Here is a 127,924-nt window from a genome sequence, read left to right on the forward strand (position 1 = left end):
GATTTTCAGACAACACTTTGAAAACCCCGAACATAGCATCCAAACAGTATGAAAATACAGGTTAATACCTCTTATGGTCAGTTCGATGCCAAACATATTTCAAGACTGATAAGTGGTGATAACGAGACAGCTGATTTGATCAGAATGCAGAATGCAGCCCCTGAACATTTGAACACACTGGAAACACAAACAAGGATCCAAACTGTCAGGTCCGAATCTGGTTTCTGTGTTCTTGTAAAGTTCCAGGCTAAATCTATTCCAAGTATATTAGCATTGCTGTTGATTTGTTAGTGACTAAATCCAAGTGCAGTCCGGTTTAATTTAGAAAACTCTTATGCGCATTTGAAGACAAAATCAGTCTCTTAACTGCTTTTCACTAATAAATGAACCCAGTTTTTAGCCACATAGACTAACATATCTCAACATCTACCGGATATAATGCCATGAGATTTTGATAAGAATATGTTAGAATGCCAGCACGCTAAACAAAGATGGTTTCATGCACTCTGAGCTGGCTACTATCAGTACTGTGAACTAATAAAAAGTCATTGTCCACATTGAATTATTTGTCTAGTACAATTTATTCATTCCAGACTTATGAAAACTAAATGTAGCCTACACAGACACAGTGATCTATAAGTGGCATCCACACACACAGCACACTGATTGCTTTTTGCACCTCAACAATGCATTAACGTTCTGCAGAACTGATCAGTGTGAGCAATGGTCCACAGCCTGCAGTCTGAGGCGATGATAAGCTTTATGTACAGTAAAGAATAAAGAAAATTGGTTCACACTCTTGACAACAGAGAGTTAGCATCCTCCCATAGGGAATATACAGCAGTTATTCTGATATGTGTCATATTTACTTTAAATGAATGCCCATTGTCATTCACGTTTTTCTTCTTCTATTTAGACCACTACTAATAGGTCTTGTTCAAATATCTTCAGATAAAGGGAAATATCAAATGACGGTATGATAGTATTTCAGTTTAAGGTTTAATTCAACCTATTCTGTTGTTTTCTTTTGTTGCTTTGGCTGCCTCTCTCCTTGACAGTAGAGCCAAACTACTGATATCAAGTAGAGCCCAAAACAGGCAAGAAAATCATAACGGTAGGCCACAACTAAAAATACCACTAACAAGGTGGCGTATAACAATGTTTTTGAGATATTGCTGCAGGAAAAAGTCTCTTTCCACCATGAAACACTTCTATCGATGCTCTCCTGTCCACTTGACGCTGGCAGAGCTGCAGCTGTGGGTTGGACATCTGCTGTCTCCACGTCCTCGTGAGTGTCCAGAAGGCGGCCGGGGTGTTGTTCTTCATCCTGAGACTCACTGATGGATGGCATGGGTGTGGGCGGCAGTTTGCCTCTGCTTACAGAGGGCCTTAATTTGCCCTCACCAAAACCTGTGTCCTTGTTCCTGTCCGTCTGGGCCTGTGCCCCGGCGTGCACGGCCCTGAGGCAGTGCATGTACAACTCCACCTCGTCGTCTGAGTCGGACTCTGCTGAAGCGCTGTCGTGGCTCGTTGGATCGTTTTCAGGTTCGTCCGTGAAAATGAACAAACCTCCCTCTGCAGCAACGGATTCGTTCTCATCTCCCGCAGCTTTTGTGGGGTCATGTGTAACAGCCTCCTTGCTTTGGAAATCTTCCTCTTTGTACAGATGCATTTCCGTTGGGATGTGTCCATTTTCTCTGTCAATTACTCTCTTGTCCTGCACATTGTTCACCGGAGCAGATAAACCATCCCCAAGCTTTTGTGTAATGTCTAACCTTACTTCAAAGCACCCCGCTTCATTTTGCCCGTCCTCTATCGTCACGCTCTCTGACTCTGCATCTATGATCTCTGACTCTCCCGTTTCAACAACAAAAATGTCCTCCTCGTAATCTGGATTCTCCTCTTCTACGTTTACCTCCCTTGGTTTTACCTGATCCTCCCACTCCACACCTGCTTCATCGTCATCACTCAGGTCTATTTCTATTTCTTCCTCTCCCTCTATATACTCTTCATTTTGGACTTTTGTCTTTTCAATATCAACGTCGTGTATCTCTGCAAAGTGTTTTGCTTTCTCCAGCTCCGTCTCCTCTTGTTTTTCTCTTTTCTCTTCTTCAATCTCCTCAGCCAGATCTTCTTCTCCAGCTTCATTTGTGTCTTGGACATATTCTAATTCTTTTGCAACTTCTTCCCCATATTTTCCTGCCATAATCTCCTCAATTTCCTCTCCAATCTTCTGCATGCCCTCCGTAACATCTGCATCCTCAGCCTCGTTATTTTCCTCTCTTGCAGCTTTAATGTCCCAAACCATTTTGTCCTCTTTTCCCGCCTGTGTTGCATCTATGTTTTCTAATGCTGTCTCTCTCCCTGCATCCTCCAACTGTACTTGGTCTTTCCCCACTGTTTTTAAACTCATTGCCTCACTTTCCTTTTCATCGGTTAATATGTTTTGCTCCTCTTCTTCAACCATCATTTCCCAGTTTACCTCGAAACAAAAATCCTCCTGTTTTGTGACAGCAGCTTCCATTTCATGATGCTCTCTGTTTTGTGCGTCCTCATCTTTGAGCTCTACGAACATGTCACCATGCATGTGATTATTTATCGTTGCCTCAGCTACCTCACCAGTTATCTCTTTTTCGGCTGAGTGTTTTGTTTCGTCTTTCGGCGAGTTGTTCACCACTTTATTTCCCTCTTCCACATTAATAGTTTCAAGAGATCTCTCCGGTGCTGTGACATCCTTTTCCTCCACAATTTCAAAACGAGTAACGTAACTAATCTCAGTTTCTTCCGTAGCTGAATTATTCATGTGTTTAGGATTCAAATCATGTAAAGCTTCAGATGCTTTCTCGTCCTCTGAAATGGCATTGGTTGTTGTTTCGCAAGCGTCATCCTCTTTGTTTGATTCACGTACAAGCTTACAGTCGTCTGCTCCCCTACCGCTGGTCTGTTGGTCTGTCTCGTCACTAACACGCCCTGATACGCTCTTAGAAGGTTGAAGTGACATAAATGATGACATGACTTCTTGTGTTTCACTGTCTGCAAGTGCTTCATCTAGATTTGTCTTAGTTTGTGTACATGTATGCTCTTGCAGTTTGGGGTCATGGGTTAGATTGTCTTCCTGTGCTTCTCCCTGGAGATGTAAACTCTCAGCGGGTTTTTGTTGATTTAACGAATCTGTATTTAAAATGTTTGCAGTATGTGAATGTACTACCGTGTCTCCAGAAATAGTTTCAGGGACCTCAGGTGTATTTGTTCGTCTCTGATCTGAATGTATAATATCGTCTGTATCCCGCAGAGTTTCTGTTTTGTCTGTGATGTTGTTTGCTGTCACGCTCAAACTTGTTTCTTCTTTTCCCATAGGAGGACTATTTGTAACTAAGCATCCTTGGTTTGAAAGCGGACACTTAATCACATGTCCCTGAACCTCGTTACCTCTTGCTTCTGTTTTACCAGTGCAGCTAGTCTGTCTTCTTTCAGTGTGAGGGTATCTTAAGTCTCCAGCATGCAATGTAGCCTGTACTGGATTTCCCCAATCACCTTCATTTCCTACTCTGCCAAACAACTGATGGTACAACGGAGCCACCACAGTTCCAAATGTGAAGCTGTTGGTCTGGCTATCAAGGCTGTCAACGGTCCCTTCTGAAATATCACTGTCAGCTGGTTGAGCTGCAACGTTGCCAATACATTCATGACTCGTGCCTTGCCTCTGACTGCTTTCCTCTTCTTTCCAGACAGACTTGTTGATATTTTGACATTCTTCAGTAGCAGGCTCATCATTTGATGGGTTGTCTGGGATAACTGTGGCTCTCTCACCTCCTGTTAATGTGGCCGAGTCAGCCAAATTGATGCTCTCAGATTTCTCCATCTCGCTGTCAGACGTGTGGTCATGTGATGGTGATGTATCATGTGGAACATCAATGAGAGCTTCGCTGCATGTTTCCAGAGATTCAGAAACAAAAGGAGAACCTTCTGATTTACTGCTCCCCTCAGGAAATGATTGCACATCTGAATGCTTTTGCTCGGGGGTTTCTTCTTGAGCTTCCTGGTTTGCCTCTGGAGGGGATTCATCTCTTTCAGTTTCATCCGCTCCTCCATTTCTCTGAGAAAAGTAGTCCCTCACCCGAGCCATCCGCACAGCCTTTCTGCAACTTCTTTGGCTGCAGTTCCGTCTGCTCTCGGTCTGTCCATCAACAACAGGGATAGATTCATTTCAGTTTGCTCACACAACAGTTGCTGTTTTAAGAAAGGGGAGTGGGGTTACGTTTAAAGTTGCATCTCACACAGAAACGTGCTCGGATTAAATAATATCCTTGATTGCGTTTTTGATTAAATACAAAAGGATAAACGATTAAGATAGTGTTAAAATAGCCTGCATGACCAAATATAACACACTAAGGAAGCGCAAACAGCATGCACTGAGTGTCCTTTAGCTGCACAGTACATTATGTCACTGGTGTCACTCAAGTCCTGGTCATGTGATATTCTCTCAGAAAGTGCACCGGGGGGTCATGCAACGTTTTCTGTTCCTCCGGTACCTCATAGACATATCGTGGTGTCTTTAAGCAGGCGTTCATAGGCAATAAAACATCAAACCTGGCAAATCAAGTTTGAAAATAAGAGATTGTTTAATCACTGAAAAAGGATCTATAGTGTCTGATGAGAAAGATTTAGGATTTCAGAACAATTAGATCTGATGGAACTTCAGTCAGTCTAGTATTCTGCTATCTTAACCTGCAAATACACATGAGTTGCAAGCACACATTTACTAGATTTGGAGTTTAAATCTATATTTGGCTATAGTCTAAAGGGAAATCATGAAATGTATTAGTAAACTGGACTGTTGTCCACAGAAATAAACAGAAATGTGGAGTATTTGTGCTTTTCTTTTTACTCGCCAGTAACTTCTGTCGATCCTCCTCTGAAGTTCCTGAGTGGCCATCGGAGATTTGCTCGGCTTTCATGGTGTCCGCTATCTCTCCACGCTCTGACACATCTGGAGAAAAGAGCTATTTCTATTTATACTGAGGCTGCACTATTTACAGTGTCTTTTTACATTCCCCAATTATATTCTTAATATCACAATCAGCAGAATAAATATTCACCTGTTGAAATGTTCTCCTGAGATGAAGCTTCTGTTGCAGAAATGCTTTCCACAGTGGAGAAGCTCTGACTGTGAATCAATGGAATTGTGTCAGACTTTTATTTGACAACAATGTTGAGGTACTGTAATCCTTTTGATAAAAAAAAAAACATTTCAAATAGTTTTGCAAGAGGTGATAATTCATAATGGATTTTAAAAACCTTTTCATGTCACAAACTGTCTGGATTGGTTGCACATCCCCTGCACCTCACCACATTTGGTCAATCCATCATTCAGCAATAACATAAAGGAATCTTTGCACCAGTTTAAACTTAAAGAAAATACAGACCTCACGTAGTCTACACCTAGATGAACCTTAAGGCCCGTAAAGTAACAGCTTTCATACAACAATAATGAGAACAATTAGTCAGGCTACTATATCAGTTTTACCAGTAGACAATATTTTTTCTGATCGTAAGGTAAAATTGTATTGAGCTTTAAAAATACTGATCAGTGAAACACTTTATATCCTCACCTGACAGTCTTAAGGCAGCTTTTCTTGTTCAATCTTTCCTTCTGTGGCGTTTCTTTCCTCTCTTTCATTCTCCGGTGACAGAACAGCACATAGTTGCTGTCGTTATTGTTGGCCCAGAATGTGCCCACCGAAGTCTCATATCGCAGACAAAAGTCAACTCTGGCTCCCTGCTCTCCGAACGGGGGCACTAGGGTGAGCTTAAACGAGAAACGGTCCGTCAGACTGTCACTGGTATCGGGCATGTACTCTGCCAGGAGGTCAAAGTGGCTTGACCAGGTGTCCAAAGTGGTTCGGACGTATACCGCTTTGTTGAAGGAGATGTTGAGAACACGGATCACTCCTTTCAGTATCGTGGTCCCCGGAAGTAGCTCGATGGTCTCCAGTTCCATTTTCTGCTCCCGGACTCTGACAAACAGCTGCTCGGTCGACAACGGAAGGGTGAAAGTGAGAGGAGATAGGAAATATTCCTCTGCATCTTTCCCTTCGCCCACAGAACAGTCACATTGGGGCAGCTTGGGTACATCCCAAGTGGCAAACTCCTTCACATGCACCAAACTGAGGCCCTTGACGTCTGCAAAGGACACTCTCCTGGAGGCAGACATGGGCGGCCCAGGATCCAAGTCCTCGTCACCGTCAGTGCTCCTTCTCCGCGGACGAGGAGAAGATTTGGGCCTGATGCCGATCACCACCTCACACTCATCGTCGTCCACTTCCAGGGGGCTGAGGCCTGGCACTCCTAAGAGGTTACAGGCCCCAGAAGGCCCCGGTTGTCCCACAAACTCCATGGAGCTCTCTGTAGGAGAGTCAGCGGGAAGTGAACTGCAATGCGTCTGCTTCTGGCAACTGACATTTAACATGACTTAACAGAAGGAGTCGAGTTACAGATGACATTGTTGCAAGGGCCAACACTATAAATAGGCCAGAGGGGACATAAACTATGTACAGTGGTCTAAGCTTAGGAAGAGAAAATATCATCCAATTTCCTCTTTGAGGAAGAGAGTTTGTGTGATATAATCTAAGATATAGATTGATAATCATCTAATTATCTTACAGCAAAACAACTCCAACATTGAAATGTTTTGTGGACATTGTTCTTATGTAAAGTCTCCCTGGAGACTTGTAATACTATTTGTACAACAAGCATGAGATTTACCACGGCAGCTATTTGTGTTTTGTTGCTTTTGGCCCACAATGGGTCACATGAGGTCTGAAACAGAACAAATGGCCTGCGCATACTGTTTAGGCCTCCAAAATAATTTCCACTGACCAATCCCTAACCCTCTGATGGTGCAATGACTGTGAAAGCCTGATAGTATGAAAGAAACAACCATTCCACAGAAGCTCATTCTTGTTCCGCTTATGACATGTCAAGATTTATCTTGTGTTTGTACTATTTCCTGTGTTTATCTCACAGCTGTGACAAAGTGGCATGTCCAGCTCCAGCCATGACCAAAGCGGTTAGTCCTTAATCTTACTGAGCAAATAACAAAACATATTTTTGAAGCGAGTAAGAGTGTTGTGTCTCAACGCGAGAGCAGAGAACCCCTCCTGAATTGGTTATGAACAGTATAAAAGCATGTCAAGGCTGTCTGGAAGATAATAGTTTTGTCCAGCAATCAATGCAATGACGGCAGCCGCTGTCAGTAGCTATGAGGCTCACCAACCCATCTCATCCTCTAGATAACACAAGCCGCTCCTCAGGCAATCCCTCTTCTGAGGACACAGCTCTTCTCAAAGCCCTCACTCTCCTACATTGCCCTGAGTGCCAAAGCCCTCCTCCTGCGGCACAACTTGTTCGTGAACGACTGCTTGGTGAAGGTGAGCCGCTGCGAGGACGGTCAGGGCCATTACTGGGGTGTCCACCAAGCTCACCTGAGAGACATCCAGCAGGGGAACTTCAGGCAGTACAAAGCCAGGGGGAGGAGGAAGACGGAGAGGGAGAGAGCTGACAAAGCTGAGGGGTGTCTGCCTTGGATGGAGACCAGCTGCTTGCAGATCTTTGGGTTGTGTGGAGCCACAATGGCCTGTCCAGGAACAAAGGAGGTATCAGATGAGTTCTTTGGACTGGACCCCACCACGCTATCAGCCTTGGAGCGTCGAAGCGGGCTGGGTACAATCCTCCAGCTGGATGGGATGTTACTATTTTCCAGAGAGGCTACCCGACTCGTATAAGGCTACAGCTGGGAGAGGGCACGGCAGTCAACCCATGCCCTCCAATCTGCACTGCTTTGAGTCGAATGAGCCAGTACTGGGTGGCATGAAAGAGTCATATGACAGCAGGTTCACGACACCACCAGTGCAAGAGCTCAGTTTCCCTGGCTGCTGGTGTTTGTCTCCAGCTGTCAAAGAGAGGATAAGACCTTTACCTTTCAGTCAACTTGTAATGCCTTAAAGCAGCAATGAAAAGTAGAACAAGGACACTGCATGGAATTTTCTTTTTTTTTTTAACCTGACCATACAGAAGAAATTTACATTACTTTTATTTTTCAATATAAAATGTAGGGCAAGTAAATACTAATCCAGTAGGTGGCAGAAAGTTACCTTTGTAACAATATCTACATTTCAATCATTAATTGCTCTATCATATCTAAACGTACAGCACTAATCCACATCTACATGGTGTAAATATCTGCACCTTTAACGTGTGTTACGTTAATGTTGTGTAAATTCATAGCTATGCCGTGTTCTTTTTCCATGATGAGAGTAAAACACTTAACATTGTGTGCAAATATATAAAAGGATGTATTCTATGTTCTTTACCTTGATGTCCCTCTCGTCTCACCAAAGTAAAATGTCTCCTGATGCTATATGCAGCCTGGCCTTAGGTCCTCATCATCTTCCTTGATCATGTACTTGCAATCTGTAAAAGAGAATTTTGATATAAAGACCTGACATTACAGGAAGCCACTGCAGGAGTGTAACAAATATGGTGTGCTTAGAAGAAGAAGGAAAGAATAAGAGATAAAATAGTAAATAAAATAAATAAATAGTAAAACAGAATGAAAACACTGAACAGAAATGATAAGAAAAACATGAAGACATGACTGCAGACATGTCCTCTACAAAGTTTAATTTCAGTTGTTTGTCAGTGCAGCTGTGTTGAAGTTTGACACGATAGGGTACATTGCATTTATCACAAGCCAAAATTAAAACACTTTATTTATTTTTAACAGATGTACTGATGTGCTATTAAAATAAAAGTGCCGACACTACTGTAAATAGCTCTTTGATAACAGTTTGACAGTTGTGTGTCTGCAGAGTTCTTTTTGTTGTTGATGCATATCTAAATAAAGTCACAGACAACTATACTTATCCTTTTCTCAAAGAGAACGCTCTGTTTTAATCATAAAAGACAATAAATGATATTTTTGAGGAATTTATTTCTTTGATTGGATTGTTTATGTCTATGAATATCAACAAATAAAAGCAATATCTGAAAAATAGGCGACTGGAAAGCAAAAGATCTATATGTTACAAATAGGTTATATTCTATATTGCAATAGAAGGGATTTTTATTGATTATGCAAAATGTAGAGGAGCTTTTTGCAAATACTGAAAACAAATCATCACAACAAATGTGAAGACACACAGCAGGTAAACTTTTACACCTAGAATAAAAATCATTTATAGCTGAAGCTGATTTTCCTGTTTTGCACATCCTGGTAATCAACAGCTATTCTCACAGTCTAATTCACTGACAGACACTGTGACTCCTCCCCCTCAGGTAGACACACAACTCCATCAGATCGCTCCCATCCTCACTTCAAACTGCATGACTTGGAGACATCAACTCTGCCTGGCTGCTCTAAATTCGACTATTCACCTTCACGGTATGTAGCTTTAATACAATTCTGACAAAAATAGAGGAGTGGGAGACCTTTGAAGAGATTTTACTTTTTGTATGTTTTTAGGAGGTAATACTTTAAGTTAAACTCTTATCTGTACTCAGTTGCAGAGGTAGTAGGATGTATTTTAGAGCTCTCTTGCGTACATATGTCGGATCTTTTTTACCGCTTAGTTTCTTCTTCATGCACCGCCGAGACATACAAAAAGTTGGATTTAAAAAACTCCATGCAAGCTTTCCTGGATCTTCACACCCTGCCAATAAGGAGCCACAAATACATTTACTGACTATATTCGGTGTGATATAACACTGATTTGAGGAAAGTGCAAGATAACTGTCGTATGCATGTTCAACGTATCAGACAGTATTTGGATGCATTTGGACACTTTCATTTAAGAACCCACTGTAAACTTATAGTATGTTGGTTATGTTATTTGTGTATGAAATCTGGATGATTTTGATTTCCAGGAATTATTATTTGTAAATGTAAATTAACTATGCTGAAATATTGACGCTGCTTTGCCGTTTCCACTCACACACAACAAAATTATAACATGGAAATCACAGATTTATTAAGATCTAGTCTGTGGTTTTGTAAGTTGCATCTAATTGCATCACATTTGAAGCCTTGTGTTGTTTACTGCAGTTGTGCAAAGCAAAGTTTTTACTTTATTATTTTTCTCTTTGTATGTCTTAGCCAGCACCTCAAAAAGCATGCCCATTATCTTTGGTATTTTTGTTCTTGCCGTGTCTTTAACGCAAAGCCACACAAAGGTGTAATTCAGCAATGATGCTGAACTGTATTTGCAGTGTTTGAGTCTCACAGTTTATTTAGGGTTGACTGTTTTCTATTAGGACCTGAGCTGGAATGCCTGAGTCTCCTCTCAGTCCCCCGACAGCCCGTCAAACCCCAGCCAGCAGCCTCCTCAGTCACACCGACGTCGGTGCAGGAGAGAGAGTAGCTAATGGGGACTCCTGCAGTGGAGTGAGAGCAGAAAACTGGCAGTGTCTACACCATAAACAGGTATCTTCATCCACCTCCTTCTCCCCAACCTCCCCCTCGCCCTCCTCTTCTTCCTTCGTCTCTTCGTCCTCCTCTTCAGCGGGAAATAGAACAGTCTTGGGCAAACAGATGTCAAGGGAAATACACGACGGCTCTATATTGGACGTCCTCTGACAGGACACCAAACTCGGAGCCTGCAGCTCTGTTGACAGTGGCAGGGATTTCATATGAGATCTGATCCGGGCTGGGAGTTGACACGCAGAACTCTGTTTGTCCTTCATTATTAGTTTGTGAGTCAGAGTCAGGGAGGAGTAATTGTCCACAGACCTACAGGCCAAACGGATGCAAGTGAAAGGCAAATAAGCATGACCCAAAACAATTTTATGGTTGTCTGTTGTGATTCTGTCCCTGGGAATCAGTGAAACAACAAGATAATGAACGCCTGGTCACTGCCATTTCCTTCAGTCTGTTCCCTCATCTCGTCAGTTTTGCTGTGCCCTTTTCTCTTAATTCACTTTCCAAATCCGTGCAACACACTTAACTTGTGACCCTACAAAAACCATTGGTGCTGTCCATTGTAACGGGTCTGCCAGCGCTGCAAGCACAGGCTAGTGAGCAGAATTTTTAAACATGCTATTTTTATTTTATTTTTCAGCGAACATAGCAGGTAAAAATGTCAAAACGCCACCGACGCAAAGGCTGCCCGTCTGCAAGGGAGTGTGATTTCAGTCTTCAAAACATAATAATGGCTTGTAATATGAAAGCTCGTCAACCCCCAAACTCTGCAAAATCATACAAATGAAGACCATTTACAGTGAAGACTGGTTTTCTCATTGAATGAAAGAGAAGGACCTCCATCTGTAATGTATTTCTTTTCTAACTGTAGCATCCAATCCACACACCACGAATGGTTTCCCAGTGATTTATAAAGCATGATAATGAAGCCAGCTGTATGTCAGTGCCTTCTTTAAAACTACATAACAAGACTCAGGAAAGACACAAAAAAGGGTCAGACTGGTTTGGCAACTAGCAATTGTTTTTATATATAATATGATTTTTCTGTCACTGTCTCTGGTTCCGTTAGTCGAAAAATATATTAGATTTGAACAGAAAAGCAGCAAATCCTCACATTTAAGAGGCTGCAAATGCTGTAAATGTAAAGTCCTTAAAATGTTACTAACTAACTACTTAATTAATTAGTCGACTTTTGTAAAAAGTAAGACCAAATCTTAAATCCCTACAAGAAATGCACATGGTTACTCCTGCTGTGCCAAAGTGTGAATCCGTCATCTCATTTCCACTGAATCAGTCTGGTTGAAACTCAAGAGGTATTATCTGATGACACAAATGACAAACTTGAGGTCCCTGATGTGTTCCTCTTTCATTACATCCTGCAAGCCGCAAGATATTACTCCAATATAGACAAAAGGCTTCACTATAAGTCGCAGCCTTTACACGTGTCTGTATACAGCAAGTGATGTTTTATATCTAGAAAAAAAACATATTGTTCATATAATACGTTTTATTTTCCCTAGCAATCAATTGACAGCATTAGTATTGTTTTTGGCAGTGTTTGTAATACAGCATGTTGAATTTGTAAGTGTCGTTTCTTAATGCATTCATGGAAATTGCTGTGGCCTCTGTTTGAATACAAAAGGAGACAGCCGCTCTGTTATTTGTCGCTCAATCGGTAACAGTGCAGATCAGTTATTATTCTGCGAGTGTTTGCCTTCATTAATACCCATACACTTCTATTAGGAGTCACAACAAGCATGTAATTGTGTTGCTAATTAACTGGTCAGCCTATCTCCCATCTCATTTACGGTCAATGTTTCAATCCAGCATGATGATGTTCACAAAAGGTTGACAGCACTGTTTTGTAATTGGATTGGAAAGAATCCTATCCGATGGTTATTACTGTTTAACACTTGACACTTGCCTTCTGTCTCGCTCACTCGTCCTCCTGCCTTCACTCTGTAGACTTTGGTCCTTAATCATTTTATCCTTCCTCTTCTGCTCAAAGGTTTTTCTGGCTATGATGGCTCCTCAGCAGATGCAGCAGCTGCTGTCCCCCAACCAGCTGCAGGCTCTGATCCACCAGAAGCAACAAGCCCTTCTGCTACAGCAGGTATTTATGCAATACTAATATAGATACCTTACAATACTACGACTAATAATAATAATAATACACTGCACTGTGGTTAACTGGACTATACCAGTGCAGAATAAAATTTTTTGTTGTTGTGTACAAATATTTATTGGACTGAAACTATTGTAACACAAGTTGTGGATGCAATAAAATGTTAACATTAAGTGTGTTGATTAGCTAGTTAGCTTGTCATTCCTCTGGCCAAGCCGAGTTCAAGTTCAAACAGTAAATGTTTTCATATAACAATCATATAACAAGGTAAGCTATGTAGTGAATTAGCTAACAGCTAGTCTGCTAACGCAAACTAGCTAGCGCACACAAAAATACAAAACTCTTACAAGAAAATGTGTTATTTTTTTGGCTTACAATAATGCACAAAAGTGTTTTTACTGAAGGAAATTGTATTTATAGTCTTTTACATATTTTACTGTATGTTGTTTGAGAATTAGGCAAATGTCTATACTACTTTTGTAATAGAAATGGTCCATCACTGTTTTTCCAGCAACATCTGAAAGAGTTTTACAAGAAACAACAACAACAGATTCACCTGCAGCTGCTTCAACAAAAGCCCAGCAAGACAGTCAAAGAGGTCAGTAGCTACTCGTGGTCTTGTGTTTACATACCCATGTTAGCGTCAAAGCTCTTTTGAGTAAAATCAATACAATTAAATAAAATAAAATAACAATATCATGATATTATAATAATGTCTCCTGAAAGTGCCACAAATAATTCAAACATAGGTAGGTCGGGGATCCATCAGTAATGTCCAATCAAGAGAGAACATGTTTATGCATTTTCTGACTTGTTTTTGAGATTTGAGAACAATGATTTCTATCCAAAGTGAAGTAATTCAAGGATGCATTAACAGATGCAGTATATGCTGCTGATTTTAGCCCAGGATTAAAAACTGCCAGAAGAAAAGAAAGTGTGAGCAGAGCTTTACATGAATACTGTCTCACCCTTCTGTGGAATTGTCTCCCCTCCATCCTCCAGCTGCCTGCACAGCAGCTTGTGTTCCAGCAGCTCCTCCAGCTCCAGCAGCAACAGCAGCAGCTGCTCCGGTTACAGAGACCAGTCCTGTCCTCTCCTGCGCTCTCTCCAGGTCACTATGTGTCTTCTTCTTGAAATTGTCTGTACAGTATCTCTATTTATAGTGTTGTAATTTGAGGGTAAAGTTGACAGTAAGGTCGCGTCATATCGTGAGGCGTGAGGACACAGAAATAGCCAAACATGGACATGCGTCTGATACGCTTTTGTCACCGAGACCTCGACACAGGAAGATTAGTTTCTTGTTGATTTTACTCTCTCTTACATAACTGCACTGAACTCAGAAGAGACGATGATGAAAGAGAAACCTAAAAGTAGAAATTTGATCCTTGCTCATTTCCAAGATGTGATAATTATTCCTGGATTACAGTGAGGAGGTAACAGCAGGTCATGAGAAAGAGTTGCTCTACCCGTTCTGCCCTGAGGCTTTGAGGTGCGAATGAGTAGAAACTGTGGAGAACAGATGAAAAAAGTGCAGGTGTAAAGAAGCAGCAAGACACTTATTATAGAGGAAATATAATTCTCGAAAAATATGCCATTTAGTTGCTCCTACTGTATTTTGAATAGATAGTTAACCCTGCATTGTTGTTGCAGTTTCCTTAAGCAACATGAAAAACACTACATTTACAATACACTGTCTGTGTCTTTTTACGTTTTAGCTGGTTTCAGCCCTGCGGAGATGCAGCAGATATGGAAAGAGCTCACAAATGGTTTAACTGAAGATAAAACCACATCGAAGAGCAACCAGGACTCGTCTTCTAACAGCACAGTGTCAACAAAGGTCCCGGGGAGGCAGACCGGTGACCAGCAGTCGTCTTCTCCTCGCGGGGCAGAATGGTACGATCCGTCTGTAAACTGATTGTGAGAACTGAGACGACACTGCTTCTTTCTAAACATCAAAGACTTGTCATTCTCTCTCTCTCTCTCAAGGAGCGAGTGAGGAGCTGTTTGCTTTTGCAGCAAGACTAATTCCCCTCGGGACGATATATTTTGTCTTGTTTGTTTGCTTTTGTGTTCCACCACCTGAAGTGGTGAAGCAAAGAAAAAGTTTACATGAATACATGTCCCAAATCAAAAGTAAATAGTTTTCCATTTGTTTTCCACTTGCTCCCCTCCACCTCTTCTCTGTCATTTTCTGCCACCTGAAAAAGAAAAGAAAACCCTTTTATATCTGTTTTATGGCTGTTTGCACATGTTGTGTTGCTGTGGTTTTTAATCATGACAATACTTTCACTCTAGTGCTGTCAAAGCTGATCGCGCTGCCACACACACTCTCTACGCTCACGGTGTGTGTAATTGGCCCGGATGTGAGTCGGTGTGTGAAAACTTCAGCCAGTTCATCAAGTAGGTTTTGATTCCTAATGCTTTCTGACTCTTTCTGTTGATGATTTAAAGGAATACGTCAGTGAAAGTCTTTCAGTATCAAATACTCCTGTAGGCGTGAATGGTGGCCCTGACATGTTTGTAGCCGATGCATTCATTTTTCTGAAAGATGCATCTCTGGTGATCTTTGGAAAAAGCAGTCGGTCGTTTAAACACAGTTACAGATGAGATACTGTCTGAGTCATCAAGAACTCTTATAAACATCTGGATAAAAAAACATTCCGTCTCCTGCACACCAGTTTGCCAAGTTGCAATTTTAACATCTTAAGGTCGTCATAAATTACATTTATCCGTGCTCATTTTGTACGACACAAGAGAAATATAAACATATTATTGTGTGTTAAAATAGAAAATAAATGAAAGTAACACAAATAGAAATAAAAGATAATAACACTAATTAAAATGTTATTCCCATTACCTTTGTCCGCAAGAGATAATTATAGTCAACAGGAAATGATAGGAAACAGGATAAAAATAATTGTTTTCATAGAGCAGAAGATGGAGTATTATTTTACCCAAAAGGACAGAATCATTTTTGAGAATTCTGGAGATTCTTTTAAACATTGCTGTAAAAATGACTTTTCTTCGTTCGGGATTTATCTTTCAGACAAAATGATGCTTATGTCAGTGACTCAAAAGTAAGAGTAAGACGTGAGAAGCACAAACTGGGGCTAAAAAGGTCACTCAGCGTGGCTTCTTTGCATTTACAATGTATTTCAATGGTGAATAAAAGACGTTAAAAACAAACATGTCGTATCAAAACATCCATAGAAACCTCTCAAACTACTCGAGCATCATCCTCCTCTCCTCTGACAATGCGTATGTCCAGAATGCTTCAAACAATCCTCACTCAGCCAACAAAACATCATGAAATTCATTCCTTCGCCAGCAGTTTGAACGAAGTTTCCACAAATGTTTTGATAGATTTTGACACATTTTTCATTGTAGCTGCTGTGAATTCGAGCGGACTACAGTCGCTATCTCTGAGTATTTGATGCTCAATAGACAGATTTTCAGGGGAGTATTCCTTTAACGCCCCGCTGTGTGTTTCAGGCACATAGGCAGCGAGCACACTCTGGATGACAGAAGCACAGCGCAGTGCAGAGTGCAGATGCAGGTGGTTCAGCAACTTGAGCTTCAGGTGAGTGCTGGAAAGACAAAAGCTAGAGCTGCAGCTTTGATGTGAGCTAGTGGCCAATGCAAAGCTGTCCCGTGCTGCTTGGGGGTCAAATGAAATTTGAGTCTGCTTTGCACAGGTGATTAGGTTTTATTGTTATAATAATAGTGATATTTACAGTGTCAATATTAGTTCATAATATTAATTTTAGTTAGACAATATTAGTCTGCTAATGATAAATATATTCATGTTCTGCCAACACCGCCTCCTCCCTCATGTTTGACACTTCAAGAAGTGCACTTTGCAAAATGCTTTTGGTTCACAGCGTTCCATTTCAACAATCCGTGTTCAGTGATTCTGAAGCGACACCGTCCTCTCTGCTTTTTTTTTCTTCTTCCTTCATCTCCTCTAACAGCTCTGCAAAGAACGGGAGCGTCTGCGGGCGATGATGGCTCACCTGCATCTGCCATCTCTAAAATCTCAGTCGATCTCTGCACCAGCGAGTCTGCAGCTGCCCCAATGTGTTTCGGCTGCTGACCCACGTGGCCTTCAGGTAGATAGTGTGCAGTAATAGCTGTGTGAACGACAGAGAGACAAAGCAAATGAGCCGTAAACTGTACACGCCGTTTCGGAGCTGTAAGCAGAGCTCCAAATATGTGGTGGAGAGTGAAAACAGCAAATGTCTTGTGTAGCACAGATGTAGATATCACCGGTGTGTAATTGACCCTGGTTGACTTTTACAGTTGGATGAGTAGCAAACATATGTTGGGATTTTCATAGAAACAAAAAAAAACATAAGTATACGGGATACACCTGCATCAGAAATATTTGAACCTGGTCAGAAAACTTATGCCAGATCGGATCACAAATGTATTTCTTGAAAAAGTTTCATAATTTTCCGCCTTTTCACCTTTACTCTCAAAATATTTTTCCTTTGTTGAGATCTCCATTCTCATAGAGATGTGAGTCCCGAGCGCTTCCTTTCGGTGCCCAGCTGTTGGTACCAGATGGGTGCCATTGTGTTTTCAGACAGCAGACATGCTCTCATAATGTGGAAGCTAATCAGATGTTAATCTTGCAAATATTGCACCATAATCAAAACACTCACCAAACAATTTCACCCTATAATTAACAATAATTGGCTTCCTTCCTCTTGCGATATTAGTGGAATCACCTCTGAGGAGGCGAATCAAATTGCTCTGTTACACTCTCCCGCTCTGTTTTTGTTTCCCTGTCAGTCTTTTCATTCCACTTGCTCCTTTGTTAACTTGTATCATCTGCTTGCGTCGCTCTCAGCAGCTTGGCTCGGTCGCTGCCCCCAACAACCCGCCCTCGCTGAGTCCGTCAGACTCGCCCCAGGTGTCCCCACAACCTCTGGCCCCCGTCAGCACTCCATCCCAGGTGTGTGAAGAAGAGTCGCCCGCTCACACATCGTGTGCCGGGGCCTTAACACGTCGCCATCACCCTTTGGTCTACTCACTGTCTTCGGGTAAACCAAATATAGTCGTCATTTATATGTTCATGCAGAAGGGAAACGCTTCACAGGACGTTGTCCACTTAACTACGTTTTGTCTTGTTTCAGAAAATGAATATGAGCTTTACAAGAACACCGATATCAGACCACCTTTCACCTACGCAACACTCATAAGACAGGTACGGTCTATGCATTGGAATAGATTTCTGTCTTTACTTAACTTTAAACGTTGTACAGGTATTTTAGATGACATATGTTTATATTATTTAAATAGCGACGTAGACTAATTGCTTAAATTGCAATTCAAATGCTTCCAGATGTTTGTTTTTATATTTTGTATTCTCTGGTACTTGTGAATAAGGAGTAAAACAACCGCTCTATGTTCTGTGTTTCTACATTCATGTCGATTGCCATGCGAGCGCATTTATTTTAATCAACTGTCTACAGCTGAAAACAATGACAGAAAATAGGCAACAATTTTGCCGATTTAACATGTTGATTAAGTACATTTTCAAGCTAAAAATCTGCTGGTTCCAGTGTCTTAAATATGATTATTTGCTGGTTTGTGATAGGAAACGTAATATCTTTGAGTTCATCAAACCAAAAAAATAAGAATGTATTGGTCAACTTGGACTTTGGGCTATTTACTGACATTTCTAACATCAAATAATGGAGTGGATAAATGATTAATCACACTTAGGCATATTACTCAATAATGAAAATGAACCTTTTCATCCGAAAAAAGGTAGTTTATTCATAGAATAAGAAAATGAAAAGACTGCATGACAGTTTTGAGTGTGAGACTGTTCCCTCCCTCCTTGGATCAGCGGTGAAACAGTCAGGGCTTTAATCTGATCCTGTAATGTGCTACAGTTGTTTTTATTTCCTCTCCATCTACAGGCTATTATGGAAACAACAGACATGCAACTAACACTCAACGAGATATACAACTGGTTCACACGGACGTTTGCTTATTTCAGACGCAACGCTGCCACTTGGAAGGTACCCCCCCCCCCCCCCCCCCCCCCCCCCCCCCCTCTGATAATTAACTCTGTTACTCTGTGTGTCATACCTGATTTAGGCAGCATGTACTCAGTAATATCTCCTTCGCTCTGATTTTCTCTGGATCAGAACGCGGTGCGCCACAACCTGAGCCTGCACAAGTGTTTTGTGCGTGTGGAGAACGTGAAAGGCGCGGTGTGGACGGTGGACGAGTTGGAATACCAGAGGAGGAGATCCCAGAGGATCACAGGGTACGGTAGACGACTTCCCGTTTATCACAGGTTTGGTGTCGGGTATCTGCACATATTACAGTTCAAACATAATGATATTTAAGACATTTCTTTAATCCGTCCAAGATAATAATTGATTCCATTGGCAACTTTGGTAAGATACTCGAGGGTTTCTCACTTTTGCTTTAGTATTCAAGCAGAATCCCGGCGGTGTGTGTAGGTGTACGCTTATATTTATTGGAGTGTAGGCTAATTAACATGCAAATCACATTTAAAGCACAGCATGAAGACTGGATAAAAAACAATTGTCTATTTTATCAGACCTTTTCTTAAGAATAATAATACTTTTAAATCTGTGATCGGTTTAGACACAGTATATTGTCTTGTGTACAGCGCTGCACTGGGTGCTCCTGTGTCATAATAGTTTCATTATTGCACCCACAGTAGAGCAGATGTGTTCTCCTTAATACGCCTCAGCAAATGAATGATAAATAAGACTGGTCACATTTTCAAGGTTCTAGTTGAAGGTTCCTTCTGACTTTCTTCATGCGACTGAATTATTCGTCATTATAACTGACCTTGCCTCAAACTATTGCTGTTTACCACGTTGTGGCTTTAATATATACACGGTATTGATTTGCTTGCCATGAATGAGAATAGGATTGTGTCCATTTCTAAATTCTGTTACCTTGGGTTATTCCACAGGAGTCCATCGCTGATGAAGAACGTGTCCTCCACCCTCGATTTTGGGACCGTTCTGAATGCCAGCTTACAGGTGGGAGGGTTGGCGCACACCTTCCTGATTAGAGGAGTTTGAACCGGAGTCCCTGTTTGATTTCTTCCTCTTCTTCTTTGTAGACGGCGGTGGCTGAACTGACAGGATTCAAGAGGGAGTGTGTCAGCAGAAACTCCAGGAGTCAAATACAGGAGAGCAACGCAACAAACAGCAACAGCCGCAGTAAACAAAACTTCCCTCCCGTGTAAGTCCAGCAGTGCGTTTTACTTAATGTGGACTCGACTGATATGCTGGAATAATTGATCAACACGTCTTTGTCGTTCACCCCTTGAAGGTCTCTTTTCCTGAAAGACGAAGAGCTGAATCTTGATGACCAGGAATCTCCGATGCCGACAGTAAAAACAGCCAGTCTGCAGCACGACACGGCTGAAGACGACGAAGAGCTTTTGTTTGGCCTCGAATGACAAGAGAAGGGCTTCAGACTTCAAATAATCAGTTGCAAAGCAGTAAAGTAATCCTTCTTTGAACATTCAGGGATGTAGACCACAGTTTACATGTTATACCATCTTAACTTCATGTTGATCTTCAGTGTGTTGAGCCAGGAGGCCTGAAATACTCACCAAGACAAAGATACATCAAAATGGACATATTCCGAGTGATTCATATATTCATACACATGAAAACTGATTTTGTTGACGCGTCTGCAGCAGAACACTTTTTCTTTGAAGTACAATATCATGCCACCTACAAATTGATCATTTTCTGCTTTTATGATCAGCTGAAGAAAGAAATATTTAAATCTATAGGTCAAACTTGTGATAAAATGATAAAAGAAATATGAAATATGAGATTCAATTTATTTAAAGCCGTACAGCTGCTCTCATTTGAACTATCCATAAAAGAACATTTTCAAATGAGACGTGTCCAAGAAAAGTGCATCATGACAAGCATCAAGTAAAGGTTCTAGGAGAATGTACGCAGTCAAAGACAGAGTTGGGATCAGATACATTCCAAAGGACAAAGTACAGACATATTTGTTATAATATGACGAAGAGAATGAACGTGTTGTCTGTTTATTGTGATAGCTCAAATAAATAGCACAGGGTGAATGTGAATGCTCCGTTGAAGCAGAGAGAGAGAGATGTTTCGTGGTGACGGTTTTCTGTTATTAAATATTCGATAACCTGCAGTCTGTGCGGCGGCTTCTCTCTGTCGTCTTTGTACATGAGCCGGTTGAAATGTGATTTATCAATGTTCATTTTCTTAAAAAGTAAGTAAAGTCACTACGTCTCGTGTGTTTTCCTGTTTCTCTGTGTGTAACTTGTGTATTCAATACCTGTTTCCACTGTAATAAAGATTCCACACATTCCACTTGTATAACATTTTGAGTATTTACAATAGAAGCTGTGCACATACAAACATCTGTATTTATTCATGTTTTTGTAATTATATGTCCAAAGTGTCCGATTACAATGTAATAAATATATGTAAATGTTAATTGTTTGTAAATGAATGCTGTTTATTTTTACCATTGTCTCACCTGTAATTAAATGGTGTAATAAAACATTTGCGTTCAGTTAAATGTTCTGCACTGTTAGACTTTGTTACGCTGCCGCTGTCCTAACACGGACACACCTGTGAGAGTGTAAATGGGTATTTTACATTTTTTGACTGAATTCAAATAGCAGTAGCAGGGTCATGTTACTCAGTTTGTCTAATTCTAATGAGGATTAAGATAATAATATCATTTTAAATCTTTTCATACATCAGCTATTCAGCGCAATCCAAATCCTTCACAATATTGCTGCAAAATGCAACTTTGAATGTTTCTTTAGCAATGTGTTGATGTAGATGGTGTGAACACAGTGATAGTTGTGTCGTATATATGAGGACAGTAAAAATGCATGTACGACTATGCATTAATTAAAGGTGCCATACTGTAAAATACCTACTACTACTAATAATGATGATGAACATTATTATATGAACAACAGATTGTCGTTTCTGAACTAATCACTTTTAAACACACAATATTTATGGCTATTTGTCTTTTGATGATCACTGAAAAAAAGATTTGACTTTATTCTCCTTTTCATCACACCATCACGTAAAATGCTAAAATAATGAAATAAACGAATAAACAATGGCATCACGCCGTCTCCTCCACTGATGAGCACCATCAAGTGAAACTGTAGACTTCACTACCGAACACAGAACAAAGGCCTCCGATTTCTCAGCTCCCTGTTTTGACTAATGTCAGTAATTGTCTTTGCTGATAACAAGTTAGCTTTAAGTTTGCTGTTGCCTCTCAGGGCTTCCTTTGATTCGCTGTCAGCCTATTAGATGACATTTTCTTCTGACTGCCTCTCCACGCTGCGCTTCACTGACTGAAAGTTAGCATGGCGCTAGACAACTTCAACAGCTTCACTTATGTGTTGCTTTGAAGTGCCATATACTCACTGTGAGGCGGGCAAGTCGACATGTTTTTTCTGCGCAGCACTTTTTGACAGCACTTAGTCAACAACCCCTCACAAAGGGCTGGTCTCTGTTCATCTCCTCATCAGCACGTAATGATGATGCTGTCGTCCATGTGTCATCTGTGGGAAAAACAACATTTGCACATACAAAGATTTAAATGTCACTGACTGATTACTTATGGTAAAACGGTTTGATTTTGTTCTGGGAAGTTGAAATACAAACTCTAAAATAGTGATGGATTGATTACTGTGCTCTCAAAGTACATATTTAGCGTTTAAAAATGCATGAACACATTTACATTTTACTGCATGTTAACGGGTGTCGAAGGTAACACAACGTGGCTCATTTAGATAAGCCGTTAACACGCAAACTCCATCCACTGAGACGGACCATGAGATTGCGTTTAAAGCTAGTAAGGAGACCTTTTTTCGTCAAACAGTAATTAAAAGAATCATAGATCAAAGAGTGTTCATTTGTGTGCAATAATGAGGGCTTACTCGACATTTTGCACATAAATATGTAATATTAAAGTATCTGGAACAATGTTATAACCAATGTTTTTTGTTGTTGTTTTGTACAGTTTAAGTTTGACCTGAAAATGTTTTTGATATAAATTGCGTTTGATTGAATTTGGTTTTTATTTTAGAAACAATTCTTGCCTTTTCCTTCAAACTCAAAAGTGCTGGACTCTGGCGATGTTGTTCACATGCATGTATCATGATAATGCCAAACGACTGTCTACCATAGAGCACAGAGATTTATGACACATTCTAAAGCCCTCACGCACCATTGTTCTTCATATGCTCTGGTTGGATAGTCTACCTTGTCCACTTGTAGACTTAATTCATTGGCATATTCTTATTTATAAGGCTATCCTTGGTCTGCTTCCTTCATACCTATCCTTCAAAAAAAGCATGGCAAGTTATTGTCTTCGCTCCCTGGATTGTTTCTACTATTCGCCCTAAAGCCAGGACTGAACTGGGAAAAAGTGTGTTGAAGTAATGCTGTCTGTTTCCTCTGGTTGGAATCAGTTGGCAAATCACCTGAAATGTTTTTGATATTTTATGATTCTGTGATTTGTTCTTTGTTGGCTTTTTGTGTTCCATGCATTTTGCTTTTGTTTCTGCAACATTTGAGATGCTGCCTGTCTCGGCATGAAAAAAAAAGAGATCTTTAATCTCAATTGAGACTCTCCCTTGGTTAAATAAAGGTCAAAGAAATAAATAAAGCTGTGTCTTATCACATGTGGGATAGGCCAAATGTTTGGCCTGATATCGAAATAAATACTGACGAACGAACTATTAATTCTGAAGCATGAATGACATAATTACAGAGCAAATTAGTAATTGCATAATGAAGGCTTGATAGTGTTTGACCGGTTTGTATGAGATTATTCATAAGAGGGCTTGCAAATATGCAGTATTCAGCTGACACACTTGTGGGGTATGTGTCTCCATTGTGTTAGGTGACTAAAAGCAGAACAGAGGAGGCAACGTAAAGTCACGGAGCAAAGCCTCGGTCTGCTGTTCTGTGATCAGCATGTTTAGAGCGGCCACTCAGTGATCTGCTGGGAAGGGGAGTATTACTAAGTCACTGAACAACAACACACACACACACAGTACAGCTCACAGTCTCCGGAGCGGTGACTCAGGTCGGCATGTTGGGTGTTGTTGGAGGTTTCCTGACCTCTTGGTGCTGACAGAAACAAAAAGGTGGACGGTTTGAACAAAGTGGAACAGAGATCCCGAGCAGTCATGAGTATCAGACATGTTACCAGCAGACCATTTACTTGTGGACGGGACGGAGGAACCGACCAACCGGACTGAAGGCAAGTACTCATCATCTGACAAGCAGCTTCCCAGCAATAGTGAAAGTTTTCAGTGTTAACTAAAGAAACCTGGGCGGTAAAAGTCCTGAAACACAATGAACACCATGGGACACTCAAGCATCTTCATTAATGAAGGGAGAAGCTCTTTAAGACAGGATTACGCTGCATATATGAAATAATAGTGATTTTGATAAATGACTGCTGTCTTTGTGTGAAACAATGTACGCGGAGTGAATTTTGGTGTGTTCGGTGAGGAATCCGTCTTATCTTTCGATAGCTCGTCAGCTAACGTCACTTTCTTCTGATGTGTCTCAAGGTAGTGAGTCTTTAAAATCAGCACGGGGAATCCTTTCAGCATGTGACCCTGTAGGCCGAGGACATACCCCCCCCACTGACCTCATCCGCAGTAAGTGGAAAGCCTGAGATCTGTACAGCAAACAATACAGTGACCAAAACTAAATGTAAAACATCGGGAGAAAATGTTAATTGAGCATTTATAGCCTGTTGATATTACTATTTTCTGCTTTTTTATTTTAAATTCAGCAGCAATAGATTCGTTATATATGGGACCACCTCCTATATTTGCATCTTATTTGTTTTATGTGGTTATTTCCTTTACTTAGATTTCACTTATTTCTCCCATCCACACCTTACAACTATACATGATTCCTTTATTTTATTTTGCACATGCGTACCCATCTGTTTATGCATTTTACTATAATTAATATTAATATTCCTGGGTGTAAAATGAGGGCTTTATGCTCCAAAACTGGTTTACAATTACCAGTCTGTTTCTAATTTTTGAATTCCAGATTGATTACAGCTTGAATCTGCTTTGTGCTCACTCAGAAGCTTTTCATCACAAAGGAATTCTATTCCTGTTCTGTGACGACGTAGTAAGACAATCTTCACTGGATGTGTGTCTGTCTTTTTGCTCAGCCCAGCCTCAGCCTGCTGCTGCAGCCGCACCAGCAGAGGCCTCACAGGAGGCAACGGGGTTTAAGAAGCCTCAGTGTGACCGACAGACCTGCGTACGATGTGGCCTCACAGTCCCAGACCACAGACTCTCCCCTCCGTCACCGGGCCTGAGCCGCCTGCAGGGCTCCAGCTTGTCGGTGCACAGCAGCAGCAGCAGCAGCAAGAGGAGCACGAGGAGCAGGAGGAGCAGGGGCAGCGTGTCTGGCTCACACCAACCGACTGCTACACCTGCTGGTAGGAACAACAATGTGCCTTCACTTCCACGCTGTTTCAATTTGACCGGACAATATGATCTACAATTGATATCCTAATAAATTGACGCATTTATCTCGATAAAGGTAGTCATTAAATACGTTTTACATCGATATAAAACATTTCCGTTCTTGATCTTGCTTTGTCTATCTACTTTATAAATGCATTAAATACTGTATGACAGTACATATGCTGGACTGAGCCTTATTAAATTCACCGTTATGGGAGAAATAAGTTACAGTGAGGGCAAAAAACATTTAATTGATTTTCTGTGTTCCCACCAAAGACAATCTATCTCCTCACACTAACGGAAAGTTTCCCTTGAAGACTTTCAAACTGCTGCACTTTCGTCCAGTTTTATCAAAGCGTGCAGCGGGCCACTCCTTGTTTATCCTTGTGTTCATGTTGTTATCTCTATGAAGTTATGCATTAAATCAATACGGTAGCCACACACAATGCTCCTTTTCCATCTACACACACATATATATATGGATATTAGCATAAGTTATGTGCGGGGGTGTATAATTCGAGCGGCTAAGCAGGAAAATGCTGAACCCCACTCCCCAGGGAATACTGCCGCCTGCTTTTCATTTACTTCCTTGAGTAAACAGGATAAAACAGCCCAATTTGCATGAGCTCACTCACTTTCTGGTCCTTGTGAGGATGAAAACGGTAGCTGAGTAACAACACAACGGTTAGGACTCGCAGGAGATGCACTGTAACACACCAGTGGGGTTAATGCATGCAATTTCATCTGCGCCTAATTTGGGTGGGAGAGCAATTATCTCGTGACAGCTTCCTCCTAGTTGTTGTTCATCGCTGGAAACCTCGCTGGCCTTTTTCATTTTCCCCTGAGGACTGAACAGAGCTCTGTGATTAAGTAAACACAATCACACTTGATCACGGCAGTGGCGTAGTTTGTCTTTTAAGTTCTAGTTGGCACGACAAATAAACATGCAAGAGATTAATTTAGGGTTAATAGAATCATTAATCCCCGATTGTGATGGTGTCTGACAGGCTTTTAGAACATACAATAGCAATTCTGTGACCTCAAATGTGATATTTCGTGGCTAACTCTTTTTTCCTCACCCACAGACTCCTGTTTACACCTGCTGCTGGCGTGCCTTTCGTGCCAGTGCTCCGTGCTGCTCCTGGGTCTGTTGGAGGCCTGTTCCTCCTGCCTGGACACCCTCTGCTCCTGCTGCTGCCACGCCTGCGCCCGCTGCTGTTCGGCCATCCAGGAGGCGCCCGTGGAGGAGCTCAACTGCCACGCCCACTGCCACACGGTGCTGTTCCAGTCTTGCTGCGAGGCGACCGAGTGTCTCGAGTTTTGTCTGGAGTGCTGCGAGATCTGCCATCACAGCTAGGACAGCGTCAGGCCTGAGGACTAATCTATGAGACATGTGGCGAAGACTGAAACCAAAGACATTAAAAGCCAACGTGGAATTCATTAGGACGGCGATGACATTTCTTTTGACGAAACATCTTAATTTCAAAGTTGTGGACAGCTTCAAACAAGCAATTCTTTGTGATCACCTCATCTTAAACCTTTGACGGTCGCTTTCCAAAGAGGGAAGATGTTATTTTAGTGCTTCACACTCTTCGCCGTGACCTAAAGCACTTTTAAATAACAATAATAATTGTCCAAGAAGTAGAAAAGAACATTGAAATCCACAGTTAGGCTTATATGGTGTTAATCCATGCTAAAGCACAAACAGGCGTTTCTACACTTCCGTTTGTGTACAAATTAAACAAACAAGATACAGTTTGTTAGTTATGTGAGATATAGAGGTGCTGGTCAGCACAATTCTGAATTTTGGATGGAGCCAAGCTAGCAGTTTACCCACTATTCCAGTCTTTATGCTAAGCTAAGCTAATCACCTCATGTATCCAAACTTAAAAGAATAGTTTGACAGTTTGGGAGATACGCACATTCGCTTTTTCGTCGAGTTAGATGAGCACGTTGATACCACTCTCATATTTGTCCGTTAAATATGAAGCTAGCAAGAGAAAGATAGTTTAGCTTAGCATAAAGGCTGGAAAACCACAGGACCATCTGCCTATCAGCACCTCTACAGCTCGGTCATTGTTCATTGTGCACAGACCAGTACCACAGGGGCTATTTGACGGACTATTTGTGGCATGGAGCATTGACTTCCTGGAGTATTGTCGTCACCACGAGGTTACCAGGCTAGCTGTCAACCCCTGTTTACAGTCTTCATGCTAAGCTAAGCTAACCGCCTCCTGGTTCCGGCACCAATGGTGAAAAGCAAATGAGTGTATTTCCTATTCCTGTAACATCTGTGTCTTCTCATATGATTGCAACAGCAACCACGCTGAGGGGAAAGGATGCATTATTTATCGCCTGGTTGATTTAGTGGAAATTAGCTTCAAGGACCTTTTGAAATGTTAAAAGAAATGTGTCAAGGTAATTTGTTCTGCTTGTTAAATTCCTTTGGATAGACAGGGTGAATACAATTGAAGCCAGAGTGGGGCTCAATAATACTCAAACAAACAAGAACAGAAACTTGCAGCATGTACAAACCACAGTGCATTCCAGATTCAGGCTTTATTCTCCAGAAACACAGCTTTTTGTTTGTACATCAAGTTGCATTTAACGACTTTGACCCAGCTAGACCCTGACCCAGAGGGGTCTGCCTCTTTGCTCAGTTGTGTACGGGTTCTCATGTTATAAGATTGCAGGTTTGACTTCTCCCTGCACAGCTCTTTGCAGCTGAGGAACAGGGCGACGAAAAACTTGTCAGCTCTCTCGTGAATCCTTTTTCATATGTGGCACAAAAAGCACTTGGAACATAAAAGGATGCTTCTTCTCTCCAGATCTCGGAAGATCGAAGCCGGCTCCTTTAAAGTCGTCGCGTGAGATGACAGCAGACAGGCAGAGTAAACAGCCAAAAATAAAACAAAGCGGCGATAAAGACAGCACTGTCAATCTGTCCGGGCGAGCCAAGAGGCTCATTTAAATCATGTTAGAGCGAGTAAATCAAATCTAAGTATCTCTTTTGCCCACAACGCATTTCGATTCTGCTACTGACAAGAAACAGCAGTGACGTCCAATTTAGAGCATGGCGAGCATACACCAACAAATAAACACTCTGGTTTGTTCCACTTGTCCTCCTCAATTTGTTATACCCTTTACCCACAGCTGACGTCTACCTCCACAATAAACAGCTGGGATTGAGTGAATTCAGAACCACAGCCACACAGCAATACATCGTTTTAAGAGGGATGTATATCTTTGCTGTGGAGGATTGATTTGAAATCACCACTGTGATGATTTTAATGAAAATGATACCTTTTCATTTTATTGTGGTCCAAATAGAAATAATGAAAACTGGCAGCTTTTGGTATAATAGGATGCAGGAGACGGAGACATTTCTGAACTGTAACCAAATGTCAATTAGTTCGTCACTCTCGGGTCAATAGATGTCAGTCTATCTGTCTAAAATGACAAATATTTTCCCGTTCCAGCTACTTAACTGAGAGGATTGTCTCATGTACCCGTAGATTGAGACCCCTGATTAAGACCGTCATGCTGGGGAATAAAAATCACACTAAGTATAAATGACCACTTAAATAAATAGAGGAGCATTCTTGTTAATACGGCTTGAAAAATGTTTGACTTTTCTTATATTGTTTTTGTGTCATGCTGATATTTGGGTTTGAGGGATGCATTTGCACATTCCTGTCATGGTAGTAATGATATATAAATAAAATGGCAGTGTTCAGTTGACAACCTCATGATGCGTCCTCGGCTTGTGGTTGAACACCGACACCTTGTTTCTTTCTTACGAGTTGTCGGACTGGCAGTCTGAGATAACAAGACTGGGCATCTCAGCTGGAGGGTGACCCGGTGAGGAGCGGTTGGTTTTAAAGCTGAGCTGCTTTTCACAAACAACCCTTTCAACACTTTTCCTCTTCACAATCTGTCTATTAGTATTCTCGCACGCCTCCAAAGCTTTATGACAATGGTTGTAACCTCCTCAATCAAAACGAGCTTTTCGTGTAGTGTGTGAAGTGGCGTCTATTGAAAAAAGGGGAAATAATAACACCTAATAGTCAGTCTGTCAGATGTGCCCATCTGCTGTAAAGGAAACAAAAATAAATGTAACCAGATTTGAATATCTAACATTTGAGGCTGACGCAGAGAGGACGGATCAAAGGGAGGAGAGACACACCAGAGGGGGGCAATCATAAACACATTGTCTCATTTTAATAAGTGAGGGGAATGGTTTCTAAACCAGCGCACATCATCAAGTTTCATGTGTTCGGGAGTGCTAGACGTGTGAGTGTGTGTGTGTGTGGGGGGGGGGGGGGGGTGTAAAGTGAAGTACATCAAAACATAACTAATGAGGGGTGGGCTAAAAATGGCTGTGCATGAAATATTGATGGCAAAAGCTGCATATTATCATGAATTTGTGATACCTGGAATCTAAAGCAAGTTCTGCACACGACTACAAGAACACAGAGTGATTCAAGCATAAGAGAGGTCAGAACTACACGTACTCTTCTTCTACAGCTCAACTGAATCCAATAAGGAAATACTTTCATCAATCATATTTTCATAACTATTCAGTCAGATACTTGGAATCTATCCATCAGAGGTTTTAGCAGGTGTAAGAAGCTGTGAATGTACTTCATATTTAAGTTAAAGTACTATTTGTATAATAAGTAACATCTGTAATAGTTAAATATGCATGTTTTATATTTATGAATATTTCTATTTAATGACAATTGTATGCGTGTTTGTCTTACATGCTATTCAAAGTTTATTTTGTTTCATTTTTATGTTTTTTTTTCGCCCATGTCCCACGTTGGATTTATTCTGTATTTATTAGTTTTGTTTACTTTTTCTCTTTTTTTATTGTTTCATCAATATCTGGACAATTTTGTTGAGGAGATATTAAAACCAAATCACAATCAGTCACATTTCAGACCCCTTCACAACAAACTAAGTGATGGATTTATGAATCTCATGAAGCTCGTTTTATTGTCGTTTCTCATGTCCACTCCAGACATCGATGGCTCACTCAAAACAAAGGTTTATTTACTTTTATTTTTTATTTGCAACTTTAGAGTCTTCTGTAATGTACAGGCGTCATAAATGTTTTCCTATATGCAATCTGTTACAGTATTTATGAAATGAATTCACGAAAAAACAAACAACAAACATGTGTTTCACTTTTGGTGGCCCTGAAAATCAAGCGAACCAAAAGCTGTCGTATAAATGTAGTCACCCTGTTTCAATAGCCAGAGAGTATTCCAGCTCGTCTCATTCAAGTATATCATGTTCATAAAAAAATAATAATGAATAAATAAAATAAACACAATACTCCAATAAGTCTAGACAGATATTGCACCATTTGATGGCACGTACCAAACGTAATATCTTGGCAAAATGACGAATGATGCAAAAATCAAATACTTAGAAATTTAAATTCAGCAACACCAATATTCACAAATAAAAATCCAAACCATTATATTGTCCTAATAAAAACAAAACTCACAGATTGAATGAACAAATACTTTTGAGGTTCTCGCTAATTGTACCCATCAGTGATGCAATATATATACACACACACACATATATACATATGACTCACGCCCTTTGCTCCTGAGTGGTTAAGTGCAATGTGCATTATGTTTGCTTTCTTTCATAAAAGAAGGGAGAGTAAATACGTACAAAGTTCGATTCTTGGGGTTAAATAACTGGTGTTTTTTTTTTAATGGCTGAAGTAGAACGATGACTTTGAGCAGCAGTGAATCGTGTTCAGATCATATTGTTCTTCTTCAGTACCTCCAAGTACTGCTGCGTGGCCCTGCTGACGGGGTCCAGCTCCGCCCTCGAGGCAGAGCCCACGGGCGACATCCGGGCTGAAGTCACGTCCAGCTCTGCTGTGGCTGACGACCAGAGAGAGAGAGAGACCACAGTTACCATCAGTGAGCAGCAGCTACAAGTCAAACACTGCTACCATCCAATTCATCCTTAAGACATCAAGGTGTTTTTAAGACAGCTAAGATGTGTGCCTTGTTCACAGCTTCAGAGCGCTCACCGTTGTTCAATTCTTTCGATATGTTTCTATCCAACTCACTCTGCATCTGGAAACAAAAGGGCAAAGATGTCGTTAGATTTCAGAACGAATGTTTTTGGTGGAAAATATCAGCCTGAAAGAATATGGCCTTAAAAATAAAAAGACAGAAACAATGATGTTTGACCACCAAACACGGCACTATGGTGAATGGATAGTGGGGAAAAAAAACACACTGCAAGGAAATCAGGACTATTGTGTGAAGCAGGACGTCCAAACATGCAAGCTCTGCTTTAGAGGAGAGTTCTGATGCTGCCTTTAAATCTTGAGTCAATACGGTCAACCGATGACCCAAAATGATGCAAATAGTTTCACCAAGGTACATTTTAAGAAATGATAAAATGTTTTTGGTGAATATCTGAATGAACCTCACATAAAAGAAAAATGTTATTGATAAGTAACACGTAAAATCATAAAGGTCCGCATGCAACATATCAAGGATAAAGGTGTTTCTCTACAATCTGTTAATATTCCAGAATATTATTTCTCTATGCATGCACAATTAGATGTAAATACACAGACATTATAAACATACAGTATGCATATGGTACACGTTTACTCCATTTTATTTTTGTTTTATTTGAATTGTCTGGTTTTATTTGCCTTCGTCACGTTGTTTTGAAAAGTGCTGTATAAATTAAGTTGTATTATTACCATTATTATTAATATAGTATATACACAAACATAGAGACATGGACATTTCTTCTTTTATTAGTTCAAATTAACACGTTAAAAAACGTTTAATGAATTCAAAGGTCCTGTTTAACTCTTTACTTGAGCTTCATTCATCGGTTTTAAGTCCCATTATGAATCTGTTCATTTTGTCGCTCCACTGAGCTTTTTTCACATCGTCTTTTTGTGGCTTACTAAATCTTCTTTAGAATAAACAAATTATCAAAAGTACAAATTATCCTTAAAAAGGCCCACATGGTCTCTACTCTAGCACTCAGCTTAGAGCATAGAGAAAGTCAAGTCGAAGCAGAGAGTCAGAGTGTCGTGTAGTCAGTTACGTAGCGAACCACACAATGCAAAACCCAGGCTTCTTGCACATTTCACAAGAGAAATTATATCCTATTCTTTTGCCATTAACCCTTTAAGTTATGACATTTGTTGTGTCACTTTAAACAATTGTGTGAATCCTTTAATTAAGTAGGTCATTCCTGAAACACGAAGCAGGAAAAAGCTCCGCAATTATCAGGACCACTGTGATCATTATTTTTAAAGTTCACATTCTACAACAACTACGTTTTCAATGTGCAAACCCTGAACATCATGGTTGGCATGTGAACAGAGCTATTAATGTAGGCCCACCAGCAGGGTGAAGGGAATAGCAGCCAATCAGACACCGAGCTCAACGCGTCTACAAACCTGGTTATGGGTCTGGCTGAAGAGAGGAGAGATGAGAGACAGACTTTTGAGCTAGAAGCTAGAAGAGTGAGAAATAGAAGGCAGGTTAGAAGTAAAGTCCCACTACCGTAAAGGCCAGAGATAGAGTGAGGAAGAAACAATGTGCAGGAGGAAGAGGAGGAGTGGGGGAAGAAATGACTCTTCTTCTTGTAAAGAGGGCGAACAGGTGTTAAGAGAGCCATTAGATCAATATTTATCTTTCTTTTAACAATGTCTTCTCCACAATCTGAAACACGTGATGTGTAATGTCTTAATACTGACAGATGAACATGTCTCTGCAGGTATGACAATGCAACAACACACTAACCTGTGTAGAACAAGCAACATCTCTAAAACGACACCAGTTACACAATAACAACGCTGACAACCATGACGCTATGGAAAATGAAAATGGCCTCCATAGAAAATATGTAATCACCATGACTATGTCAATTATTGGCCGTACAGACCTTGGCTAGGTAATCCTCCACTCTGCTGTTCTGCCCGTCGGTTACAGGGCTGAGAAGGGAGAGACCCAGGCCTAGGCTCCTGTTGAGGGGCCCCAGTGTGGCCCCATAGTGTGCTGTTGAACCCAAAGAGCCCACGTCCAGCGAGGGCCCTCCGAGACTACCGTTTGCGATGCTGCTGACGATCAGAGACCTGCTGCGCTCGTTGAGCAACTTGGAATTAGCATCTTCGAGCCGACTGCTGGACCTGTGGGGGGGGAAACCATTGACACATTACAGGTTTGTCAGCATCAGCACCATTTATGTCCGATTGCCCCATAGAAAACCTGGTCTCACCTCTCTAGTTTGGCAACCAGAGACTTGCGGAGGCGCAGCTCCTCTGTGTAGAGTTGGCGGTATCGCTCCAGCTCTGTTCGAGTGGAGTCTCTTTGGTTGAGGCTGTCATGATGGGTGGTGCGGGCCCGGCCCAGTTCCCCCTCTAGCTCCCGGATCTTCTGCTCCAGCTGGGAGCGCAGGTTGGCCTCATTGGTCGCTTTGATCTGATCCAGAGCTTCTTGGGATGCTGCCTGGGACTGAGAGACAAACACAGGCAATCATATTAAATCAGACTTAGTGATGTTTTAATAGACACCGACGCAGCCACGTCCATAAAGACGCAACAACACACTTATTCAGTAGATTTATTATTCCGATTTTAGTCTGTTTCACAATTTCTTTAAGGTTCTTTTATATTTCTGTTGTGTACGCTGTGAAATATTTGCTCAGGTATGGACTTTGTTCACATGAATCAATAAAATACACCCGACAGAGCTTTTACCTGCAGGAAGATGTTGACCTGCTCCAGTTTCTGTTTTATCTCCTGACGGGCCCGCTCCTCTGCGTCATGGCGGTACTGCTCCACCTGGCTCTGCTCCATCTGAGAAGCCTCCATTCGGCGTCTCAGGTCCAGCACTTCCTCCTCCAGCTGCCTCTTACTCCTCTCCAGATGGTCATTACTGCAGTTCAAGCTCTTCAGGGAGGTCAGCTGATCCTTAAGGTCGCCGTTCACCTTCTCCAGCTGGCTGCGACGGGACCCTTCCTTCTCCAGCTGCACCCGCAGATCGTCCTCCTGGTAACATAAGAAAAATTAGCGCTAGTCGCAGTATACTATTTGGGGGATTTATACCAAAATCTTAGCGCTTTACCACACAGACAAACCTTTTCTTTCATTCGTCCAAAGGCCCCCTCGGCATGGCCGTGCCTGCTTTGGTCCACCTGTAGACTGCCCATAGGAGAGCCAAATTCAGCTCCACCTGCCTCCTGATCCCGCAACTTCTTCTTAGCGGTCTTCAACAAAGTACGCAACCTAACACATACACAAATAAACAAGTAAACAAATGAACAAATACAAAGTGAATATCTAATACAAACCTATCTTTTGCAATCGAGAATTAAGTAATGACCGAATACGCATGGCTTTCTCAGAGACTCCATATCAGCTCAACTAATGATATGTAAAGTTATTCCATTATTCTAAACAGTGTAATTATTCACCCAATGAACAAAGCTGCAACCAGTTTTGAATACATGTAACTCATTTATAACAACTGTGACAAGTTCAGATTAAAAACATCGAAACAACACACACTATTCTGAGGATACACAAACCAGTCGCAATTAACTTAGCACAAAAGCACCAGACAGACACAAACTTCAGGGACTTATTATGCACCGATAGGAGTCGAGGTAAAAAACTGAAACCCTTACACCAGATACACACCACAGCCACATAAGCCCGGGAAAGACTGCGCGCTACTGGATCTTAGTCGTGTCTAAATAGTAGGAAGGAGTGCTGCCGTGGGTGAGGAGGGAGCGAGGAGGAGGCTAGGAGTCACCTGTACATTTCTTTTTGAAGCTCTGTGTTTCTATTCATCTCCTGATCCAGCCGGGTGTCCACAGCCTTCTTCTGCTCCGATATTTTCTTGGCTTTCTTCTTTTCTATTTCCATCTGGAACACAGCCAATAACTCTTGAGGCCCAAACCATGGCATTATATTAATAAATCCATCATACACAACATTAGCCCGTATATGAGCGCCTCACTATGATCACCTGGGTGCTCAGGTTTCCCTTTTCCTTTTCAAGCTCTGCCAGGCGCAGTCCTAACTTAGAGCGGCCCTTCAGCTCCTCCTCCCACAAGGCCTGAGAGTCCTGGGCTGTGTGAGACAGCATGCTTTGCTTCTGGACCTGAGGAAGAGAAAGACACAGGTGAGAAAGTACCACACATATACATATTATTTAAAAACACGTCCTGTCAGCTAGTTACAATGTTCAAATATCAGATAGCTGGTTAAACAGCAAAGTGTTCATCTCACCTCACTAGTTTAACCTGCTCTAGTTCTTCATTAGAAAGTATCAGTAAAAGTTTAAAAAGACTTAAAATGTTCACTGGTTCTTAATTTCCAGAAAGAGTTTGATTCGATTCAATTCAGAGACCTCCGATCGTTGTTAGACGATATCATACTGTATGTCCATATAACACAATCAGTTACATTTATATCGACCAAAAGCAACTAAAATATGATTTGACAATTTTGTTTCTGGGGCTTTTGGAAGGAGGACAGAAATGGTGACGAAATTTCAAAATAAAGGCATATCCTAAAGAAACTTTTAGCGTCAATAGTTACGTTTCGGACGACTCATTGGTATTGTTTTACACTGCTCTGCTTCAACAAACAGTCACGATGAAAATAGTTTGTCCAATGCTTCCATTTTCTCAAATAGGGCTACCTTTCTGTTTTATGTGTGAACTTAAAATTGTGTGGTATTCTAATTATCTTGTTTGCACATACAACACGCTTTAAAAAGTCAGATTTTTACCCTTTTAGTGATCATGAGAAGAGAACATTTGTAAGGAACTCTTTTGTAGGAACTCCCTGCTCAGACTGGTCAGAGGTGAATTACAGACTTAATAAAATGAAATTAAAGAAATGGAAATCTAAGCTGAAGATTTTCTGAGTGAGGAAACAAAATATGGCACCAACCTCACGAGTGAGTTGGTCTTCCAGAGTCATCTTACTGCTTTGGAGGTTTGTGACCAAGTCCTCCAAATGACCTCTGACCTACAAAAATAAGAAAAGTATTTAAACATTTAAACTTAACGTAGAGAGGGTGCTTTTGTTTGTCATTTTGGAAAGTAGAGAGGACAGTTTAGACTAAAGGACGTAACATGCATCATGCAGCTTGAGTGAAAAGAGTGAAAGACCCTTTATACCAAGATCAGAGTAAAGAGAGAAAACACACGTTGATGTCACCAAGAAATAACCCAAACGGACCCAAAGTTTTTACTTCCTCCGCATGTTTAATTTCTGGTCTAGCAGCGCAAAAAGCCCACAAAGCCCAAGTGCATTTCATTTAGATTTCTGGCAATTTATATAGTAGAAAAAAAACAAAAAAAGTAAAGAAACAGAGGTAAACCCACACAAAGAAACTAAGCCTAAATCCACAATACCAACCCCTCCTCCAGGCGCACAGTCAGATAGCTGGAAAAAGATTGAATACCTTAAAATGACGTCACAACGTAAAGTCAGCTATTTGACGTCACAATACTTAGATATTGTACTTTGCTTTTTGTTTTTTATCCCCAAAAAATAAATATGTTGCCACAGAGAACACTCACCATGGCAGACTCCTGAGCCCCTTTCTGAAGTGCATCAATTTTGTTGGACAGTTGCTTTGCAGCAGCTTCCAGCCGGGCGTTCTCTATCTCGAGCCTGATTTAACATCACAAATACTCACACACTGTATGCTGAAACACATTATGTAGACTCATGGCGGACAAAACATTTAACACAATGTGGTGAACATGTAATCATTCCTGTGTTTTGGAGTTTTCAAGCTCTACTTTAGCTAATAAAATAAAATAACTTGATCAAACTTTAATCCAAAGTGCGTGTGTCCAGAATGTGTTAGTACATACTGTTGCACAGCTTGCTCCAGCTGTTTGATGGTGGTCTCAGAAGCTGCTGAGGCTGACAGCGCCCCCTGGTGTTTCTGAGCAGCAGTGGTGAGTTCCTTTTCCTTCTCGTCCAGAATGCTCTTTAGGCTGTTGATACGTTTCTCAGCTTGCACATACTGGTCTTCGCTTTCCTCCAGCTACATGTTAGAGACAAAACAGCCACCTCATCAGCATTGCTTACAGAAGGACTTAACTTAGAAAATAATGAGCTAATTTCAGTACAGCTTAAAGTGTTTGTCTCATAATCATGAACACAGCTGGAATGGTTGATGTGGTGAAAATATGCTGCCACAAGGTGTCACTGTTCGCTGCCGTTACCTTTCCTTTGACCCGGTCCAAGTCTTTAAAGAGCCGGACCTTCTCCTCCTCCAGGTCATTGCGGTAGCGTGTGTTGACCTCCAGAGAAGCCTCACTCATTGACAGCTTCTTGAGTGAGTCAGCTAGCTCTTGCTGCAGCTGCCTTAGACTAGTCTGTGCTCAGACATATTCCACAAAAAGCAGAGTTTGATTAGAGAAAAATAGGGCGATCATAAACTGGCATGTGCAAGAAAGGCTAAAAGTGGGTCTGGGAGAAGAGGTTAGGTAATCCTCTTACAGAGTCCTAATCTTACCTCTCTTTCGTTCTTCTCTTCCTCTAATTTGTAGATCTGATCTCGGAGATCAGCAGCCTTGCTGGCGAGCTCCTTATTCCTCTCCTCCACTAGTTGTACTCGCTCTTCGCTGTCAGAGCGCAGCTTGGACAGCATGTCACTGAAGCGCTCTTGGGCGTCTGTCACAGCACGCTCTTTTGCAACGCCTTTGTTTTGGGCCTCCTCCAGCTGTTGCCGCAGTAGCATGCCCTCACTCTGGGTTTGGGCTAGCCGCTCCTGCGCGGCCTCTTGGCGCGCTCCGACGCGGCTGAACTGCTCCCTCTCGGTCTGAAGGGTCGATTCTAGCTCCTTGAGGCGTACAGCCGCCTGGTCCTTCTCCCGCTGTTGGACCTCCAGCAGTAGGCTTTTCTCGGTCAGCTTCAGCGTGGCCCGATGAACTTCATTCTCCATGCTGTTTGCACGAGTCTCTGCCTTGGCCAGCTTCTGGGAGAGGCTGTTGACGGCCTCGCGTTGACTGGCCACTTCACCTGTACAAATAAAAACCGCAGGAGTTACAAACCAACTCCCCGTTAAGCAGAAAAGATGCACATTAAACAACAGCTGCTTGTACAATTAAATTGAATTGAAACTGAATTGATTAAAATCTGCAACAGTCAAGCTCTTTTCACTCCATCTCCCCTGAAACAGATGCATAAATGAATGAATGAATGAATTGTACATAAGGTCACGAAAAGCTCTTCCAAGCTGATGTTTGATAAATAACTTTCACATCTCTAAGCGTGGCATGTGTCTGAAACAAAGCTCGTGGCCTGGTTGGGCATTGGTGAGCTTGGAGCCGTCCACCCAGTCCTTTCTCTACTGACCTGTGAGTCTGTCTTTAAGACGCTGGTGTTCCTCTTTCTCCCGGAGCAGAGCTCTCTCTTTTTCTGTGCGAGCTGCCATGCAGAGCTCGGCCTCCTTTACGGCTCCGGCCAGGCGGATACGAGTGGACTCAACTTCTGCGTCCAGTGTTTCGCGGGTCTGCCGCTCATTTTCCAGACGGGTTGTTGTCATAGCTAACTCGGACTTCAGGGTGGTCACCTGGTTGTTGCAGTTGAAGACAGTTTGGGTCAGGGCTTCAGTGTTGAGTTTGAGATCTCGCCGAGCATCTTCCAGCTGCTCCTTGAGAGCCTCGTTCTCATCCAAAAGGTGGCCCTCTTTGAGACTGCTGTTGGCATGCGAGCGCTCGAGGTCCATTCTCAGGATGGTCAGCTGCTCCTGGAAGGTAGCGCTCTGCTGCAGCAACTCCCTCTCCCTGTCACTGGCTTCAGTGAGCTGAGACAAGGCCTGAGAACAGGAGAAAAACGTTCTACGTTAAGATTGCCTCATTTTTCTTTACTGATTTAATTTCTAAATGTATGATTTATTATCAAAGTATTATAAATACTCACTCTTCTATTAGCGGCACCAAACTAGAGCACTCTTACAGAATTTTCAAAACCGAACCGGCAACAAATGTTTTTTCTGTTCATTTACAGCCACTTATAAAGTAACACAATATCAATAGACGCAATATGTTAGAATATCATATAAACCATAAACCAAACTAAAGCAATGGATACCACTACGTGAGGATTACCTCATTGCTTCTGCTTATGTTTCTCTTGTTGTCGTCCTCTATCTCCTGCTGCTTCCGGAGATGGCTGCTGAGCAGATTCTCCTGCAGCGTCCGAGCACTGCGCTCCTGAGCCAGCAGTCTCTGGGTCTCACTGTGGTCCTCTTCAAGCTGGGTGGTGGACATTTAAACCACTAATGTCACCATCACATACACACCAAACAACAACTGGACAAGCTAGAGACTGATACAACTCTCTACAGCATCTCATCTATATATTAAAAATAATGAGCATTACTTTTACTAAACCCAACCGGCTCTAAACCCAACCGGAAGTCACCCATTTTGAATTTATTTTGAATTTCTAGTGTCGTTTTTGTCATTTCCAGGAGCTGCAGTTTAGCGAATTCCTCCTAGGGAAATAATCGAATCAACTTCAAAATTGGTCAGTACAATCTAAAGACCTTTGTGATGAAAAGTTACTCAAAGCTTGTTTCGTGAAAAGCTGTTGCCGTGGCGACGCATTCTTCGCCATGAAAAATGAAGGTGTTTTTTGAGAGGCTAAAAATGTTCAAAACATAACAAAACCTGTCAAACACATTGAAAATCCTGAATGTAGTAATCTGATTTGACTTTAATGCTTCAGGGTGGCAAGTCGCTGCTGGTCGACGCAGGAAATATCATCTAACTCATGCACGCAGTGTTTGATGGTCACAGAAATGCACGGCCGCGTCAACCAGAGTCCTGCCGGTACCCTCGACGTGCGTCAACGTGCGAGGGCCCGACCAATGCTGCTCGCAGCTTTAATTAATCCTGTAATTTAATCATAACGTGTTAACGCGTTATTTTTCACAGCTCTACTTTTTATACAAAGTACATTAGTGTATTTGAAATGATCTAATCAATAAAGCTATGTTAACTCAAGATCAAAACACAACAATAGCCAACATCAACGGACGTAAAAACAAATGAAGTTTAGAAAGGGTGTACCTGTTTCATGTTGTTGACCAGTGTTCTCATCTCCAGCTCCAGATTCCTGAGGGAGAGCTCCACCTTCTGTCTCTCCTGTACCTCTAACTGATGCTGCTCCTCCATCCTCCTCAGCTTATCTCGGGTTGTGTTGTACATCATGGTGGCGTTCCGGCGATTTTCCTGCTCCTGTTTCAGCTGAAATCTATACCAAGTTTCCGACAGAGAAATAGGCAATCGCATAATATGCAGTATGACGCACATACACATGAGAAGAAATGGCTGGAGAGTACTCTAGCGTTCGAGAAAAAGGAAGTTGTTCTCACTTGAGGTTTGTGACTTCGGTCTGCAGCTCCAGCTGGTTGCGCTCCAAGGCAGATTTAAGGTCTTTAACTTCCTCCAGAGAGCTCTTCAACTCAGCCCTCTCCATTTCGAGCTGGCTCACTTTGTCTGACAGGTACCCATGGCGACTTCTCGCCTTCTGGATGGAGCGCTCATATTCGTGGAAAATGTTCTGCAGCTTCACCATGCTTCTCGCGTCTGTGAGGGATAATATGGCAAGTCATACCAGTTAAGGAGCTTATACCAGATCTTGCTCAACAAACTGACTAAGTTACAAAAGTCCCAAAAAGGCAGAAATAATTACTCATTATTATTATATAAATTAGCATTTGAATCGGCTGAATCAGTACCCAAAGTGGCTGAGTCCAGCTTCTGAATGAGGAGGGACGCGTGGCGATAGCCTGAAGTGGGAGAGTCGACGTCGTCTGTTGCCGTGTCGGATGACTGAGTAAGTTCATCAAAGTCTCCTGCCATCCCGACATCCTCAGGGTTCTGAATATGGAACCAAAGTGGGGTGTTTATATTATTCAGTTTCTTATTCTGTACTCAAATTTTAATCCAGCTATGAACAGATTTTGTGTTTTACCTCATTTTTCTGTTTTCTACTGGTTGGAAACCTGAGCCCATTAGAATGCAGAGAAGAAGAAAAGGGTTATTTGGGAAACTGATGTGCATGTTCTCAGGATAAGAGAGCCGTATTGGAGAGTTGTTGGAAGTGTAATGGTATAATGCAGTATACTATTGATTTTTTTGGAAACTCAGAGGTTAGTCATGCAACTATGTGGGTAGAAAATCATTCAAATCAAGAAGAATTGCATCCTACTGATCACCCACCACCATTATTGTAACGGTGTGTTTGGACTGAATGCAAAGTTCTACCGTAAACAGAGACCTTTCTCTCTACAGCGAATCTGTGTCTGTTCATGTCTACTCACTTCTTTCCGTTAGCTTTGTTACGTCGTGCTGCCTGTCTAATTCACTTTGCGTTCAGTCTGAACACACCTTACGAGTTAGTGACAGAGAGGTGAAATTGATACAAAAAAAAGCATACTGCATATATACCTTCCTTCATCGTCGGACAATTCACTTAAAGTGCTATCATCAAACACCGACAGAGGATCTCCATTGACATGAGCGTTGGTCTGAGGGGCTCTGCTGCGCTGGGCCCCTCTGACCAGCTGTAAGGTCTCCTCTACAGCTGCTCCCTCCTGTCTGTTGCTATTGTAGGTCTGCTGGGGTGGGAGATGCAATTGCACTGGTGCCCCGTTGATGCTATGGAGAGCAATAAACCTGATAGTCAATACGTTGTGACATCTGCACTTTGGGCCCTTGGACTCAGTTCCTTTTGTTGAATATGTGAAATATAAATGTAGCAAAAGTGCATTTATCAAAAACAGAGCCGTATAAAAATGATTTAGAGAACAAATATACACACACACACGCCTAAGAGGAAAAAAAGGAAAATCTTTTCTTGTAGATTATATCAGATTTTTTCACTGTGGAGGATTTTGGATGTGTTGTTCTGAAAGCAACAATTAAACTCTGTAATGATAACTGTCAGGCCCTAAAGTAAAACAATGCATACCTCTTGGTGGCCGCAGACTGCTGCTCCTGGTGAGTTGCACCAGCTCGACTTGACAGGGATCCTAACCTGGTCTCAGGTTTCTCAGTACCCGCTTTTTCCAAAGCCATTCCCACAGTATCACAGGAAGTTATGGGCTTTTGCTCCTCCGACGCAGTCTTTGTCGTCTCTTTGCCAGTCTGAAAAGACAAGGGTAAACATTTGATAACTGGACTGGAGAGATTGTTCCTCTCATGAAACAGGTTGGGGCCAGCCTTTTAAGATGCGTTTTGGAGCAGGGACTTGTGCTCTTTGTCATACATAATTTAGTGTCACCCCTCCCACCGGAGACCTAACACCTTAGTGTGGTTACTCTATTGGACATGGTAATTTCAGTTAATGAGGATGCACAATCTCACACATTACAATGATGCTGTGGCAAACCTGAACTGAGAAAAATCTCACCAGTTTTGGACACACTGAAATGAATGGTAAACATCCAAGAACTAGAAAGCTTCTTTGATAATTCTACTTGAGCTCAACACTACAGTATTATGATCTCTTAAAGTACTTCCTCTAGCCGTTTAGACTGTATGCTATCTAGAAACACATCTCACTGTCTGTTGCAGACATTAGTTGTTGTCTCTGTGAATGAAAAAGCCAAACTGTGTAGCAACGACAAAGCACACAAATATATTTCGGTTTCTTTCCACAAAAACAACAAAAACACTCAACAAAAGGCTGGCCCAAAAAAGTAAATCTATTCATCCTGTGTGTATAAAGACTAACTTAAAGAACACTTCACCCACAAAATGACCATTTCTATGTCAAATGCTGATTGCCATATTATCACAACAGCACTTCTTTTTAGGGCAAAGAAGGCTTTTATTTGTACAATCTTCACACCACATAACCTCAAAAGAGATTTCATACAACAGAACTTATTCAAACATAAAGATACATGCGAGGTCCATGCATGATGAAGGACAAGTCACTACTAAAGCACACATAAGAGTGAACGTTTAGTTTTGAAGTACACTTAAGAATGCCAAACAACCAAGATGTTTCTAACTGCAAGTCAGTACTAAAGGTTACTTGAGCGCAGTGGAAATGGCCTTCAACAAACGACAGTTAAATTCTACATGTTGGTTAAAAAGACACAAAAATGTAAGGAGAGCATGCAAGATGAGCTCTTCTACTTGAAATAGAACCTAAAGAAAATAAATAAAGACATATAAAGACAATGAACAACACGACTGATTAAAAGAAATGAAATGAAGAGAAAGTGAGGTGATCAAGAAGGGACTATAGGAGGCGCGGCCATCCTCTACCTCTTTCTGGAGTTGGGCCTTTTCTTTCTCCAAATCCAGGAAGACATACTTCAGGATCCCTACCTCAAGTTTAAATCTGTCCATGTCCTCTTCCAGCTCTTCATCAGAAACACCTGGGACAGAAGCTGAACATCTGCTTAGAGAGGCGGGGTGAGCCTTGGTGACTTCCTCAGGATCCTCTACTGAACCGGCGTTGTTCCTCTCAGCTTCATCTGGTTTAGCAGCGCTGTCCCTCCAGATTACGTCCAGATGTGGCTTCTGGAATGGCCCAAGTTTAGCCTCCTCTTTTAGGGATGTGCTCCGGTCAATATCAGAGACGGGTATGCGTTGATCATCAGTAAGAGCTGTGGTAACAGGATCTATGCAGCTGCCTCCCTCCGCTGTGGCGAGTTGAGGTGAAGGAGAGCTGCACTCCTCCAGAACATCATCAGTGAGTAGATCTGGCTCTCGACACATGTTGCTCTCACTCGCTGGGGGCTCGCGGAGCTGCATCCTGTCCTCGCATCGGGAGTTGTCGGTTGACTCCGTCACAGAGTCTTCCAGTCCAGACTCCCTCTGCTCGGGTATGGTGAGAAGGACGGTACTCCTTGCTCTGGCCATGGGCCGCACAATGACTTCCCCTTCTTCCTCATCACTCGAGTCTTCTTCTGCAGAAGTAGATTCAGCCGTGGCCCATTCTTCTGTGACGTCTTCAGCAGAGCGTCTTGATTTCAGCAGTTCTCCAAACTTCTCTTTCAATTCCCCGGCAACATTCTTGAAGGTGGATTTGACCTCCCTTTTCTCCACTTCCACCCAGAGCTTCTCGTAACGATTCTCCCATGGAACGTTATCCCCCGCTTCATTTCTTTCTTCAGGGCTGCGTTGATCTCTAAAGTCTGAATCCCTTTCTCGACCGTCAGAGCTCACATGGCCAGATGGACTTGGGTTATTCAGATCTAACTCACATGTATCTATTGCATCATCTATCTCCTTTGATGGCATGGGTGGACAAGGAAAAACACAAAACAGAGAAGACAAAAATGCAAAAAAACAAGTTTGGACTAAATACATACATACATACATACATACATACATACATACATATATGACTGACATATAAAGTAACACAATATTAAAATAAATATGGAGGAATTTAAACATCACATTCTCAGATCCTTCTTATAATGTTAGCAAACTACATTCTAATTATACAAAAGACTATATTTACAAGAATGTTATTTGGGATAAGTAGCAACTTGTTTGGCACTTTTTTGTTACACTTTCAAACAGAACATTTGATTTCCGGCACAGTCAAGATTTGTTTTTTTTCTGAACAAGTTGTCAAAGGCCAGAACAACAGATGTGGCTGTCATGGGTTAAGAATTTAAAGCTGTGTCCCACAATGGAAAATGCATATTTAAATGTTTTACCCATTCTTTCTGCCAATATTTGGGATGATCAACCTAGTTTAGCCCAAACTACAAAAATTGTGAGTCTTCGATCTCGCCAAGAGGTTCCAAATTACTGCATTTTCACGTGTCTCACTTGACACGGATCAGAAGGGAAACACAGGCTTTGAGGACCCCTAAAGACTTGATGAGCAACGTCAAGTCTTTAGGGGTCCACTGCAGGACTAATAAAGGATTAGCTTATCTTATCTTACAAAGTAGATCATTTTATTGAATTTGGATAGGTAGTTTTTAATACAACCGTACTTTTAAATATGCACATATTTACCACAAGATATGACTGGAAAAGCACGAATGGTGATGTTGTGTCTGGGACAAAAATGTCAGGAATAAACAAATAAGGATTGTGGTAGGGATGGTATATTCTGAGCATTTCTCACCTTTTGTTGCTGCTTGTCCGACTCTACTCTACTGTTACTCTTACAGTCTTCTGCCATCGGTGAGAGCTCAGGGGAACCTAAAGAGACAGAGAGTCTTTATCCAAAGCACATGTGCACACAAATATCTGACGGCACACTTAAAAAGGTCCAGTGAGACTTACCTGGTGTGACCACTGTCTGAAGCTCAGCTATATTTTGCAACTGATTGTCAATGTTGGCTGTATTGCAAGAGGACACCACATTGTCTGGCTCCCAATCTGATTCTGAATGAGAGCAAGAATACAAAGAAAGAGAAAAATGATGCGAGGACAGAATTACTCCTATATAAATGCTGTTAAATCATTCCCTTGAGAACAAGTTTGAAGAGAAAATGGTTTTGACTCAGTCATGATCCCGATATGCCTCACCTTCTTCACTCTCTGGTTTCTGAGGCACCATCTTCCTGACTCGAGGCTGGGGTTGGGGCCCGGGCTGAAGGGGTGTGCTGGGCACCGTCTTGTCGGAGTCGATGCTCCTCTGAGGAATCAGGGGTGCTGCTGGAGCAATGTCTTCATCCTGCTCTTTAACAGATGGATAGGAGCATTCTGGGAACTCCTCAAGTCCAGGGGAGGGCATTCTGCGGCCAGGCAGGGTTCTCCTACTGGCAGTACTGGCCGAGTCCCAGTCTGATGCATCTGTGGCATTAACACAACAAGTTGTAGGTCAATGATGTCATTGATGGCATTGATGTTGCTGTCAGTTAACATTGGGATAACCGCAACACACGACAACACCACTCAATGGACAGATCAGGGAAAGGCTGTAAAGCTATTGGACTCCATCATACTGAGGTCTGAAACGAGGATCTACAGCTACGAGAATAAACAGTTTATCTTGTCTAATACACTAGTTCATGTTTACTGACCTGCTTTTTTAGCTTCAAAAGGTTTGATGACAGAAAAATACAAAGGGTAATTAAGCCAGTTTTGCATGCAGACAGACAATTTTATACAAAAGCTTAAAAAAGACAGTGGGTCCTAATACCTATTCTGTAGGTATCAGGTAATTTACCAGCAGGGTAAATGGCATTACCCAGTGCCATTAAATGATCAAATACCAACTGTGATTATATAAACCTAGAGCTCATTATTTCATCTTACCTTCAAGATCATCAACATCACCTAGACCAAGCTCTTCCATTAAGTCTGTCAAAGTAGAACAAAGCACCATGTTCAATACAAACAGCTCTTCTTCAAATACATTCTTACATTTGAGATCAACAGGAACCCCGATGCTCCAGGTGACAACATTTACCTGTCTTTCGTTTGCTGTCTCCTTCAAGTTTGCTCAGAACACGGAGAGGTTCCCATTTTGTCTTCTCAGTCTGGTGAAAAGGAACAACGTTGCTATTTGATTCCAATAGATCACAGTTTCTTTTACCTTCTACGGCATTGAGTCGTTGAACCTACCTCTTTCTGTATAGTATCGTCTTTCTCAACATGTTGGCCTCCATTCTCATCAGTATGGATCTCAACTGCAAGAGACAATACATGTCTGTCATGTTAGACACAGAATGAACTTGTTCTGTGAAAAACTACAAAACATTCTAGTGAAGCTGGGTGGGTTTGGCAGAACGTTGTGCAAAGCATTCCCATGCAAATGAGCTCATGGTTAATTAGCATGAAGATACTTGGTAAGGCATCAGGCGAGCATTTTAATTCCTTGTTATATTTGGACACCAGTTCAGCATCAGCCAAGAATGCTGATAAGTAGTAAAAAAAATGGGGTTCAAGGGGGGCAGCAAGTAGGGTGGAGTAGTGCATTCTGCATGCATTCTCTTATGGTGATCATGGGGTGATGGTCAGACTGCATGCTGTTCCTCAGACTTGTGAGGCAAGACATTCATACCCTCTCCCTGGCTGCCTCTTGGCCTGCCTACACTCCTCCGAGCTTCTAGATCTGCCATCCTATTGCCTCCTTCCCCTCTTACAAAAGAGGGAACATAAAACAAGTCTACGAAAGAAATTAACATATTGTTGGAAAGGATATTTTTTGATTGATGTAAATTATATTGCATTGCACGTTCTTCGCCATATTTCGAATGAAAAGAAGAAAGCCGGAACCATTACCCGCAGACAAATATAGTTCATGCATACAAAAGCGCAGTTTTGTATTAAATACGGTCATAAGGCATGAAATGGTGCCTGGAATGGTTTGATTGCTTTGAAAACAAAAACAAAAGAAGGAGTAAATGAAATAAACCTACTTCCTTTACTCTCTTCCTCAACAGTGGACATCTGTTCTTGATCCCGAGTGGTCAAGCTTTGTTTCTCTGCACGGGGCATATCGGGGTTATCGGAGCGGGACTGAAAGAGAAAACAATCCCCCTTGTGAGAATCTGTGTGGCAAACATCTGATCCTACAAGATAGTCCAAAATGTGTCTCTACTGTACCTCAGAGTCCCAAGAATCCTGCTCCTCCTCTCCCTTCTCGAGACCCAGTTCAGACAGGAAGTCTATTTCAACAGGTGTAGATTAATTACGATGATATAAGTGAAAAGTGGGCGGTGGGGGGGGTAGTTTCAGAGCAATACAGGATGTCTGGTATAGGAGTTTACCACAATTTGATTTAAATTCCTGGTGCTATGATTCAAATCAAAACAATTCTTGATGCATCCCCTGTATGACGATATTTACAATAACATTAGTTCCAAAACCCAGAGTGTAATATTACATTTAAATGAACTAAATGGGTTTAGTTTTAATAAATAATATTAATATATACGAATTAAGAAATATAAATGTTGATTTTTCTATAAAAGGAAAGAAATTAGTTGTTAATTTTGCCATTTGTCCTATTTTATCTTTTGTATATTTACTATTGCTCTTTAATAAGGCAAAGGTAATCTGATTACTCAATCAATCACAATCTGTAGAATACTTGATGACAAAAATAAATAGCTGCAGCCCTTGTTGTCAGTAAGATGTTCAAGGGTGCCTCAGTGACTACGGAGAAGACGGCCTACAAATACCTTGAAATTGGGATTCAGTTGTTAATAACATGTTCAGAACATGTTATAAATGATTTGCTCCTTACCTCTTTTCTTATCTTTAGAGACTTCTGTCTCAGGAACAGGTGAAATGGCGTCAAGGGACTCTCCGCTCTCTTCAGGTTCATCATTTTCATCCGAGACATCTTCTTCCTCTTCGTCATTTCTATCCTCCTCTTGGTCATCATCATCCTCGTCCTCAGTGGAATCTTCTTTCTGTGTAAAGAGAAGCAATGTACTCATAACCATGTGCTTTAAAACCTACCTCTACGAGTGTGTGCGCGTCCATAAGAGGCATCTCTAATGAAAGGGGAAGCAAACTGGTAACAAGCAGATGAAAACAAATGCAAGGTGTTGTCAGAGTGCTCAAAGAGGACAAACTACATTTCACAAACTGCTACACTACACCTAAAAACGACCTGTTTTACCTGAAGGACAGCCTCCTTTATGTTTCTGAGCTCTTGACTTCTCATGCCTATGCTCTCTGCCTCATCAGCTGAGTCTACGTCAACATCATCGATGTCAGTCTGAGGCAACACTTCATCAGAGGATGTGCTCCCGTCCGAATCGTGGAGTTGACCAGCAGTGACACGGTCTTTGGTGGCAGGGCTCGATGACATTTTTGCCCTTTTTGGTTCTTCATTGAGGTCCGCTGATGCCACTCTTGGCTGGGGAACGACGGCACCTCTGTTTTCTAGAGGAACATAAGCAGTTAATCTCGCTCTGTGTTCATCGTCTTCGTCAGACACCTTCACTGTGGCGCTGGCAAAATCGTACTGCAGCTTTTGGTCCAGGCTGTCAGAGTCCTCACTTGTCTCCCCGTCTCTGCTGGGATTGTCTTTCTGAACACCCGCCAGCAGTTCCTCCTCCGGCCTGTTACCCTCTGGATACTCATCCTCTCCATCGATTATGGATTGAGGAGCCTTTTCATTGTCTTCATCTCCCTCTGACTTCCTGTCTATTGCACTTGTGGGCCTCGACTTAGTTGGGGTAGAAAGACACGTTTTCAAGATGTTACCGCAGGCTGAGACTTTATCTTCTTTCCTCACTGTTGTCTTCTGCTTCTCTGACTCATCACTTTCATCTTTGTCATCCCAGCTACTATCATCGCCTTTCTCATTCTCAGAGTATAATTTTCCATCCGTTTGTCCAACTGATTCAACGTCATCGTTATCTAGTGTTTGGCCTCTGGTTGTTTTTTCATCCTCAGCTACTGGTGACACTGCAGGGGAGGGGTCATTTGACTCTTTCTCAGCACTTTCTTTATCTTCTTTTTCCCAAGAGCCTCCACAACGCTGCTGCTCTCCAGTCTGGTTTGCGGTTCCAATATTAGTTTTAGAAACTGGTGACTGCACATCACCTTTAGTGAAGGAGCCTTTATCGTTCTGGTCATTATTTTCAGAAGAGGAGTCCCACTCTGATTCATCTACTGCTGCTTTTGCTGCTCTGTTTTTGGACTGAGGAGCGCTTGTTGAACATAATCCCAACGTGGGCAACGGTTCATCTTTCACTGGCTGAGGTGAGACACATTTTGGAGATGTTCCCACCGGGGAGGAAGAATCCCACGAGGTATCCAGGTGGTCTTTGTTTGGTTGAGGTACTGAGCATTTTGAATGCAGTGTTGCTGTTGCTGCTTCTGGTTTTAAATGTGATGATCGAACATCACTTTTCTGATCAAGCGTCTCCCTGTGTACCTCTTCTTCTTTGGGTAGTTCTGTGTCGCTGTCCTCTAATGAGGAGCCCCATGAGGATCTGCGTCTGTCCCCTTTGAAATCTTCTTTGTTTGATCCAGCATCAGAGGAGCCTTCTGTATTTTGGACTCCATCCTCAGGTGCCACATTTCTCTGATTAGCTAGTACTGTGTTGCAACTGAGTCCCCCCGTTTGATTCTCCTCTTCATCACTGTCCTTGCTCACTGTATCACCGCTGTTGTGTTCATTGCTCCAGAAGTCGTCAGCACCAATTTCCATCTCGGTTTCAAACTCTTCCTCCTTAACCGCAGTAGGGGAACAAGTTGGCGTGTGATGTCTGGATGTTGGGTGGATGTTTCCTGCTGAAGCCAGGTCTGATGACCACACGCATTCCTTCCCATGGCTGTCGTCTTCATCAGAAAATTTGGATTCTACCCTAATGGCTGACACGACACAATCCTCCTCTACATCTAACGTTGCCGGCATTGCATAACTTGCTGTTCCAGCTGTGTCATTTCTTTGAGTCTCGTTTTTGGCCTCTACATTCTCCTCCACAGTACCAGGACCAGTTTCGCTGCTGTAAGAGACGTCGGTTCCAGGTGTGTTTTGAGCGTCAGCCCCGTCAACAATGTTAAGGGCACTGGTAACGGAAGCTTTTTGTATATCTTTAAACTCATTAGTGTTGGCCTCGACAGATGCAACACATTTGTCATCGTCTTCCTCATCACATTCATTTTCTTCTTTATCGTCTTCCCCATCCTCTTCTTCACTTTCCTCATCATCATCATCATCATCATCTTCATCCTCCTCTTCTTCTTCGTCATCCTCCTCATCTTCATCATCATCGTCATCATCTTCCTCCTCCTCTTCTTCTTCTTCTTCCTCCTCCTCTTCTTCTTCTTCTTCCTCCTCAGAGTCCTCCGCTTCTGGGCTTCCCTCTTGAGAGTCTGACCTCGCTTTACTACTTGAAGGCTGCTCCATGTGTTTGCCTTTCTCTTGCTCCTCTGCTTGTTACAGGTATTTTGGGGGGGAAATAGAAGGAGAGAAAGGTGTCATAGAAATGCAAGTTCAACACAAGTATTTTACCTTTCTGTAGCTGGGACGAGGGGTAGAGGTCATCTGGGGTGCTTTGGAAAGGAAGGAAGTGGGAGCAGGATCTACTGGGAGCTGCGGAGCTTTGGATGGTAAAGCCTTCGGGAGGGATGGGATTCTCTGGACTCTATTCTCACTCTCTGGATCAGATTCTGAACCGCTCAAGGATCTGTCAGGCAGTGCGGAAGCTACAGGGCAGGCAGGGATAAAAGATCACTTCTAAAAAGCACAAACTTGTGAGGGACACTAACAAGTGAATAAGGTTAAACATGTCTCAGTACCTTCTCCTCTTTTAGATGCAATCATTTTCCTTAGGTTTACCTTCTGTGGTTTCTGAAAGACAGCATATGAGATGAAGGACAGCGCAATATTTAGGAAAAACACAGTTGCAAAAACAAAGTAGCACCAACCTTTTCGATTAAAATCGATTCATCATCATCTTCTGATGAAGCCCATTCATCTGCAGCACTTTTTGAAACCCTGAGGAGGAAGGAAGAACGGTTTGAGCCGGGCAACCAATTGTAATTGTGAGTTACGCACCACAAGAAGATTATGCTCACCGACTTAGTGACTCCGACTGAGAATTGTCTTCAAAATCTGCAACAAAGCGGAAAAGCTTATTTTCAGCCTCACTTCAATCAATTTTAGAAAAGGTACAAAGTCATATTTTAATATCAAAACTTTAAAAATAGTGAGATCCTGAGAGCATCTAAATCTTAAGAAGCAGAAAAAGTACAATGCACAAAGCGCTACAAGCTAAGCAGCAAAAAGAAGTGCATTTCCTGAAGAGAGGAGTAGGTTAAGTATCCATTCTTAGTAAATATTAATGACCTTTACTGGCACAAAACTGACAGCTTTTGATTGATTTTGCTAACAAAGCGCATCTAAGCAAATACCTCCCCCTGCTTCATTTGTTCCATGCTCTAGATCCAGTCAAGAGGTAATGCATGAGGAATAAATAAAATAATCACAGTCAATAATTAACAGACATAATAATATCCCCCCACCACTTTCATCCACCAGTATGTGATGACGAAGTATCTCCCTACCATCTTTGTCAGTGGCTGGTCCTCCCAAAGAGAAGCCTGCTTCTACGTCTTGGGAAGGACTGCCCAACAGCAGTTTTTTCTTCTTTTTGCTCGGACCTTGATTGGATACGGAAGGCCCATCATTCCTCTGGGTGCTGTGCTCGATGATCAGGAGGGAACAACTACATGAGAGACAAGACAGTGACAATGCCATAAGCCTTAACAAGAACAAGAGCAAGAATTAAACTGTGAAAAACACCATAGATGCATAAATTACAGAAGACATACAACTGGGACATATGTTCAAAGAAAGGAAGCACAGCTTACGGATGATGCCCATTCATTACTGCGTAGTCATCGGCTGACCATCCTTTGGTATCCTTTAGTGCGATATCTGCATCAAATCGTAAGAGCAGCCTCAGCATACCAATCTGTCCATTACCAGCAGCGATCATTAACGGGGACCTGCAGGTAAAAATCAATGACGTCAGCAACATTTAAATTATAGGAGATGTATCGCAAATCCTTGTTTCGTACTGACCTTTGGGCTTGGTCCATAACATTGACACCAGCACTCTCCTTGAGGAGAAACTCAGCCATCTCGATGTGGTCCTCACGCACTGACACAGTCAAGGGTGTGAACCCCTCCTGACAAAATATAATCACAGTCAACAACCTCATTCATTGGACCGGTGTCATCGGAACAGCAATACCTCATCGTACGCCGAGTATCAAATATCATCGGTGGCAGAAACATTTGATTTGATATCCGTCTTTATTTAGAAGATTTTTACTGAAGCCTAGAGACACGTGTCACTGAACGCATAAGATGCATCCAGACAACTCATAAGCACAATACATATTTCTCACAGCAAACATTTTGACTAGAAAAATATCACACACAAAGAGGTCCTCCCCTATTGGCCATAGTTGGTTATTGCAATAAAGACTGTTATTAGAAGCTTTGATGGCATATGCGTGACTACCTTCTTTAAAAAAAAACACAATTCAAACATCTGATAACATGACACTACATCTGTATAGACTGAAGATCGGCCTGACATTTGGCCTAAAAGACTAAGAAATTGTACTGTGGTAGACAGAATCACCTTATTTTGTGCATTGATGTCAGCCTCGTGCTCCAGCAGCAGGACAGTAGTGGAAATGGACGGTATGTTCGCTGCCAAATGCAGGGCCGTATTGCCATTGACGTCCACTAGGTTCGGCTCAGCGTGGTTCTCCAGCAGTACGCTCACGCAGCGCTCATGTTGGCCCTGCACTGCCTGATGAAGAGGAGAATGACGTGATTGCAGAGGCCTGAACGAGGCTTGAAACAATACATGAGGAACGTGGCCAACTATGATCATGAGAATTATATTTGAAATGAGACGAAGAATCACTCCGCGGTGGAGTCTCGTCATCCAGGATTACCTTCATTAAGGCAGATCTATTTTGATTGTCGCATAGGTTAAGCTTAGCTTTGCTCTCAATGAGGAACTGCACCACCTCGACATGTCCACTGGCGCAGGCAATGTGAAGAGCAGTTCTGTAACAGTAGAGGAGAGATTTTTATATGCAAGCATTCTCATACTTAATAAACAGGGTTAGCACTACAATTGATCCTTAGAAGTACTTCTATTCTAGGTCACACTTTGCTTGTATTTGTAACCAATCAACCTATTGTTTCCATTCTGTAAATTGCCTCAAGTACTATACGTACACCACTCAGTGACTTCTGACACTAATTGTGAATGGTAATTAGATCCTAGCTTGAAACATAAGTAGAAAGAAACAGTGGGGTGTCAAGTACATTTGCTGTTAACAGTAAAAATACTGGACATTGTTTTACTACAACTATACAAAAGATATGCTAAACTATACTCAACAATATGGCCTGGAGCTTATCATTAGTGCTTCAGTGCTTCATTTCAAAAGCACAAGACAGAGGTCCATCTGCATGGCTGCAGTCAAGGGTTAATTGTGGAAGGTTAACATATGATGAAACAGTGGGGGAAAAGGCTCCAAAATAATGTTTTAAAGAAGATACAGATGGATCAGACTATAAGGATGTGACAACAAGTGCTTCCATCCCACTTACCTGTTCTCCTTGTCAAGTTGATTGATATCATTCTTTTTAGCCAGCTGCTTCAGCTTTGCCAAATCACCCACCCAGGCAGCCTTGTGAACCTTCCCGAGGTCCTTTTCTTTAAGTTCATAGCCAGCAGAAAGCACACTCCAACTGTCAGGAGTACCGGACGGGTGTTTCTTTCTCTTGGTGAAGCTGAATATCTTCTTCATTGTACAAGGACAGTTACAACATTGCTTTGTGCACCGTCACTACCTGCCACTCATCAGGTGCTGGAGGATCAACACAGGCGCCTCTCCCATCCCTAGAATTAAGACGCGCAAAGCGGATTAGAAGCCTCTAAAACACTGCGGTGTTTCTTCATATAAGATATCGCGTTAACGAAGTACTGTTACCACAAATTCTGTTCCTCACACGGCAACATTAGGTGGCATAACCTAGTTCAGGCGCATAGAGATCTACTGCACATCTAGTGAGATACTAAGCATAACGTATCTTCATATCTAATCACTTCAGGTGACGGTAAAAACACAGCTGTCATGCTAACGGCAGCGATACATCCACGTAAGAAGGCTATAACGTTAACTACGTAAGAAGGCTATAACGTTAACTAAGCTAACATTAGCCTCATTTTCTTCACCATACCTTTTACGCAAAGGACGTCGTCAGCGTTATTTTTAAGCGTTTCATTTTAGCACGATGTTGATGCGCTAACGATGCATGTACAGAGCAAGCTAACGTTGTTTTACATGAACGTTAGTTAGCCGTATATATCTTGTGGCTTGTTACCATGGTAACTGACTAACGTACTGGTTATCCAATCCGTTTATGTTGGAGAATACTGTAAACTCAAGTTGTTTGTTATATTAACGTACGCAATGCCACACTACCTTCATTTTCTTTCATCATATATATATTTTTAAAAAAGCTTAAGTTCTAACCCTGCTAACTCAATGCTAATTAGCAAACTCTTAAAAAATCAGAACCGAGTGTTTAGTAACTGAGAACGATAACTTTAAGACGAAGGAAGTACGTAGGGCTTTAATTATGTACGCAAGCATGTGTGTGTAATTAATGCAAATTGCCTTACAGTATATTAACTTAAACACTAACCTGTTGATTGTCCGAGTCAGACTTTTATCATATAGCTAACTAATGCTAGAGATGGCTAAAGCTAATGGAGAACATGCTGGCTGTTGGGTTTCAAGGATCCAATCAGAAATGAGCTCGAGGTGACGAGGGTTTTACTGTCCAATAGGCGGCTTCGTTGTATATAGACGGTTGGTTTACAAGTCACGGAAGGTGAAACGAAAGAAGGCTTGTTGGTGTAATGGCAAACGTTCACCACTTGATGGCGACATTTGTCTTGAAATTAAAATGTTTTTGGACCCTTGCGGTTTCAAAAGAGCCTAGTTTCATACACTTCTCTTTGTCAACCCAATATAATAATTTAGAATATTAAATCAAAAATAGGAATCCAGGGGATGTGCTCATTTAAACAGACAGACAGACAAATACTTTTCTCTGAATACGCAGAAAAAGTCATGATTTTGGCTGGAATAAGATGCTCAGATCCAACAGTAAAATATAGAAATAAAATGCAATATTCTAGCGATAATAATTGTCTTTCCAAGGCTCATAATGTTGAATTGCTGTCAGGTCTGCCGTCCTATTGCAAAGTCATTCTGGTGACAGATGAACAGAAATACCTTTATAATGCAATCCAACACAACATCAGTCTATGTCCTAAAACTTTCTATTAAACCAAATTAAAACCAGTCTGACACAGAAGGTATGTGTTATTGCTCACAACATGTGGCCTCCCTTATTCTTAATATCTGCTTCTATTTAATCACCATGTGGAAGCAAGGAGGCATCTAACATTTTTCTATTGCCATGAAATTTAGGCTTTACCGCCAATAACAACTGTTGCATACTTTCAGTGTCTTTCCATAGCGAAAACAAAAAACAACAAAATGATTGCAGAAACATTAAAATGACAGTGTTTGTTTTGCTTGTCATTCATTTAATGCAAACAGCACACATAAGCTTCAAAGTAAAGGTTAGCAGAGACATATTTAGTTTGCTTGATGAAAATAAAATGCTCCCTTCTGTTTAAAGTGTTGTGCAACAGAGGTCAATTTAAGCCAGCTGAATTGCCTTATTGCTTTTAACAACTGTTCAAAGCTTCATCATAGATGTGTATAGTGTTCATATTTGAGATCCATGACAGGGATTCACAGTCTCATGTCTCTGTCAGTGAATGTTCTGCTTTCTAAACTGTGATTTGAGAGGTTTTCTCAATCAAAAACAATCCAATAAGACCTGTTTTCATTTCCAAGTGAATAGAAGAATATTTTTGGATCTTCATTACACGTTTGCTGTCATGATATTTACATTGTGCAGGGAGATAATTCTGATTTGAGTCTGCAAGCACTGTGGATACCAAAGAATGCGAGAATCATGCCACTGCACTGTACATAGAAAGTGAGATATTTAAAATTGAACACAATTACAGCCCTGACAGGATGAATAGACAGCAAGATAGCAATGTGACATGTACAGGTTGAGAATTTCATCCAAGGGTCTAACTACAGCAGAATGGAAAAAAAAGCCCACCCCTGACTGGCTTAGTGAAGGTGGCACATACCTTAATTAGAATTGTAATTGAATAAAATGGTACAGTGCAATGTGATACAGATAATTAAATTGGCACCTGAGCACAGCTGCTCAAATGAGCTTTGTGCTGCAGCCAAATACAGCAATGTTGGAAATTAAATGTATTTATTGGTGTTGTAAAGCAATATTACGTTGTCTCAGGAAAGGTATATTGTGGTTCACACTTCCAGGAGATTTAGAGAGTTTTAAATTCTTCAAATTTACCAGCCACACTTGGAGATGGTAAGGCATTTATCATTGAAAAATTATGAAAACGCTATTTGTCACTTTTAGTGAAAATAGTACTAAATAAATGAATACTTTTGACAATGTAAACTCAAAACATGTCTCCCTCTCAGTCTGTGAGGTTTGTTTGCAAGCAATTACCCTGGTTTGACCCCGCCATGCTTCTGCAAAGAAAAGGTTTTGATGCAATACTGAGCTGGATTTTCTAAGACCCCACGATTCGTTGCTAAGACAGGGGACAGAGTGTACAGAGAGTGGGCTTTGTTAATGTCACACTCTTGCTCAGTTTGTCCCTTGCTCTGCTCGGACCAATTACACGCCTCACATGGCAGGTGGAGTTGTGATGAGAACGAAGACCATACTTATTCTCCTGTGGTGTTGTGCTCTGTGTCATCATTGTTGATGGGACACACACTCACACATACACAGATGCACATCATTGTCACATCTCTGGGTCTCTTGCCTGCCCTCCTCAAACTGAATCGTTCACTGCAGAGGCATTAACCACTTTCACTCCTCCCAGCTCCTCGGCCTCAATCACTAACTGTGTTCTCAAATCGAAGAGGACTTGTTTCAAAGCCATCCAGTCCTTCTGTGTCTGGTCTACCTTCGCTGAAGGTGAGTGATTTGAATGTACAAATCTAAAATCTGATCCTGCTTCAAGTTGAAGGGCTGATTGAATTCAAGCTTAAAAAAAGAAAATGATGGTGATACTATCAAGATCCACTATTAAAAAGACAAGTATCACACATGAATTATGAAAAACACACAAAAAAAATGCTTCACACCCTCCATACAAACGTCTTGTAATACTTTCTAATACCCAGAGGGATAAAGGAGATGAGCGATATAGTGAGTGTTCAATATGTCACGCTACAATATGAGTTTGCGCAGAAGAGATGGCCCTCATTAGTCTCCATCAGCCCGAGGAATATCTCGTCTATCTTCCTTGCATGTCTCTCGTCTCTTCAGGATGCTTTAGTTTAATTAACATTCTCATCCTGTACTTAACAGACATAAAACATCTTAATTAGTGCAGTCATATTAGGTTATTCAACATTCTGTATGTGCTGTAGCATAACCATGGTTCCAGTTTATCTGTAATATGTTTTATGTGGTCATCTTATCATCGTCATCATTCTATAATGGCACATGTTCGCAGGTATGTTTACCTTGTACACCACCTTAATTTAGCATGTGAGCATGCTAACATTTGAGCACAAAACCCCCAAAAAGTACAGATAAAAGATATATGGGAATATTTACAGGTATTTGTTCGTGAACTAAAGTATTGGACTAAAGGGAATTTTGAACGGATGATGGCGCTCGATAAAAAATGAGGAGATCACCAAAGTCATTGGTAGTCATCCTCTGAACCACGACTGTGTGGGCGTTTTGCAAGATATCTCACTGAAGGCACTAGAGATTAAAGGTAAAGGGGATCACAATCACCATGGTTATCTGTACCCAATTTCATAGCAATCTGTCTGCTTGTTGTTGAGACATTTCATAAATAAATGAAAGTGTCAAGCCCCACTTCGTGGTGGGGCTTGAGGAAAAGTCAGGGCATCACCAGAGTCAGTAGGATTCATCCTGCACGGATACCTTAAAAAATATCCCCAAAAAAGGTAAACATTTCAGGAGTTGTCAATCTCAATTATATTTCTTCATATGCATGCTTGTTCAAAGCGGCCAAAAAAAATAAAACAACTTAAGCTATTTCATTTGATAGTGTTTATACAGAAACAGCTTCATCACTAATTCAATGCAGGTCACGTCATGTGAACACACACACAAACACACACACACACACACACACACACACGTTTTCCTGTCAAAACACTGCCAGACTGATGGACCCGAGCGCTGCCTCACAAGACTCCGCTCTCTCTCTCTCACACGCAGCTGATCAACACCTCATCACATTGACTGACAGTCCACGAATGGTCCCTTTACAAGAGCTGTGAAAGGTCTCAGTGTTAATAGTGGATATATGAGGCAAACAACATTCATATATGAATTCGGGATCAGCAACCTTTTCAGAAAGATTCACAGTGTTCACAGTGAACGGTGAGGCAATACAGGAAATGGAGGCTTGGAGATTGTTTTGGCCTGCCCGCTGATTATCAATGAATGCATCTAGAATATAAAAACTTGGATTTAGTACGCAGCACAAAAACATATTCAATATACTTTAATCTTACATCATCTTGCTTGAAATGCAGTCAGATTTCTCTCCTTCATAGAGACACTGATTCTCAAGTTTTCCTTTGAACAATAATTCATTTTCATGTGTCACATGATCTTTATGTTTAGCCAGCGACTACGCTACTCCATGCCTAACATTTCCTTCATGGTATATGAGTGAACTGAACAGGGGGGCACAATATTCCCATGGAGTTGGCTTTGCTCTGAGGAAGTTAGATTTAAAGCAGGAAGTCAATGATGTCCCTTACATGGACCATTTGCTGTTTTTCATCTGGTACAGCTGATGTCATTCATGTTGAAAGGCACTTTGCGGTGCGGTTAATTAAAACAACTCAAGTGGCTTTGGAGTGAGGGGCGCTACACTTTTAGCTCAGGATGGGGCAAGCTTTAGGGAAGTGCATGTAGAAATGTCCACTTCCACAAATTGTCTTCTATTGCTCCCCTCTGACCCCAAGAATGCATGGAAGGATATACTATGAATACTCATGTATACAACATCTGGTGAAATACAGGGCAAAGATTCATCTGCGAGTCACACTGTGTTTATGAAAAGGTTTATGGGACATTCTAAAACAGCTCTTTTTAGAGCTAATTTTGTCTTTGGCACCAGAAGAAGCTTGTTGGATTATTGCAATCGGCTCCCAGGTGTACAGCCCAACACAGGCGTTAGGCAAGCTGAATAAAACGAGGTCTTATTTGATGATACCCCTCTTTGAAAAGAAACACATCTAATCATGGCTAAACCAGAGGTGTGATAACAAATATATCAAGACTTCATACAAATATCTCACTTCAACTGATTTTAGTCTTTACACTTCAACAACTGTCACGGTGTTTCATCGCTTCGCTTCAGGGATATTTGACTTCTACAACACTTCAACCACTTTAACTTCTCTCAGTGCTTCAACTTGAAGTGCTTCATTCTGGACTGTAATTCAACAAACACCCAACAATAAAGCCATTTAAGCTTTTCAGCAGGAGCAAACAAATGCATGTACTTCATTTTCTTCAAGTGGACTATTATCTAGTTGTCTATTTTTAATATTCACAAAGAACAGGAGGATGTGAAATTACTTAATTACTTGTTTGTCTATCTCTGACTATATTGCATTACATGTGTTGGGCATAGAGGATCCAAACAGGAAAAGCTAATGAGAGTTAATGCCCTTTCCTATAGTGCCTTAACCAGGCTGCCTGTAATATTTTTTAATGATCCAATGACTTCAGCATTGAGTAATAAGCACACAAAATCTGCTGTGTGCATTCATGGATTTGTATAACCCACAGACCCTTTTTTTGTGTTTCCAGCATCAGGGCAACGTTTGGGAGATTGTTGGCCCTCCCTGCACTCTACCGAGGCCATCCTGTCCCATGTGGTAGCTGATGCTCTTATGTTCATTCATGATCCAAAACATATCTATATATCTTCAATAGTTCTGGCAACGCTTTTGACGAGCAACTCCAAAGTTCAGTCAGGGTTTTAGGAAAATTGAGAAGGAAAAAAATATATATATATCACACTGCAATTAGGACATACAGTACATAATTGAAGCATGCAGCAGGTAGTGAGGGGAATTCTTATTTGCTATATAACTAAAGCAAACATGGGAAGAGAACAACACCTACATGCTTGTTTACTGGCTCTACTCCCTCATCATAGTCTTTTCAAAGCTAATATTTCCCCTCTATAGTGGTTAATTTAAAAGAAGCTGGGGTTGGATGTCATTCAAGTTCAAACACGCTTTGATCACTGAAGCAGGTGTCGGCAGAGTTATCTCTTCATGCAGCGGTGCTTTTCTTTCATTTGAGCAGGCTAACTGCATTCCCAAGATAAGTCAACACTGCACGGTTCATTTTCTGAACAAATAAATGATCACCGCAACCTCACTAATTGTTATCAATGCAAAAAAAAAAACATTTCTGTAACAAAAATAAGCCCCTGTGTATGCAAATGTCTAATAATGAATGTGAAATGTGGCCACAACTTTCCAGGATATTATGTGCAAAACTGCACGTATGAAATAAGGAGCTTACTGATGAATTTAAGAACTTAAGTTTATTTTTAAAACATTTAAATAAATATTTGGAAAGCTATGTTTCAAAGCTAAAAGACGTAATTGGATATGATGTTTGAGATGTAAAACCGTTAAATGGGTTAGAAGACAATAACCTGTACAAATCTGGAAAAATCATGAGATTTACCAGGTAATCTTGCAAGACATTTAGTGTAAAATCTGTTGTGGTCACTGTTGCTTAAATAGAGAAGTGATATATTAAAGTGTAAGCTGCTCCAACAGCAAGAAGAGTTAACGAGATAAAAGCCAAGAGAACATGTGTCATTCTGTATTTAGTTTGGAAGAACGTCTTTGCTTTGTCACTGTCCATGACATGTTATCATAAATACTCCGTCTTTAATAATCGGTGTAAAGATGATTAACATGCTTTGTTTTGAAGACACACTAGCCCAAAGAACCAGTTGTGGTCTATTTTGACACAAACAGCTTCCATTAGTCATGGATATTTACAATATTCACAGATGTCGTTCTTGTTTGTTTCTGTCTGACAGCCACCACAGAAAGTGCGATACACATGGTGTCAAAAGGAGCAGTCTTTGTTTTGTTTTTGATAGCTTTCGATGAGATGAAACCCTGTGACTAATAGTTAACCAATTTGTGAAATCACGCACGGTAACAGTGGAATTGAGTAACACTAATGCAGTGAAAGGTTGGGGGTTGAATAAAGGTCTTGCTGGCAAAGCTGATATGGTGTCACACAGAAATAACTGATGGTGTTACAACATGTGCGGCGCATCGGGCTTCGGGAGGCCGTCCAACGAGCGATGATGAGAACCAGTAGCAGCTGACGGGTCCTACGAGGTGTCGCCTGCAGAATTAGGAGACACACAATTCCTTTCTGGAACATCCTGATCTGAAGCAGGAGTCTGTTTTCTTGCACACGCATTTTAAAACATTTGACAATGCGTCATTTTGTTTGAATCACTTTGCAGACTTTGCCAGGTTAACCAGCTTGGAGGCACCGGGGCAAACATTTGCTTTGGGTCCCTATTGGCCTTGCTCATGCAACCTCAACCTATTGTTCAATTAGTTCTGCCAATGACAATATAATTGGTTATCCTACCTGTACACACTACATGTATTGTGGTTTCTTCCACTCCTGCCCGTTTTGTTTTTTCCAAAGCGAGGGCCTTTTTAAAAAAATAGTTGTGAAAGAATCTCATCACAAGGTTGATTTAGCAGCTGTTCTGGAGCTTTCTATTGTGTCACATCATCTTCATCTGCAGATGGAGCTTGCCCAGCTTCAACTTGTATTAAGTCAACATGGACAAGATGAGCGTCTACAATTCCATGACTGCAGATGCTAGATCTGCAAATGAAGATGACGTGACATAATAAAAAGCTCCAAAGCAGCTACTAAATAGACCTAGTGGTGTGACCATTTTCATTATGCAGGGCCTGCCTTGGGCAAAGAACATTTGTAACTAATCAATATGCCAAAGACCATCGACATTGCAGTGCAGCTGGGACTGAAGGGACAATGTAATCACGATATGCCACCAACATCACTACCACACACATTCAACGTGCCAATAACTCCCTAAAGCAACCCCCTGAATAACATCCACCATGCAGCCAAGTCTCTGCAGATGTTCTGTCCAACAGAAGTGTGAAAAGCTGCTTACACTTCACACTTCACACTTTTCGACAGACATGCGAATCGTGAGTGGACTGTTGATTTTACATGGGAGTGTAGCAGACCAACGCGGCTTGTACTTAGCATTTTAGTCATCCTTGCCAATAGTCTTTCAAAATAACATTCTGTGTTTTGTGGGAACAAGTCATGTCTTGAGTGGAAAACTGTTTTTGATCAACTGGATTCCTCTCCAGTGATTTGGGTAGAGAGCAACATGATCTTTTTCATTACGAGAAAACAGTTTGCACACTTTCCTGACAGAGGTGTGGTGGCCAACATGAGTGAGGTAGGAAAAGGAAGGAAATGTTGCAAAACAAGCAAAGATAGTTGTATCGCCACAGAATCTAAGGTTTACTTGTCTATGAGATGTATTATGCTTCTTGACTGAGTCTAACACAATATTCCTTTCAGTCCGATCTGACGGTCAGATGTGCTTTCTTCGTTCTCTTCTTCATTATGTAAACATTGTGGTAGCATACATTTAAGCGCCTAGCATTGACAAGGTAGTGCTATTTCAATTTATGAGGAGGGGGGGGGGGAGTGAGTGAGGCCACAAACATGCACATACTCAAATGTATACCGATATATTTTCACCCCTAATTGGCGACACCACGGACAAGGGCTGCTGCTGTAGAATGACAGGAAATCAGTGCTTATTTTTGGGACTCCTCTGCCGATAAATTAGGGCCACTGGTAGGAACATCTGGAAAGGATTTTGTTTCTCATCATCTGCTCGGCTGGGAACCTTGGCTTGCTGTCAGGAAAGCACAGCAATAGCCCAAGTCCCATCAGCTGAGAAGGTGGGAGGGAGTGAATGGGCACGCAATTACTCAATGGAACGGTTAATATTCGATGAGTCGATACCAACCATGAGAAAACCCATTAACTCTGTTTACAACAGAGCAGCAGGGTCTCCCAGCAGTTCAAGTTGTTGAGATGTTGTCTAATGATACAGCATTGTATTCTCAATTTATAAGGTACACCTTATAACTACAACACATGTCATCTATACAACAGCACTGCAATAAAACCTAAATGAATGAAGGATATAATGGTCAGTTTTTGTTAAAGAAGTGTTGATTCCATGTTATTGTTATTTTGGAAGCTGTAATGGTGCTGTTGAATTATACTGAGAGGCGTTTCTAACATTTTGTCTACCCAGAGGGTTGACTGATATGAGAAACACTAGTTGTTGTTTTTTTCTCTTTTTTGTGCTCCAAAATTAAAACCACATAATTTCCAAATGGTCAAATATGTAAACACATACACGTTTTGTTGTTCCAACCATTTTCAAAAACAAACCATCACATAACTTACTCACTGATTCATAGAAACAAACACAGAAACAGTAAATCCCTGGCAACCAAAACATTCAGAATCCACATAACATAAACACACTTGATGAAGTCCAACTGTTTCCACCTGTCGTGCAGAGTGTTCAGGGAATCATTCATAGTGAGAATCCTGGCTCAGTGAAGGAGCTGTTCATCCTCACATGTTCTCACTGGAAGACAGCTTGCGTGTGTCTGCCATTAGTGGGCTGAAATCAGAACATATGGAAGAAGACAACAACTCTGTTAACAAGTGGGAACCAAATGAATTCCCATGGAATTTTATGATGCACAGTGGAGAATGGAGAGAAATTATATAACAAACTATCACGCTCAGATTTAGAGTTAATTTTTTAAGATAAACACCGGGAAAACATATTTATTATGACGAAATATCCTTATTGAAAAATGTTTCTTTGCGTTCATCAATAAAAGAGCCTCTAGTGGTTTCCCAATGGGGTAAGGGTTATTTTACAAATTTCTTTTTTACCACCCACTAGGTAAGTGATACAGTACTTCAGAGATAAGATCTGAGGTTGTGTTACACAATGTTTTTACACATGCATTATCCGCATCAAGTACAATCTGACCTAGATGAGACGGTCCACCACTGCTTAAACTATATCTTTAAACTGCTTATGATACAGTATCAATTTCATACCGATGCCTCTATATGACCTACATAAGCAAACAAGACTGTCAGTGAGAATATTGGCTATTTCTACATAATTATATGTAACCAGTTTGATGCGGATAAATGATCCATTTGTTTGAAATATATTGAATATAAAGATTAACAGCGGAAAAGTGGATTATTATCATTTTGCAGTGACCCTGGGTTGCCATTCAAATCCATTGTAATTGCAGTCAATCCAAGTTGTCGTCCTTCACCATTGGTCAATTTACAAACCTTTCAGACCAACTTCTCAAGCCCAAAGGCAGTGAGTATTTCATACCTTTAAAGCCAGGGTTAGTAATCTTGAGAAACTAGCAAGAGTGGACTGGGTTTGAAAACATATCTAAACAAAGAACCTAGCCCAGTGGGGCTAACTCTTTCCCACTGAAAGTAACTAGCAGCGCTCGTTCCAAAATTTGCTAAATCTGTCAAGGAAATCACCAAGTCGACAACGCTGACAACACTGCCACTCACTCACAAATTATTGTTACGATCTTAAACATATCACGATGAAAACAAACATGGCTATTGTTAGTTCTCATAGCTGTCAAGCTAGCAGCTTATAAGACTCTGGTGACATGCAATGAGTGCAAGGGCAGAGTGCACCGTGGTCAAGAGGCAGGTAGGTAGACAGGCAGGTAAGCTGTCCAATCATTTTATTCGGCCCCATTGAAATGATCAGACGGGCCTATTATAGTCCCGTGACATATATCTGATTTTTCTAATTGTTTTGGTTGTCAGAACATTAGTTTCATTGACTGCTGTCAGGATGTGAAGAGAAGTTTAACAAATACAACACAAATGTTTTTGAAGAACCCTAGCTTTGAGGTTAGGAAAATGATTGTGGTTTTGGTTAAATATCTGGGAAAAACAAACTCTGACTAACTTACAGGACGCACTGGGATACAAACCAAGCCATCAGTATTAAACACCTCCCTTTTACTTTTGCTGTATGAGTGCCACATTACCTCCTGCTGTGGAACTAAATGTTGCCAGTGAAAATACATCTTCATCTGCAAATTAACTGTCAGTCCTATGAGACAGGAATGGTAAATGTTCACCCAGCTATTATTTTTAAGACATAGCAGCTACATTTCTGCATTTTCTGTGTACTATTACAAAAAAACCTTTTAGGACACATACATTTATTAAAGCAGTATAAGTCTCATGTATCCTATTTGAAAATAATATTTTAAAATTGCTCAGCAATTAGGAATGTCTGAGCCACATGTATGATTATCTGTGGTCAGCTTCACATACTATATCTCTTACCACAATTTGATTTCACCATTTAAAATCACCGTACCATCATGTACGAAGGGCTGTTTTTGTAGTCAACACAGTGCCAAGAGTAAATCATCAGAATTTAATATCGGATCCACAAACTTGGAAAACATAATTTTCCTTTTCTTCTTCTTTTTCTGAAGGTGAGAATGTCACAGCTCAGTGTGTGTGGAAAGTGACTCATCCGAACAAATCAAGAAGCCAGACAGAGTCACTGAGAGGCAAAGACCGTTCTAAACCAACATAATCACTCCTCTAGTCACATAACAAAGTTATCAGTCAGGTCAAATGTGATGTACAGGAAAAAGCACGGATACATACAACATTCATACAAAACTCAGATTGTTAGCACTGAAGATTGTTTTATTATTACGCATTTCTAAAACTAATGTACAGAAAGTAAGACAACATTAATGTTCAGGTTTTGATGGACAGTGCGTCTGTTGTCAACAACAAGGGAGTGCAGTGGAGCTATTAAATACTCCCTTCCATTAATGACGTTTAATGGCATCTGAGGCCATAATGCAAATTCCTTTATGTTCAGCCTGCCAAACTTCATTATCATCAAAGGTTTCCTCAGATGTATTCCAATCATGTGTTCTGACCTGGAAAGGCCAAAGTATTACTGCACTCCTTCTATTTTCTTTTTCCTCTTTACTGGAGATGAAACTTCCCATGTTGATTTGTGATTTCCATGCTGTTTTAATCTACAAGAAGAAGCCCACAGTATAATCTCTGGAATATAATGCCTCTGGAAAAATAAACAGTTGAGAGTGAGGCCATACTGCATGTTCGGCAGCTGGCAAAAGACACCGTGCTGGGACTGGGAGATGTGGTTTATGTCAATGAAGATCTGAAGTGACAGGGTAGATCAGGGAGATAAGATCGGTCATCTGGTTTCTCTCGGGGTAGGTTGCTAAAGGGTTAATTTAGTAGAAGAACGAAAAATGTAATGTCTATTGTAAAAAAAAAATATATATATATATATAATAGATATATTTTGCTCACACTTAATTTTATTTGTGTGGCTAGAGTAAATGCTGAAAGGTTTAACCTTATTAGACCGCAGAGCAGGTTTCTTGTGGATGCAATTCTCTAAATCTCTCAAAAGGGGCCATTTACTATTTATTTATTGCATTTTTTATATATTTAGATTTATTTTATCATATGAATACATATATATATATATATATATATATATATATATATATATATATATATATTATTTTAAATACATTGACTTCAGTTAAGTTTGAAGGCGCTCTTGATTTTATATTAATAAAAAAACGACAGTTTGGCATCTTGATTTGAACTTGAAACAACATTCTCAGGCACACTGAGGAAATAGCATGTTTGGAGTAACTTTCACCCAAATCATATGCATCAATCAAATAAATCCTGCAATTGATGCCTTTGGCATGACGCCTGACGCTAATTTCCTTGTAAAATGGATATTAATTATCAGGATACAATAGATGTAATTTGACAATGTTTAGGCTTACATTGCATAAGACGCCATACTATTTGCCCACTTGTCTGGTTTCTAACCAACACAGAGTGTTTAGATATTTAAGAACTTGTTTTTCCTGAGACATTTCCTGAGGTATGTACACATCTTTTCCCTGTTGAAGTTATTTTGAGGATACATTTCCCTCCTCCAAATAGAGGGTCTAAAGGTACAGGGCGTTGTATGCTGTACAGCATGTAAAGCCCCTTTAGGCAACTTTATGATATTGGGTTATTTAAATAAAATGTACTCGACCTTTGGATTTCATCTGTGGACCTTTTTTTCTCCTAAATACTAACACTGACAGCTCAGTCAAAGATGCACCTACAGCTGGGAGGTACATTAAGACACTGATCAGCATCAGCATTTGGGGATTTTTCCAGAGCATTAAACACACACATGTGGTTAGGAATAAACCTCAGAAAACTGAATGAGGAACTGTGAAAACAGTTCAGCTACAAGAAGAATGTTTACAACAAGTAGAGGTTGAGAGTAGAGGTAGTTAATGGTACCTTTGCTGGTTTTAGGTGTTGAAAATACCTAAACCTAAAGATGCCTAACTACATGGCACAATGGCACATGTGAACACACAATACACCACAAGGGCATCAATGAGATCGGACACTAATGTTGGGTGACGCCGCCAACGTTCCAATTCATCCCAAAGGGTGTTGGATTGCGCTCCATCCCTCCATAACCAACACCCGCTTATGCTTGGCAGAGTGGTAGAGGGCTTGGGTGGTAGACCAGGTGCACTTCGGACGAGTCGCAAGTCTGTCACAGAGCGAACACATATTGGTGGACATTTACATCCACAACTGCAATTTAAAGTCACCAATCAACCTAACCTGCATGTCTTTTGACTGTGGGAGGAAACCGGTGCACCCAGAAGAAATGTTTGAACCCAGAACATTTTTGCTAGGAGGAGACATTCCCGTCAATTGCAACACTCCAGTGCCAGGCGTGCTTTGTTCTCCAAACATAACTTCCCAATAACATTAACTTATCACTCAAGTGAAACAGACAGACGTTTGCCTTAGAGTCAGGAGCATGGTATTCAAAATATACAATTGTGATTTCACTTAATCGCAAAACAAGAAACAATATAAAACAGCCACAGACCAAAACTATATGAAACTATGTGGAGAGAGATGTGCACATATTTTTGGCCTTATGTCTATTTATAAGTTTATCTATGTCAGTGATCTACTTTTATAAAGAAAACTGGTCAGGAGTTTCAGATGTACTAAGTGATTGCAAACCCTGACATTTTGTCTCAACTGTTGAGTTCAAACTGTATTATTGCCTGTTTGTAATTACTAACAATCAAATGGAAGTGTTGATGTTAACAAAATGATCCATTGGTGCAGTGTGTGACAAAAGTTTGGATCGGCATCCTTCCAGCACTCGAGCAGATTAAAGCTGGCACAGTAATGCCAAAATACGATTTATAAAGACACATCAGTCTGGTATTCACAGAGGAGCAGCAGTGCTGGGAACTGCCTGATTTTTTTGTTGTTTTGGGACAGTGTAGTTGGCTGACTCATTGAGCGGGAAAAGAACGATACAAGTAAGTAATCCTCATATTTTCAGAGCCAACACTGAAACTATTGAGGAAACAACAAAAATGTGTCATCTTATGCAATCATCTATGAAGTGGCGTCAACTGCGGAGCAGAGATCTGAGACGATTGGTATTGATTGACCCAGTTTTTCTGAAGGACCACCTGCAAAACTCGAGCAAGTAGATATAAAGTCAGAGCTTCAGTGACCGCAAACAAATGACATCAATATAGAAGTAATTAATCCTTTCATCCCTTCACACTACAGCAGGATGTCGATGGATCACAATGGCTTCAGACCTCACTGAGGCCTTTTCTTGACACTGCTACTCCTCTCAGCCTCTCAGCTGCTTTAACAGCTGGTGAAATATAAATTCCCAACATCCATTTATGCCAGTAATTTACAGAAAACACTGAGATGACACTGTGGACTTAAGAGAGCATCTGGAAACTGTGTGCTTCAGAATGCCACTATGTATATTCTGTAGGTAAAGCTATTAATCAGTGCTCGTTTGAATAGTATTGATTGCTTTATATTGGATAACATGTTCTTTTTGTGATGGATGGTGTGGACTTTCATTAATTAATTAGTCGTGTAGTCCAATATTTGACCCATAATCAGAAGCGTGACAAATGTGATTTAGCACATTTACAACAAAAAAATAATCTCTGATGTTTATCAGGTAATGTTTTCCATAATCACCACAATAAGCAACCTCTTGGGTCTGAAAACTGAAGCCAATGCAGAAGTTCAGAAGACACACCTCAGAAGAATCTGATTGTATAGAAGTCTGTGAGAAAAATAACCCTATTTCTCACTTGATTTATTATCTCAGTCAACATTGTAAATATGAGCAGCGTTGTCCGGTCTAGGAGTGTTTTCGTCTTACATCTTCAACCCTTTCATGGTGTGTTTTCAGTTCAGGAAAGTTAATTGTAGCATTTCGGTCCCCCAAAAAAGGTCTTATTCAGTGTTCGCTTGAACTTAGTTTTACCCTCTTGCGTCACTTCTGGTTGCAAAAAAACAATATGGCGAGGGCCAAGTATCAAAATGTCAAACTCGATGCTTCAAAACGGCAGTCCAAAAACCAATGGGTAATGTTACGGTGACTACGTCTACTGTTTAAACACGGTTCTATCGTCTTATCTTCAATAAATTAGTACTTTGATCTGATGATGGCAGTAGATGAAAAAGTCAGAGGATCACCAAAGTCATTACAATTCTTCTTGAGGGAAACATGGTGTGTATCGACCGACAGACCAAAAAATGGACTATTACCACAAAAACAAACAATTTCACGAAAAATCTTCTAGGCCAGTCAAGAATATTTCAGTTTTCTCTCACAGAAATTCCATTCTTTCCTTTTCCTTGTCTTGTATGTTCAGGATGATTGTCCTGTTCCATGTCGGAAAATTGGAAGATAATGTGTTTAAATGGTTATGAGTCTTATTGATTCATTAATGTGTAAGGAGCAATTTCATACTGTAGGTGGTCTGGGTGAAGCTTGCCCTATCATACATACTGTTTAGTATTGTGATGTAATTTGTAAAGTACAATGTTTAGCTTTAAAATACTTTAATATGGTACTACCTGTATACAGTAATTAAGTGAACACTTTGTTACTTTCCATCACTGCCACAAAGTAATTATTTTACTCAGTAGGTCATAACCATGCAAATAGGTCCAAACTTGGCAGGCACACTAAAATAATAGATGATGAAGCTACTTCTTGCAAAACTTTGTAGATCGAAGAATGATACCAGGAACTTGACAAATATGTTGTTTATTGCAGCTGTAAATGAGGAAGCCTCCCTTTTTCTGGTATCGGTTCTCCACTTACAGAAAAAAGGTGGGGGGGGGGGGGGGGGGGGGGGGGGGGGGGGGAAACATCTGCAGAAACATCTGCACCGAAATATGAAGTTGAAAGTAATCAAATACTGTATGATACACATGCTTTCTTCTTAGGTCTCTCTTTTCTCAAAGCAGCAGGTAAGGTGACTCACATCATGTGTCATTACCTCGTGCTGAACCAAGTTATGATCAATGCCAACCCTGTGTCGACCTCTTTTCTTGGCCTCCCTTTATGGCCTGTGCGTGTTTCAGGTTTCAAACTGATGTTGAGCAATACCAAGTGAGGGTCCAGGATTCACTCAACAACCTCACAATAGCATGAATTTACAATATGTTCCAACATTAAGGGGGGGGGAGAAAGGCCTTACGAAAGCCTGGTTCAAATCCCACTATAACCATATAGGGTAAATTGACACTGTGTGGTAGACACAGGAAGGTGATGGGCAGGAAATCCTCCTGATTGGAAGACCTTGGAAGCCAATCTGCTTTCTGTGTGTGCTTGTTGCAGCCCGACACTGAAGACCGCTGCTGTCTCCTCCTGACAGCTCATCTGGAGTGATGCTTGACCAGAGAGGGTAGGGATTAAGGGGGATTATGTTTGAAGAGGATGACATGCCAGGTTGGTGTCATCATGTGCAAGCATGTTTCCACTTAGCTTGGCCCTTTATCTGACAGTAAAATAACTGGAATGCACTGCTAATGATTTGTCTGTCCACATACAGAAAGATGTGTGTACATCATGTAACATCATAAGATGACAGACCTGCATGCTGTCATTGTAAAGCCGTATACAAAACAGTTAACCTTTAAAAAGAGCGGGCAGCAGGAGTATGCAGGACTTCTATAGACAGTCGATAAACTATGCCGTGGCAAAAACTCGTTTTCAAAAAATGTCTTTACTTATCATCCAGAAATGATCTTGCGAAACACATCTCACGTGAAACATATTCAAGAACCACTCATCACTTCAGAAAATAACTTTTTCCAGGGCTTGTGTACATACATTTGGGTATCTGGAAAGCCTACCAACCCACAAACTGTTAAATAAGACAACCCCGGTGGCAACCGAGGGGTCTCGTCCAACACCAGGATCCTTTTTTGTGGTGGACAAAAGTGCCAAGAGGTTAATGCGCTGTTAAGAGGTCGTGGTAATTTCTCATATTTCTGTGAGATTATGTTAAAAGTTATCTAATTGCCGGATGAGATATAGTTTGCCGATGTAACAATCCTGGAAAACATATATTTGTTTTCTTTGTGCAGTTGTTCTAAATTAGTAACTAAAATGATGTGATGATTGATGACAAAATGTAATGAAAAATCAGATTTTGATGAGGCACCTAGTTCATCAGCAGTTTGGTAGCTAATACTCCAGCTTTGCCTGTCGATCGCTCCATGACAATATCTGCCAAACAGGTTTATTCTGTTTTGTCAGAGGCTTGCCAGATATATGGGGGGGGTGTTGATTTTTGTCAGGGTGCGTGAAATTCAACATGGGCTCTGCATTAACTCTTTTTCAAAGTGTTTCTGACCGTGTAAGTTGGAGGCTGGGATGAATTATCCTCTCCTCATAAGAGCAGACTAGAATACACTGCTGAGAGTTTGATTGGTGGGTTTGTCATTGATCACAAACAGTGATGCAATGTTTGTTTTTTCCAGATGCTGAGACTTGTGTGTGTCTGGACTCTCTTTGCGCCTCGTATTCTTTGTTTGGAAGAAGCACGCTCATGCATGTGTTATCAAGCCAAAGAAAAGCCAAATGTATTTTTATTAGAAATAATTTTGTATTGCGAAATTCGGGCCCTTTGCAGATGTGTCTGATTCCCTAATTCCCTAATTCCCTCTGCATTATCTACTCACCAGTATTGTGAAAATGTGACATGAGTATTTGAAACAAAAACAAGTTGTGCCAGAAACCTGTTGCAACGCAGAGGTCAATAAAAGTTATGGATTACTTGACGGCTTATCAAAGGATTTTCTTTGGGTGCATCATATGGTAGGACTCACGAAAAACCGATAAGTCACAGTGTTTCTTGAAAAGACTGATTTGAGGGTTTTAGTGTGCACTGAAAGGTATTTTAGATGGAGACAGTTATGTAACAGGCAACAAAAGCCTGATCTCATTTGTTTGAAAATCAGATCCAACATTTTTACTTGTCATACGTATTGGACTAACTTGCACTACACTGTAAAACAAAAGAATAACGCTGTTGTCTTTTAGCACAATATCAGGTAAATATTGATAAACCTTTTCATTTTAAAATGAGTCAGCTGGAAGTGTGTAAAAAGTCAGCTGGAGAAAGGTTTTTCTAGCTGGCAAACTACAATTGCTAAAATCTGCCAGTGTCAGTCATCATCAAAGTCCTGCTGCAGGACGTTGAGTTATGCTTCCTCAGTTCTCTCTTCACAGTTTTTTTTACAAAAACAAATTTCACTGACTCTGGTTGCGTGGAGCCCCGTGTTCAACCAATGACTCGTTGGGCCGTATTTTGATCGAGTAGGTGCAACAGGGCAGGGCTTAGCAAAAAGTAAATTGAATTGAAAATAAATGAAAACGTATGGATGGGAAACAGAATGGCAACCATTTTGTAGACTTTTCTACTTTCATTACTCTTCTGGCCACAAAAATGGAACAATCTAAGAAGTTGATATCACTGGACTAGGTCTGCCCTTTCACTGACTATGAATGATGGAGAAAAAATGTCTTGAGATCTTTGAGTCATTTGACTTTACAACTAATGCCAAATGTGTACTGTTTAACATGCAAAACTGCAGGCTCGCTGCTATCTTACAGCTTTCCTAAAATATGACAATAACGAAAATAGTGTATGCAGACAAACGATCCAGCGCAGGACAAGCAACGCTCAGCCTCAACTCCACAAGATGAAGGCTTTGCCCTCCACAGCCCTCGTATTGGAAGTGTAATGAAAACTGATTGGATCAATTACAGCATCAGCACCGACTCAGACGAGGGACCGTCAGTGTCTCATCTCCTCTGGGTCTTTGTTCATAGCTTTTATCACAAGGCATTCATTTATAATGAAACTAGAGATGTAGCCAGATGAATGCTGTTATGATACCGCTTTAATGAGATACTATCAAAAACCCAATTTTCCCGTTATGACCTCGCAGATGTATGCAGAATAGACTAAATGAAAATTAAAACAAGAACACTTTACAAGCTTATTGGATTTGGGTAAAAGGTTGACCATTCTCACGGGGCTTCAGAGCATCTTCACTTGTGTTGTTCTGCCTTGATGACAACACTCTCACTGATTACGAGAAGGAAACTGTTAAACAAAAACACTTTCTTGAAAAGGTCTGGTGCTGCTTTTCTCTTATTAATTGCGGGAGACATGATTGATAGTCAAGACAGGTCATCTGAAACTCTCTCTCTAATAAGAATATATTCAAACCAGGAATTTCTGGTGGGAAGTGTTCGGCTGTACATTTCTACAGCTGCATGTGCTTTACTGAGATATGTTAGAGATGCGTGTCAGTGACGCAAGGTATTTCTTTGGCTTCACATCAAGGAAGCATTATCAAAAACAAAACCTCAAGTTTCCTTGAGATGAAAATCAGCTCTGACGTTCCCTAACTTTTACACTGTTAAAGGATGTCAAGACCAAGACAATAAATGCATATAAAATTAATATACATTCTTGATCATCCCTGCTATGTCACGAATGTACTCACTGTGATTATTGACGTTTTTTCCCCATGAGCGTCAAAATTTTCCTCGAATGGCTGTTTAGAATTTACATAACCCAATTCAAGTAAGTGCAGTTAATAAATAAGTCAAAGGAGAGGTTTCCTTGATTTAATTATTGATCTTCAGTTTGGCTTTCTTCCTCTGTCTGTCCTAGCCTACACAAGGCCATCTGTGAGATTTTTTGCTAGTTTTTATAGATGAAATTGCAGCATTTCACAATATGTAATGTCTCTGCTATGTGATGTGTGGCATTATTGAGTTCATGGATTCTTGTGTTGCGATGTACTGTTTCGGGTGGCATTCATCATTACAGCTTTTAACATGGTAAAAGTGTGGTAATGGTTTGATAATAAAGTGATAATAATATGTAAATACCAAAGTAATAACCACGTAATAGATTGGTATTAACAATGAGTATATCTGGGTAATGTTAGATTAAAATGAACAAATACAACGGGTAATAATGGGGAAAGATAAAGATAGCAACTGGGCAAAACTGTTTAGTAATTGTGTAGTAATTTGGTAACAATATTGCAACCTGCTAACAATGAAATGGTTATATCGTTGCAATATTTGGAAAAAATTGATAATTACTATAATACCGACATTCATCCTCCATTATTTTCCAAACATTGTCTTTTGTCTCAAGGTAATGCTGTACGAATTATATGTTTAACTACCTGTTTGATGAATAATAACTGTAACTAAAAGCCACTCACAGCAAGATTTGTGGTACAAAAAACGTAACTACAAAAAAGACAATACAACACTTGACTTGAGACACATTAGATTTGTCTTACTGAGCAAAACAACATTTGTTTGTTTGTTGTGGAGTGCCTGCTCCAGTCTATGGAGACTCTAGTCCAGTGATTCTCAACTGGTGGGTCGGGTTGCGGGCCCATGCCTGAACTTTTTTTTTTTTTTAAACCTGCGCTTTTATTTTGAAGGGGATTTTGTATGCAGTGCTTTAAACACATTCACACTCCTTAACAGTATTTGGCATTAATGCCTTAATGCTTATAGACACCTGCCATTTCACAGCATTCAAGAACACCCCCAAAGTTTGTTTTCATATGCAAATTGAGCGAAACGCAAGTACGACACCGACTACATGCGATATGGATTTTCTTACATTGAGGACAAAAGAGGGCAAAAACCTCAGTGTGTTTTGTGTCAGGGTACCCAACCAGCCAGTGTTCTATCAACTCTTTTGCTGCATGCGTGCTGCCACATTGCTCACCTGAAAGCTGACACACACACACACACACACACACACACACACACACACACACACACACACTCTGCTGTGCTTTTTATTATGGTGAGTGACAAGGTCACAGCCTAAACACTAGTGCTGTACATTTTCTACATTCACACACTAATTTGTTCCATGTGAGTTGGCCGACAGAACTGGCCTCATGGTAACCTTTTATGTAAAGCAATCCCAAAGTGACCAGACTGGAAAGCATATGTGCGTTAGTCTAAGATTATGATTTCTAGGAATTTTACTGTATGTACACAGAAAACAAGTGTCTTTTTTTTTTCGTGTGTGCAAATCCCTTCAGAGGATTGTATGTCAAGCTTAGCTGTTGTCCCTTAAGTCTCGGTTACAAACATGTTTCCATGTGATTTATTGGTGCCTTTTATATTTTTAACCACAAGAGCTGAGAGCCCAGATGGATGAATGTGTGTGGGACATTTATGATATTTCGTGAACTGGACAGACCCAATGGGATGGAGTAGATAGTGTGGGGGTCACATTTCCTCTGCAATTCAAACCCCGGCATTCTACCAACAGGCTTTTAAGGTCCCTAGAGATCTGCACAACATCCAAATTCCTTATAGCTCACATACTCACGCCATGCTGCCGTTCAACTCATAAAACGCACTGATGATGCATCATGTAAACATTGAGTTCACCCTGTTTAAGTTTACATATCTGAAATGTTAGAGGCTGGTGTGTCTTGCCACATAACAACAAAGTGTAAGCATAGGTACTGACGGATTAATACTTCTAAAACAAACACTACACTTGAGCCCTTCTCATGAGATGTCAATACATGTAAACACAAGACCAGATGGATGTAGTCAATGACAGTATTTTTAAACTGTAATCAAGACAGATGAGTTGTTATTCTTCATATTTATTTGGAGAACATTGTGTTTTCGTTAGCTTGCGTTAAAGTGATGAGCTCCTTGGGACAGATAAAGCAGATGATACAATTTCAAATGTTTATATAAATTGGACTTCAAAGTATACTTTTTTTGAGAGAAACAAATATAGAGGAGTAAACAGTAGGAATACATTTCCTTGTATTATCTGTTCCTCAGGATATACAATCCTCTGAGATTACACAACTGAAAAGAAAAAAAGGCACATGTAGCAATCAAATGATGCTGCCGGATGTATTTCTAAATATTTGAGGTATAGTTTGATTGTGTTACTTTTGATTAAACTGGAAATGTCAGACATTGGAAGCTTGATGATTGCAGCAACAAGAGAAAAAAATAGGATGCTGCTGTCTGGAGTGATGCTTGTCTGAAGGATATTCTTCTACATTAGCCTCTTGTCAGGCAAGGAAAAGACCTGGATGCAGACAATCCAGGCAATTCCAGAATTTGTTGAAGATGCAAGGATACATAAGCTTACAGGTAGGTTATCAGAGTTTGAGTTGCATCGTGGGTAATATAGGCACCAGAAGGAAGAATGTCCTGAATCAAAAACACAATATCTCTCGTTCTGCTCAATACATTTTTTGTTTCCTAATCTTACAGTCACTATTACTTAAGTAAAGTAAAATTATCCACACTCATCCATCATTTGTTTTATGGTGTTTCAGTAACATGTATATAATTATTTCCCCCGTGATGGAACAGGGAAGACACAATTTCATGAATTCTTTGAAGACTTGTCTGTGCTGTGGTCCTTTTCTGTGGCACCTTCAGATTTTTAAAACTGGGTAAATAATGCCCTCGCCGGTCTGTGTATTCCCAGTGTCAACACAGATTGGCCAAATGCATTTGCACAGGATATATGCCAATGAACAAAATGGGAACACTGAGCAAACACAAGCAGAAGTGTTCATTAGCTTTCACAATGTCATGTCTGGCTACCACTATTACGTCACAGATCAAACTGGCCCTTGGTTTACTCCTCAATATGAAACATCAGTCAATTAGATTATGTAGTGGAAGTTTACTGATTTTAGACAATGAATGTGAGTGCATTAGTGTCTGCATTTGGCTGGAGTTAGGTGTCGATCACACATAGACAATTGATATGATTAAAAAAGAGGTATTCTTTTCTTCAAGTCAGAATAAAATTAACAAGAAGTGAATAGTTTGTCCTTGCACAAACTTTGCAATTGAAATTTATGAGAAAAAAAGCTTATAGTCAATCAGGTAATCTGCATTAGTAAAATCCCTTTGATTTCATATGGTTCTTATATATATATATACATTATTCCTTAGGCCTGCCTGGAAATTTCAGGGCTGCAAAAATGACAGACACAGCAGAGTGTGAGCAGAGAGATCCAGACATGCTGTAAAAAGATAAATATCTGACTGTCTAGCAAAAAGCCTTTCCCTACTGTTTTAGGAACCTGCCACAGCTTCTTCAGAACATCCTAGTCTATCAGGTGACTTTTTGTCCTTTGCTGCTCTCAGATTGTCTACTTCATCCACTTAAAAAAGAGAAAAAACAGGATGCCACTTTCATCAATCTACATCCGATCATTGTAAACTGTATAGATAGAACACAGTGCTCTTCCAACTTCCTGCGATTTTTTTCTATTATCCTTTAAATCAATAATAATTATATCATAATCTCTATGATCTGAGCCAAGTGTGTATGCATTGAGGAAGCTAAATATTAGCTGTGATTATATATTGTGTTTGTCAAGGGATTTGATACGATAATGCAGTCTTATCATCACGTGTACACATAAAGCTCAATTCTGATGACGCAAGTGGGTTAAACCTCTTTGTAATCTGTTTAGCTGCATATTGAAAGAACGTGCTATCACTTCAACTATATTTATCACTGGAAAAACAAGTGGAATATGCTGTGCAATTAATAAAGTCACGTAACTAATAAAGGCTTTAAACCATGGCAGTCTCAGACAGTCTGTAGCCAGAAAGTAGAAGGGTCAGGTAGAAGGGTCAGGTGCTTCATGCTGGCCATCTGGCTCATCTGAGTGAAGCTATGCTGTATTAGCAGTGCCCACGGTCTGCACCCATCACCATAGGGGGGGAAAAAACAAGACTTCGTAAAGAATTGTCTTTATTCTCATACATTTATCAGAAAGATAGAACCGTAACTAGGTCTGATGATGGCGTCTTTAAACCCTATTACTGTGACCTCAGTGAGTGCCTCACAGCCTCAAAATGCACGGAGAAAACGGAAAGGAAGATTTGCTGTAAATCGTTTCAAAAGCTTTTGTGGCATATTGTAAAATCATCTATGTGTGCATATATTCTCATTGTTTTTTCCTTTTAAATAGTTTGTCTTAAAAAGGACTAAGAGTCCATGGTCATGCGGCTCTTTAAGGCTGTACTTAGGCACAGCAATGATTATAGCTGAATGCAAATGCTCACGACGGTAATGCTAACAAAATGTTACGGCAAAAGTTTATGAGATATTTCAGCCTGGACCAAAGTGGATAGACCGACCGACGGACTGACAAGCATAAAACATGTGTGAACAGATTATTGTTTCATTTGTAAACAGATATTTCAATGCTCAGTCATGCTTGCATGTGCATATGCATATAACAGGAATCTATATGGACCATGCCTGTACAAACAGACACACACCCAAGTGACCATGATATTCTATTAATCATGACAGGCTGGCCAGATCATTAATGTCTGCCAAGTCACGACAAGATTATTAATCAAGTCTCAGTTAGTACAAAAAAATAAAAAGTATTTTCAGCAGGTAGATGTGGTGACAAAAGCAGCTGGGACCATTTAATTTTTTCATCCTCCCAGTTCAGACGCTGTAGCCTAAACCTGAAGAAGCAGACACAAACACATAATGTTCCTCTGCCTATTCAATCTTGTCATTACCCATACCTGTCCTAAATCTGGCACAACTAATAAATAGCTTCAATGCCTTTGTCACTGTCAAAGTAAAAAATAACTGCATGAATAATGGTTTGTGCACTGTGGGACCAGAGATTTATATGTTAATGCAAGTGAAAATATTGTTTCAGTGTAGAAGATGACTCTGTGGAAATACTTGCTGCAGATTGTTGGTTCAGTTTACTCAAAGTGTAAACTGAGATGGTATTCATGTAGGACCTTGATACTTGATCCACTCTCCTCAGATGAACTGTCTTGTAGGAAGAACCCATTTCTTGAGTTTGTTAAAGGGGCTAAACTAAAAATATTCAGAGCATATCGCTTCCAAAAGGCTCTGAACATGGCGACGGCTAAGCCTGCGGCTCGCAGCTAACAGTGCAAACAACGGCAACAGTGCTGACAGAGCTAACAGTGTTTACCTGAAGGGGAACTGAATGATGGGCTGTATTCTTCCACGATCAGGATCACGATCAGCTGTGACCGCCATAGGAGTGCAGAGTGGCGGCCGTGAGAGAGCCAGTGCAGCACACTCACATGCACTAACATGCACTAGAAGGCTCAGGTAGACATTAGTCCACTACATCTTAATGCCTCAAATATCATGTATTTGTGGAGCTGCTTTTTAAATGGCACAATTGTGTGCATATACCATATGGAATATAAAAAAAAACGATACCATTCCTTGACATTCTTCCCGATTCTTTACAAACATTTTTCAGAAGATGCGGTTTATTTATCTACTGAAGCGGTTTTCCTGAGTTCAAAACATAAATTGTCATACCGGAGGGACTTTTCAGACTTGGCAAACCCAAAGATTTGCTCTTAATGGCTTATAATTGACCTTTAAAGCAGTAGTACATTATCTAATAAAGATCCCCTCCAGGCTCTCCTTTCATTATATGCAAATATGTTCTAGTCTGTATGTAGGTTGTCAAAATGTATGTACAATACAGCCAAGAAAAATCCCTGTGTGGCTGGTATACACAATAAATAGAGTGACTTCCATTTTGTGACCTTTTATAAGTTTGATCTCCCTACTGTAGTTGGGTTGAGTGAAGTTGTTAAAGTGTTCAGCATCATGTCTGCTCAGTGCTCCTCCAGCCCGGGCGCATCAGGAGAGCACCAGATGTTGGTCCGGATTACAGCTACATTACATTGTTAGAGCTGCTTTCCCTTTTTGCCTTGGGGACCTTGTTTCGTTCTGTCACCAAAAGATTAGAAGTGGTCACCAGTCCACATGAAAACACTTGCTGAACAGGAAGTAAGGGGGAAAAAAAGACTCCCCTGAGGCCAAGCACTTTCATATTTTCTGTTTGTGTCTTTGTGTAATGATCTGTAGAACCTAATTTGTGAACAAATGTCAGAGGAGAGATGGCACGGTTTCATTTTCTATGCTCTAAATTGTTCTTTGATGTCAGCTGTGCAAGGAAGGTGGTTCTGATGAATGAAATTCCCCTTGGTTTTCAATACCTCAAAGATATTAAAAGGGCCCTAGGTCAATGAAACAGACAGGCCTTGCGTACCGATCTTTATTGGCTTACTCTCTAGAGTCACTAGAGTGTGAATCATGAGGGTTTCTTTTTTTAATATGAGCTATGTTTGGGCTGTCCTCTAGACGTCTGCAGCTGTTTCTGGTCAATGTACAGCCATTTAACAAGCCCAGTTCACTTCGTCATCCACAGAAGAATTGGTCCATGAGCAATAAGTCAAAATAACAAAGAATTGATGAGCTACTACAAGCCTAGACAAAATATCAGTGCTCCTAAAGGGTCACTCTTACATCACAAAAAAGGTTTAAGTACCCGAAGCAACCTAATCAAGCCTTTTAAATAAATAATTTAATGGATTCATCTACAGACAGTACTTTACAGAAGTTGCATCACCTGTTAAATAAACCTATAAACTTAAACTTCTGGCATAATCTGACCTAATGTTTATTTATTTCCAAATATACAATGAGTGAAAGTCTCACACTGGTAAAGTTGAGGTTACACTTTGTAACTCTCTGTAAGGGTAACTCAAACAGCGATAAATGCAGCAGTGTTAAGGCAGCCAAAAACCAGACTGGGTTCAGCTCAGCCAGAACAGAAGTAAGTGAGAGAGTGGCTGAGATTTGAACTAGTCAAAGTCACACTTGCATGCAGACAAAACCTGGAAAATGTAATATATGTAAGGAGCTAAATAACCAGGGGTATCTATGCTAAATGTAAATGTAATATTCCAAATATGATTTAAACCAGGAAAGGACTAAATATACATATATGCACGTTAGAACAAACTGCTCTTAACTGCAACTCTTTAATAGCATAACTCCATCATGCACGTTACTCCAACATAGGGGTGTAATGGTTTGCAAAATTCTCGGTTCGGTTCAATACGACACAGTGGTGCCACGGTTCGGTACGGTTCGGTACGTTTACAATACAGCAAAAAAGCAGAAATGCCAAATCCTCAATGATGAGACTCTCAAGGAGGCGTGTCTGAAGAACATGGCTCTTCATCTCCCATTCAGTGGTGAGGTAATGTGCCCTTAAAGTCAGGTAGCTTTGTGTAGTCCGTGACATCCGACCGTCTGTTGTCAGAGCAACAGTGGGTGCTTCGGACATTTGATTCTCTGTTTGAGCTTTTGTATTCTTTTACATAGCAGGAATTATGGTCTGGCGAAGTGGGCTCGTGAATGAGTAGTGTCACGGTGCTCAATAACATTAAGCATGTTAGTACAGCCTGCGCTTTCCACTCCAGAGTAGGGTCTCATATCCGCGGCTATAAATATACCTTTAGCCCTGTTCGAATCAGTAGGGAATAGCTACCTAAACGCTGCGATGAGAGTTTGTAGCATGTGTGCTGCTGTTGGTTTTCCTGGTAAGCCAGTTTAGCATAGCGTGTCTCCTAGAACAAACACGCCTCACCCAGAATAGAATGTTGTTCTTCCGTGGTGGGAGTGTCAGACAGCACGTTGTCTGTTACATCGGGTGGTTTGCCTTGTTGAGCACATTGGCTCCACCAATTTAAGCTTCTGCATTTTCCAAATGCAATAGTATTATTCAAACGTATTGTTCGGTTCGTAATGCGTACCGAACCGTGAGCGTCGTACCGAACGGTTCAATACAAATACGTGTATTGTTACACCCCATCTCCAACGATACCGCTTCCAAGCTTGCCATGCCTCACTTATGTTCCCCTGGGTCCTAAGTCCCTACCTGTATGGCTTCTTATTGACATCAATCATACTATGAACATTTATGTACCAACATACATTTATAACAAATACCACAAACTCTACCACTAGTATGTGTGTAAGATACTTTGTGTACTAATACAATAGTTTTGACACTTCAGAAAGCTGTATAGTACCATCATTGTGTTGTAAACTGTTGTGTTCTATCACATCAGGCTCCTAAGGTGATTATAAATCTTACAATGCGTTTTAAAATTGTAAATATGCAACCCAAGACAGGTTGGACCATAACCAGCCAGGCGGACAGGTTGAAACATCTAGGGTTAGGGTGATGTCATTTGATAGTCCTTTTCATTAAAGGTACAGTCACTGTGCCTACCGCACCCACATTATAAAAGGCATTGGTACAAGGCTATATACCTTTAATAAAACTCCCAACAGAGCAAAGTTTTTCGATTCAACTTCCTTATACTACTGTTGGTGAACCATTGCGGCACATCTTTACAAACTTATTATCTGCAGGTATGAGAATACATTATTTTTTATAGTGAAACCAATAATGATTTGTCCGAATTCAACTATTTTAAATAAGTATGGATTAAGACATGCGTTCATTTTGTAGGCTGTATTTGTGGTCCAAATGAACTGTATTGTGCTTTACTGAGAGGTTTTTGCTATATCTAGTCTACCCTTACTGATATACAGCATATATGTCTTGATGTGTGTCGATTTTGGCAGACAGGATCAGTGTTTCGGGTCATATATATATATATATATATATATATAGATAGATAGATAGATAGATAGATAGATAGATAGATAGATAGATAGATAGATAGATAGATAGATAGATAGATAGATAGATAGATAGATAGATAGCGAGCGAGCGAGAGAGAGAGAGAAAGAGAAGCATTATTTCTAACGCGGTGCATATTGGAAGACAAAAAACAGAAGTAGTTATTTCTTGTGCTTTTGCAGCCATAAAATACATAATACAATTCAATCGAAAGCATTTTTGTGAACCTATCTGTCAAAAGAAATACCTAAATACTGTAACATGTAAGGCAATTCACTTTACCATTACGTTGGATAAACACCTCTCTGACAAATACCATATAGAAAGTTTTCCAGACCCTGTGATTATCTTAACTTTAATTTCTCGTCTATACTCTTGGGTAGTAAATATATCATATATACCCACACTGCTAAGGCACTGTGGGTTTTACTTTTAAATACACTTAGCTGTACCATAAAAAAAGAGTATCCTTGTAGGACATTAATACTTCTTGTGATATTTTCATCACTGTCTTCTCTTTAGATGATGGAGCCAATGTATTCACCAGAGACTGCAGAAAGTTGTTTTCAGCCTGCTGTCCCACTGTCTCCCTCTATTTATGATCTTCCCACACTGGGAGATGGTGAGTGTTACCATGTCTTCATTAGCTACAGCAGCACCGACTACCAATGGACCCACTCCCTCATCACCCAGCTGGAGTCCTGTGGCCTGCAGGTCTGCTACCATGAACGGGACTTCACTCCCGGCCGCACCGTGTTGGAAAACATGTCCGACTGCATCCAGGAGAGCCAGAAGGTCCTGCTGGTTCTCAGCCAGGAGTTTGTGAGGAGCCGCTGGTGTCTCCTGGAGGCCAACATGTCTTTGTTCAGAGACTGCCTGCAGAGGAAACCCATCGTCCCAGTGCTGCTGGAGCCAGGAGTCTCTGTTCCTCTCCACCTCTGCCACCTCACCTACCTGGAGGCCAGCGACCCCGACTTCAAGAACAAGCTGCTCAAGGTGCTCTGCACCCCCAACCAGCAGCTTCAAGGGTCCACTGTGGTGCCCTACCAGCCTCCTTCTATCTACAATGGGAAGGCCCTGCAGCCTTTGATTGCTGTCAATGATGAGGGACTCAACAAATGGGACTGTGGTCAGTTCAGTGACATGGAGGTGCCAGACCAACTGCGTCTGATCATTCAGGACCACGAGAAGTACAGAAAGGCTGTGAGGATGATCAACAGTGTCTCTCAAAATAAAGTGCTCCCACTCTGGCTTAGATTACTGATGCTTGTTATCAGTGTAATTTTGATGTCCCTTATCATATCTATAGTCATTATTGCATCATTTTTCTTGGCTGCTGGTGTATTCAATGGCATGAAGCTAAGTCTTGGGGTGGTCTTCCTTGCTTGTCTCGGCTGTGTTGCATTCTGTTTGATTTTTGATATTAGTTTCTGGAAAAAAAATCAATTGAAGGACATTGTGAGTGAAATGCAGAAAGCTATAGGCCAGGCAAACATAATCCTCTCTGAGGAGAAAGTGTTCATGGGTTGTTGTTCCAATTCAAAAATCTATCTGGTGTACGTTAATCTGAACAGTTGCAAACAAGAGTTTGCAGAAACATTTTCTGAGCAGGGTTGTGCGGAGGATATGTTTCAAAGAGCCCTGGCCTTCTTCTCATCAGGTTATGCCTGCTGCCTTGCTAAAAGACACTTTCCCTTTTCTCGCAGCTCCACTGGTCACCTGGAGGGAGGGGTGTGTTTCTGTCAGTATGTCTCACAGCAGCTGAGAAGAGATCAATGGGAATAGTAATGTCTACATTTTTGTCTTTATTATTAGATCAAAGCTCACCCAGTCAATGTCGGACTAATACGAGCCACCGAGAGCCATTGAAGGCACAGTAACTTAATTCATGTTAGAAGCCCCTCAGACATCAGGACGGAGGCTGTCACTTTAACAAACCTGAAAGCAGAACAGTGCGGCTACTTGGCACCCTCTTCTTCCTGAGTTTACTTTCAGTTCTTGATCATCCACACTGCGTGATCACTCTTCATTAAAGTTGCTGGAATTTATTGTATCATGAACAGGTATGAATGTACATTTCTGTGCAGTGTATGTTGTCCTCAGTGTGATGATAGGTTTCATTCTTAAAAAGAGCAGTAGGATTCTGTTAATGTTTTTTAGCATGTTTAGCATCTGAACTTAAGCTTATTTAATTACTTCTTTAAACACCATTACGTTACTTACTGTATATTTCGCGGCACACTGAGTTACGGGTTATTCTGCAGTGAGTTGTGTCACATCACACTTTTTACATTTGTATATTGTTATACATGAAATCAGCTGAACTTTTTCACTTCATTTGACGGACATAGTGTAGTGTAGTATAGGAAAACAATACTACATTTACTTGACTTTTGAGATGTTATTGGTTATGTTGCAAATCCAAATTTGACTCAAGAAATATAACAATTAAAATATGATGCATTATTATTCATTAAACTATCCAGCATCATTTTAGAATTGAAAGCTCGACCTTGAACAGAAGTGAAGTACATAATAATTACATTGTGCTGACAATGTTATTAGTGTTATAAATTAGAGTGGCAAAAACATGAACAATTTGAGTTGCAATGGGAGGGTGGCACTGTTCCTGTGGGCTTTCCGCTGATGCTTGTTGACTCTATAGGGAAGTGAAGAAAACTTCAGTTGTAAGGTTATCCAGAATAAAGCTCTAGCAGGCTTTATCGAGCAGCCAAAGTAAACTGCCATCAATGATCAGCCGCTGTCTGGCAGCTGCAGACAACATGCATGATTCCGCAGAGAGCTTAAGCTCTGCTCCGGCAGCTGCACAGAGCACTGTGTGCCTGTTTCCCCAAAGTTTATAGTTTGATATTGAACGTGTCGCATGTCCAAATTGCACCAAACTCAGCAAAACACTCCCTTGGGTCCCCAGCAATACTCCCGGCAAGTGTGAAGTAGATTGGATGAGCGGTTCGGGAGAGATGCAAAGACCACACAGAAAGACGGACAGACGGACAAAGATTCACTTGAAATCATAATTTTAGTAACAGAACTCATGATTGCCACAAACCTAAACTTGTTTGAGAATCATTTGCACTATTTTATATGTGGGAGTATCAGGATGACTTTGAGAAATGTCATGCTCTCTGAAATTGTATTTGTAAGTTGAATGTAAGAACTGAACAAGATATAAATGTACTACTGAAGGTCAGAAGGAAGAAACTAATGACACGTGGATTTACGTATAATAAAAGGTATAATATGTAATCCCATTGTTGGTTGCTGTTTGTAAACACAGATTTCTAACTTTGCTCTTGCTCTCTAGCTCTCTCCAGAGCGTGCAGCAGTGGTCAAGCGAGTTAGACAGGGAATGGGGTAAGGGACCGGGGTTAGTGAGAACAAAAGGCATGATTCAGAACAGTGAAATGTTATTTTCCGATTGTTTCACCGCGGTGACGTTCTAAAGCACAAGTAAAGACATCCACACTTCGTCACAAACTTGCTATAACGTGCAGGAATTATGGTCTGGCGAAATGGGCTCGTGAATGAGTAGTGTCACGGTGCTCAATAACATTAAGCATGTTAGTACAGCCTGCGCTTTCCACTCCAGAGTAGGGTCTCATATCCACGCCTATAAATATACCTTTAGCCCTGTTCGAATCAGTAGGGAATAGCTACCTAAACGCTGCGATGAGAGTTTGTAGCATGTGTGCTGCTGTTGGTTTTACTGGTAAGCCAGTTTAGCATAGCGTGTCTCCTAGAACAAACACGCCTCACCCAGAATAGAATGTTGTTCTTCCGTGGTGGGAGTGTCAGACAGCACGTTGTCTGTTACATCGGGTGGTTTGCCTTGTTGAGCGCAGTGGCTCCACCGATTTATTTAAGCTTCTGCATTTTCCAAATGCAATAGTATTATTCAAACGTATTGTTCGGTTCCTAATGCGTACCGAACCGTGAGCGTCGTACCGAACGGTTCAATACAAATACGTGTATTGTTACACCCCATCTCCAACGATACCGCTTCCAAGCTTGCCATGCCTCACTTATGTTCCCCTGGGACCTAAGTCCCTACCTGTATGGCTTCTTATTGACATCAATCATACTATGAACATTTATGTACCAACATACATTTATAACAAATACCACAAACTCTACCACTAGTGTGTGTAAGATACTTTGTGTACTAATAAACTAGTTTTGACACTTCAGAAAGCTGTATAGTACCATCATTGTGTTGTAAACTGTTGTGTTCTATCACATCAGGCTCCTAAGGTGATTATAAATCTTACAATGCGTTTTGAAATTGTAAATATGCAACCCAAGACAGGTTGGACCATAACCAGCCAGGCGGACAGGTTGAAACATCTGGGGTTAGGGTGATGTCATTTGAGTCCTTTTCATTAAAGGTACAGTCACTGTGCCTACCGCACCCACATTATAAAAGGCATTGGTACAAGGCTATATACCTTTAAAACTCCGAACAGAGCAAAGTTTTTCTATTCAACTTCCTTATACTACTGTTGGTGAACCATTGCGGCACATCTTTACGGACTTATTATCTGCAGGTATGAGAATACATCTATTTTTTATAGTGAAACCAATAATGATTTGTCCGAATTCAACTGTTTTAAATAGGTATGGATTAAGATATGCGTTCATTTTGTAGGCTGCATTTTGTGGTCCAAATGAACTGTATTGTGCTTTACTGAGAGGTTTTTTCTATATCTAGTCTACCCTTACTGATATACAGCATATATGTCTTGATGTGTAACGATTTTGGCAGACAGGATCAGTGTCTCGGGTCATATATAGATAGATAGATAGATAGATAGATAGATAGATAGATAGATAGATAGATAGATAGATAGATAGATAGATAGATAGATAGATAGATAGATAGATAGATAGATAGATAGATAGATAGATAGATAGATAGATAGATAGATAGATAGATAGATAGATAGATAGCGAGAGAGAGAGAGAAAGAGAAGCATTATTTCTAACGCGGTGCATATTGGAAGACAAAAAACAGAAGTAGTTATTCTATTATATCTGTCCAAAGAAATACATAAATACTGTAACATGTAAGGCAATTCACTTTACCATTACGTTGGATAAACACCTCTCTGACAAATACCATATAGAAAGTTTTCCAGACCCTGTGATTATCTGAACTTTAATTTCTCGTCTATACTCTTGAGTAGTAAATATATCATATATACCCACACTGCTAAGGCACAGTGGGTTTTACTTTTAAATACACTTAGCTGTACCATAAAAAAAGAGTATCCTTGTAGGACATTAATACTTCTTGTGATATTTTCATCACTGTCTTCTCTTTAGATGATGGAGCCAATGTATTCACCAGAGACTGCAGAAAGTTGTTTTCAGCCTGCTGTCACACTGTCTCCCTCTATTTATGATATTCCCACACTGGGAGATGGTGAGTGTTACCATGTCTTCATTAGCTACAGCAGCACCGACTACCAATGGACCCACTCCCTCATCAACCAGCTGGAGTCCTGTGGCCTGCAGGTCTGCTACCATGAACGGGACTTCACTCCCGGCCGCACCGTGTTGGAAAACATGTCCGACTGCATCCAGGAGAGCCAGAAGGTCCTGCTGGTTCTCAGCCAGGAGTTTGTGAGGAGCCGCTGGTCTCTCCTGGAGGCCAACATGTCTTTGTTCAGAGACTGCCTGCAGAGGAAACCCATCGTCCCAGTGCTGCTGGAGCCAGGAGTCTCTGTTCCTCGCCACCTCTGCCACCTCACCTACCTGAAGGCCAACGACCCCGACTTCAAGAACAAGCTGCTCAAGGTGCTCTGCACCCCCAACCAGCAGCTTCAAGGGTCCACTGTGGTGCCCTTCCAGCCTCCTTCTATCTACAATGGGAAGGTCCTGCAGCCTTTGATTGCTGTCAATGATGAGGGACTCAACAAATGGGATTGTGGTCAGTTCAGTGACATGGAGGTGCCAGACCAACTGCGTCTGATCATTCAGGACCACAAGAAGTACAGAAAGGCTGTGAGGATGATCAACAGTGTCTCTCAAAATAGAATGCTCCCATTCTGCTTTAGATTACTGATGCTTGTTATCGCTACAATTTTCATGTCCCTTTTCACAGTTCTAGCCATATTAGCGGGAATTTCGTTGTCTGCTGGTTCATTGAAAGGCGTGAAGCTAAATGTTGAGCTGGTCTGTGTTGCTTGTCTCGGCTGTGTTGTATTGTGTTTGATGTTTGAGATTAGTTTCTGGAAAAAAAATCTATTGAAGTACATTGTGAGTGAAATGCAGAAAGCTATATGCCAGGCAAACATAATCCTCTCTGAGGAAAATGTGTGAATGGGCTGTCGGTCTAATTTAAAACAAATCTATCTGGTTTACGTTTCCCTGGACGGTTGCAAACAAGAGTTTGCAGAAACATTTTCTGAGCAGGGTTGTGTGGGGGATATGTTTTAAAGAGCCCTGGCCTTCTCATCAGGTTATGCCTGCTGCTCCACTGGTCACCTGGAAGGAGGGGTTTGTTTCTGTCAGTATGTCTCACAGCAACTGAGAACAGATCAATGGGAATAGTAATGTCTACATTTTTGTCTTTATTATTAGATCAAAGCTCACCCAGTCAACCTGTAATGTCGGACTAATACGAGCGAGACCGAGAGCCATTAAAGGCACAGTAACTTAATTCATGTTAGAAGCCCCTCAGACATCAGGACGGAGGCTGTCACTTTAACAAACCTGAAAGCGGAACAGTGCGGATGCTTGGCACCCTCTTCTTCCTGAGTTCATTTTCAGTTCTTGATCATCCACACTGCGCGATCACTCTTCATTAAAGTTGCTGGAATTTATTGTATCATGAACAGGTATGAATGTACATTTCTGTGCAGTGTATGTTGTCCTCAGTGTGATGATAGGTTTCATTCTTAAAAAGAGCAGTAGGATTCTGTTCATGTTTTTTAGCATGTTTAGCATGATTTACTTCACAGATAAACATTTTTGTCTGTTATGTACACTGTTTTTACACATCATGGATCTTTATAACTCAATAACTTTGAACTTAAGCTCATTTAATTACTTCTTTAAACACCATTACGTTACTTACTGTATATTTCGCGGCGCACTGAGTTACGGGTTATTCTGCAGTGAGTTGTGTCACATCACACTTTTTACATTTGTATATTGTTATACATGAAATCAGCTGAACTCTTTCACTTCATTTGACGGACATAGTGTAGTGTAGTATAGGAAAACAATGTAGTACTACATTTACTTGACTTTTGAGATGTTATTGGTTATGTTGCAAATGCAAATTTGACTCAAGAAATATAACAATTTAAATATGATGCATTATTATTCATTAAACTATCCAGCATCATCTTAGAATTGAAAGCTCGACCTTGAACAGAAGTGAAGTACATAATAATTACATTGTGCTGACAATGTTATTAGTGTTATAAATTAGAGTGGCAAAAACATGAACAATTTGAGTTGCAATGGGAGGGTGGCGCTGTTCCTGTGGGCTTTCCGCTCATGCTTGTTGACTCTATAGGGAAGTGAAGAAAACTTCAGTTGTAAGGTTATCCAGAATCCAGCTCTAGCAGGCTTTATCGAGCAGCCAAAGTAAACTGCCATCAATGATCAGCCGCTGTCTGGCAGCTGCAGACGACATGCATGATTCCGCAGAGCGCTTAAGCTGCACAGAGCACTGTGTGCCTGTTTCCCCAAAGTTTATAGTTTGATATTGAATGTGTCGCATGTCCAAATTGCACAAAACTCAGCAAAACACTCCCTTGGGTCCCCAGCATTACTCCTGGCAAGTTTGAAGTAGATTGGATGAGCGGTTCGGGAGAGATGCAAAGACCACACAGAAAGACGGACAGACGGACAAAGATTCACTTGAAATCATAATTTTAGTAACAGAACTCATGATTGCCACAAACCTTAACTTGTTTGAGAATCGTTTGTACTATTTTATATGTGGGAGTATCAGGATGACTTTGAGAAATGTCATGCTCTCTGAAATTGTATTTGTAAGTTGATTGTAAGAACTGAACAAGATATAAATGTACTACTGAAGGTCAGAAGGAATAAACTAATGACACGTGGATTTACGTATAATAAAAGGTATAATATGTAATCCCATTGTTGGTTGCTGTTTGTTCAGAATGTTCTTTTATAAGCAGGTCACTTTTGGGTGATCCAAAACCCGTAACATCCTCTTTTAAAGAAGCATGCTGATAGACTATAGAAATATACTAACAAAAAACTCATTAATTGAAATCTTCTGAAAGGATTTCTAAATCATATTTTCTTCTCACTTTAGTTTTTTCATAGATAATGGAGCCAATGAACTGCAGACTGCAGACATTGTGTCACAGCCTGCTGTCCCACTGTCTCCCTCTATTTATGATCTTCCCAAACTGGGAGCTGGTGAGTGTTACCATGTCTTCATTAGCTACAGCAGCACCGACTACCAATGGACCCACTCCCTCATCACCCAGCTGGAGTCCTGTGGCCTGCAGGTCTGCTACCATGAACGGGACTTCACTCCCGGCCGCACCGTGTTGGAAAACATGTCCGACTGCATCCAGGAGAGCCAGAAGGTCCTGCTGGTTCTCAGCCAGGAGTTTGTGAGGAGCCGCTGGTGTCTCCTGGAGGCCAACATGTCTTTGTTCAGAGACTGCCTGCAGAGGAAACCCATCGTCCCAGTGCTGCTGGAGCCAGGAGTCTCGGTTCCTCTCCACCTCTGCCACCTCACCTACCTGGAGGCCAGCGACCCCGAATTTGAGAACAAGCTACTCAAGGTGCTCTGCACCCCCAACCAGCAGCTTCAAGGGTCCACTGTGGTGCCCTTCCAGCCTCCTTCTATCTACAATGGGAAGGTCCTGCAGCCTTTGATTGCTGTCAATGATGAGGGACTCAACAAATGGGACTGTGGTCTGTTCAGTGACATGGAGGTGCCAGACCAACTGCGTCTGATCATTCAGGACCACGAGAAGTACAGAAAGGCTGTGAGGATGATCAACAGTGTCTCTCAAAATAAAGTGCTCCCACTCTGGCTTAGATTACTGATGCTTGTTATCGCTACAATTTTGACGTCCCTTTTCACAGCTATATTCATTTTTGCGGTAGGTTTGTTGTCTGCTGGTTCATTGAAAGGCGTGAAGCTAAATGTTGGGGTGGTCTTTGTTGCTTGTCTCGGCTGTGTTGCATTGTGTTTGATGTTTGAGATTAGTTTCTGGAAAAAAAATCCATGTAAGTACATTGTGAGTGAAATGCAGAAAGCTATATGCCAGGCAAACATAATCCTCTATGAGGAAAATGTGTTAATGGGCTGTCGGTCTCATTTAAAACAAATCTATCTGGTTTACGTTTCCCTGGACGGTTGCAAACAAGAGTTTGCAGAAACATTTTCTGAGCAGGGTTGTGCGGAGGATATGTTTCAAAGAGCCCTGACCTTCTTCTCATCAGGTTATGCCCGCTGCCTTGCTAAAAGACACTTTCCCTTTCCTCAGCCCAGCTCCACTGGTCACCTGGAGGGAGGGGTGTGTTTCTGTCAGTATGTCTCCCAGCAGCTGAGAAGAGATCAATGGGTACAGCAGTAACAGTATCGACCTGGAATGTGCCAGCAATCTAGTAACTCAGTGCTAACAGTGTTTTAAGTTGGAATAGCTTATGAAGCTTTAAAAGCGGACAATGGTGCCACCTCATTTTTTTTTTGTCCAAAATGTCCATTGACTGGTTATATGAGGGGTTGTATCGTTGATTGTGAGGCTTATGACCAGGTAGAGATGCAATATAATAAGTGTGAGAATATCATGGCATGCATGTAGAGCTACGCTGTGCTGAATGGCAGATGCTCTCTGGTGATTCTGAATCAGTTGAGTACCGATTTCAATTTCTGCAGACATAAAACACCTTATTATCAAATCTTAGATGTACTACTTAACATAACGTAAAGATTAAAGGACTTTTTACTCAGCAGGATTTAAAAACACTTGTTAATGCATTTATCTTCAATAGATTTGACTTCTGTAGAGGTATCTATTTCATCCATCAGGATTTCCTTTGGGTTTGCTCTCAGCACGCAAGAGTTAAGTGTGCAGTCCTCATTAACTCCTGTGTTTTTTTTTACACTGTGGCAGAGGCATTATAATTATAACTAGTTATATAATGTTTCAATATAAGTCAGGTCTGGGGGCTTAAGACAGCCTGAGCTCCAAGATTATCTTATCTTTTGCCATTTTGACAAAATGTTGTTGACCTTTCCCACTGATGCCACGTTATCAGAAACAAAGACTTGTTTGAGATGTGAGCGCCGCCATGTACCACAGAAGAAGGATCAATATTTGCTGTCCTTTACGACACTCAGCGACAGGATTCAGGATATGAAACAGAGACATGACACCGTTGCACGGCTGGTAATATCAACCAGACCAAGATTGCATGTTAGCGGAGTGATGCCTGGATGACACTGAACACATTCAATTCTCCCTGTGCCTGATGAGAAATGTCCTGACTGCAGCACAATAACTAAAACTGAATTAGGATGGATTAAGCGTACTTGTCTCAGGTGAAAAAAAAAAAAAGTACCTTGCTGCCATATAACCATGTTGTGTGCACGCATGTTGAAAGTGTGGTGTGGCGGTATAATTGCACACAGAAGCGGCAGACATAACGAGAACAATCTGTCTAATCCTCAGCAGTGACTTTCATAATGATTTAACTCATCCATCTCCGCTCCCGTCACATCTATTAAAGCTTTATTTCCTCTCCACATTACAGTGTGTATATGCGTCCACGTGCATGTACAGCTATATGCTTATTCCAACATTAAGTTATTTCCTGATCCACAACAGCTATTACTGTATTTGTTGCAACGTAAATGCTTTTGTACTCAAGTTCAATGAGCCCTGGATGCTGAAAATGATATAGTTTCTAAAGTAGCTCCTAAAACTGCCTCCTATGCTACTGAAGACTTTTCTGTTTACTGCTGCCTTTAATTGAACCAGATTCCAGGATATTAATACATTTCCTGCATTTCTGCATTTTACCACTACTGTATTTTATTTCTTAAACTGCTTTTTAGTGTTTTAATGACTGTTTTTAATGTTTCAATGAATGTTCTTAATTGTTTTTAAATCTCCTTTTCTTTTGCCTTATGTTTTGATGCTTTTAATGGTTTTATGTGAAGCACTTTGAATTACCTTTTTGTTGAAATGTGCTATACAAATAAACTTGTCTTGCCTTACTGTTACGGCATGTTTGTAATTAATTTAATTTGGAGTTAATTAAATTCCTCTGTGTTCAGCTTTAATCTTAAACTAATACCATGTCGAATTACATTTGAAAATAAATGACAAGCACCTCATGAAGCTGAAAGTTGGCATCTAAAGTAATCAGTTTCCTCCATTATAGAGAACATGCTGTTCTCAGTTTGAAGTTAGTTCATCCATCGTCTTTAGAGTTGTGGATGAATCACTGGCATGCCCTTTATGCACTTAAATTATATTTCCTATGGAGCTGCTTTGGCTGGCAGTAGTGCCGTTACCACAATCTGATCCAGAAATATAGCTCTGCATTGAAATACAAAGTAATTATAGAGTTTTATTAAATTAAATTGCCACTGACGATAAGATGTAGGACTCATATTCAAATGGTGAAGAGAAAAATGTAACTTTATTAAAAGTGTCTCTGAATTCTCAGTCACCAAGCCCCTGTGACTATAAGGAAGTTGAACTTCATGAGTTTTAGAAATGGTGAAGCTTCTCAGATGAGTGGCGGATGACTGAGTGTAAAATTGAGGGAAGAAGTCAGTGCTCATCTGGAAAAAACACCACAACTTATCATTTTTGCACCTCTGTTTTTGTAGGGGTTTAACAAACAAGATATAATTCATTGATTAGTTAGCTTTAGAGCTGCCGGAAGAACCATACATAATAGGACAATAAGTCGTAGCACTTGCAGCAGCATGATGGGCCACTCCAGGTACACGTGGTATTACAAGATAGGACATGCCGGGGCTAACTGGTTAGCATGCTCATTTAATTAGATCTCTCTGCAACACAATAGGCCCTTTTCACAGCAGCCATTTTGAAAAGTAATTGCAGGGTAAACACAGGAGTAATTGATCAAACTGATAAAGGTCCCGTTCTATTGAGTGTCACAGCCATTACAGTGAGCCAGCATGCACAATACCAGGGCCCCAGCCCACCTAAATGAAACCGGGCCGTAATCATCTTTTTTAATCACACCTGTGTTTACCCTGCAATTACATGTCAAAATGACTGTTGTGAAAAGGGCCTGTACAAAGACGTCTTTGACATAACGTCAACACTGTAATGTGAAGTCATTTTGGGTTTTCATGTTTTAAAATTCTGGACATACACATTGCACCTTTAAGCCAAAGGTGGACATATTTATGGGCCTCTGACATGCTTTAGAAGCCTCCCAATAAGTATATCCCTGAAGAACAAGTTCTGTGATCAGCAAAATGAAGCAGTCAAATAAGCATTGTAGGTTTAATTGAAATCAATGTATCTGCCTTTAGAAATGCAGGTGAAGTGGCACACTTCACTACAGCATGCTTATTTCTGCCTCCCTGCCATATTGTTTGCTTCTGGAATGTCAGGACAAACATGATAAGTGGCCTCCTGAGGAAACACAACCCGTCAGCTGAGACAAGAATAGGAGCCTTTCCATCTGACTTCTGTTGTGTCGAGCTGCCTGTGTCGGCATGATAGGCAAAGAGGGGGGAGGATTAGTGCCAACAGTGGCATTATTGGATTTCATTTGAATTTGGCATGCTTGCATTGAACCACTAAATAAATAATAACAATGCAAGTCGAATAAATTAGCCTGAGCTGTAAGGAACATTTTCCATGCTGAATCAATGACCCTACACTTAAAAAAATGAATCATGGCATAGTTTATTAAGTATTTTCATCTATTTAATTTTATTTAAATACTCGTGCTTTCAAAATATATTTATTCAAATTACTTAAAATCAGCATGAATCTATTCATTTTGAAAACAATTAAATGAAATCAGTTCAAACATGAATATGGTTTGAATATGGCTCGCTGTGAAACAAGCAAGATTCAATTAGTTAAAATGTCTAATATTGGTTTACAAATACATGTTTTCAAAAGGAATCGTTCAGAAGCAGAAGCGACACCAGACTTCTGTCGGCCATCTTACCTCAGAGCAGCCTGGATTGTAATGAGATTGTAAATTGCATCTGCTCTCATCTTATAGAATCTCCAGCTTGAGAGAGAAAAAAATGCAGCTCTCCAGCAAGAACTTGAGCAGCTGAAACTTAATCATCAGACCAACCTGAGCAATGAAGATGAGCTCAAGGTTGAAAGCAGAAAGATGTCAGAGGACCTGGAGGCAACAAAGCAGCTGATGGCTGCAAGGACGCTCTGGTTCACCAGATGAAGGAGGAGATCCAGACCCTGCAGAAAAACGCCTCTGAGAAAGAGAAGACGTTTTGCAAAGACTTGGAGGACCTGAAAGATGAACAGGTCTCAAACAACCAACAGCTGGTCACTAAGCACCTGGCTGAAGAGGAGGTCAGTCACGACCTCCGAACTGAACTCACAGCACTCTGCACGAAGAAGTGAGGGAGCTCAAAGCGGCTCACGCAATCAGTCGAGAAGGGTTATCCGCAGAGATCCAGGTTGACTTGGGAGGACCTGAAAGAAAAACAGGCCTCAACCACTAAGCTCCAGGCTGAGGAGGTCTGTCAGGGCCTCCAAACCTCCAAAGAAGAGAAGCAAGACAAGACCAGGAAGCAGGAGAAGTACGCCCTCCCTGATTCACCAAATCTTGAGGTGCTGAAAAACTCTGAGGGGAAGAAAAAAAAGAAGCTCTCAGCCTGGAAAAAATTCAAATGTTCCATGGGTTTAAGTAAGAATCCTGTAACGTAATGTAATGTACTGTAATATAATGTAATATAATGAAATATAACAAAATCTATGTTTGAAAAATAAAATAAAAATCAGCTTACAAGTTCCTCTACTTTTAAGCAACAAAATGTTGAAAAGGTGAAAAAAGCTGTTTATCAGTGGTTTCAAAAATAAAGTAAACATTACTCTTATATTCTGCCAGCTCATTGGTTTGGTACACCAAAACTGCTGAGCTAAAGTTTGCAAAAGATTTAGGTCATGGTTAAAGAAAAAAGGCAGGATCGATAAGCACTGACAGCTGTGCAACATGTATAAACTCGAACCAGCAGTGGGAAACGGCAAGCCTTGCTCGCTACAAACTTCAAAAATATGCCTTCCAGCACCTCTAAAGCAACAGCAGCTCTGTGTGTGTTGAGCCTATATTGCCTGGGTGTAAAGAGGCCACTAAGGGTAGTGTATTGACAATGTATGTGCATCCATGTGTAAATGTTCTCAGTTCAGGTTGTGTCCTTTGTAGACATAAATGTATCCATGGCATGCCTCTCTGAGTTACATGAATCTTGATTATCATAACGTACAGTGTGACCCTTTGGTCAATAATCTGAGGTTAATACAACAGAAGTTTAAGCAGATACAAGCCGACTGAGCAAACCAAACCCAACCCCCCTTTAAAAGAAAGCAAATCTCTTATCAGCAGACAACCTCGTGCAGTTAGAGGTCTACAGTATTCCACGCTGGCAGTGACCGAATGCAGCCACTCACTCTGTAATGTTCGGTTAGTTGTGACTATAATCTGAAAGAACGTGTGCCTTACAGCGCTTGCCAGACACAGAAACCAGAATAAGAACATGGTTTCTGTCCAGCTCAGTTGGCAAAGTACATGGAGATATAACGCATAACAAAGGACGAAACTGAATTAGTTGTATATTACAGTTTAGAGGATGGTAGGACACTAGATCACATCACATTACATTAGATGTAAACTAAAAAATAACATGCATGATAACATGAGATAACATCACTTCTCTGGCCCTTTGCTAAAGTTCAAGTGCTTGAAATCTATTTAGTTGACCATTTTCCACTTAATAAAAAAACAACAACATGTTACATAAAGGTCTCCATGGATTTATCATGCTGTCTTATCATGTCTCTGGCAGATTCTTCAATGCACGGTTTGAATTTCAATTTATAGACGCTGAGATGAAGAGCCCCATCGTTTGCGACCCTTAAATCACTCAGACACTTTTTATGCAAGTTTTCCACAGATTTAGACGTTGCAGTCACAATAACCAACCAAAGAATCCTAACAATTCGGTGTGTACCTGTCGCATAGATTTATCAGCACCGACTGACAGTTTATAATAAGCCAAGTAAATCCTACAGAATCTCAGGTTGTAAAGTTGTTATTTCAAAGGATATGGTTAAGGTTCCCTCAGAGACGGGTCTTAAGAGAGCTTATTCCCAGATATGGACATGTCTGCTACTGAAAAACAAAAGTAGGAGGAAAGCAGCCACATGGACAGATAAGGTAAGAGTAAATAAGATTTCTTGTTGTAATTATTAATTATTTAAAAATCACTCTAAACACAGTTATGAAAAACAAATCAACATTGTTTCTCTTTTGCCATCTTTTTGCTTCGTGAGCTCTCAACATGAAGCCAAGGTCCCACAGAACAGCCTACTGCTTGGCATGGGGTGCATCTCGTCCGCTTTTCATTATCATTTTTTATTTATTTTTTGGAAGCTACAGGCATGCAATGTCTAGAGGCTAAACGGTTGCCATAGTTCACAAGCTACATTCTGCAGTATTCGTTTTTGGCAAGCTCAGAGTCCAACTCAGTGTGGTTAGACTAAATTATTCCCCTGGCACTCATTGAAATGCCCACTGATCCAGCAGCGAGCAGAGCTGCCGCAGATCTAAATGGCAGACGCTACAAAGGAACATCTTGAGCTGCGATTTTGCATGTCTCTACTTCGCCGAGTCTTGTAGCGTGAGACAAAGCAATAAAGCTGCTCGGCTGAGGTGTCGTGACCGCTCGCAGAAGACTTATGTGGTTACCAGGAAAATCGGCAATCTTCATCTTGACTCAGAGAGCTAAAATGTGCCTCGTATTTCACTGTCAAAATCCTATCTGCTCTTAAACTGTTCAATACGGTGCCATTGAAAACAGCATTGGAGAAAACACTTGGGTGGAATGGCCACTTTGTGTTGGAGAAATGAGAAAACTGATTTAGGAACAGAAACTCTGCTCGTGCTTGTCAGCTGGCTCTGGCAAGTCAGTGTCTCCAGCTGACCAACAAGGATGTGAAAGTTTAGAAATAAACTGTCTGTATGTGGCTTTCAGTTTCAAACACTTCAAAGATCATTTTTTTTAATCCTGCCTAAACATGAGCCATTTGACAATTCATAATTTATATGATGTCCACATATTTAAAAAGGGACAGTTCACCCTAAAATCAAAAATACATGTTTTCCCTCTAACCTGTAATGCTATTTAACAATCCCGAATGTTTTAGTGTGAGTTGCCTAGTTTTGGAGATAATCCCACAGACCTTCAAGATTTCTGGAAAGAGACATGTTAACGTTGTTAACGTTTTTCAGGTGAAACTCTTGGCGCTCTGAGCAGCGTGCTGTACAGTATCATTATATTTGAGAGAATGTAGACATCTCTACGGCCAATATCTCCAAAACAAGGCAACTCAAACCAAAACAATTAAGTTTGATAAATGGCACTGGACGGAAAAACAATTGTCCAATTGTTGTTGTTTTTTACCAAATAATCACGTCAGTTCAGCCTCACAGGGCTGCTAGCGTAGACTTATTATCCCATTATTCCCCTTAAAGAGAATGAGGGATGTTCTCCTCTAAGAATAATGTGTGGTGCGACTACTGAGCAGTTTCCTCTGCGAACCGGATCTCTGGGTCATCCATGATGGAAAGCAGAGTCACCGGGGGCACAGCGGCTGCTTATCCTTTCACTGAGACCAGCCTGGGTCACCTTGCACCGGCATGTTTACAATTTCAACCAAATCACTGTTCTGCTTTGTTTTCTGTATTGGAAAAGCATGTCTGTGCATAAATCAGTAGACATATATTAGTCTTAAGAAAAGTGATGCTGTGCTACCATGATTGGTTGGGAACATTACAGGCTGAAGAGTGTCCAGGACACTGTTGGATCACTCAGAGATGCAGAAATGCCAGGAAAGGGCAGACAGCGGAGTCTGTGAATTAAAGCATCAGAGTCACCAAATGCCGTCTGGGTGATCGATATGATACGACTGGCTCACATGTTGAGCAGATGTACAAAGAGCAAATGAGGAAGACTTCCTCAGTAGGTTGTTTTACTTTTGCCTAAAAGGGAAAGACCAGACTGAAGAAAAACAAACACGGTCTCTGTGTCGACACTATATGTTTCTGAATGTGAGACTTTGAAACTATTGCTTTATTCAGTTACTGTAGTTGACCCCCTCAAATGGAGTTGAGGTGAGACTTAAAATACCTGTAGATGTGAGGATTATAGGATGACACCTGTCATCTAAGCAAACACGCCCCTGAAGATGCATTGACTTTGTGCCTTACTCACTAAAGGAATGGCACGATCTTCTGGGAAATACAATGTTTCACTTTCTTGCAGCGAGTTGATTGAGAAGATTAATACCACTCTTTATTTAAACATAAGGCTACAGTAAGTTAGAATTTGGTGGTTTTCCTGTGTCTGGCCAAATGCTGTATGTAGAAATCATTAGAGGAACTGCTTTACTGTTGGCTTTAACAGTTAGCTGTTGTGGTTTTGGTTTTGGTTAAGGAGATATGTGTTTCAGCCAGGTTGGACTTCCATTTTTGATCTTTGAATGCGCTCCCTTTGGACAAAGGTGTCTACAAAATAAATATCGTGATGTGAAGGTAATGTAAAGGTTGTCAGCGAAGACATTAAAACTGATTGAAGGGACTGAGCCTTTGTACAGTATGTGACCTTTTAAGCCTGTTAGACTCACAACCTTCCAGGAGGTGTTTTATAGTGTGTTGCTTGCACAGCAAAGTGGGCAGTAAAGGTTGAGGTGGTGGATGGGTGTGTAGTCCCTAGTGTGCAAAATACCCTGTGGGGGAAGGGGGTCGCCCCCATCTAGTACTCTAGTGTTATGTTTTCTAAAATACACTGCATTGCAAAACCATTTGCAACAGTAGCTACTGCTGGAAGCAGGCTGAAGCAGAAACAACCAATCAATGGCAATATAAGAAGCAATATATATTTGTGAGTTAATGTTTTGCAGTTTGAATTATTTATACTGATAGACAAAGTGAGATGACTTTTAGTGATATTTGCAAGTGACAAATTATCTTTTAAAGATTTTTCCAGAGACCCTCCCAAAATGTTTACCTTGCGGCAGCTGAAATCATTGAGATGTAATGAGATCCCGCTACAATTGCAGAGCCCAAACCATGATTTATAGGATTTAACAAAAATCATTCCATGCCCTTAACCATACCATATTTGCGCTGTGATGTAATAAAACATTTGCATGGGATGTTAGAAAAAAACATTGCCATTAATCTGAGGCTTTGCACACTCGTCCAATATTGATCTTGTTTGTTTACATATGCGATGACATCTTTGATCAACAGGCCACAATCCTGCCGTTAGAAATTCTGGGATACATCAGTCCAGCAAACGTCTTCAACTCCATGTAAGACTCCAGCTTTTAACATCTTTCACTGTATCCAAACCTGGATTGGTTCCATATAAGCGAAACATCATGTGATTACAAATACTTCCATATGTACCGAGGGAAGAAACACTTGGTACACAAGTCTTATATTTACCTTAGCTAGCATGGGTGGCATGCAGTAGACAACACAGTGAGTCAATCACACACAATAACAGAGAGAAGGAAAGAGAGGGAGGACTGTAATTGGGTAAAAGGCCAAGCTGGAGTGCTCTTAAGTGCCATTATCAGCAAGGTGGCCCCAAACTCAGACACGTCTATTTCTGTTTGCCCTTCAACTCTCTCTTCAGGGAAGGATAAGTCACAAATACCTTTTAAATCTGTGTAATGTGCAAATTAAATTAAGCAGGAAGTTAAAGTGTGTATAGTGAGGAAGTTCATTCTACATTTTTTGGTGATTTAAGTAATCATTTCTTCTTTGTTGTCTATTCTCTTGTCCATATATCGCACAATAAGTCAATAACATAGAAATGATCGAGTCGTATACGATATGTCAATAACATAAAAATGATTGAGGTCTTGTCCATATATACGACAAGTCGCGTGTGTAATTATTGTGACCGGCCTAATTATATTGCTGCAAGGTTTTGCAATCATATAGATTTACGTCCACAAGGTGTTCATCAGCTGTTGGGCTATGGAATTTGTCAAAGCCCCAGTTACTGAGTATCCTCAAAAATGACAAACAGGAAAAAACATTTGGTTTTGTGCTGGCCTGTGCCCATATTTTCACGGTTCTCCCCCGAGCTGCTGCAGTCTTACGGCAGGAAGCTACTGTACGTCTCCAGAGAGAAGGACGGTACTCTCCGTTTAGCCACCAGCTCAAAATCTAGATTGAGCCTGAAATTCAGTTAGCGGCAACATCTGTTGCTCCTTTGCAGTCTGGCCAAAAGAAAGATAGGATAATAGGAACTGGTATTCTTATTTAATTTCAATTTTAAAACGTTATACAATTTTACTTCCTGCAGATGTTGAACTATAAGTGAATTGAAACCCTCACTGGTGTCTGCATTGGTGGCAACATACACAGTTTACACACCAGATTCTGTGTGTGTGTGTGTGTGTGTGTGTGTGTGTGTGTGTGTGTGTGTGTGTGTGTGTGTGTGTGTGTGTGTGTGTGTGTGTGTGTGTGTGTGTGTGTGTGTGTGTGTGTGTGTGTGTGTGTGTGTGTGTGTGTGTGTGTGTGTGCCATAACTGTGTGGGATGCATGCAGCCATCTGTTGCCCTAAAGAGAATGATTGTGAGAATGTAAACAAAAACTGGGATGTTTAGTCGCGCTCCATCCCAAATCTATTTTGAGTATCAACATTCAATTTATGAATGAATCAAAAATAGATGCTTAGTCAAACAAAACAAGAGGGTAGAGAGGTATAGACAAAGAGAGAACTAGAATCTTTAAATAATCCAAAAATATCACAAAGACATTTTTTTTTCTTTTTGATAAATCTACTCAACAGTCAAGTTGCCTCCTCTGCAAACTTATGGATGAGATCAGAGGGAGGCCTGCATGCTCCCCAGAGGGTTGATCTTATTAGGTCACAGTGTGGATTCAAAGAAACAGCAGTGAGAGCATTGCTGTCTAACTCTCCTGATAAATGTAAAGTCGTTTTGATGCCTCCGAGTTTCCCATAAACTCTGATTGCACACACACAGGAACCGCCACATGTACGCACATCTGCACAGAAAAATAACCCACACACGCCATTGAAATTTCCACTCATATAATCTATCTTCATATAAATAACTCAGCATAATTTAACTGTTTATATTAGAAGTAACTTTCTCATCATAAAAGCATGAAATGTCGACTGTTTGATTCCGGGTTTTCAAACACGAATCACAGCCATGAGCCATGCTGCAGAAATAATTGTCTTTCACATTTTGCTTCAAAGATCAAGGTTGTGTTTATTCCTCCTGTTTAAGAATATATTATTTCAACCAATTAAAACAGCCTTAGCCTTTTGACAGTTGCAGCGGTTTCAAAATCTTTTCCTGGGAAATATAATGGTTTTATTCACGCAGAGAACAACGTGATGGGACCTCAAAACAGATGATCTCAAAGCTAAAAGTGCAAATGACTTGACCTCACAGCTACACATAAGAGTATATCACTTTCTTATCCGTCTGCTGTACTAATGTGGCAGTGAGTCAAGCATATCAGACTACTATTCACTTGAAAGTGAAGTCAGGGTTCGGTTGTAAGCTATAGACCAAACATAAGATAAACCTTTCAGAGAGATGGCTGTATGATATATACTGCATTGGATATACTGTATGTGTAATGTAAACACACTGTATAGTTTGGTAGCATTCCATCTCTTTCTCTTAAATTAATACGATAACATTTTCCAAGTGGTACTAAAATATGAAATATAGACTTAACAGTCACATTTCAGAGGCTGTTCTCTTTTTAAGGCCAAGTTTTGTTTTTAGCTTACATCCCATATTTCCTATCGGACAGCAAGACGCTTTTCATGACGGTCACACAGTGTTGTGTTGAGCGGCAGGTGCAGGTGCACTGAAGTTGGTGTTAATAGCTTTGAGTTCCCACTAACTCTCCTGTTGTTTCAGACCCAGCTGCTCCCACCTGCGCTGCAGTAACCCTTGAGTACATTCTCGGGCTGATTCACATGAACGGAGGAAAGAAGATGTGGCATTGGATTCAGCTATCAGCGCATTTTACAACTAATGATAGCTAATGATAATATTAACTTCCAATATAAACACATGAATTGCCCCTTTTTCAATCATTAGGTCCTAATATGAATGAGCCAGAGAACAAGGCTGGACCGAGGGCTGGAAGTCAGACTTTTTTTTGCTTCATGCGTCACATTGAGCAACTTTCATAGGAACGAACGGGGCGTCATCTCCAACACTGTATCCAGTTCTCTTTATACATCCATGATGCATCTGAAATATTTAAATGTGCACCGAAGTGGTAGACCAACAGATCGACTGACTCACAGATTAGCACAGATTGAGTTGCTAGTATGGATAGAAATATATTTCTGAGTGGAGCCTTGAGCAAGAACGTACACAAGGCCAGGCTAAAGTTGCCCGAGGAACAGCCCATTTTTTATTCCTGCTGTAGTCTAAATACAAGTACCCCATAATTGCTAGAGTTAGACCAAGTTAAGTTACCATATCATCCAAACTTGTATTAGTTTTTGATGGGGGACACAGACACTTTGTGTTTAATTGGGCCGGGGCGGTCCATGGCTCAGCTCCGGCACAATGCTCTTTTGTCGGCGTTGCCAGGTGTAGGTGAGTGTAGCCCCGAATATAATTTAAAATGCTGGTCAGTCAGACCTTTTCACTTGCTATGAGTGAAATGTCACGAGCACACAAAAAAAGATACAAGCGGATACAAGCGGTCACTGGATGAAAGTCTTGTCATACCAGCTTTGTGAGGGTCATAACATACCGTTTTTATTGAGATTGTGTTGATTAAATTCTGTGTCTATGTTTAAGGGTTTCACAATACTGTGTCTTTTTTATCTCTGGTATCTTTATTGGTGTTGGGTGTACAAAGCGCTCGTAACTAGCATCCCATTCGGACTTAGGTTCAGTTAACAAAGGCACTTTGGTTGAGGTGAGGGAAAGATCTTGGTTTACGAACACATTTGATCCCGATTTAAAATGAGTGTAATTAAAATGATTACCCAACTTTGTGTGTCAGTTACTTCTTGAACCTGAATACCCCTTTAGATAAAATACATAGTTTATTTTTAGTTTCTTTAGAATAAACATTAATTTTTCTATTGCAACTGTCTATATTGGAATATGCAAAAAGATTGAAAATTGGAAGTAAAGATCTGTATGTGAATTGTTTTACAGCTTCACACAAAAGCTCTGGTTTGTTCTTTACTACTGGCCCCAACAGGGAAACTTCCATTTTAAGTAATTCTTCACACAGGCCGTTTGATGTAGGAAAATGTTGTGTAATGTAATCGTTCAGTCCTTCGAATGGGTCAGGTACCACCCTTATGCCCGGACTCTATTCAGGTGCTCCCCCAGCGGTTTCCCAGTGTACACCCATATCACAGGCATAGCTGGACTTTGCATCACATACTGCCCATACTTTGGATCTGTCTGGTTTGTTTGGAATATATTTTCTGAAGGAACGGTGCCCTCATCATCATGGTCCTCCTCAACTCCATCCTTAGTCTCATACACATTCTCCTGTATGCCACATTCACTGCCATAGGACTTTGCTTAGGAGGTTATTTTCAACTGAGCAAGCATAGAGAAAGTAAACGGAGCACAAAGAGAAGTGGTTTAGAAGGCTGCTGTGCAATCTTATATATGCTTGCCCCTCTCTGGCTGTGTGGGACGTATCAGAGGTTTTTCCACTACTACATGAATAGTTATGGCAGGTTAGAGCTCTAAAGATTACAAAATTGCACGTGATAATGACCTCAATATCAGCCATAGCAACATAAACAAATGTGTGTAAAATGTTTGTATTTGTTTCATACAGCTAAAATAGCCTGGGGTCAAATTGACCCCAAAGAACACTAATGTGAACAAAATGCCTAAAACACATTGAAATGTACCTAGTTGTCCCCATTAGATTAGGAAAAGACGTTAAATATAATAAAAACATTTTAAAAAAGATTTAATTTCATTTATTTAGAGATGCTGAACATTGAATTAAATTGACCCCAAGCATGATGGGAGGGTTGGTAGAGTAAATATAGTGTCTCATGCTTCAAATCACTGTTGATGTTTCAATATCAAATAAAGACTTAGGGAAGTTAAAAGATAAAGAGTTTGTAGATTAAATACACTGTCAGCAAACATTTAGCTCATATGCTTTTGCGACTTGTCAGAGTTATTGATTAACATTTTCTCATTTTGTTGATAAGAATCATAATCAACAAAGTCAGCAAACATATGCTGTTGCAAATTAGTAATACATAAAAGTCATTTGGAGATAGGATTGGCTTTGGGCATGTTGAAACAGAAAAGGGCAAACCCCGAAAGTGTAACTTCTAGACCAAAAGTTTGAAGACAGGTGTCAACATGCTTTTTACCTCCTGTTGCTTTTAAGTGGTAGTATGATGCCTCATAGCTGAAACCAGGGTCTAAATGGATGGCAATTCTTGCCAGGACCGACCCCATCCCGAGAAATAAAAACACTACAAATAAATTCACAACAACACAGGATTTACAGCACAGAAACACAGAATTAAAGCCAACATCACATTAAAAAAACTCACCGTTCTCAACCACAAGTAAGAGACACGTTTCGGCCACCTGAGTCGTACAGCATTGGTGGCTAACTGGCTAGCTCCGTTCGCCTCCTCTTCATTTAGTGCCAGCGGACGGTTCTTCACTGCTGCAGCTGGCAGGATTTTTACGAGGCACCGGCATCATCGACAGGAACAGCGCTATTTCTGAATAATAAATGTGTTATCTCAAAACATTTTGCCACATCAGCTTCAACCGTTTTTTCATTTTCTCTGACCTTTTCCGCTCCTCCTTTTCACTTTTTCGGACCTCTATCACTCATTAAGGCAGAACTGATCTGATCACGATCTGAAAGTTCAGGTCAAACTTGCGCACACATGCACATATGGTCCGGAGCTACAAGTGCAGTAATTCTGCCGTGCCCCACCAAGTAGAAACGGGCAAGCAGCTTCAGGCACAAAGACATTTCCACACACTACAAAGCAATATGTTTCTAGAGAAGAGATTTCCCTCAGAATATGATGAAAAATTGCACGAATTGTATGAAGTAGACAAAGTTGAGTTTGCCATTATTGTGTTTGAAATAGAGAAAAACCTATAACTTCTTCTGTACAATAGCACCCTCTGATGTAGTTTAAATTAATTTTCACAAAAGAAACCAATACTCTCCCACTACGTTTGGTTTAAATATATATAGGCAAGGAAAGTGGCTTCAAACAAAAGCAGCTGCACTGAAGTTTTCAGTACATCATCTACGTAGGTTCAGGTTGCATAACCTCTGTGTACTTGGTGCAGATTTTCACGATTATAAACCCGCATGTCGTGTTTACTGAAGCCCTTATTTATTATCAGCCCCAAGGCCAAAGGAGAACATTCAAACCTACATATGAACTTACATAACCAATGTATTATAGGGAGGCTCTGCGGAGGTCCTGGTAATTGTCATAACTTCATCCATAAAGTAAACAGATAATTAAATGTTTTGTTTGACGTGACCTCTGTAGGACTGCACTGGGACAACCTGATTTGATTTTATGAGTACTAAAACAGATAGACCTCTTCGAGTCAGGAGGTGTCGGCTGTTGAGCTTTACAGCTACAGACTTTCTGTCAACAACTTTTCTTTCAGGTGCTCCTCAGAAGCACAGTACATTTTTAATATAGGGAGCAGGATGAACAGACCCTCCGTCTCTTATATTATATATTATAATGCATGAGGTGTTGATGATATAAGCCAGACTGAACAAGGGAAGCATGCATGCGATGCAGTTTGTTAAGAGCAGACATTCTTCTCATGCATGAGATTACATATGGCAGTGGCATTAACAATGTATAGAAGAAGAATGACTGATATGATAATGAACACAAATACTGAGACTTTGTGTCGACACAGTAAATAAAAAATGAGAGGGATCTGAGGAGTTAACAAGGTAGAATTGGACTTTATTCAGCTACATGTTTAATTAACATGTGTAACGAAGATGTTTCGATAGCCATGAAGCTCTCTAATAACAAGTCATGCAAACAAAAAAAAAAAGACATAATGAAAGAAGAATCTCCTTCGCAAGATTCTTTATCCTCAAGGATAAAAGAAAGCTGCCAGGAAGTCTGAGGATCTCTAACAGAACCTTAAGCCCGTGAGTAAAGGGGAAACATCACGGAAATGATTCAGACTGACTGCTCCGGCTACTGGAGACACAACATTCATTCCCATGATTCCCGGGCCCCAGACACACCGTCCGCAGTTGAGGAGGATGAACAGAGTCTTCATGTCCTGAAACGGATGAGACCATCTAAGCCTGGAGCTTTAATAAAAGCACAGGACGTCTCCAGTGAACATCTTCAAAAACAGGAGACGAGGATAAACGTGGTTCAGTCCAGCGTGAAGGAAGACATCCGTTCTGCTGTCCTTCAACCCCCAGGACCAAACAGGACTGTTCCAGAGTGGATGAAGGAGGGGGGTTAAAAATCAGACACATAACAGGGCCTCCATGGGAGAAGGTTGGTTTGCTGATCAACAGAAGCCCAAGGCACCAGAAACTTCCCTGGCTGTGGTTCTGATGGGAAGATTAACAGAGACTGGGATAATTGAGAAAACGTAATTATTACACTAAGCCAGTTCAACCGGCCTGTAGGATATTTTTAGTAAAGGGGCCCCAGTTTGCACTACTCATTACAAGGGCCATAGGAAATGAAAGAGAGGCGATATGGACAGTGACTTCAATGTGAACGCAATAAAGATAACTATCCTCACTATCAGCACATGGATCAGATGAGCTTAATAGCTGCCGGATACCCACAGCCAGTTTGCAATCATGTGCTTTCGCAATGGAAACTGTAATAAGCGATTGACATTGTTATAGGTCACTTACTTACGCGGCGCTAAAGATGCTGAAGCAAAGAACTGGTAGACGGGTGTGCAATGGAGAATGGAAGGATGCTCTAACAAAGGAAGCTAGAAGAGAGAAATTCACTTGGATGTTTGACATCCACTGTGCAGAATGATGTATGTGCAGAGTTTGACACTAAAGGCTGAAGGCGGAAAGTTTTTCTCATTTTTAGTCTTTGGAGTTGAAAGGGAATATATCATGAAAAAGAAATCTCTGTTTCAGTGCTTGTTAACATACATTTGGGTATCTGGAGATCCTACCAACTGAGAAATAAGACAAACCAGTCCGTTTTTTTGGGGCTGTCTAGACCAGACAACATGTGATTCAACAAACCATTCACATTTGGCTCCTCTTCCTATGTCACAAACAGGCTCAGAATATGCCGACCCCCATCTGAGTATCTCCACCCGCGGCTAAAGAAAAACTTTTGCAAAAGGTGCAGCTTATTTTTCTCACAGGACAATCCCAGCAGATTGGGCTTTTTCAAGAGGAGGGCTAAAAGAGACAGGCACGTTTCAGACTCAGGGTGAATACAGGTATATTCAGACAGACGGTAGGAGAAAATGTATGTGTTTTTTGAGCATTAAAGCATGAAAATATGTTCTAGTTGAAACTTGGTCCTCCTCGTATGAACCTGAACATTTGCATATTTACCCTTTAAGACGTGTACATGAGCATGATTTTGGGACATCGCAACTAATTTAGAAGCCAATTGTAGTCCAATACTGCAAAGTCCAATGCAATTTACACAAGTGTGTGTGTGTGTGAAAACTTGAAACCTCTCCCGCACATATAACAAAGGACTTTTAGAGAACTTTTGAAATATTTGGGGAAAAGAGCTGCAATAAAATATGATAAAAGACAAGCATTTTATGTATGATGAACAGATGGGGGATATATGGGTTCCATGAGATATAATAAAGAGTCAATTAATCCAAATACAAGAGCAAATATTTTCTCAATTTCTTCCCATGCGATCTAGCCCAGAGAAAAATTCTGATGATATCCATCAGATTTCTGCTCAAAGTGAGCTTGGTATAGAGACAAAATGACCATAAGAGGAAACTCAACTTTTTAAAGGGAGGACCGCAAACAACCTTCCAGTGTGTTGGTCAATGCATTCCTATTGCAGTAAATGCAGCATCACAATTATAGAGCTGCATTAGTAATGTGTTAATATTTGCTGACTTTATGGGTAACTTTAAATGCAAACCGACTACTTTCTAAACACGTGGTCCAAGTTGTGAGTGGGAGGACCTGAGGTGATATGGAGGTTTTATTGTGGTAGGGCTTGGCTGTGCACTGCAAAAAATACTTAGCCATCATAATGAACTTTAAAAATGTCCCCAAGCAAGAAGAAAAAAAACAGTACTTATTACTTGTATTAATATTACTATATTTTTAGTTTTATTACTAGATATTTCGTCTTGTCTTCACCTATTTGATTTGGGGTTCTAGTGTCAATTTCAGTGCAATTGTATGATAATGATTGTATGATAATGCGTCAAAACTAATTCATTTGCATTGGAAACATGAAAGTCAGATTATATTACCTAATTTAAAATGTTTCTTAGTCTTGTCATTACCCAGGGCGCACCTGGAAAACGTGTTCTAGGACTTAGCATTACACCAAAGATGCAAACTTGTTAAGGTGTTTTATTTTTTGCAGTGTATCCTCTACGCACACGCGGTCTGAAATTCGATTCGAGTTTAAAAAGCCCCGGCAGCAGTCAGAAAGCCGCGGGTTACTCACTGTGAGGTAGCGCCTTATACGGATCGCAGAGGCACCTCGCAGCCCCTCTGGCACTGAATCTGCTAGGGCGCACAGAGGGGTAGTGCCATGCACACTCCTGACTATGCGTTGCTCCTGAGCGAAGGGAACCAGTCTATGGTTTTCAGTCCCTCGAATGAGCAAACGATGGAGCCGCCTGGAAACAACACCGTTAATTCAAACGGATCCGATCCGTTTGCGCGAAACGAGGAGGTGGCTCAAATCGAGATAATGGTCCTGACCATCACCTTCGTGGTTGCCGTGATCGGGAACGTGAGCGTCCTGCTGGCAATGTACAACACCAAGAAGAAGATGTCGCGGATGCACCTTTTCATCAAACACCTCAGCCTGGCTGACCTGGTGGTCGCCTTCTTCCAGGTGCTGCCGCAGCTCTGCTGGAAGATCACCTTCCGCTTCTACGGCCCGGACTTTCTCTGCAGGATAGTCAAGCACCTCCAGGTGATGGGGATGTTTGCATCCACCTACATGATGGTGATGATGACCCTGGACCGCTACATTGCCATCTGCCACCCACTGAAGACCCTCCAGCAGCCGACGCAGCGCTCCTACATCATGATCATCTCCACGTGGATGTGCAGCATGGTGTTGAGCGCTCCGCAGTTATTTATCTTCTCCCTGAGCGAGATCAAGAACGGCTCGAACGTTTCCGACTGCTGGGCGCACTTCATCGAGCCGTGGGGGGCCAAGGCGTACATCACCTGGATAACTGTGGGCATCTTCCTCGTGCCCGTGGTCATTCTTATGATGTGCTACGGGTTCATCTGCCACAGCATATGGCAAAATATCAAGTACAAGAAAAGAAAACCGACGGCTGGCACTGCGAACCAGAACGGGTTGATTGGGAAGAATTCCGTCAGCAGCATTACAACTATATCAAGAGCCAAACTGAGGACCGTTAAAATGACCTTGGTGATAGTTTTGGCATACATCATTTGCTGGGCGCCGTTTTTCACAGTGCAGATGTGGTCTGTGTGGGATGAAAACTTCCAGTATGCTGGTGAGTGACGAAGAAATAAAACAAGTGTATTAATTAGTAGAATTTAAAACTCTTACAGCTTCAGGAATGATGTGATATACTGCCAAAATACAGTTGGCAAGAGAAAGCCCTTTGTCACCGGCCACAAAATAAAGAACAAAAAAAACATCCACCGTGCGCAAACACGTGCCTTTACGCATGGATTTATTTGTAATGCAAAACCAAAACAATGCCTATATAGAGTAAGAATGAATAATAAACACAGAAAGAAGAATGATTAAACGGATCTATTGTTCACAAGCCTCTTTAATTACATGAAATAACCGAATACATCACTGTGAGACTTCAGAATTAAAACTGTAGCTACTGCAGAAACGCTCCTTTTAAAAGTGAATTATGGGGAGAAGCTTTTCTTGAGAAGAACTTTTAGAGTTCCCTGATATACCTTAGTTTTTTCTTTGTTTTCCGAATTTCAGTCACTACCCTTCACCTCATACAATGTTTATATTCTGTCATACATATTATCTTTAAACCAAAGTACTGTAATTGGGTGATGATTACTCTTGCTTGGTTCTTTTGACAGAATCAAACTTAATCCAAAAAGTCTTCAAATTAATTACATTTTCATCAGACACTGTTTTTGAACATTTGGTGGATTTTCTCTCCATTAAAGAAACATTTCAACACCAGATGAATTGATTTAGAGAGGCATTTCTACACCAGATGTTCTGCAGATTAATCATCCCCCTTTCCTCCTTCCTCTCTGTTCTCTAGATTCTGAGAACACAGCGGTGACTCTGTCTGCGCTGCTTGCCAGTCTCAACAGCTGCTGTAACCCGTGGATATACATGATCTTCAGCGGTCACCTCCTCCAGGATTTCGTGCACTGCTTCTCCTGCTGCTACAAAATGAGCACCGACTTCAAGAAGGAGGACTCCGACAGCAGTCTCCGCAGAACAACATTGCTGACTAAGATGACCAGTCGGAGCCCTACGGGCAGTTCTAGCAACTGGAGGGACGTGGACAATTCTCCTAAGTCCTCCATTCAGGCAGAGTGAACACGCAGTTAGGCAACTCTGTCTACTGGGGTGGGGAATGAAAACCTGTCTGAGATTGGCATCTCGGCACACAGTATCAATTCATCTTAACTTTGGGCATGACTGACAGTGACTGAAATGTCTCCCAATCTCCTAAACTGTAAAGCAAATCAAGCTATTTTCTTTTTGCACGGAAATCAAGAAACAGAGTGATGAAATATGGTGTTGAGTGAGAATGTGCAACAAGGACAGAGAATATGGACACGTTACTTGAGGCTTCTTGCTGGATTCTGTGTGCAAATATGTTCTTTTTTTCCAGTGAAAATATTAGAAAAGGAGAGGAAATGAAATTGCAAATCTTAGCTTCAAATTCAACAGCACTAATACAGTCCAGACTCACAAAATGATTTCACTTTTCCAGGAATACTGATGCTTTTACTGGTGGTTCCCTGTTGTGCCGTCAAACACCCTTTCCAGTAAGAGTGTTCCCAAAGATAAAAACGTACATAGCAGCCCGGAGGTGTGTTGTGGTGAAAACAACTCTTCCAGACCGCACGTCTCCAAGTAACCGAGGCAGTCCGCTCATCCTTTGTGTCTAGCTTTCCATTTTGTCGTTTTTCACAGAACTACATTTTAGTGGCTTATTAAAAAAACAAAACCTTCATTTGACCTATCACAAAGAAAAAGAATGTGTGTAGTGTTTAGGTTACATCTATTATTCAGCTTGTTGCATGCATCCATATTTTTCTAATTATTTCATGTTGCAGCTGGGAGTCCTTTGTGTTTGTCCCAAAAGAATCGCAATTATTTCTGTTCAGCAGAGGCAAATGGGATCCCCTTAAAAAAAAGCAGGGCACACACACACACACACACACACACACACACACACACACACACACAGGGAAGGGGATGGTGGGTGTTTTGATGAACTGAGATTGGCCACAATTAGAGGAGTCTACCTACCAAACCCCATAGACGCCTCCCTCGGCTTTCACAATATGTAAGGAGAAGCTGACACATTCCACACACTCCACGTAAACACACTTCCACTTCCTGATTCTTTTTTTTTTCTGACATCCTGCACTATGTGGGGGGGGGGGGGGGGGGGGGGGGTCTGTTTTTTGGCCTTCATCTGCACTCCAGACAGACAAAAACAATCTTGCAGCACCAACATGGTCAGACTACCTCGAGAACATGCATGTTATGATGTATCAAGACATTTCTATATCTGACTGTAAAGTATATTTGTACATAAAGGCACTTAAATATCTGTAAATAGGAATAATGTAAATGCTATGTAATGTAAATCTGTTCTACATGAATTATATTTGTCTGTAATGACTAATGAAAATAATTTAAATATCCTATGTGTTGAAATATACATATTGCTGCACTGAATACCACACTGGCTTCGTCTCTGGTTTTCTCAAAAACAGCACAGTTCACTCGCTTTGTTTTGCCTTTATTCAGTTGCCACACAACCAGAGAAATCTCTGGCGGTATTTTTGCGGAGAATTGAGCAATTTTGAATATCTGTAGCCAATCTAAGCACTAATGACCTTCCAAGCTCTGGGATTCTGTTATTAGGACCTTAAAATTAAAACTGTTGTGAAAAAGAAGTCCCGTTAATGGAAGGCTTTTAGTCGACAAGCTGTCCACCCCCGCAGAACTTAGAATAAACGAACAGATAATGTAAGAGCTTGTAAAGCTTTTGAATTGAAATGTACTGTGACTTTAAAACAAAGAAAGACAGATATCTCAAAACAATGGCAAGTAAAACCCAATCTGCATGGCTTCACACCACTTTAGTGAGAAAATATTTGATATAGTTTGGGTCATCCGACGCCTCTTAGACTACATTAGGAGTGCGACATGATTTTATCTAATTATGTTAGAATATTATTGTCTAATTTAGTTATCACATAATTCTGTTTCTTGCTGAAAAGATGCGTTACACCTCATGAAATCATATTTGTGTAGTGAAATAATATAGTGTTACTTCATCCAGCAAGTCTTGAGTTCATCAATGGATAATTAACAAACACTTTTAATATTATGAGTAATTACACCAGCATGTCACAGTATTCTGGTAATGCACATTGTTCTGAAGGGCTGGTAATATCGACCAGTTTTTTTGTAGTGACTAAACCCTCCCAGCCCCCTTCTTTCTCTATGGTTCGGTTTATCTCTGACCATCTGACCTCATAACATTGTCTGGCTGTCATATCACAAGACGTATGGAGAGGAGGGGAGTCCGGCAGGATACTATGTGAGGGTAGAGAAAGGTAAGTCCTACCATAATGGATGAAGCTGCTTATTGTGAGCAATAGAAAAAGCTAAATAAAACAAGCAATCAGGCAATCCTGGGATTATTCCAGCTACGATGTCCACTTAAGGTGGCTGGCAGGGAGGGAGTCTCGCTGTGGCTCTGTTGGACGCATCTTAAATTCCCAGTCTAGCACTCTGCTTCTTATTAGACATGCCAATCATTACGTAGCATGCCTCTGAAAGGCTGGCCTTGCTCACATGAGCTGGGCTATGGTCATCAGTCAGAGTCTAGACTGAGCAAATACTTCAGGAGGCAGTGATTGAGTTCCTCCAGAGAGTTTGACTCCAAGATAGGGAGCCGGAAAACAGACCAATCGAAATTGTAAAAAGGCTCATAAAACAAGCAGCTTTGCCATAAAAGAAGCTCTTTGTACCAGTTCAAAAACAGAATTTTCTGCACATTAAAACACACACAATCCTTGCGTTCAATACGTTTCTGTAATGGACCGGCTTCAACATTGCTTTCTTTAGGATGAGGGAGAACTGGAAAAAAAAGAAAAAAAATACAATGATGATGGGAAGTGAGAGGTGGAACAAAGAAGCAGAAGATGTAAGCTGCACATGCAGATGGAAGTCTTTGTTCCCAATCGCACACCTCTGAAGAATCACTTCATCACCTTCACTCTATAGTCTCTCAGGAATGAAACACCACTTCAAGCTTCTTACTTGCAAACCCCACCACCTTCCAATTGGTTTAGCTGAAGAATAACAAGAAAGTACCTCTACCCCACAGAGTTGGATGAAAGATTGCTTAATGACGCGCTCTCCTTTGTGTTCTTTAGACTAGAAAAACATTCTGATTGCACATTGTGTGGGCCCAATGCCAACAAGATCCACGCTTCCTTTCTCAGTGAGTAAACCGCTTCCACCAAGTCTACCCTCACAAGGAAAAAAGTCCTGTTTTCTGTGTATCGGGACAATTGTCTCCACAGCTGGCTTCCCTCCACTTGACACCCTGGACTTTCTTTGACCCTTTTGGGATGAATTAGATTCATGTTGATCAGTGGCGACCTTGTGAGCTGTTTTCTTGGTTATTAGTGGATGAGACATGATCACGTCTTCGATACAGGAAGTTCTTTCAGCACTCTGATCAGATGAAACGAGGCTCTCTGCCTCCTTTACATGCAGCATGCTTCCTCCTGCTCCATTGTTCTCCTTCCATCGTCCTTGAAAATAACACGTCTATTTACTACTGTGTTGTTTAATTGTTCCCCGGGGGTGTAATCACTTCTAAACACGCTGGTACGCAAAATCCGGAACTAGATCTGGTAGAAAATTACTCAAACAGTTTTTTGGGAAATAAAAAATGTATGTTTACAATGTTGGCCGCTCAGAGGAAAGTGATTACTGCCGCTGTGACAAATATCTACCTTGAGGAGGTTTACTTAACAAACAACTTCTTTCTGTTGTGGTGAAATACATCGTCATCAAAACGGTTTTCCTTGGCAGGATCTGTGAACAATTGTTTGTCTTTTGTCAACTTCCATGCTCCACTGTCAGCATATTCCTTATTCTGAAGTTATTGCTTCCTTCCAGCAAAGGGTGTTTTTCCTGGTATTTGTAGATGAGTTCCTCAAAAAAAAGGGGGGGGGGGGGGGGGGGGGGGGGGGGTAGTAAGGGCATCATTCAACTTACTGTTCTTCTTCGCTAATGTAACTATGGCAAACAACAGCATTATTTATGAATTAAAGTGAGATGCAAATAGATAAATATCATTAAACAGGAAGCATCCCCTGATCTGAAACACCAAAACACAAATAGAGTAGCTGAAAATGGGACAAATAGCACCTTACTATTGTTAATGAAGTCAAACTACTATGCCATGTCGAGAATTAACCTTAACACCAAAAATCTATTCAACAACATATACTTACTCTGGAACCATGGCTGCTTCAGAAATCAGTAAACTTTGATGTTTTGAGAAATATGTTAAATAGACCAAACTATGATCACAAATATTGAGGATTTTCTTGTGCTAAATGTTCACATGTCCAATAGTTAAAATGCTAATTTGCACACTATATATTTCTTTCAAAATGCATTTCCTGCTAAAAAACAGTAGTATATGAAAGTACTTTTTAGGAGTCAGGTTCAGAGTCTCAGAAGTCGCAAAATATGTCCAATGCACAGAGGACTTAAAGAGTGAGATCAAAATGAAGCAGTTTGTACGGTACAGACACATCTGAATGCAAAAGTGCTTACTGTATAGCGGTCAACTTCTCACAGAAATACATGAAAGGACCACAACCTCTTCAGTGCATTAGGTGCCGGTGGCACATAACTGGTTGAAAGTTTGTTGGTTTGTTCCCCCCCCCACCATCCCGTCTCACGGTTAATAACGTACGTCACTATCTCATAAGCATTGCATTTTAACACATTGCGCACCATTACCACGTAATGAGCTGTCGAGAGGTCGTGGTCGTTTCACGTATTTCTGTGAGACCAGGCTGGTTCTGAACAGCCACGCTCAAAGGCGGGGTGTAAATAGAGAGGGGCGAGATGCAATAATTGTTCAAAGATGGGGATAACAGCGCAGGCCCACTTCTGAACCATCCTTCCTCAAAAGGTATTCATAGTGACGAAAGCAGTCGTGTAAAGAATGAAGTATTAGTGAGAGAATGTCGAACACTCCCACGCTTTCCTTTCTCAACGCCACACACCAGCACAATCAACTGAGGCTAGTTCAGTTGACAGCTGATTCGGATGTCGTTCGACCATCCTACAAGCACGCGCACACACACACACACACACTAGTGGTAAGGATCTGAATCCAGAAAAAAAACCTAATTATTACCAAAAGCACAACCTGTTCTGAGAGGAAGTCTTCCCACTTTTTACCAATCAATTTCAGTTTCCTGGCTCAGCATTAAGGCTTCACAAAGCTGTCGGCATATGCAGCCTTTTAGTGAGCTTTTATCAAAGAGGTCGAAAGGTTACATCGAGACCTTATTAATTAATCAAACGTGTGCTTTGATGTGCCGTAGGATACTTGCTCTGTGTACATCAAACCAGAAGGCAGAGCCGGGGAGGTAAGATCAGGAGGCTGCAGGACATCTTATCTACTCCTCCATCACGCCTCCATATGTCATTATAGACAGCACTAAATGTGTGACGACAAACATGCTCAACAACGTCCTTCTGATGCTAAAACAGGTGCAAAACATACCTTATATAGAAAATATGTGTGTTTATATTCTAAATGTATGCATGTTTTTATTTCAAACAAAGATATTAGCTTCATTATTGGAAATGAAAAGGGACTCACACACAAACACACATGAATAGTACGCGGATGCCTTCACAGCGAGAGTCGTTGCCTGGAAACCGATAGCAGGTGAAATTGGCTCGGTGGGCATCGATTAATTAAATGTCACTAAAGTAGTGTTCGCTGCATGCCACCAGCTCAGGGAGATTTTGATCCTCTCTAAATATGGAGGCCATATTTGTGAACAGTGATGTCACCAGTCCAGAGAGATGAGGTGTCGCTCTTAATGCCTTCCCGGCCGGTTGGTGCTGCATGTTCCAGCGTCTGACAAGAGGCGAGCTGTTGGTGATTTTATCAGCACTTCTCATCTGTAGGTTTATGTTAGGCAGTGAACAGGATGAAGTGGCTGAATGTCAACTCCAAAGCTACATTGTGTTGTGTCCAAGGAGAGCGTGGAATGCTCTGCAGGCCTCCATTTGCATTTTATCCATCCTCATTACACAGCTTTGTCAAGTACTCGATTCCGATTGCCCAATTACGGCAACACAATTTTATTTATTTTTTTAAATCAATAAAATAATTGCTGAATAAATATCTTGTGTCAAATGAATCATCTTTTCAGGGAGTAGCCGTGTAATGAGTGGGATAATGTACAGTGAGCCGGTCATTATTGCAAAATGGACCCTTCAAGGTGATATTGCTCGCCATGCCAGGGTTCATTTCGCATCAACGCTGCACTGTTGGTCTACGTTGATCTGGGAAATGAGGCCTCAGCCTCTAGCGCTTATTTATATCGATATACGTGCACACTTGTAGTCTTTATATGAGCATGTTTTTTTCTATAATGTCAGTGTGAAATATTTGACAAGAACAGAATTGCCACCAGCGAGTGTGTGCGACCAACTTTACAATTATAATTATTTGCAGTGGAAAAACCCACTTCCTGTTCTGAGACATGAATTAATGTCCCTTTGCGCTACGAAAACACCACAAAATGTGACCCATCACATGATGCCGTGCGTGTGTCTCGTGGCCTCTCGTCTTCTGGGGATCTACTTTATGCTAATGCATGAACATTAAAGCACTTGAGATGTAATCATGTTAATGCGACAATTTAAACTTTTCAAACTCTTAGTACTTTTTTGCAGCTCAGATACAATACACACCTTCAGTAGAGCACTTTAAAAAGGACATGATTTTGTTCTCTGCGTTTGTGGAATTATTTTTAATGAATATATTGGTGCCTAATTGGAGAGGCTCATTGAAATTCAAGCGGTTCTGTCTTAGTTAATATTCTTTTTCAGTTCCATTATACAAGGTAATATATATTGGCCTTAATGTTCCAGCTCTCCACTTCCAGCAAACACTATAAAGTCCTATTCCATTGATCTCTACTCTTGTTAGGGGCGGATTGTGTCCTTATGATGACGTGGGCCAATAAAGCCATATGAAGACATGGAAATGATCAAAGTGGAACAGGTACTAAAATAATGAACAACCAAAGAAAACAATGAAATACATGAATATAAATTAAGTCATTTCTCTTCCCAAATATATATTATTTTTAGAATTCTACAAATCAATATGGAAACGCAGTGAGTACTAGAAGAGAACGCACCGTTGAACGATATCATGGCACCAGTTGAGATAAATTCCAAACAACTTTCCTGACACAGATCCTTTCATTTATCCGATGCCCTCATGTGGCTGTTCAGGGATAGTGAACGCAGTTTGATGCTAAACTGTAAGTTTTCCACCATGTCGTTCTGCTTTCACTGCAAGTCATTTCCATTAAACACTCAACTGATTTTCCACAGCTGTAATATTCTTTCATTTGGTGCCATCTCACGACGGCTCGCTATCTTTGTTTGAGCGAGTCATAACGTAACAAACAAAAACACACTACATTAGCCATAGTTTTGGACGAGGCAGGCAGTGTTGTGACTTCTACGAATTCCAGTTTCTAAAGCAGTAGTGAACGTCATAAAAGGACACACATTACATCTTTTAGATAAGCAATGTCCCTCTCCAGGAATACATAATGGGACATGTGAATGATGAAAGTGCTCTACAATAACAACACATAAATCATATAACAACATATGCATCTTTTTTTTCCACTGGCAGACACTAAATTTAACTTTTCAGGAGAAAAGAGAATCTGGACCCTTGACACCCATAAATCACACACATTCACAGTTTAACTCCAGCAGCAGCCCTGTTGGTGGTGAGTGACCGTCAACATGTTATTCCCTTACTGCATCACACAAAAACACTTTGTAGATGCGTTTGGGAGTGTGTTAGTTACATTGCCAGCACATGTAAACAAAACATACATGTAGGAACGTGCATTATTATAAATACATGGACTTAGGCCAGACACACACACACACACACACACACACACACACACACACACACACACACACACACACACACACACACACATATACACACCAAAACATGCCAAGTTTTTACAAAATAGTGGTCAGATGAGGTTTCCCTTGAAATGTTCTCAGCACGTTGGTGACATCTGCTGGTATAAAAATGAATACAACAAGCTGCACACAAAACCTGATCAAATAGATTCAAGTTAAACTCATATGTTTGGAAATCTTTGGTCAATATCTTTAAACTCAATATAAATAAATTCGACATGATTTTAGGATGGAGAAGACACCAGCATCTCCTTCTGCATTCAGGTAAATCACCACACACAAAAAGTATTTGTTTCTGCAATTTCGTTGTTGTTACGTGTGCTATTGGTGACCTCCCAGTGTTTGTGCATAGAGGGGAATTCATCAGGTTCAAGGCTCGATTTGGCCAACAGCAGCTCAGAGCTTGCAAAGCACAGTAATGAGAAAATGGAGGCACGGAGGGTAAAGATTTTTTTTTATAATGACAATGATATATGGTAGACCTTTTAAAGAAAAGAACATGTCTAGGCTACAAAACAAAGTGCATTAAAGTGTCAACATTTACAAACAAATGGATACATGCGTGTTCTATAGATGGCACTTTGCAGCCTGTGCATACAACTGATTATCAATTACAACCACCTTCCTCAGAGTAGCCTCACTAGAACCAGAACAGAGGACTAAACTCACACAACTAAACAAACAATACCCAATAAAGTAAGACTGCACAACAACAAGCAACAAGCAACAAGCATGATTAAGCTACAAAATTAAATAGCGTGGCACATCTTCAGCAAAATAAAACACCATCAAGGCAAACAACACAGCAGCTGCAGCAAACAAACACACATAAAGCACAGAAGAGAGCTGCACAGTTTGTACACAACATGTAATGCTCACACACGCACGCACACACACACCCACGCACGCAATACAAAGTTACAACCATCAAAATGCTGTAGTTAGTTGTACTTATCCGTCTGAATGATATTCTGGGAGTCTTGTGCACTTTGAAGTCTGCTCCAGGTTCAACTTCTGTCTTCTCTAAGATCTGCAGTCACATCAGAGATTATTATTGTCACAAACAGCAGAAAGGCCTCACACACCTCACTGACGGGAAATGTTTCTCAGTGAATGTTCAACTCACCTGAAGGATCCACCATGAGCATTTTAGCATTTAGCACGTCAGCCACACCCAGCATGCACCTGTTGGGTGTGTTTGATTTGGGTCACTTAGTGTGCTGACCGGGTGGTGCAGGACGTCAGTGATTAAATGAGCTAGATATAACAAAGTATATTTACAGTACTGTACTTAAGCACAATATTGACATACCTGTACTTACCTGGAGTGTTTCCATTTTATACTGAACACGTCTACTCCACTACATTGACTGTGTGACTCCGCTACATTTATTTGACATTTATTTAGTCTGTAGTAATAGTAATACTGCAGCAGCACTGGCAGCAGTATTAGAAATAGCTATAGTACTGTTGTTTTTAGCAGCATCAGTAGCCCCATGAGCCACATGCAGCGTTTTGTCTGTTTATTTATGTCTCCTCTATTCACACCCTGTTGTCCTGCAGCAATATGAGATCCAATAATTTGAGTTATAATAACTCAATAACTTTTCACCTGAACACAACCATTGTGAAAAGTGCGATGACTGCAGTTAATGAGTCAGAAGACAAATGTATGCGGTGCTGACATGAAGATGTGTTGAGCTATCTGTCTCACACAGATAAACAGACAGTCACCGACCTTTGTGATCATCCGTGCTCACACCAGATTATCCTCTGGTACGAGTGTGTGTGGGCAGCCGTCTGTGTCCATCTGTGAGTCAGTCATCAGCTGGACGAGCAGACCGATTAGACACGCACACACACGCACACACACACACACACACACACACGTGGACGGGTATGACAAAGACATTGTTCAAGCCATGTTGACTCCGTCATCACCGTCATAATCCTGTGATGAACAAAACAGAGCTGGAGGGAGTTGATGCAGGGAGTGGAGAAAAAATAGAAACACCTTAGCATTTAGAATTAACAATAGATAGCCGAGGTTCAAGGCCAAACAAGATTGCTGACACAAATCTGCATCGCATATTTGTGCGTAGGAATTATCATTCTTGAAACCTTTTTTTTATTTTTAAATGCTGATTTGGAACATCTCGAAGTGGCCTTCTACTACACACAGTGCATTGGCAGGGTTAATAAAAAATAAATATATTTCATGCTCTTGTCTCCTTGGAAGCTGCCTGCAAGCTATGAAAATTGATTTTCAAGGAACTTCCCATTGTTTTCAAATCTCTTCAGGGCCTTCCTCGTAATTCTTGTTGCTGACAGATTGCTGCGTCCAACTCGCTCTCTCACATTAGTTGTTCCTCTCTCCGGGACTGAAGCCTCTGGTCATGTTGAAACTTCTTTCTGGGACAGACATATAAAGGGCTTTAGGTGACCTTGATCGGTTCACAGTGATATTTGTGGGTTGTTTGTCAGCAGATTACTTCTTCAGGTATTTATTACATAAAAGGAAAGGTGACCATTAAATGATTTGGTTGAATTGTACAGAGGTGTCTTGAAGTTCTTTGTTTCATTTCAGTAGTTTTTAGCCTCTCTAGCAGCATGGCTCTGTGGATGCCAGCGTCTGTCTGTCCAATGAAAGAACTCTACATCATGGCCAAAAGTTGACACCAAACAAATTATGTGGAGACCGAAGCAAGCAAGCTCTGGCATTTACTAAAATGATTGTATCGAGTACATCATCTCCTGCACACCAGCTCACAGACGTGCTTGTTGTGTGTAATTAGGTCAGTAGATCTCTTTGCTGGCAAACTCATGAATTATTGATTGGATATAGTCTGCCAATTTGGCAACTCTTTATTTCTTGTGAGTTCATTCATTTTCACTGGAGACATTCTGTACAATGAATGAGCTCACGGTTTTAATGGGCATGTACACTTAGAAAGGATGAAAATGATCTGTGTTGGTGAATATAAATTAGGCAGCATTGTAGCAGTAGCTTGATTTTTAGACATTTCACACGTGAAATGTAATATAATAATGTAAATAAATTTACATGTAAAACAAATGTGGGTTTTAAATTGCTTGATCTACTGCCATACTGTATAAGCATGTATGGTTTTCAGACATGTCCCATGTGAAGTATAGTATTATTATAATTATTATATAGAATTAATGAAGCAGGAGCTGGGTGGGTTGGGGGACAGTAGGGGCCTAACAGCAATGTTACGAAACGGGTTAATCTGGCCATGCTTCACTTGAGACTGAAAGCAAACAAGTAAATCTCACATAAATGGAAAACTATTAGAAATCACATGGGCAGATTGTGATTAAAAGCACACATAACACAAAAAAAGCTCATAAGAGATATAATTAGTGTCTTTAATTGGTTATTCTTGTGATTATGATGCTAACTATGTGAACACCGATCAGCTGTCTGTCCGCCAACATTCCGTAGACTCAAGCTACATTTGGCTCCAGGGTTGTTGATAGGAGCAGAATGTCCAAATAGCAACATTTGTGTACTAAAAGACTTTGAATCAATTCCCAGATGAGTCCAGCAGTGCCAATCTGTGACAGTCTTCCTATCATTAAAAGTAGAGCATTTTTTCAAAAGTTATTCTTGATCTAATCATGATTTTAAAACTTCACCTTTCAACACTGCCGCTCCATGAATAGAAAGAAGCCTGTGAGTCAGATCTGTGGGTTGGCTGGTGTATACTCTGCGGTATTGTATAACAGATCATTTTGTGCGGCTTACTTCTCCAAAACGCAGCTCTAAGTGTGTTTGTGAGTTCATGAAGTCTAGACACACATCCTGGTGGGCTGGCTGACCGCCCAGCCAATCCGAGTTAAACTCCGACTCACGGGCCAGAACAAACTGAAAAAAAGAAAGAATTTGAAACAAAGAGAACACCTTAGGAACGATCGAAAGTGATATTCCACAAATCTGGCCAGATGTGTCCTAAATGAGTCAGTTTGAAGCTACAGTGTGAGGAAATGAGACACTACGGTCACGCCACAACTTCGATACCACTCTCATATCTGTACAGTAAATATGAAGTCACCACCAGTAGTCTGCAAGCTCCCCGTGAAACCATGTGGATAAAATGGGGATTTTTTTAGTTGTCTAACTGCAGCAGATGCACGGTAGACAGATTACTAACATAGACCACTTTCTCTTAAGCAAACAGATTCACTCAAAAGGAGGACAGACTCATTGTTTCTCTGGGACTGAGGGAGGTTTGTAAGGCACTGCACGGGGGAAGATACAACAAACTGATGGAGTGCTGCCAACTAATGGTCAAAGAGCAGAGAAACTATGCAACACTTTGGTCTGACTCCTATCTGCCGAATAGACTGAAATTATAACCGGACAGCTTGCATGTATATCAAATATTACATTTTTGGCACTGTGTCTGGATATTTGTAAAGAGAAAAACACTGATTAATATAGACAGATTTTTATAATAAGGAATATTACGAATCCTACTATATTGGAGGTATTAAACACCCTACTTTGCCTCTGATTGGCTTACCCTGCTATTCTGACCCTGATCAATCAAACTCCTCATGTCTAAATCTAACCAATCCAGCCAACAAATTCAATGCGTACTAGCCAATCAGAGGCAGAGTGGGGCGGGTCATGCCTTTGCTATAGCCAGATTCGTAATTTAGCATCCAGGAAGCCTGGGTTGTGACCGAAAAATACTTCCTTTGTCACTCCAAAATCATTCCAAGTGAAAGGCAGGCCATGGGGGTGTGCATCAGTGTCCGCTGAGTCCATGTTGGGCCAGATGATTCTGCTGTGGCGTAACAAGTGTGGAACCAAACGCAGGACTCTGAAAGAGGTCGTGAAGTTTTAAGAAGGTATATTGTGATACCAGGCTGGAGGAGGGCGAGTGATGATGGTAGGATGGGGTTAGCAGACAGGGGGGCAGGCAGGCAGGGCGACAGGAATCCTGAAGCACAGGAAACAGACGCAAGTTCAGGTTACAAGAATTCAAGGAAAACTTGACAAACCTTGGCCAGAGCGTAGCCACCACAGTAGTTGAGATAATGATCTGGCACGGGATGGGTGAAAATGAAATACTGCAAGGCTGATGAACTGATGAGAGATAGGTAAGCAGACTGGAAGGGGCAATGAGCCGATTGATGGCAGGTGTCTGTAGGACTGGGAGCCAGGAGCCATGCAGGAGCCAGGAGCCAGGAACAAGGAGCCAGCAACAAGGAGCCAGGAGCCAGGAACAAGGAGCCAGGAACAAGGAGCCAGGAGCCAGGCCCACACACAGACAGCGAGCTGCTGGAAACACAGGAGAGACGGAAACACAAGAAACACTAGAGAGATCTGCAGAGACAAGGACACTGCTGTGATAGACAATATGTGGGCGTGATGGCACTCCTCATGGACACACTTAAAAACAGGACAGTGATTATTATCTAGTCTCTCAGTCACAGTTAAGTTACAACTCTGGACAAATGCAAGATGGAAAGCAACAGATTGACAAGTTCAGTTGTATATTTAATGTTTGCATCAACATTAAATATTGCATTTTAAATGTTGATGGAAAAGTTAACTGTCCAGAGCATACACACATACCAAGACAACTGCATGGCTTCACTGACACAGAAACAATGTCAGCAATAGATTTGTAAAAGGTATTAGTGGTGGGGAGGGGACACATCCTTTGTGTTCACATTTTAAATGGATTGTAAAGACGCCTAACAGGGATTTAGACCTCTTGGATTCTAATCTCAAACATAAGTATCACTCTGTAGGATGCCATTAATGCCATACTGGAGCCTACGTTTCTGGGTTTATGACATTTTTGGCAAACCAAAGAAATAGCCTGCTTATTCGTGCATATCTCTGACATATGCTACAGGAAATATCT

At 40.9% G+C, this 127,924-nt stretch overlaps 6 protein-coding genes across 7 annotated transcripts; 4 read left to right on the top strand and 2 right to left on the bottom strand.

The window, feature by feature from the left end:
* Window positions 1-570: 570 nt before the first annotated feature.
* On the bottom strand, window positions 571-6,423 carry ppp1r3ab (protein phosphatase 1, regulatory subunit 3Ab). Its single transcript, XM_079162420.1, has 4 exons — window positions 5,613-6,423; window positions 5,100-5,167; window positions 4,893-4,990; window positions 571-4,177 (listed from the first exon to the last, which is right to left on the bottom strand). Exons 1-4 carry the CDS (start codon window positions 6,395-6,397, stop codon window positions 1,010-1,012), a joined length of 4,119 nt encoding a protein of 1,372 aa, XP_079018546.1. The 5' UTR covers window positions 6,398-6,423; the 3' UTR covers window positions 571-1,009.
* A 2,920-nt stretch (window positions 6,424-9,343) lies between these two features.
* LOC306698220 (forkhead box protein P2-like) lies at window positions 9,344-20,954 on the top strand. The gene is made up of 16 exons (XM_079162436.1): window positions 9,344-9,442; window positions 10,312-10,480; window positions 12,483-12,587; window positions 13,111-13,197; window positions 13,602-13,710; window positions 14,315-14,492; window positions 14,895-14,999; window positions 16,092-16,179; window positions 16,571-16,708; window positions 17,455-17,644; window positions 17,738-17,808; window positions 18,530-18,631; window positions 18,761-18,882; window positions 19,567-19,636; window positions 19,720-19,841; window positions 19,932-20,954. Exons 2-16 carry the CDS (start codon window positions 10,325-10,327, stop codon window positions 20,059-20,061), a joined length of 1,773 nt encoding a protein of 590 aa, XP_079018562.1. The 5' UTR covers window positions 9,344-9,442; window positions 10,312-10,324; the 3' UTR covers window positions 20,062-20,954.
* Window positions 20,955-30,197: 9,243 nt separating this feature from the next.
* On the bottom strand, window positions 30,198-54,616 carry ankrd26 (ankyrin repeat domain containing 26). 2 transcript variants are annotated; one of them, XM_079162675.1, is made up of 41 exons: window positions 54,242-54,616; window positions 53,575-53,689; window positions 53,253-53,426; window positions 52,685-52,791; window positions 52,471-52,608; window positions 52,165-52,325; window positions 51,676-51,712; window positions 51,526-51,595; window positions 51,397-51,448; window positions 51,110-51,303; window positions 48,380-48,548; window positions 47,737-47,798; window positions 47,550-47,649; window positions 46,753-46,817; window positions 46,598-46,667; window positions 46,444-46,488; window positions 45,712-45,978; window positions 45,466-45,567; window positions 45,305-45,381; window positions 42,170-42,345; window positions 41,647-41,856; window positions 41,171-41,201; window positions 40,935-41,076; window positions 40,569-40,782; window positions 40,264-40,447; window positions 39,298-39,444; window positions 38,543-39,005; window positions 37,701-38,206; window positions 37,408-37,560; window positions 37,051-37,226; window positions 36,751-36,844; window positions 36,587-36,613; window positions 36,116-36,193; window positions 35,184-35,318; window positions 34,968-35,080; window positions 34,291-34,438; window positions 33,911-34,201; window positions 33,430-33,665; window positions 33,097-33,340; window positions 31,205-31,250; window positions 30,198-31,052 (listed from the first exon to the last, which is right to left on the bottom strand). In XM_079162675.1, exons 1-41 carry the CDS (start codon window positions 54,439-54,441, stop codon window positions 30,922-30,924), a joined length of 6,150 nt encoding a protein of 2,049 aa, XP_079018801.1. In that variant the 5' UTR covers window positions 54,442-54,616; the 3' UTR covers window positions 30,198-30,921. The 2 variants fall into 2 exon arrangements, with proteins under 2 accessions (XP_079018801.1, XP_079018802.1); XM_079162676.1 differs by lacking the exon at window positions 36,587-36,613.
* Window positions 54,617-83,679: 29,063 nt separating this feature from the next.
* Window positions 83,680-87,254, top strand: LOC306698819 (uncharacterized protein). The gene is made up of 2 exons (XM_079163300.1): window positions 83,680-83,757; window positions 84,554-87,254. The coding sequence occupies exon 2, from the start codon at window positions 84,554-84,556 to the stop codon at window positions 85,814-85,816; it is 1,263 nt and encodes a 420-aa protein (XP_079019426.1). The 5' UTR covers window positions 83,680-83,757; the 3' UTR covers window positions 85,817-87,254.
* Window positions 87,255-88,560: 1,306 nt separating this feature from the next.
* LOC306698867 (uncharacterized protein) lies at window positions 88,561-92,153 on the top strand. Its single transcript, XM_079163358.1, has 2 exons — window positions 88,561-88,596; window positions 89,375-92,153. The coding sequence occupies exon 2, from the start codon at window positions 89,375-89,377 to the stop codon at window positions 90,371-90,373; it is 999 nt and encodes a 332-aa protein (XP_079019484.1). The 5' UTR covers window positions 88,561-88,596; the 3' UTR covers window positions 90,374-92,153.
* Window positions 92,154-112,085: 19,932 nt separating this feature from the next.
* On the top strand, window positions 112,086-114,735 carry avpr1aa (arginine vasopressin receptor 1Aa; the record flags this gene model as incomplete). The annotated part of the gene is made up of 2 exons (XM_079162717.1): window positions 112,086-113,034; window positions 113,788-114,735. The coding sequence occupies 2 exons, from the start codon at window positions 112,086-112,088 to the stop codon at window positions 114,069-114,071; spliced, it is 1,233 nt and encodes a 410-aa protein (XP_079018843.1). The 3' UTR covers window positions 114,072-114,735.
* Window positions 114,736-127,924: the final 13,189 nt, after the last annotated feature.

Source organism: Pholis gunnellus (genome assembly GCF_910591455.1).
Source record: "Pholis gunnellus genome assembly, chromosome: 7".
NCBI classification, from domain to species: Eukaryota; Metazoa; Chordata; class Actinopteri; order Perciformes; family Pholidae; genus Pholis; species Pholis gunnellus.

Bases quoted from the DNA above. Each gene is read 5' to 3' on its own strand.
- ppp1r3ab (XM_079162420.1), bottom strand. From the start codon at position 6,397: ATGGAGTTTGTGGGACAACCGGGGCCTTCTGGGGCCTGTAACCTCTTA. The intron at 5,168-5,612 runs GTGAGGATATAA...ATTGATTCACAG, and splicing joins AGCTGCCTTAAGACTGTCAG to TCAGAGCTTCTCCACTGTGG. The intron at 4,178-4,892 runs GCGAGTAAAAAG...GTTGATGGACAG, and splicing joins AGGATCGACAGAAGTTACTG to ACCGAGAGCAGACGGAACTG.
- LOC306698220 (XM_079162436.1), top strand. From the start codon at position 10,325: ATGCCTGAGTCTCCTCTCAGTCCCCCGACAGCCCGTCAAACCCCAGCC. The intron at 12,588-13,110 runs GTATTTATGCAA...CTGTTTTTCCAG, and splicing joins AAGCCCTTCTGCTACAGCAG to CAACATCTGAAAGAGTTTTA. The intron at 18,883-19,566 runs GTACGGTAGACG...GTTATTCCACAG, and splicing joins AGATCCCAGAGGATCACAGG to GAGTCCATCGCTGATGAAGA.
- ankrd26 (XM_079162675.1), bottom strand. From the start codon at position 54,441: ATGAAGAAGATATTCAGCTTCACCAAGAGAAAGAAACACCCGTCCGGT. The intron at 52,609-52,684 runs GTCAGTACGAAA...TTTTACCTGCAG, and splicing joins GTTATGGACCAAGCCCAAAG to GTCCCCGTTAATGATCGCTG. The intron at 36,614-36,750 runs GTGAGTGTTCTC...ATCTTTTTCCAG, and splicing joins GGGCTCAGGAGTCTGCCATG to CTATCTGACTGTGCGCCTGG.
- LOC306698819 (XM_079163300.1), top strand. From the start codon at position 84,554: ATGATGGAGCCAATGTATTCACCAGAGACTGCAGAAAGTTGTTTTCAG.
- LOC306698867 (XM_079163358.1), top strand. From the start codon at position 89,375: ATGATGGAGCCAATGTATTCACCAGAGACTGCAGAAAGTTGTTTTCAG.